Genomic DNA, 139703 nt, shown 5'->3' on the forward strand with positions numbered 1-139703 from the left:
GGTCTGTGTGTGGGGCAGGATGATGTCAGTCCCTCACAGCCTCATAAATGTTTATGGGCAAGAGGGTCTGGGTTTGGGGGTCCCTGGAGCCCAGGAGGCAGCCACTCCTTCCTGCCCCATTCTGGGGGGCCTAGCAGGCCTGCTCCAACACTGGCGGCCAGCCCAGAGAGGGTTGAGTATGTGCTGAGTACAGCCCTGGCCTGAGCCAGCTAAAGGGGAAACCAAGGCTAGGAGGTAGGAAGGGACTGGCTAGCTGCGAATTTTCACTTTTCCTCTGGAGCCAGGGGTGGGGGGTGGCGGTGGTGGTCAGTTAAGTGCCTGACTCTTCGTTTCGACTCGTGATCTCAGGGTCATGAGATCAAACTCCGTGTTGGGCTCCGCGGTCAGTGTGGAGTCTGCTTGAGATTCTCCCTCTCTGCCTCTCCCACTTGGCTCATTCTTTCTAAAATAAAATTAACCTTAAAAAAAAAAAAAAAAAAGAGCCAGGGAGCTGAGGAAGGGTGTACTGGGGGGCCTGGGTGGATCGGGCTGAGAAGTGACCGAGTGCTGGGCCTTGACCAGGTCCCCCTCTTTCAGCCCTCAGTGACCACAGGTCCTACCTGCAGCACCTGGTCCGTGGAAACGACTCTTACTGTTGCCCCCGTTCTGCTGGCTGTGGCGGGCAGGGCGAATGAGGAGTGGGAGAGGACAGCGGCAGGGATACAGCCCGACTCCTCCATCTCACAGGGCTGGGAGTCTGAGGGCCTGGGCGCCAAGCATCGGAGGGCTCTGCTCCCTGCCAGCAGCAGCAGGGATACGCCAGCCTGGTGCAGGAGCTTGAGGACCTGTTTCCCCTCAGAAAGCATGGAAGAGGTGCTTCCCTCTTCCAGGAACACTGCTGAGGGAGGGACCCTGCTGTCCCCACTTGCCACCGAGAATAACGCCATTAAAGAACCAAGAGCTGGGACTCTGGTGCAAACCTGGGACCCCAGATTGCTCTCAGGGCTCGGCAGGCCCACCTCTCCTCCCAGCCTTTCTCAGGCCTGGGCGCGACCTGAGCTGGAGCCGGTGCCAATTCTGGCGGGAGACCCGGAGTGACTATGGCGTAGTGAGATGGAGAGGCCAGCCCGGCCGCAGCCAGCAGGGCCCAGGCCCGGCACATGCTGGGTCTGAGCTGCCCGACACCTGGTCAAGTGACGACCCAGGGGGGACAGAGGAAAGCAAGGCTCCAAGCCAGGCTTCCAACCATGTCGGCACCAGGGGGTGCTGCAGAGGAGAAAGCGGGAGGGATGAGGCGAGAAGGGGGCATCAGGGCCCGGCTCCTGCTGCCTCCAGGCCAACTCCAGTGCCCAGACCCCGCCAGGACCCCATCCCTGGCCACACACGACCCCGCTCCCCAGGGTAAAGCCCTGAGAGCCCTAATTTATGGCCTGCCTCGACACGCTGGAGCAAGCCTTCCTTTCCGGCTGCCAGAGCTGAGCCAGAGGCCGCGCTGCAGAAAGCTGGGGGCCAGGGCTGCGCCAGCATTCCGAGGCTGCCTAAATCACTGGGCCTGACAGGCGGCAGCCGGCAAGGATCGGGATTCTTCTCTGGTCCCCCCCACGGGCCCCTGCTTTGCAGGCTCCTGGTGGCCTGTCAGCCACCTGTCTGTCGCACAGGGAGAAGGCTCCTGGGCCAGCCTGTCAGGGGTGCTCTGCTCCAGTGCCCAAGAATTTGGAGTCAGGCTGTGCGTGGGCCCTGGGTGTGTTTTCCACACGCTGTTGGCTTTGGGGGAGTGCCCAGAGAGGGGATGGCCTGTGACCTGCAGGGGGGCTGCAGGAAGGGCTGTGGGGGGCGGTGCCCAGCTCCTGTCTTCAGGGCCCAGCTGGTGCCACTGGCCCTGCCAGAATAAACCCGGAGGCCTTCTGTCCCGCTCCCCTGCTGGGCTGCTGCTGGGGTGTCACTGTCACCCAGCCTGGCAGGGACAGGGCTCCATCCCAGAGGAGAGAGGAGGGGTGGGAGACGCACACAAAGAAGTATACACAGAATTTATTTTTAGTCGTATCTGAACCTGCCCGAGGATCCGGGAGGCGGTGGGACTACACCTTGGGCGCTGCAAACACCTTCCAGCCCTCCAGCTGGCCCATCTTGACCAGCGCGGCCATCGTGCCCATGTACGCGCAGGCGGCGGCTCCGATCCCGTAGTTGTGAGCTGCCAGAGTTGGGAGGGTGGTGTCAGGCGTGCGGGGGGCTCCCCCACGGCCACCCGGGAGCCCGCGAGCATGCCCTTCCCTTGAGGCTTAGGGGGTCGGGGCTGCGGGCTCCTGGAGGATTAAGTCAGGTGACCGTCTGGCTGAAGATGTGTGCGGGAACCGAGGCAAGAGGTCCTGTAGCTGCTCTGTGGACTGTGAGCATGAGAGCACAGAGTGCCCCTGCTTGCCCGAGGGCTGTCGCTGGGCAGGGAGGCCGGCCTGCTGTGTGCAGGGCTCACCCCCTTGGCGGGCTGGGGGTGTGTGTCAAACCCTAGGATGCACGGGCCTCCCTCCACCGTGCCCTCCCTCTGCCTGACTGGAACCTTCCACCGAGCACTGGCAGGCTGGTAGGCCTGGGCAGTTGTCAGCCCCGAGGCTGTGGGACATGGAAAGAGCAGTGTCTGTCCCGGTTCCAGGTGGCTCCACTGTGCCAGGCTGGTGTGGGGCCCCGCCCTGCCTCCTACTAGGGAGGCTTGCTCTGCTGGTTCCCAGGTGACCTTGAACCACCCAAGCCCCCTCTCTGAGCTAGTCCGTGCAGCTCTAGGTGCGGATGGTTGAGTGTAGCTCCCCTGCAGGGCTGTGCGTTTGGTCAGTCAGGGCTCTGGATGCTGGGAGAGGGACGGCAATGCAAGGACCACGCACCTTGTCCATGCTCACGGGGCAGGGGCAGGGGCAGAGACAGACAGTGGCCTTGTGTTCTCTGACAAGGTGTAGAAGAGGGCCATATGGAATGAGGGCAGTAGGGGTCCCAGATCATACATAGGGGGTTTGGACAGTGAAAGAGGGAGCTGTGCTGATGCCTGGGTGAACAGCACTCCAGGAAGAGGGCACAGCACATGCAAAGGCCCTGGGGTAGGACGGTGCCTGGCTTGGAGGAACAGCAAGGTGGCTTGTGTGGCTTGTACAGAGTGAGCAAAGGGGAGAGAGGGAGGAGGGGAGGGCAGGGAGGGAATGGGGAAGGTTGTGCAGGGCCTTGAAAGCCATGCTGAATGCCACAGGGAGCTACAGGAGGGTACACGGGCTTGGTGAGGTAGACATGCAGTAGGTGTTTACGCAGAGCAGCTCTTACTATTACTGAACTGGCCGGTGGCAGAGGTTCAAAAGTACTGGAAGGTTTCACAGGGACTGCCCCCTCCTCTGCTGGGGCGAGCATCCCACACACCTGGCCCCTGCCTGGTCCCTGGTCTGGGATAGAAAGAGGGGTTGTGGTCAGCGGGGGTCACGGGTGGGGGGCTCACTCACTGCGTGCTCCCAGGGTCAGGCCTCCGGCGCAGCCTCCGATGAAGTAGTTCAGGGGGTCGTCGGGCTTTTCTCGGACCTGGGCGCTGAGGCAGGAGGTGAGGCCAAATATGGCGCCAATGGCGGCTGTTGGGGTGTGGGTGACGGGGTGAGTGCTAAGTCAGGGCCCAGGGGCCAGTGCCAGGAGGGCCCCTAAGGAGAAGCCATGGCTCGCTCACCTGCAGTAAATGTATATCGCCCTGTCCTCGCCACTCCCTCCAGGAAGGAGCCTGGGGGCTGGAGCGTGACACTGTAGGCAGAGAAGATCAGGCCTGCAGGACCAGAGAGGGGGAGGTGTTTTGGAGCAGGGCCTGGACTCTGAGGCCAGGAGTGGCCCTGGCTGGGGGCAGGCCCCTCCACTATCAGAGAAACTCCCTCCCTCTCTGTCCCCATGGTACCTACAAGGAAGCTCCTAGCACCACCCCTTCACCCAAGAAGGGGCTGTTCTGAAGTTTACCCAGAGCCCACAGCTGCTGAGCAGCCGTGGTGGGATTCCAACCCTGTCTACTGCTCCAAACCCTGGGCTCTCACCCCCATCTCTGGGCCCCAGGCCTCCCTATGCAAGGCCTGACCAAGGCCGGCCTGGGGCCCCTTCGCCCTCCACAGTGTGCTGGTTCAGCCTGCAGTGGACAGGAGAATGGGCCCGGGGCCCAAGTGGCTGGGCTGCTCTCTGGCCTCAAGTGCCAGCACAGACACCACAGCTGCGCCCCACAGGGCTTGGCACCCAGGCCCTGCTCCCCACTCTCATCCAAGGCTGCATTCCCCCATGGGGCCCAAGTCTCCCTGGCCTAATCCTCCTTGGCGGAGACTTGGCTCCCGGGACTGCCAAGGCCTGCTGCTCGTCACCCTTGGGCCCGCTCCCCGCTGGCAGCTTGGGCCTGGGCCTATCCCTCACACCTGGCTGGCTCGGCAGCCGCTCCCGCCTACCCGGCCTCGCCACTCCGGTCAGCTTTTCCATCTCTGCTCGCCCTGGCCTCCCTGCCCGACACGGCTCTTACGCATGAGGGGCCCGGCAGGGGCCGGGCCTGGAGCAGAGCACCAGGTGGGTGGTGAGGCCCAGGCAAGGCCTTGGACAGCTGCCCCCACCAGACCCTCCTCACTGGGGGGCAGACCAGGGCCCACCTGGCTGGCTCCAAGTCACCAGAAAGAGCCCACCATGGAGCTTCCCATCCTCCAGCTGACCCTGCTCAGGGCAGACAACACACCCCTCCTCTCCCTGCAGACCCCCAGCATGGCCCAGTTACCACAGGGATCGCCCAGGGCCAGCCCGTCCCAACCCGTGCGCCGGCTCACATTCCACGCTGCACACAGACCGTGCCCCCGCCGTCATAATCCCCTCAGAAGTCCGAGAACTGGGAATGGATAACCCGGGAGCCCCCGAATATCTCAGGGTCAAAGACTGCCCCACCCCAACTCTCTCCTAGCAATCATCCAATCTGGTACCTGCCACAGCTCACCCTCCCCATATCCTGTGACCCCCAGCACATGAGGATCTCTACTGACTTAGACCTTTCCATGGCCCCCCATCACCCCGCAAAAGGCCCCCTTCCCAACCCCCACCTGCTCCTGGCTCTCTCGTAGCCTCCAGCAGTGACCTCCAGACACAGTGCACACTCCATCCTTCATTCATTCATCCCTTCCCTCATAGTGACTGCATGCTATCATTCATTCTCAGTCACTGTGTGCCTACGTTCATTCATTCATCCATTCACTCACACATTCATTCAGTTACTGTATGGCCTAATCCATCCATCCATCCGCAAGAGTTGCTGGGCGCCTTCATTCACTCAGTCACTCGATTCATTCAGGGTTACTGTGTGCCCACAGGGTGCTGAGCTCTGCTAGGGGGTACAGGCTCCCTGCCCTCCAGGGGCTAACCATCTCAGGAAAGCCAGACAGGAAACAAGAGTGTTCTCTCAGTGAGGCCTGAAGGGAGGCAGGGAAGCTAAGGGAGGATCCAGGAGCCAAGTCCTGTATGTTGAGTGGAGCTGGCCAGCGAGAGAGAATGCAGGCAGGCGAAGTGAGCAACACACACACACACACACACACACACACACACACAGCGACACCCTCAAAGGCTCAAGGGAGCCGGTGACCACCACAAACCCGAGTCTCTCAGTGACTGCCTGACATGGCACTTCTGTCAAATGTTCCCACCCACAAGCCCTCAAAGACCTTCCAGCAAGCCCCCCCAGAGGTCCCTCACTCAGCAGCACCCCACTCCTGGAATGTAGTCAGTCTCCCCCAACAGCCTCCTGAGACTTCAGTCCACCCCCGTGGCCTTTGCACTTGTGATCACACATGTGCACTCCCACTCACAGACACCAAAATGAATGTCTTTCTGAGATTCAAAATCTCTTAAACCATCCGCCTCCCCAAATCTCCCTGAAGGCCCCACAGTCCCTCAGGTGACCCCCTCCTACTTTATTCCCCTTTAGACACAACCACGCGCCTCCACAAAGTCCTGCCAGGCATTCCCCAATGCCAGCATCTCCCTATAATAATGTGCCCGAGTACTCCCCGCTACAGCGATCCAATCCCACACTGCACATCTCTCTCCAAAGGCCTCCAGAGACCCTGCCATGCACCTCTACCATCCCAACAAGTCGTCACTCAAGCAGACTCCACATCACTCATGCGAAGGGACACCCCGTTCACCCTCTCTCCTGAGGTCCCTCCACAAGGACCCTGCACGCACAGTGCTTGCCGCAGCCACCCTCAGGAGATCAGCAGACCTGGACTTGGACACCGGCTCGAAAAGATCCTGGGACAGTTAACACACCTCTCTGACCTTCAGTTTCCACCTCTGAGAAATGGGCATGATAGTCGTTGATCTCACTAAACATGCAGAAAATAGGAGCGATGATTAGGTCTACCTTAATTCAAATGCCTCCCAGTGGAGACTCAGCTTCTACCAGACTTTGTTTCAAGAGCTGAAGATCTATGGAGGTGACCAAAACCGTCTTCCTACTTCTCAGAGAGACTGGAAGGGGCGAGACACTGAGATGTCCCCTGCAGGAGAGGGCTAGGGCCGTGAGTCCCCTTATGCCCTCCCAAGGCTACCCTTACAGTAGCTCCTGACCCACCTCACCTGTGACCTCCTCAGCATCCCTACGACCCCTCTGGTGGTCCCAATAAAAGCTCCAGATATCCCCAACCATCCCGCTTTCCTGAACCCCAAAAAGACTATTTCACACTAGAACGTTCTCCAACTTCTGTCCCCGCCCCGACACACCAATAATTAATTACCTATGATCCCCCCAAATAACCTCAACCTACCCTGTTAAGTCTCATGAATCCCCAGCTCCTCTGACCCCAATAATGGCCCCCTGCCACTCAACGACTTCCCCAGAGCCTGGTGATAGCTTCAACAATAACCCCCAAATCCCAGCCCCGCCCCCCCCCGCCCGCAACCGCTTCTGATGACCCCAGTGGCCAGCCTGTCACGTGTATCACTTCCCGGTGCCCTCCAACCCTGCCGGATCCCCTTCACACAAGGGTTTCTCAGGACCACCTCAGACACCCCCCCACGACGACCACGTGTCATCCCGTGAGATACAGAGCGCTCCTGCGACCCCCTCGGACAGCTCCCAGTGACCCTGTCGCCTTCCTGCGCCCTCTGAATTAGTCCAACACCCTCACAAAGTCTTATCTCGTACAAGAGCTCCCCTACGACCCAGCGCCGCCCCAGTCACCCCGGCGACAGCCATACGCCACCTGCGTGATCCCCAGCGACCCGGACGCCCTGAGACAGCCCCCAGCGACTCTATGACCTCCCCGCACCCTTTCCCCTCGGGGCCGGGCCGGCGCTCACCAGCGGCACCACTGACTGTGGTGCTGGCGTAGGTCTTGCGGTGGCACTCGGTGCCATCGGGGATGTCCAGGTATTGCTGAAGAAGCGTCCGCGCCATGATTGCGCACCCTTAGCCCCGCACCGCACAGCCCGCCGGCTCCCCGCACCCAAGGGCAGGCGCCGCTAGTTCTCGCGAGACTTCCTGGGCGGCGCGCGCAACCCCTAGTGCGGAGGGGGCGACAACAAGCGTGCAACTTTATTAAATGTCGCGGACACAGACACAGTCGCGCGCAGGCGCTGAGTCCGGACTGGCGTAAGCGCGCGTGCACCCCATCCGACTTCAGGAGGGAGAGGGGGTCAGCCAGAATCAGTGAAGGCAGATCTCACTAGTTCCAACTCAGAAGGTCCTAGGTTAGGAAAGGTTTGACTCACGGAGGTGGGGTCTAACCCAGGGGCGGGCCTATCTCCAAGCACAGATTCGGGCGCGGGGCGGGGCTCCACTTGATAGGAGCAAGATGTAACTCTGGGGCGGCACACAGCGCAAATGTCACTCCCAACGCCAGAATCTGCGTGGGGGCGTGGTCACGCCCTGCCAGTCCCCCAAGCCGAGGTCTGAACCGCGTGCGACTATTTTGGGGCGTGGCCAGGTTCGGGGGCGGGCAAAGGTACCGATCCCGGGGCTAGGATTTTAGCGGGATACCACCTGTGCCCACCTTGCGGCTGGCTTGTCCAAGCCCTGGGCCGGATGAGGTCCGCTGTAGACTTGGGGGTGTAGCCAGAACCGGAGACACGCCCCAAAGAGGACTTGGCCAATCCGGAGCTGTACGTTTGCTTAAGGGGCGTGGCCGCGGCCTTTGGGGTGGATCTGAGCGAGGCGAAGCCTGGGGCGTGGTCAGGCTTCCTGGACCTCAGGACCCGGACCAATGCTGGTGTTGGCTTCTCAGTGGGGCGGGGCCTGTCTTGAAGGAGTGACAGTCCCATTGCGGGAGCCTGAACTGGGTGCGCCACCGAGGGCTCAGGCCCACCTGGGGGCGTGGTTTGTCAGGACCTTGGCCAGTCTTAGAGTTAGGCCGGGCTCAGGGGCGGAGTCTCGAAGTTCTGGGACCAGTGAGGGTGTTTGGGTTTGAAGAGGGCGCGACCCGTCGTGCCGCGGCCAATCGCGCCGAGGTCCTGAGCCGGCCTCTGGGGGCGTGGCCCACCCGGAGGTGGGGCCCAGGGGCGGGGCCGGGGCGGGTTCCGGGCCTCCTGGGACCGCGCCGGGGCCATGTCGGCGCCGCAGCCGCTGCAGATCCGCGAGGCGAACGCACACCTGGCGGCTGTGCACCGGCGCGCCGCGGAGTTGGAGGCGCGGCTGGACGCGGCGGAGCGCACAGTGCGCTCCCAGGCCGAGCGCCTGGCCCGCCACGACCAGCAGCTGCGCGCTGCCCTGGACGAGCTGGGCCGCGCCAAGGACTGGTGAGGCCCGGGGCCGGCCAGGTGGACTTCTCGGAGGTGGGCGGAAGCGGAGCCGATTGGAAGGGGAGGAGAGGCGCGGGAACCGCGAGCATTCACGTGTAGGCTGGACTATTGGTGGGACTGAAAAAACAAACACCAAAAACCTCGAATTAGTCACCAGCGTGCAAAGTTAAGAGGTGTCACACAAGTGCGGATTTCTAAATTAAAACGGAGCCCATTTTTTCCACAATGCAAAATCGACTCTTTCCGAGTGGTGCAGGGATCACCGACCTCCTAGGCATTGGGTTCCATGGCAGGTTCTGGATCAGGGGAGGATGGAATCATATCAGCCGTTCTGAAGAAGCCCTCTAGTTTTGAAGAGGCGCTGAGGATTGGAAGGGATGGGACTAGCGCGCCCAGGGAGGAGAGAGGTCAGGGGCCCAGGTGGGAAAAGGAGCTGGTTGGATTCATTCATCTTTACTGAGTACCTACAATGTGTCAGGCACTGTGCTGGGCTTTAGAGCATATAAGTGAGACCTACGTAGCACAGCCCTTAGGCAGACACATCACTAGGCAGCTACACCATCGGGTGTTTGGGGTCGTGATGGAAGGGCACATAGGGTTCTGAGTGGGCTTAGATGAAAGGCTACCTGGAAGAAGAGCCCTCTAAGCTGAACAACAAATAAGAAAAGATGCAAGGAAAAGGGAATTGCCAGGGAGCGATTAGGGAGTTTTAGTCTGCTTTGGCTGCCATTACAGAATACGGCAGTCGGGGGGTGGGGGCGCTTAAACAACTGAAATTTTCTCCTCACAGTTTTGGAGGCTGGAAGGTCCAACCGATAGATTCAGTTCCTGGTGACAGATTCTCTTCCTGGCTTGCAGATTGTCATCTTCTTGCTGTGTGCTCACATGGCCAGAGAGCAAATTCTCTGTGTCTCTTCTTACAAGGGCACTAATTCTATGAGGGCCCCACCCTCATGGGCTCATCCCAAAGGCTCCATCTCCAAATACATCACACGGGGGGTGGGGAGGGATTCAACATAAGAGTTTTGAGGGGACACATTCAGTCCATAACAAGGGGGTCTTGAAACAGGGAGTCTTGGTGAGGAGCATGGCCTTTATCCTGATGGTGATGGGGAGCCCCGGGAAGTCAGGGGCAGGGAGGAGGAGAATCTCTGGTCCTCTCAGTACCGTAACTGCCCTGTCTTGCCTCCTGCCAGTGAGATTGCCGCTCTCCAGGAGCAGCTGCTGACCTCCGAGGCCACTGTCCACAGCCTGGAGGCTGCTGTGCGCCGGAAGGATGAGCTCATTGGGCAGCTGCAGCCCCGGGCGGAGCTGCTGCAGGACATCTGCCGTCGCCGGTCACCCCTGGCTGGGCTGCTGGCCACCCTGGCGGAGGCTGAACGCCTGGGGCCCCTGCCAACCAGAGACCCCAGCCACCCACTCCCTGGTGGGCCCAGTCCACACCTTGACAACAGCACTGGGGAAGAGGAGGAGAGGGACCACCTCCAGCCTGCAGTGTTTGGGACCACTGTGTGAGCCCTGGAGCACAGATTACACAATGGAGACAGAGTTCCACTGCTGTGGATGTCCTCGGGGGTCACCAGTGTCCCAGAGGGGACCCCATGGCAGAGCCATAATCCTTTCCAAGCATCAAAACCTGCTAAAAAGTCGTAGGTTTCAAACAGGCAGCCCAAGGGCCAAAGACAGATCTTTAGCCCATTTTTTTTTTTTTTTTAAGATTTTATTTTAAAGTAATCTCTACACTCAATGTAGGGCTTGAACTTACAACCCTGAGATCAAGAGTCGCATGTCCTACCAACTGAGCCAGCCAGGCACCCTTTGTTTTTTTTTTTAAACAAAACTTTAAATCAGTCAACTTGTTGAAAAATTGGCAACGTTTCACAAAAATCTGGATTTCTGGCTCCAGTCTTGGCCATGCCTGCTTGGATCTGAGCTCAGGATACTCTCTTTAGCCAAAGCATGAGGGCCAGCTGGCTCCCTCCTCTCTCTTAGGGCTGGATATCTGGCCTCTGAAGCATCTGAGTTTGAGCTTTCTCTCACTTGCGGAGGCAGATGGCATCAAGTTTTTCTCCCCCTTTTCCTCCTGCCCTGATTTTCATTCCTTCTGAAGCACCCCTCATCCCAGGCTAAAGCTTTTTCTGTCTTCACCCCAGACCAGAATTGGGAACCTCAAGCCTTATGCCGTTTTGCATTGGTTGTATGAAGATGAATTTTTAATCCTAGATTCTTTCCCCTCTGTTCTTCCCTCAACCTTTAACCCAGAAGGAAGAGTGTGCGTGTGAGACATGCTGGCAGTAGGGCTGTGCAGCACCAGGGAAAACTCAGGCATCCCTCAGCCTTTCCACTGGCTGTTCCCTCTGCCTGGATTGCTCTTCCCCCAGATGGCACATGACCTGTTCCTTGTCACCCAGATCTTTGCTCAGATGTTACCTCCTTAGAGGGGCCTTCCCTGCCTACCTTATCTGAAGTAATCTCATCCCCTGCTGTTACCCATTCTGTCATAATGCTTTCTTGCTGGGATGGGAAGTCCTGTCACCAGAGTGTAAGCTACCTGAGGGCAGGCCTTTTGTTCTTTATCACCAGCGCCAGGTGCACCCTGGGACCTTGGTAGGAACAGGATGGGTTAGGGGCCCCTGAAGGGAGCCAGGGGCCCACAGCACATCTGATGAGGCCCCAGCCAGTTCAGCTTTTGTAGCAAGCAGCTTGCTCCTTTTTATATTCCCTAGAGAATCTTATTTTTAAACTCCTTATTTCTATGCTGCCCTTCTTGGGCAGAGACATTCAGGGTGCTTTTTTTTTTTTTTTTTTTTTAAATCAAACCAGGGAACCCTGTGCCTTTCTCTGCCCAGATGAAGTGTCCAGCCTGGTCCCACGACAACCGTTTCCCCGCCTCCTTACTCAGGGAACTGTCACACCAGGAACCACTGAGGGGCAGGGCCCATTTTGGCCTGGAAAGGTCGGTGTCCGTCCCCAGCCCTCAGGATGGTGCCTCCTGCCTGCCCGTCTGGCGTCTAACAATGCCCCCATTTTCTCTGGATGAATAAGGGGGTCTGCTTGTGTGAGGGAAGGCAGGCTGAGAGGCCTGAGCTTAAGAATAAATCGGATGATTTCCTGGCCTTGGTCCTTCCTCCTTTCTTCCTGTGTGGGGGCTGAAGAGGTGGCCTGGGTGGGGTCCTGCTGGGCGGGGAGACACAAGTTAACAGTCACGGGAGCTTGTGTCTAATCTTTGCAGCCCATGCGTGCCCCATTTTACAGCTATGGAAAGTGAGGCTCAGCATGGTGAAGTCAACTGGCCTCGGGGTCGGGAGAGCCTGGACCACTTCCAATTTCTGGAGGGGTTATTGTTGACATTCTGATTCTCTTCAAGATGAGGAGATGCCAAAACAGAGTTATAATAACTGTAGTTATATTTTACATTTTTCTATGGGAAAAAAAGTGTGATTTTTATAGCCCTCATGAAAAACACAATGGAGTATTTCTCTGCCTACTCGAAGAGTTATGGACTGCAGCGAGCCACCAAAATGTCACTGCAGTTTCTCATACCGCCGACAGTTACATCAGCCGTGGCCTGACCCACAGGGCCAGGCTGTGTGCGATCCCTGCATCGGTTTCTGACAGCAACAGCAACTTCTGACACCCCCATTGTGCCGTGTCTAAGTCCCGGCTTTGAAAAGCCTCTGATGACCTCTGGGTCTCTGCAGTGGATGGGTCCTCAAATGGGGCCCACGTTTTAGGTCCTGGGAAATCCAGCATCATTTTCAATCCTGTTGGTGTAATGCTCTTAGTCGACAAAGGTGTCCGAAGTCTCGATCGGAAGCCTTCTGTGATGGTGGCCTCAGTGTTTCTTGGATGACATCGGGGGTCAGGGCCACTTCTTTGCTTGGTACTGCAGTCCCCTGGTTCCCCCAGCTTGTTTTGAGCAAGACCACCAAGTGATGTTTGAGAACAGAAAAAACCACCCACCGAAAGATCCACATTGACAGAAATACCACACTGGCCACTGAATACCAGGAACGGCTTTGTCCGACTTAACGTCGGAACAATCTGTAATGCTATGTCCTGGCTCAGCCACTGGTCTGAAAAGCAGGACAGGGGCCTGGGCCGCCTCAAGTCCTTTTGAACTTGGATCCCTCAGCAGCTTTGGCTGCTGCCCTGTGGAAAGGGGCAGGGGACCAGTGAAGCCCAGAGAGGGGAGGGGAGCTGCTCCAGGTGAATTGGGTCTTGAGCCGCCCAGCATGGCCTTGCCTTTCTCCATCCGGGACACTGTGGTCACTGTAGGGCTGTGGTCCCCCTCGCCTTCTTGTGGCCGATGGGGGACCACCCCCACTCCCCATCTGGGTCTGGCTCTATCCCAGACCCAGGCACTGCAAGGCTGGGAGTGAAGACAGCGGGTGGGCAGTGGTGCCAGCAAGAGCACTGCCCTATCCCTCTGGGCCCTGCCACTCGGCCCCCAGGGCTGTGCCTAGAGCGAGGTGGCACTGGCACAGTGAGGGTTACGGCTGGGGCCCCTCCCAGTCTCCTGAGCCGCCATCCCTTAGCAACAGTCCTGCTAGGCAGGACACACTGCCAACGCTGGGCAAAGCGGGCAGGAGCCAGAGGAGTGGCTGTCTGGACTCCAGGATAGTTAGGCCAGGTGAGCAGGTAGCTGGGCAGGGTAGGCTTTTGGCACCAGACCGTAGCCTGGTCGGCCGAGTGGGAGTCCTTCCTGGAACTCTCCCCCAGCCAGTTGCCCAGACAGCCTGACCCAGCATGGATGCTGTGGACGCCACCGTGGAGAAGCTCCGGGCACAGTGCCTGTCCCGAAGGGCCTTGGGCATCCAGGGCCTGGCCAGGTGAGCTGTCCCCTTGAACCTTCTTGACCCCCAGCCCCAGGGACCACTTTTTAACTGCACCCCATGGCCCCTCAGGTTTTTCCGCCGCCTGGACCGGGACAGGAGCCGATCCCTGGACTCGGGGGAACTCCAGCGGGGCCTGGCTGAGCTGGGGCTGGTGCTGGACGCGGCTGAAGCGGAGGGTGTGTGCAGGCGCTGGGACCGTGATGGCAGTGGGACACTGGACCTGGACGAGTTCCTGAGGGCACTGCGGGTGAGGCCCTTCTGCCCTGCTGTCTGGGGCGGGGGCGGGGAGTGCTGAGCTCTTGGTGGGCTTGTCTAGGTCAGTGCTGACCCTGGATGCCCGGGAGTCCTGCTGCTCTGCACCAGGCCCCCAGTCACGACCTGCTCCTTTCTAGCCCCCCATGTCCCAGGCCCGGGAGGCAGTCATTGCAGCTGCATTTGCCAAGTTGGACCGCAGCGGGGATGGTGTGGTGACTGTGGATGACCTCCGCGGGGTGTACAGGGGCTGCGCCCACCCCAAGGTGCGAAGTGGGGAGTGGACCGAGGAGGAGGTGCTCCGCCGCTTCCTGGACAACTTCGATTCCTCTGAGAAGGACGGGCAGGTGGGTGCCCACAGACACCTCTACCCCCTCCACCTGAGTCTTTGGTCCTTACTTAGAGCCTGTCTGCCCCCAGGTCACGCTGGCTGAGTTCCAGGACTACTACAGCGGTGTGAGCGCCTCCATGGACACAGATGAGGAGTTTGTGGCCATGATGACCAGTGCCTGGCAGCTGTGAGCCATGCACACTTGCTCCGCCAGCCCCACCGTAGCATAGGACCCCCACCCTGGCCCCCTGAGCCAGGGCCTCTCTCACCTGGACTGGCTGGATCAGGTCTCAGAAGACCTGGCTTGGCCGCCAGGTGCAAGTGGGACAAAGATTCCAAGGATGGGTCACTAGCTCAGGACCCCAGGGAGCAAGGCCCTCCCTGTCCATGCCGTGCAGACCTCGGGCCTCACAAAGCCGCTGCAGTTGCCCCCTGCCCCCCAGGCTTCCTCTTGGTTCTGCTCAGTGAATCCATGGCCCTGCCAGCACCCCCACCTACCCCTTCCGCCTCTCGTGTGCTCCCACCCACCCCAGGAGCCAGCTGGCCCCTGGGCAGGGAAGCAAACTGCTCTTCTGTGAAGCAAAACTAAGCATAGAAGCGGCCAGTCTTGGAAGGCAGCCAAGTTTGGTCACCTGCCTGGATGTGGAGTGTGGGGCCGGGGCCCGCAGACAGGCCAGGCTGCTCTGCGAGGTGGAGGCTGTTCCTGGCCAGGCTGTCCGGCTTCCTGAGGCCCCTGGGGCATGCGGGAGGCCAGGGTTTTAGTTAAAAGTTTTAATGTAGTTCCCAAATACATTTCATATGACAATCTTACATAAATGTTCCAAAACACATGGGCATTATCTGGTTTTACTTGTCACTAGTTGGCTAAGGCTTAAAGCAGAGAAGTGTGACTGGATCTGTTGGGAGGGCCTTTGGTGTCTTCCCATGGCTCCAGCTGCACACAGCCGACCCGAGGTGTGGGTGGCACAGCTGCTGGAGCGGAGGCCTTCCGCTCACCCCCTGAAGGCGAGGTTGGGCACTTTCCTCAGAACCCCCTCAGAGCCCTGTGCACAGGGCCCTTTTCACAGGCCGCCCCAGGTGGGTGAAGGCATGGCACCTGTTCCTGTGCGTGCTGCGAGTGTGGGAGACAGCCGGTTGCCTGGAACCAGCCCCCGACCCCCTCCTCGAAGGCCTCGCTAAGGTCCCCCTCTGCCTCTCACAGAGGCTCCTGGTCCTGGATGGTCTCGGGGGCAGTGACATCGTTCAGGGCTGGGCAAGGAATGGCCGGCAGCAGGAAGGTGTGCGCCCGGGTGCCAGATGACGGGTGACCGACATGATGGGGAGAGGCAGGAGGGTGAGTGGGGACCCTACCAGGTCCACTGACTCTTTTTAGATAAGCTCTCTACAGGTCTGGGGCCCAAACCCTCAATACCCCATGACTGGGCCTGGAGCAACCCTGGGTGGGGAACAAGTGGGGCCCTGACCCTCCCACCCGAGCACAGAGGCCAGGAGCCCAGAGAGGAGGAGGATGTGGCCCAGGATGGAGCTGGGCCCGCTCAACACACAGGACAGTCTTAACCTAAGAAACCAAACACAAAGCCTTGGGGGAAAAAGATCTAAAAATATAAGCCCCAAATCAGACTGTGGGAAACTGGAGATACGGTAGTTAACAGAGCGTCCAGCAGGCCCAGTGTTTATACTCGTGTGGACAGACCCAGTGGCCTGGGCGGCGGCGGCGGCGGCGGCAGAGAGGCCAGGCACACGAGGAGGGAGGGGTGAAGAAACAAGGTGTCCCAGTCCCAGTGAGAAGCCGTGACAAGTCTTAATGTGCCATTTCAATTCAAAGGAGGGGAGGAAAGAAATGTTCTTTTTCGTTTTGCTCATCAATATGATGAGGTCTCGTGTCTCAAACCACATTCAGGCAGTTCCCGAGTCTGCTTCTGAACGGGACATGCGGATCCGAACTGTGGCCGACCCAGCGGGGAGTGTGGTTCCCGAGCCCTGCGCCTCCACACTGCCGGTGGGGCGGGGCAGGCGGGTGGGCAGACAGACGGACAAAGCAGCAGGCTCGCGGGCAGCCGGCTCCCGGCGCTATGTGCTTCCGGCCGTCTGCCCCTCCCCTTCCTCGCCGGCACCTGTTGGGAAGCAGCGGCCTCACTGTCAGGTCCCCACCCTGGCTGAAGCCCCATCCCCCCGGGTCAGGCTTCCCATCCCCTCCAGGGCCAGGACCACTGGCTCACCGCCTCCGGTGGCCCCCGATGGAGCCAGGACGTCCTCGTCACTGTCGTCCTCATTGGACGGGGCTGCCCCGGGTTCGGGGGCAGGCATCTTGGCCTCCTGCTCCTGCTCCACGCGGCTGCGCAGGGCTAGGATGCGGTGGTGCAGGGCTGCGTACAGCTGGCCCGTGTCCTTGGAACTGGCCTGGGATAGGCAGAGGGAAATGCTCTTGGTCAGGGCGGCTGCTGCCCTCCTGTGATGGGATGCCGTAGTCCCTGGGCTGTGCCTGGGGAGGAGCCTAACCCTCTCTCCTCAGCAAGCTCAGGGACAGCAGACCGAAGCTCCTGGTGCCCCAGGGCCCGTCCTTCCCAGGGGCTCACAGAGCTTGCCGCTGGGATGGCACTCGGTGATGCAGGCCCACTCCTGTCTCTCTTCCACCGATCCGTTTGGAAACTGGCTGGCTCTCTGCTCCCTAGCCCACACCCTCAGTGCTGAGTGCCGACCGCTGCACCACAGAGCATCCCCCCAGAGGGGCAGTCCTTAATGCAGCCCTACAGTGGCCCAACTGGGTGTGCCTGGGAACCTCCCTTCTGTGGGAGCTTAGGAGGGCACGGCCCTTGTCCAGGGGTCTGTTCACACACTTCTTTTCCCCAAGAGGTTGGTAGTAGCCTGTCCCAGGGCTACTCACCGAGATCAGGAAAACCTTCACGCCCTGGTCCTCAGTGTCCATGGCTGTGATGCGTATGCTCTTTTCACTGGCCTTGTCGATCTGCATCTGGGCCCAGAGCTTGGTGTTGAGGATCAGCCGTAAGCTGCCCTGGGTCCGCATCACTGCAACCGATAAGGCCACTCAGCCCTGGCCCGACCCCCACCCCACAGCCACATTCCGGAATGAAAACACAACAGGGGTGAAATCTCACAATTCTCTCAAGGTCTGCATAAGCTGCCACCAGTCTGCTAAGCCACAGCGCCCCCCACACCGGGCCAGCCCTGTACCACCCAGCTCCCCCGTGGCCATGTGCACGGGGTCCTGCTGGTCCACCTAGCAGTTACCAGGATGGAGGTTTCCTTGGGGGGGGGGTGGGATGATTAGGTGGGAGGCAAGGCCAGAGAGGGACATTTGGGGACTGTGTGCATTTTCTTTATGTGACACACTGCCTACAAGTTGATGCCCCCTGACTGGCCCCGCTCACAGGCCGAGCCTGAGCCCCTACTCTGCACTTTTCTTAGAAAAAAGGTTGAGGCCAATAGCTGCTTAGACCTTCCACCAAGAGGGAGACAAAGACAGACCAGGAGCAACATACGGTAGAGAAAAAGAGGGTACAGACTTCTTCCTTCTCTGGAAGTACACATTATATCTACCCAAGGCAGCCGTCAGCCTGCCTGGTTTATCAGAACCCATCCTCCCTGCAAGTGCCCTGACCCTGTGCACACGGCGACACCTTGTCTTCCCACCAGCCCACTTCTTCCCACCGCAACCTGGGGGCCCAGACGTTCCCAAACGGAGCAGCGTGGACCAGCTCAGCGAGGCTGTGGGGTGGGGTCCTGGGCTCTAACTGACCAGATCTCCCTGTGTCCACTCCCCGAGCCCTCTGTGCCCAATGGGCCCACCTCCGAGGCACGCGGAGCAGCTGGGACGGGCTGGGGGAAGGTCTGTGACCAGGACCATAGGCTATATGGGACTGTGTGACTTCTTACTTTCCCTTTCCACCATAAAGCCACCAGCACTTTGATTATTGGAAAACAAGTTCGAGAGCTGCTAAGTAGTTTCAGCTACTGTCACACTCACAAAGAGGAGAGTCACCAAAGAGCTGGCAGCGAGAGTTTTGGGATGGGGCCTGGGCCTGCAGGCCACAGGTGCCGGGGCTCTCCAGTGGGGACCCGCGTGGGGACACTGCCCTCCCAGGCCCTCTCCACAGACACCGCTCTGCAGCTCACCTAGTCGGGACTGGAGTGTCCCGTCGTCGGTCGATGCCATGTCGTTGAGCCTGAGCAGGCCCCGGCCTCTCTCCACCCACGACTGCGAGGCCTTGTCGAAGACAAACAGCTTACACTGGATCTGGAACACAAGGCAGCCCCCTGGGTGAGCGGGGCCCTGGCTGAGTGGGCGCTGGTGTGGACAAACTCCGGGGTGCCTCCAATCTACCCTAAGTGACTACTAGGGAGGGGTCAGCCAGCTACGGCCCAGGGGGGACATCTGACCCTTGGCCAGTTTTGTGTCCTGTCCTCCAGCTAAAATGAATTTTACATTGTCAGAAAGCACGAAAGAATCACTAAGGAAACGGAGATAAAAACCAGATACCAATGAGATACCACTTCGCACTCGCTAGGGTGGCATCAGAAGCCCGGTGATAGCAGGCGCCGGGGAGGCGGCGCGGCACTCAGCAGCTCGCGCACGGCGGGCGGGAGGACACGGGGTGCGGCTGCTGCGGACACGTGTCCCTCACAATGTTACACGTGGAGTCACTGTGCGGCCCAGACACCCCACTCCTAGAGATCTCCCCAAGAGAAACGACACGCACCCGCACATGCGAGCCTGTACACAAGTTCTACGGCAGCAGGACTCATAGCAGCTAAAAGCTGGAACCCTCCACGTCCCGCCACGCACGTCACTTGGCGCCACCCTGGGGATGGACCCCGAGCCCAGGACGCTCAGGGAGGGAACCAGACACAGAAGGCCACACGGCATGTGAGTCCACGTGTGTGACATGCCCAGAACAGGCTCATGCACGGACGGGAAGGCGGCTCGTGGGGGCCGGGGAGGGCACGAGAGGTGACTGCTGATGGGCACAGTTTTTGGGGACTAACATGTTCTATTCTGGTGGTGGCGGCTGCGTAACTATGTGCGTACACAAAAAACCACTGAACGGTACACTCTAAACAATGAATTCTGTATATGTGTTCTATTTCAATAAAGCTGTTCTATAGATAAAAAAAGAATATGCAAGAGACCACGCCTGGCCCCTCACAGAAAGCGTGCGGATTTTTACCAAGTCACTCTCTTCGCTTGTATAGATTTCACAACAGTGCTCGGTGGGCATAAGCAGTAATACTTCTAAAAATGCCACATCAGAAACTCTCCAATGCTCGACACACGCAGGTTACAGACACACACGCACAACAGCGCAAAGCAGAGGAATGAGGCACACTGAAGGGGACATGCTGCCCCGGGACGCAGCGGAAAGGCGGGACAAGTTTGGGGTGCATCTGTGATCCTGGTTCCTAAATAAAACAACACAGGGTGCCAGTGTGACCAAATAATCATAGTCATTCATTCTGGGTGCTTGTTACAATAGTTTCTCCCTGAACTATCGCGAATGCCTCAAAACTGATCCTTCTGCTCAAAAACAAAGTGAGACTAGAAGTCCCTTAGTGCTCACTCAGCTCTCAGAAGCCCCGCCACAAGGTCCCAGAGGGTGGGGCATTGGCTCCTCCATCACTGCCCAGGGAGGCCCGCATGCCTGGAGGACGGGGGTCCAGCCCCTCAGACGCACAGAGAGGCTAGGAGCTACGGCCGGCCTCTCACACCACCACCTACGGGCCAGGAGGCCCACCGGAGCCAGACGCCCCTGGCCAGGCCCGCCTCACCTGTAACACGTTGCTCTCCGCCTCCTCCCCGGTGATGACTTCCACTTTTTCCAACAAACACTTCCGGGCCGTTGCCTTGGTGTAGGCGGCTGCCGACTCGGCCAGCGACTCTGAAATGTTATCAGCTGAGCAACATTGACTATTTGCTGGTGTGTGTGTGTGTGTGTGTGTATGTGCGTGCGTGCGCGGGCGACCCCCACAAGAGACAGAACACAGGGTTGGCTCTGCCTCAAGGGTGCCGACTCTCCTGGGACCTGGAACGGACCCCAAACATACAGCTGGCCCTGGATGCTGCAGGGAGACCATCTGCGAGCTAGGTGCCAGGGTGGCTCCAGATCTCCCACGCCATTCATTCGGTAGAGGACGGGAGGGCAGTGAGATTCTTCCCACAGAGCGCTGAAGAAAAACTCCCCTCCCCCACCTCAGGGCAAGAAGGAAGAGGGGGGACAGTCACCTCAACACTATCCCCAGAGTCGTCCCGAAGCACCACAGCCTCTCTGTTTTAGGATGAACGCGTCCCCCCCAGCACCCATGGCTTTTCAACTCTGCCCCGGTGGCGGTTCATGTGTGGCTACTAGTGCTGCAGCGGGCTGGGGCCCATGTCCCTCCTGGGCCGGGGTGTGGACAGTGCCCCTGTCACTTGGTACCCTTCCCACAAGGTGGTGGGACCGCAGCATACCTTTCTCGGGAGTGGCCTCCTGGGATGAGGACTCGGACCCGGACTCAGCAGCTGCATTTTCCCTGGTGGCATCTGAACTGACTTCATTTAATTTGGGTGGGCTCTGCAGGGAGATGGAAGCACATGGGGAGGACAGCATGTCTGGGTGGCCCTGGTGGGCCGGCCGCAGCGGAACAGGACACCCCTCTGCTGGGACGGCGGCTCTCGGCACTGCCTCGCAGGCAGACGGCTTTTTTTCTGCAGATGGCCTTTCCTTCACGGCTCTGGAGACCCACCCAGGCCCAGCAGACGAGACCAGACAACTCCTCCCCAGGGGCTGGGTTTCAGCCTGGGGCACTGTCTCCACACAACGATCCTCGAGCATCATTTGGTGGTAAAACGCAGCAAAAAAGTGCCCTCACGATACAGATAGCTCGGCCCTCCCAAACCCAGCCTTCTATGCTCTAGGCCAACTGCCCCCGAGTCCCCAAGTGGGGCCTCCCCTGACATCTCACGGAGGTGTGTGTCACCAGCTGCTTATCTCTGTGTGAGGCAGCTCTTGGACTGTTTCGTTTTAACAAGAAAAGGACAGTATTAATACTCGAAGAAAGTAGCAGGAGGCTCCTTAATGTAACGCAGACTGAGACAAAGATGGAAATAATGAAGTGAGACGAAACAGCTCCTTAACCACACTCAAAACAGACACAGTGGGTCCTATGCATTCGACAAGAAAAGAAAATGAACAGAAATAAGGAAGAAGGTGAACAATTCTAGAACCCCATCCCAAGCTGGCCAGGCTTTCTGGGAGGGGAGACAGCCTGGCCATGGTGCGTGCAGGAGACACCTGGGACACTGCAGGGGCCCCTCCAAGGCCCCCCGCCCCAGAGCCCCTTCCATGCTGCCCCCTCATGGTCAGGGATGGGGGTGCTGAACTCCCTTGGCTCCAGAGGTCTCAGAGTGGTCTCAGAAGCATGTGGCTAAGGACTCCGGTCTGAGGATTTATCACTGCAGCTGGCCTCAGCCAGGACGAAGCGTGGCCCCTGACTGAAGGGAAAGCCTGTCCTAGGATGAGGCCAAGCTAGCTGGCAGAGAAGAAAGGCAGGAAGCTCCGACACCAGCTCCTAGACAGCCTCCTGGTGCAACCACCCTGCCCCCAAGTCGGAACTGGGTCCTCTTTCTCTTGCAACTGGAAGCATCCCCACTTTATAGGAGACAAGGTGGCAGCCATATTCACGTGTCCCTTGCCCTGGGGCCCCAGGAAAAACAGTACCCACAGGGGCCACTCACCAGCACGCGCTCGCTCATGTTCTGGCCAAACACGAATTTGTTGCTGGCGGTGTCGGTACTATTGGTCGAGTTGTCTAAACTGAAGAGAAGGCATGCTGTGGGTGTGGGGCCCCCACAGGAGCGGCACAGGCAGGTGGCACACTCACACGTGCTGCACACCATGTGCACGGTCAGAGTGGGTAAGGGGCACACCCCTGATGCAGAAAAGCATGGCTGTAGGCACTGCTCAACCTCCCCTGTGGGGGATGGGCCCGGCACACCGAGGACAGGTGCTCACAAGCCTCCAAACCAGGCTGTGCTGACTGGTAAGGAGACATTCGGCTCCCACCTCCAACGGTCCACTGCATGTGGGCACACGTCTGACAGCCACCTTATCACCCCTGACCTCCTCGAGGCAGGTGTCACCATTGGGGTGCATGAGGACAGCGCCACAGAGAGGCTGATCACAGAGGTCATATGAGGCGCTGTCTACTTCCCGGAAAGAACCCACCAGTCCCCTAGCCTGCACAAAGGAGGGACACCTCCCACCCCTGGGCTGCTGGCAGGTGATACTGGATGACCTCGGAGCTGCTGTCATCATCACATTTCGTCCAGTTTAAGATGTCACAGATGTGAGTGCATCCCAATTTGGGAAATGCTGCAGTGCAAAAAACGTATCTTTAAAACAATATCCAATGCACTTTGCTAATCAGGGTCCAGGCAGCCAAGCATGAGGTCACCACCATTCATGCCAGGCCTCTCTGATGTCCATGCCCACGTTCTAGCCACTGTGCTGGGCTGTCTCTTAGGCAGGGACACGCTTTCTCTCTGAAATACCCATGGGGCACCCAGGCCGTTAGTGAGCACCACCACCAGCACTGTTAACCACCGGCGAGCCCAAATCCAGGGTAAGGGGGTCCCCACAGGCTGGAACCTGGCAGGTAACAGGAGGCAGCCAAGCAGCCACTGGCCCAATGGGTTCTGTTCTGGGCATGAGATCCAGGTGACAGAGGTCACTCCAACGGCCAACCAGAACTTGGGTCCTGCCTGGTCTGTCAAAGCACACCATCCTGGCCCCTCCACAGCTGTGCCCAGAGTGGGAATAAAGGGAGGAGCCAGGGGGACAGCCAGGATTCTGGTGAAATCTGCTTCCTCCCACCCCCACCTCCATCCTGCCCCCAGAAGGACCAGGCTGGCTCCTGGTCCAGCTGCTGCCTCCTCCCTGGGCCCCAAGCTCAGGGTGATGGAAGACCCTGGGCCATCTGAGGCTGGGCACCAAGCCCAAGACACACACCTGGAGCTGATATACTGAAGGAAATAGTTGGTCGCAGCTGGCGTTTCTGAACTGGGGTGTCCGGCATTCTCCATGTCAGCTACTTCAGTGTTCTCGTTTGTTAACTGGGAAACAGAGAGGCAACACTTACCCCGCCTGTCTGGGACCTCCAGCTCAGCCTGTCTGCACACCCTTAGGCCATATGGCACAATTCGTGTGTGTGTGTGTGTGTGTGTGTGTACAAACGCAGGAGGTGGAGGGGTCTGTAATCAACTTCACTATTTCTGCTTTTAACAGTTAAGACAGAAAAACAGTTTATAAGGCATCAGGAAACTTCTTCTACCTTGCTAAAAAAAAAAAAAACACAAAAACAAAACCCTCAGATTGGCATCTTACTTCCCTTTTCACCAATGATCTGTAATGCGAAGCCAAAGAATGCTTCCAAATGCGATATTTTAGGGGGGTTTGTTATAAATATAATGAAAGCATCGTTTCTCGAGGACTTCTTTATGCTCGCTAACTGCCATGCCAGCTCTGCTAAATGTATCATTGAATGTGATTCTCCCGGGAGCCCTGAGAGGTGGGTACCATCAACCCCGTCCTGGGGTGCCAAGAAGTCGCCCCCACTGAGAGGGTGGCATGTAACTGTGAGACCACAGATCACGTGAGCCCTGGGCCTCCATAAGATGTGCACAGGTGGATCTCAAGGCCCTTTCTTCTCCTGTTTCCTCCTCCCTGGAGCGAGCAGCCCCCAAGGGACTCATTACTTTGGCTAAAGCCATGCAACAGCAACGCCTGTTCTTCACCCCTGGGGATCTGTGTTTCTGTTGGACAGGGAGCTCCAAAGGAGAAAGCAGATGGCACAACCTGATGTTTCCTACGTGCCGGAGAGACTTTCGTTCCCTTATTTCAGGGTTTCTCCCCCTCAGCATCACTGACATCGGGGCTGGACTGCTCTCTGTGGGGAAGCCGCCCTGATCCATGAGGTGCTGGGTAGCATCCCCAGCTTCCACCTGCTGGATGGTAGTAGTACCTACACCCTAGTTGTGACAACCACAGACGTCCCCAGACACAGCCACTGATGCGGTCTCTCAGGCTTTTAAAGGAGCTCCTGCCAGACGAGGTGCTGGAAACGGCACAGAAGGACACTCCACTCTGTTGGCTGGAAAGTTATGGCTGCCCCATTCTCCCAGAGGAGAGGTCTGCCAGAGCGCCAGCACACAGGGTCCAAAACCCGGATCCCCCGCTACTGCCAGATACTCTCCCCCAACTCAAAGTTCCCAGACTAGACCAATAGGCCTTGGGGGCAGCCAGGAGGGGACAGTGCTATTGCCTCCGATGGGAGAAAAAAGTTCTTTTCCACCTGCCCTACTTAAAAAAAATAAGGCAGTAATTCTCAGTTAAGGGTGACTTGGTCCCAAAGGGAACACTCAGCACTATTAAGGGACACTTTCGGTTGCCACAACGGGGCAGGGCAGGGGGGCATGGGATACTTGTGGCACCCAGAGGGTGGGGGCCAGGGATACTGCCCAGTATCCTAGAACACCCAGGACAGGCCTCCAACAACTAAGAATGAACCAGTCTAAATGTTGCCTAGTGCCAAGGCAGAGAAGCCCACGAGTCAGGCAACAAGGATCTCTCCAGCGACGTTGAAAGCATCGGATCGTGCTGTCTCCTCTGCTATGAAAACATCCGTTCTCAGGGATAGGCATGCACGGTTGCCTCCCGGTCCCCTGCTCCCGGGAGAACGAGGGAGCCTGCTGGGGAGTGTGCCGGGAGTGGAGCCGTGCAGAAAGGAAGGCATGCAAAACAAGAAGCTGCTGGAAGCACGGAGAATCACAGGACCAGCCCACAGGCACATTCATTGTCTCCACCTCCCCGCCCTTTGTGAGGAAAAGCGGAGTTCCTGTTGTTTAACCTGGAGGAGGCAGAGCAGACCGACTCATGAGTGCAAGCGCTCACCAGGCCTCTGATCACACACCTTGACTCTGTCCCTCAGGTTCTGCCCGAACACAAACGCCTGCTGTGCAACTTGCTCTTTTCTCTCACAGTTTTCCTCCTCACAAGTATCGCTAGACTCATTTTTCTGGGGCTCTTTCTCCTAGTTAGAAACACAAACAAGACAACAACTGAAAAGAAGTGACAGGTTAGCCCCGAGAAGCAAGACGGGCCATTTCTCGCCGCTTCATCTGCTTGCTGGGTCTCCTCTGGCACGGGTCCCTGGGCGGCTGGTGCTGCCCAGGGGTGGCCTGTTCTCGCATCACCAGGGACACCGGAGGCGGTGGGGCCGGGCTGCTTCTCGGTCACCCTCCAGCTCACAGCCGTGCAGCAGACCCGCTGCGCCGGCCGCCCTAGCTAGCCAAGTTTCCAAGCAGCAGCAGGCTGCAGAGATGGTTCCTAATTTTAATTCTGCTAACTGGTTTGAAGGGGGGACGGGGGCTCAGGGATATTCTAAAAATGAATTATAGCCGATCATTTTCACCATGTGCGCTCCCGCATCTCCGGGGGGTGTGGGGGAGGTGGAGGGTACAGAATCTCAGGCAGCAGCTCAGCTGCCAAAACGGCCGAGTAGAAATAAACACACACATGCAACCCGGCTTTGTGTACGGAAGCCTTGGTGCAGTGCTGCAACTTGCACATCAAATCTGCCTCTGCCACCTGCAAACCGGGCTCGGAAGAACACGCCCCTCATTTTTCAGCTGGGCAATACTACTAGAAAACACATGCTTTTGGCCTAGACAATCCCAGAACCCTAGACATTGCTCAAAAACTTCTGAACTGACTCCCCAGGCAGATTTCTTCAGTTAGAACGGCCCACATATACGAGTCCCGGAGTTGTTCAGGTGTGGAAACAGGGAGGGGAGACATCTCTCCATATCAAATGGCACAAGACCTCATCAATGAAAGCCATTCCTCCAGCCCCATGGACTCCCCAGAGGCAGTGGGCAGAGTGCCCGCCGGCAAGCCAGCCCACCCCGGCCGCGGGGAGGTGCTGGGCCCAGGCAGTGCAGCACTCTGGAACCACGGACAGACCATTCTCGGCGTTCTAGCAACTACGGACATCAGCTGCAGTTGCGCACGCACGCCGCTGAGCAAATCCAGAAAGCCCTAACACGGGCCCACCCTGGCGCCCCTCAGAGCAGTTAACTGTCTACACACTCAGCGAAGCCCCGAGGAGGTTCACGTGCTCCCTGCCCAGCACAGACACACCTCAAGTGCTCGTGCCTCGTCGGAGGGACTTCTCCGTGCGGGGTTGTCGGGCGATGTTGCTGTCACGGCCCCCGTGCAGTCTGTTGGGATACTGACCCCGTTGGTGCCGCTGCTCGGGACTGCAGGGACAAGAGGACAGTGGCGGGGTCACGGGGGTTTAGTGTGGGACCTCGAGCGCTCCCTTCTACCATTTAGACCAATCGCGTAATTTCTCCTTTTTAAAGAAAAGGATTTGGTATCATTACTGAAAATCACAAATTCTTAAATTAAAAAAACCCAAACGAACCCAGAACTACAACCTCACAGAAGTGAGAATATCTTATTGCTTATTCCACAAAGAACTGCATGAATTTTCAGTGTACATAGAAGTGATACTGCTAACTAAAGTAAAAGAGAAAAAAAGAATATATACTGAATAAGGCACAATTATGAGTTTTATAAAACACAGTTTTACTCATAACATCTTGATTCTATGCACTTCTCCCTATAAATAGCTGAGATCACGTGATGTGCACAGCTTTTAAATCTGGCTGATTGGTCTGCATAACTTAAAAAAAAAGCCTTCCCGTTGAAACTCTTTAGAAATACTATTTCCTTCATGTAGGATGTTGGATTGCTTCTGATGAAGAATTTTTGAATTACAGGGAGAGACCAAGAGGAAGACAAGAAAAGCTCATTAATATTAAGAAATTACGGGCCAACTGAACACCATGACCTATGCGGAGATCATGGAAATATGGTTTAAGAGTTAGGTCTTACGGGTGGCAAAGCAGATAAAATTATGCACATAACCAAAATGACCCTTCAAGTCTCTCAGACACACAGGCGGAGTTTTGCCTGCAAACATGCTTGGATGAACTGGAGACACTTGGGAGGGAGCCAGCTTTTATGAAGCCAGCGTATACAGAAAGCATGTCTTACCTAGTGGTCACCTTGGCCTCGTGCCGCAGGGAGAAGGTGGGACCACGCTCTGTCTTCCCTGGGCTCACCATGGACTTAAAGGATTGTTTCCCCAGCTCTCTATTTCTGTGTGCATTCAGCAGATATGGCCAGAGTCACCTGTGTCTTTGTCAAAGTCACCAGACACAGCTGTTCCAGGCCAACTTCGGGAATGTTCTATACCCTGCCGTGCGAGCCTGGGCACCAGGGCCATTTCTTACCGGTCTGTGAGAGTGCCTTTGGCTGTGGGGCTTGTAACACTGCCGGGCGAAGCACACTCCGCTGTTGCTCCTTGGGCTTCTGGCTCGGCAGACCTGAGAACAGAGGTCAGCTTGCCTGGGGCCCTCGGACATCACAGGCAGAAACACGCAGCCCCATACTGGCTCTCAGGGGCTTTCTGGAAATTAATTCAGTAAGTGCAGTAATGCTCTATGGGGAACCAAGGGGCAGCTGTCCTCAAGTGCTGGGCTCAAGGATCAAGCACAGATGGTGCAGGGAGAGCAGAGAGCCACAGGCAGCCCCCCAGTGTTTAGGACTCTGCTCGGGCTCACATAAAAACACCCTTTGCACCTGCTTTTCAAAGTGCAACGCTGAGAAAATCTGTCTGCCAAACACAAATTGGGCAGGAAGCACAAGAGAATGCTTCCAACTCTGCACCACTGCCAGGCCCTGCTCCCCAGCAGCAGCCCACTGGATCGTGGCCACACGCTGCTAATCAGGCTTCCCCTGCGGCACGCTGGGGCTGGGATGCTCTGGAGACACAGCCTGAACCAACTGAGCTATCGCTGGGCACAGAGCCCCACACCAAGCCAAGTCTGCTTCCTTGCCACCCACCCCCCTCCTCAGGGTGGCAAAGCGCTCACAGTGGGGAGAATCTCCTTGGTCTGATGGGCTCCTTAAGAGTGGCTTTTCAGTGCTCATGTGCCAGGTAACTGAGATGACCCAGAGAGCAGGCTGAACCCGGAGCATGCCGGCTGGCTGCCTAAGGCAGCAGTGCAAATAGATGCTGCAGAGGCAGGAGGGGGAGAAAGTCCTTCCACTTTCCTCCTTAAAGGCGGGCACCTACCTGCGCTGGGTGCCTGGCCGTGGATCAATGTTGGTGGCTTCAACCGGAATCCACTGCTCTTTTCCTCTACAAGCATAAGACAAAAGATAAAAAGCAGGCCTGCCTAGGAGGTAGAAGTGGGGGCAGCAGGAAAGCTGAGACAGTCAAGGGCAGGGGAAGACTGTGGTCCGGACCTCAGTAGCCATGAGCCTAGAGAACCAGGGAAATGTTTCCAGTTAAAACAGAAACACAGAAGCCCGGTTCAACCACCAAAGTTATAAGGCAGCTTGGATGAGGAGGTGCCAGGGGGTTGCAGGAAGTGCTGGCTCCAGGCCAGGTGCTGACAATGAAAGACCACGGGGGTGTTGAAGATTCGAGACAAAAGTGACAGTGAGTGCAAGGCTGGTCCACCCCTGGGCCACCTCACCCAGCGGCCTACCAAGAGCTTTGTCGGGCTCACAAGCCCTGGAGAATGTCAGGGAGTCAACCAATAAAGGTCCCTGGGATCAGTCTCCCTTTCTCAGAGGACCTGTCTTGTCGGAGGACGCATCTGTAATCTGCGGAAACCTCTGTACTACCAGCAGATGTCTGGGAAATGAGACTCGTTTTCTGTGGTGAAAGATCAAAGGTGACAAACAGCAGGCTTGCTCTCTCTTTCCAGATGTGCCTGGAGAGCTTCACCTTGTTGCTTCCTGAGAACGCTGGAAGGCCCAGGACAAGGAAAGGGAAGGAAGCAGGGCGATGGCTCAAAACCTGGATTCAGCTGGGCCACTGGGCCACAGTGGTCATCTGTGTGTGCTGGTGAGTTGGCCTATCTTCTAAGGGGTGGGGAGGTGGGGACAGTCTAATCTGCCTTGACGGGAAAGATCAGCATAAAAAGCCTTGACTCCAACAGGTCAGGTCTGTTCCTGAGGCAGCACAGGGATGGCAGCATTCTAGGCCACCAGAGGCAACGTCACTCTTGGGCTAAGGTCCAACTCATCTGAAAAAACCCTTGTCAGGGTGCAGGGAACAAGATTAATACACAAAAATCAACTGCGTTTATCTATACGCTAGCAATGAACAATCCAAAAATGAAGTTTACAAAAACATGTTATTCCATTTACAATAGCACCAAAGAGAATAGTACTTGGGAATAAATTTAACAAACAAAAACTAAAAAACATCGTTGGAAGAAAGACAAACAAATAGGAAGATGTCTTAGAAGGTCACACAGTATGTGATTCTATTTATACGAAACATCCAGAACAGGCAGATCCCCGCAGACAGAAAGTGGATTCTTGGTTGCCAGGGGCTGGGGAAGAGGGTGGTGAGTGACTGGTCATGGGGACGGGGTTTCTCTTTGGGGTGACGGAATGGTCTTAAATTAATTATGGTGACGGCTGCACAAGTCTGTGGAAACACTAAACACCAACCGACTGCACACGGAAGCAACACAAATGCGTTATCAGACCAAACTCTGAGGCATAAAACAAAGTCAAATCAGAATTCTCAAGGAAGCTGAAAGGCTTCTTCCTGCTGCCTGCATGTTGGTCAGCCAAACCGCTCTCCTTGGGCAAAAACAGGGTTACAAAAACTCTCACTGCCAGTTAGGATGAAGGAGTCGAATCCACCAGGCTTCCACGAGCCTGCGTTAGCGGAGCTGGGGTCTCTCTCATAAGAGGGGTCATAGAAACGACACACAGGAGAATCAGACACCACAGATGCAGGCGAAGACGTGCTGCCGGATGCGCCTCTTTAGGAGACAAATATTGAATCACATTTCCAAAGCTCAGGACTATTCAGAAGATGACTGGCAGTTTAAAAGCATCAAAAAATATTGAGATGAAGTTCACAATTGAGATAATCTGAAAAAGACTTTACAGCTGGGTTTGCAATGCTTACGTTGATCAATCTCCACCTCTCTGTTCTGTGTGCAGCAATGCTAGCTGCATTTGACCCTCGCAGCCAGCTTAGGCTGACCAGTGGGTGGGGGCTCGGGCCTGGGTGAGCACGGCCACGGAGCACCCACTAGCACCGGGCCTGGCACCTGGCCCACCCCGCAGACGCACAAGAAATCACAGGGTGCTGCAGGGAACAGACCACAGACAAGACAGATAAGGCATGCCACACCTGTCATGGCAACTGAGGACCGCGGACAGGAGGAGCCCAAGGCAGCAAGGAGGTGTGCTCACAGGGCAGTAAGCCGAGGCCCACTGCAGGCGCCATCTTCACCAAAATAGACATGCTCTCTTTTCATGGCCTCAAAAAACTCACTTTGCCTACAACATGGCCAGGGTACAATGAAAAGCCGTTGCTGATGGTGAGAGCCCTAGCACACATGACAGGGTCACTGGGATGCATGAGTGACTGCACCGGTGTCCTCTTGAGGGCACCCACGTGCCCCACCGTGAGCTCACTGGGATAAGAGGTGGTTCCCTGTAAAGCAGCCTCCACCCTCCTCCTAATCACATCTAAAGCCAGTGGGTTCCTTTGAGGGTGCTTTCTGCCCTGCCTCAGGAAGACCCCAAGTGATGTCTGCGGGAAGCAATGCTTACCCCCAGGGGAACTTCAACTTGGTGTATGCCAGAACTGAAAAGACTCTAAGAGGAGAGAGCCTGGTGGGGTCTGGGCAGGTGGGAGGGTGCTTGGCATGTACGGAATTGGCGAGGAGGGTAGAGCAATGGGACACGCACTGTGGACAAAGGGAGCCAGATTTCTGTCAGAAAGACAGGTAGAATTATGAAGCAGGGAGACTCAAGTGAACCCTGTTGGTGCTGGATTGGAAGTGTACATGTGAACCCAGGCTTACCGCACATGCAGACAGATATGGACTAAGAAATGTGTGTATGTGTACAGAGAGGGATGTGCATAGGTACGGGCGGGGGGTGTCCCCATCTCTGGGACCGAGAGGCCCAGCACAGTGAGAGTCCGATGGCGGTGAGCTTGCTGAGCATGCAGACCTTGGTTTCTGGAGACCACGCTCCACTAAGAAGGACACCTTTGAGAAGGACCGTTGTGAGAGACGATGATGAGCCTGGAGCCTCTTGTTAGGACAGAAAAAAGTGCTTAAAAGAATAACGAGCTGTGGCAAAAGGAAATAGGTACCTGTTTGGTGGGACTCCCGCTAGCCGAATCTGGGACAATTAAAAGAAATTCTGTACTAATAACGACAGAATGTAAGCTGCTGACTGAAGCAGGAATCCACGCATCCGTCTTGCTGTACAATATAACAAGGGACTAAGTGGGGAGAAAGGACAGCTCTCTTACAGAGCACCAATTAAGCGTACTAATAACAGTGAAGGCAGGCCCCCCCCTCCTCTGGCGATCGATCATCACAGTAATGACTAATCCAGCAAGAGAACATTGGTGGAGGTGGACACTGGAGGGCAACAGTGAGAGGAATGGGCTTTCGTAGAGTCTCAGAGTATCTCTCCAGAAGAAAAGGGGATGATCTCACAGCAGAGGAACCGACAGAGCCCACTCTAACCAAGTGAGCAAAATCAGCCCCACAGGCACCAGGCCAGGTAAGCACCGTGTGCCACCTGGGACGGTGCAGCTTCGCTTCTATGGTACTCCAGCCCCACAGGCACTAATCGGGCAAAACCACCAGAAATCAGTGGACAAACCCGGACAGAAAAACTTCTCCAAAATCACTGGCCTGTAATCTTCAAAGCCATAAACATCAAGCAAAGAATGAGGAAGTATTCCAGATGGAAAGAGAGATATGGGGTATATGATCCGGGATCTGACCCCTCTGCTCTGAAGGACATCACTGGGACGACTAGGGAAAATCGAATGGGCAAAGGGATATGGAAGTGCTTTATAAAATTCTTCCATCAGTTAAAAATCCACCCTCCCCCAAATTAAAGCTAAAAAACAAAAGAAAGGCAGGCAGGGAAGGACGGAAAAAGGCTGATATGACTCCACCCTGCCTCAGGGACCAGGAAGCAAGGCTGTGTCAGCACCCCTCAGCAGGCCTGGCAACCCCCTTTTCTCAGGGTGGCCTTGCTCTCAGTGCTGCACGATAAAGGTTTCGTGGAACAAGAGAGCGGAGTGAGACCATTGCTCACAGATCTTAGAGGTGATGATGGAGAGATCTGTAATGGAAATTGACAGCACAAGGCCATCTAGATGCGTGCTTCAGCAACTGGTCCCCTAGACCAGAACAGGATCACCTGGGCTAACACTGCCCCTACAGTTCACAGGGCTACATGCTAAGCCAGCACTCCAGGGGTTCCCAAGGACCCCGACAAACCAAACTCCTCAGGACCTGGTGAGAGAGGGTCAGCTCAAAAAAGTCTGCTTTCAGAGTCAAAATGAATTCTATTGTTTGAAATGGTGCTATTGAATCAACCCCCTAAGTTATAAAAACATTGCCCTCATGCCAGAGTAAGACTTATCTTGCAATGCTTTTGAAGTCGGCAATGAATTTATATAAGGCAGGTTGGGTTACAGAATTCGGGTAGTTGAACTTGCTCATTAAATCTTTTATGAGGAATTTCAGCCACGTGGGAGAAACTTTCAGGAAATCTTGGAGCTGGATCTCTAGCGAAAGACCAAAAAAGGAAGGCTCCATAGTCTTCAGAGGGGAGCAAGCTACTTTCCTTCAAGGTTTAAAGCTGTGATTAAATATGCTTACATATTTATATGAACAGGTCTAAGTAATATTGATTAATGTGAGACTCTAATGCACAGAAAAGGGGTCTGGAAAATTCCATCGACCTCACAGCAGTTACCTTAGGGGTGGGAGAGGGAGAGGGGCAGACAGATTCTTTTACTCTATGTATTTTCCATTTGCCTTTCTAAAAAAGTGGTATGAATGTATTACTTGTGTACAATTTTGAAAAAAGAGTAACACACCTCTTTATAGTTGCTTTTTGTTTTAAAAAACAAAACCAAACAAAACCAAAGAACAGAAAAACCAACCAACACCTTAAAGGCTCCTTGTGACCAGGCCCTCCTGCAGAAACAAAAAATTAAGGGCTTATGAAGCCTGCCTCACACTGGATTCCAAAACTATGAGCTGAAGATTTGGGAAAACATTTAGGAACTGAAAAAGAATCCGGCTTTCAAATTGCCCGTTCCTGTTTAAGATCTTATTTTATAATATCAACTGCTTTTCATCCCAGGAAAACCCCCAGTGACTGGTAGTAAAGCAAAGGGACAGGAGGGCTCACCTGGTTCTGAGTCAGAATTGCCTGCAGATGGCTCGCAGAAGGTTGATGGCATAAAAACATTGTTTTTTGATACTGTCGACAAGGAGGTGCAGGCAGGGAAGGGAACAAGAGGAAAAACAGTGTGAGTAGGCAGGGCACACACGCACCCGATCACCTACCCCACCTGAAGTCTCGATCTCTAAGCCCCACTGTAGGGGCTCAGCATTATGAACCAAGCCTTTAGATGCTGTGGTCTACTGTGGCCGCCTATCTTGTCCTCATGCCCTTGGCTTTTCCTTGGCACTGTAGGTCCCAATGGGAGCAACCAGGAGGGAAGCAAAACGAACTGGATGTTCCAAGCCTCAGACCCTACTCCTTGTCACCGGCCAGAGGCTTGCTGGTTGGCTGAACCTGTCCCCTCACCCGTTTAGGACCTTACTTTACACTTATCAAACGCTTTCCTGGGTGTGGGCCAGGCAATAAGGCAATGGGCCTCAGAGCTGAAGAACCAGCTGGGTAGACAGAACACAGCTAAGCAGAATCAGAACGCAGGGCACAGACCATGCCTTCCAAGATACTGGCTCCACTCCTGTCTCCAACCCCGGTGACTGAGAGCAGACTATTTCCTATGCCAGTGCGCTAGAGCGGAAGGGAAATGCTTGGTTGGTTGGCTGTCCTTCCCTGCAGCCTATGGCCATAGCACGAATCACCTCTCCTCTTCTCTGCTGTACCTTCCACCACAAGGCGTGGTGCAGCAGGGCGAGGTGAATAGGAAGGAATACAATGGATCATGAGGGAGCAGAAGCTCCCTTGTTTCACAGGAACGCCCATGCAACAAGGGAGAAAAGAAAGTCTCCTGAAGCCCGACTGCTAACTGTCCCGACGGTTCCTTAAGGTCTGCTTAGCCATTCAGGAGGGTCTCAGCAGTCGTGAGAAAGGGTGTGGCAATGTCCACAGTGAGTGTTAAGGGAAACAGGAGTGAAATCCAGTGTGTTGCAGGGAGGATCTTGAAAGGATTGCTACATGGGGCCTTCCGGTCACATCTGCATCACTTTTGAAAGCAGAAACAACCTTCCAGGGTATCTTTTCCCCTTAAAGTGTTATCCTTTAGGTTCGCAGGTATAAAATGCTTTACGTGAACTTCCCAAGAAGGAATGCCAAGTCGGGTAATCAGAGATCCTCTCTGAACATATGTGCGTCTCTAAGTCTGCACTAGAGAGCCAAGACTGAGAAGATGGACGATGCCAGGGGGGAGTCAAGATGGGGAGGACAGGGGGCAAGCCCTGAGGCAGTGTTTACTGTTGAATCTGCAAGGCTGTCCCCAGGCTCACAGAACTCTCACCAAATAGCCACAGCATCTCTCTCGACCCTGGGAAACTGCCTCTTTGCTGCACTGGTCTTTGTAACAAGCCCCGGGCTGGTCTGCTGGCCCCCATCCAGAGCCTCCACACTCTCGGGCCCAGCCACCTCCACAGGGTCCTAGCCTGGCCCACCCTTCAAGGTTCCACCAAGCCCTCCTCCTCTGGGAGCTCACGGCATTCCATCACCAAAGTGTGTTCTGGGGCCACTTGGTTCCATATGTACTGCATGTGTGTCTGCGCTCTCAACCAGACTGCCAAGCTCTAGGCACATGGCTGAAGGGTCAGGAGGACACTCTACTTCCCACTTCCTACACCTTCAGTCTAGAGACACAGGCACAAACCTGGGAAGGAGAACATGTAATTAACACTTCCTACACCTTCAGTCTAGAGACACAGGCACAAACCTGGGAAGGAGAACATGTAATTAATGGCCAGAGCCCCTAACAGGCCTGACTGTCCTTTTCCTCTATTTCAGAGCGACCATTTCTTGGCGCATCTTCTTTTAGTTCACTAGGCCACGACCCTCTATTAAGTGTCACTGATTCCGGGGGGGGGGGGGCACTTCCAGCTTCATTCCTGACAGAGACTGAGTCTCAGATTGATTCTAACTGGATGTGGGCAGGAGACAGACACCAAGTCTGAGGCGTCACAGGGGGACGGCGGGCTCATCAGCACAGATGCTCTCACTGATCGGCAGTGGTCTGCAAAGGTTACCTGACTGTGAAGGTGGGAACTGGGTTAAAGAGGACGTTCTTTCTCGCTTGACGGGAGGGCAGTAATTTCCATCTTCTCGGTCGGAATCTACAGAAAATGAGGAGGAGGAAGAGGAGAAAATCAGGCTGCTTCCACTTTTACAACCAAAGAGAACGAGAAGTTTTAGAGATTTCCTCACCTTCTCCACCTTCGGGGCTGGAGCCTCCAGCTGGCCTCTGAAACGACAGCACACGGCAGGGGGGTAAGCGAGGGCCGGGCTGCCCAGCACCCAGCAGCCTGAGTTCCGTCATGAACGGATCGTGAAACGCAGCGCTGAGAGCCAACTCCCTGAGCTCATGCACCCAAGTCGCGGACGCACTTTCAACCTAACGCTCAAAAACTCCCCCAGGAACCCTCTGTGCCTGCCTTACCAGGCCATGGGCTGAGGAGTCCTCCTAAAGGCTGAGAACGCATTTACCACACAAAGAGCGGTTTCTCTGTCTCTCCACAGGTCACAGCTAACTGTGTGCCACCCCCCAACTCAAGCACAGTGAAATGGTATCTGGCTGAAATTCATTCTGCCAAGAGCTGGCAAGCGACCCACTCCACTCTGGAGAGCAGCAGGCCTGTTAAAATGGTGGCCGAACACCGGATCGCAGCAGTTTCTGTTTCTTGCCCTGGCACATTCCACAGCGAGGAACCGCTTCAAGGTGGACCATTACTTCCAGAGCAACAGAGAACTTTGATGCCTTGGACCTAAGTCTGCTGCACAGTGTTCAGAACACAAGCGTCAAACGTAACAACTCAGCAGACCACATAACCTACGGAGAAATCACAAGCTAAGACAGAAGGTGGCTGAGGAATTTCCTCCTTAACAACCTTTAGTTTTAGAATGTGAACAACTAGCCATCAAGAGGCCTTAAGATGAGCCCCGCTCCCACCCCCAGATAATATCCAATCCCTCACAGACTTGCAACTCTTCAGCACCAAGCAGCCAGAAGCAAACGTCGAGGGGTGAACACCACTCCTCCTGGGGCGCTTGCACGAGAGCAAGCAGAGGAGCCAATTTTCTTATTTTCAGAAAAGTCCCCAGGGGTCAAGTTTAGCCAAACGAGGACCACCTGCCTCGAGGAGCTGCTCCGGATTAGAGGAGGCATGCCTGGGAAAGTGCTCTGCAAGCTGCAGGGCGGGGTGGAAAGGCAGCAACTGCCCTCAGTAACACCAATAATGGGCTGTGAGCACAGTGAGCCCCGGGCGGCACTTTCTCCAGAAGGGGCCACAGAGGACTTTCGGCTTCTTGGGCCACACACATATTCCACCATCTTAGCTTGCAGACAGAGGCCCGGAGTTTGTGGACCCCGTCCTAAGAGACAAGGGAGAAAAAGGGAACCCAACCTGAACTCACTCCTCCCGAGTGGGCCGACAACTTGGGTTTGAGTCAGAAACGCAAGCCTTTCCTGCTCAAGTGCGTTCGAAGTGCTCCCTGCAAGCCTCGGCAAAAGCACGAGGAGGACTGCTGTCCCCACGCTGCATCGGGTGCTCAGGAGGCCCCGAGGAGGCCATTCATCAAAGTGCTTGGAAACAAACCCCTCCTAACACAACAGGGGTTCAACAGTCTTTGGGGTAACTGTGAACATACCACAGGGCCCCAGATGAAATGGAACACCGGAGGAGTCAAGCAGCGGGCTCCTGACGGGCACACACCGGCGCCGGGACCGCGAGAGCAGAGTGTGGCGGTGCTCGAGCCCTTGGAGGCCCGCAGAGCTTACTCTCCCCACTCCCACACCTCCTAAATGCATACCTCGGGCAAATCATTTCACTCACCCAGGCTTCTGTTTCCTTCCTTGGGAAATGGGGGTGCCAGCACCTCCCCCACAGGGAGATGGAAGGGGTCAGTGAGATAAGCAGGTGAGGTAGCCCTCCCTCTGACCTGACACCTGGCCAAGGCTGACACCTGGACTTGGGGGGGGGGGGCTCTCCCAGCAAGCTCGCTTCCGACGGATGGTATGCCCTTGGGAAGGGTGTGACAAGAGTCAGGATGTGGTCAAGTCCCTGGGCAGCCAGATGAGGGGGTCAGGGTGGGGGATCTGGGTGGGGGTGTTGCTCAGACACATACTCTGGCAGCGCCTTCCTTTCACTGGGTCCACGGCCACAGCAGGCCTTTTCTCTTGGGACCATCCCCTTCCCTAGGTGGCACCACTGAGGCACAGACTTCAGGTACCTCCTTCCTATTCCTTCACAGTGGCTGGGCCCACCCCGGCTCTGGTCCTGTGGCTTCTGGCCTCTCTCTCGTCATTCAAGAAGCATCCTGGCTGTACTAACCCTATACACGGCAGCCTCTCGGATCCCGTGGGATCTGCTACTTTGAGAGCGACTCCTGGTATCTGGAAATGACCTTGCAGACACCGCTCCCTCATCAGCTGACTTCTTTTCACTCTGCTAGCTCTTCCCCGGCTTCTCACAAGAGAAACCCCTCACCCCTGCCCCCTGCACTCCTCTGCAACCCTCACTCTGATTGTGTCATTGTGTCAGGGTCCCCACTAGCTCAAGTCCCAGGAAGGCACTGGTCCTCGGCCCACAGCAGGAGCTCACCTGGCCATTTGTTCAGCGAAGGGACAGAAATCACAGGCGCTCTGCGGGCCTCAGAGAAGCTACTAAGGCATGTGTCTCTGTGTTACACACAGAACAGTGGCCCCTGGTCCTGTCAGGGGCCCTGAAAGCTTGTCAGACCCCGGCTTCCTGTTTCCTCAGCTGCCAAAAAGGGCATTCCTCCACCACCTCAATCCCGAGAGGCCTCCACATCCACCTTCCCTCTGCCCTGCTGGCTAGCTGGGCTCATTTCCATGTGTGTGGATTTCCAGAAATCTACAGATTTCTCATATCATTCCATGGTGGCTGGAAAAGACCTGGCATGATTTCAGTCATTTTAAGTTTATCAAAACTTGTTTTGTGGTCTAGCAAATGGTCTGTTTGACCTGGAGGACGTCCCGGGCACTCTGCAGCACAGGGCCCTCGACGTTCTTTCTCCAGGGCAGACTGCTTGCTAGGCAGCTGGGTTTAGAGTGCTGTCCAGGCCCTCTCTGTTCTCCAACTTCCGTCCCAATGCTCAGCTGACTACTGAAGTGGGGGTGCTGAGCTCTCCAAGACTGTGACTGAATTGTCTCTTCTCCCTTCGGTTCTGTTTTTGCTTGGTGTATTGTGGGGCTCTTAATGACACATAATTTTCTTATATATGCCAACAACACCCCAAACCTCTCAAGAATCTGAGTTTCCTTTAGAATTTGATGAGTGCTAGGAAACCCTCCCCAGAAGTGGGCCCAGACCGGGAGCTGAGGCCTCTGGGTCCCCTGCTGTCTTTCCTGAACCACCCCTCCTTGCTGTCACGCTGCAGCCTGTCTCCTCCTGTTTTCCGAACATGCCAACATTGTTCCTGCCTCAACATTCCTTCTGCGTGTGCCACCCCCAAGGCCTGGGACGTGCTTCCTGCAGGTCCGCTCAGTGTGGCCTCGCCAAGGCCTTTCCCAGCCTCCTCCAGGGTGAACCCATGCTCACTCACTGCCCCACCACCCGGCGAGTGGAGCTGCTCCTCTCCACCTCATTGCCCAGCCTCCCCTGGGCCTCTGCCCTGTTTTGTGTACCAGCTGAAAATGATCTAATGCGTCCGTCTGGCTGTTCTGCTCACAGTTCAGACACACACCCCTCAGGATGCTGTGCACAAAAGACGATCAGCATGTATTCACTGCACAAATGGATCCCGAGTTGGTCACAGCCCCTTCAGTGACCTGGAGAAGAAAAGTGCCTGGCCAGACAACATTCAAATGCAGGAGACCCTCAAACCCACACCCCAATCTCTTCTAAGAGACAACGTGACTGGCCTCTTGGTTCTGGAAAGCTGGGAGGCCAAGGACAGAGGAGGACAACACAGGACATTACACCACCAGGGAGAACCTTTCAGAAGCTGCTGGAATCTCCTGTGGGGTCTGACTAGCCAACTCAGAAGCAGTGAGGAAACCGATGCCAGCAACTCTCCTCAGTAGGAGCTAGCACAAGGAAGCAAGGAGACAGAAGGCACGAGTAAGTCATTTCTGCTTGCCTTTGGATATGCCAACTCTTCCAGAAATCCTCAACGGTGGCCGGCGTGAGGAGAAGCCTGATGTCTGTACCCCCCAGCCCTCCAGCTGCACTGAAGGTCTGAGCCTGCTGTCTGGCTGTCTCGTGCTGTCTTCTCTCCAAATAGGGAAAGGTCTGGGGTGAAGCAACTCCTCTTTAAGCCACCCTGGCCCAAAACGAGGCCAACGCCGGCTCCACACACACTTTGTGCAAACACAGCAGCCTGGTAGTCAGGGGCCAGCCCTCACCAGACTGACAGAGAGGCCACTCAGGGGTCAGCTGAGAACAATGCCTGGGACACACACAGGGGTGCGCCCTGCAGCTGCAGCTCCTTGGACCCTGGAAGTCTGCATCCAAAGCCACTAACATGGGACTCATGGGAGGAAGACTCTAAGAGCAGGCTTCCAGGATTCCTCTCTGGTGAGGAGGCAGGGCAGAAGCAGGTGTGAAAGTCCCATTTCCTCCTCTGCCTCTTCCCACAGTAGAATCCACCTCTGTGAGTGTCAGGGCTTCGGGATGATACCTAGGTGACACTGGGGTCAGTGCCCATCTGGGACACCATGACGAACATACCCCAAATCAACACTTACACAAGGAGGCAGAAAAGAAAGAAGTCCAAGGAGAACCCTTCAGTTCACAGCCCTGGTGTCAGGAGGCGTGAACGAGTGAACTGTGCCTACAGAAGCTGCAAAGGCCCCACGATGGCGGACGCAGGGGACGCATGGGGAAAATGGCAGGAGCAGTGGCTCGCTCTGCTCAGAGCCACAGGAACCTCGGGGGGAGCTGCTCATTCTGTGAGGTGTGCACATCCTTGCCAAATACAAAATAGGTGGTAACGTCTAACCCAGAATGGGACCCTGGAACTGTAGATGTGGGAAGCTTCAGTTCTTTGTAAAGGATGAAGCAGTGAAAATTTACAATCATTTATCAAGGATTCTGCGCCCCGCGCCCCCAAGCCCTGAAAGAACATGGCTTTCATGAGGCTGCCCGGTGCGGCCTCCAGGAGAACAAAGGTGCTCGGCCAGTCCAGGGGAAGGAATGGGGCTGGACACTGTGTCTCAGACACACAGACACAGGGAGAGTAAACAGGAATGAAAAGCACTCGTGGCCTTCCTGACTTCCCAGAGAAGACCAGAAAATGAGACCACGCCAGACACCCATTTGGTCTGCCTGGGCCTCAGTGATTTCGATATGGGCTGGCTGGTTTTAAAGCCCGCTGTCTGTGGCTGCAGGAAAATGGATGCCCAGGATGAAAAATCAATCAAGGGAGGGGCCTGCTGATTCATCCTGGTCTTTAAATGGACTACTGGCCAATTCCATGCTGTTTATTCTGCTACTGAGGTGACCAGCTCAGAAGTTCTTACCAAAAAGGCAGACACTGAAGAAAGAAAAAGAGCTGTGGCCTCCAAAGGTCTGAATGTTGGGCGGGAGCAGAATGAGGGTCAAATCCCGTGCAGAAGCTGGAAGATGAGGGAAGCTGTCCAGCCAGGGTTCTGGTTCCAGAACCTGTCTAAACTTCCTGGTGGGTCTAATAAACACATTTCAGGCTCCACAGGGCTTTGGCTCTGAGCTTCAGGCCAGGGGACTTAAGCCAGACTCGGAGGAAGCACTAAGAGCTGCCTTTCTCCGGATCAGAGAACTTAATCTGGATATGGTCTGGTCTTCTCCAAGCTGTCTTCTGAGAGCCAGTAAGTCTGATATATAGAGGCTTGTTCCCGGTACTGAGTCTTCGATGGCCAGAGTCTGGGGAGACTGAAAGACGAGCAGGCCCTTTGTAAGCAACAATTCAGTGAGCCACTATTTATTACAAAGAGCTCGAAGCTTTACATTCCCTCGAGGGATCATGCAATAAAGAACAGATTAAACATGATGGGCGAGACTGGCTGGGTAAGGGTGGGTGGTTTCCTGAATTCCAGTGTGGTACGGGACAAGATGGAAATCTGTTTCGATGCAAAAGCAACTAGTCCTAGCTAACCAAAGAAACACCTCAGCCCAAGAGGAAGCTGGGGTCGGGTTCCATCTGCCTTGATTTATGCCCTAATCGACCTAAAAAACGTTTACTTTGCCTTGAACACACCCAGTCACTGAAGAAAGCCAGTTAATGGGAGCCAGTGGCAACAAGCTAGAGTCTTCCATGCTGAGAGCCCAACGGAGAGAGCCCTGGTTGGCTCAGAGCTGTCACCAAATGATGCGACAGTGGCACTGTAAGGGCTTCTGATAGAACTGGGGGTTCCTATAGTTACAAGCACTAAAACCAAATAGCACATGTGTGTGTCATGTGCGCGGCCTTTGCCGCTATGCTGGTACATTCATCAACTGCTCCCCCCAGCCCTGACTTCCTCCCACAGTGACCCACAACCCATCCTGAGGTTCCCTACTATTAACACTTGACCTTGCAGGGCCGGGCTGGGGATGGTTTGAATTTCTTGGGATTAGAGCCTCCGACCCAAAGTCCACAAGAACTGAGAAGTCAAGTCCCACTGGCCAGGCCTCAGAAATCCACATCTGGCCTGGCCACAAGCAGAAGGTAAGACCCCCTACATGCCCCTGGAGGAGCAGCTGCTGTGCCTCAACCTCTGTGACCTACCCGTTTCCTGCTCTCAACTGAAAACCCTCAGCCCCTGGAGTCAGAGGCTGCTCTATAAGCTTGCTGTTCAAACCAGGCAGCCGCAAAAGGCCCTGGAGCCTCTTAGGCAGATCCACATGAAGGTCATCTGTTCTCAGGGAACTGAGAACATGATTTCCTGTGCTTGCAAAGGCCGAAGGCACAATAACTCACAATACCTGACTCACGAGAAGGCTCAGGAGCTGCTTGGCCCCCAACCGAAAAAGGGATCACCTCCTCATTCTTGCTCTGTCAGCTCTAGTACTCTCATGAGGGCTGTGCCCCTAGAACACTTTGGTGTGACTGCCTCCCGGCTGGAATCTTTACTGGGCCCAAACCCACTTGTATGCCATGAGGGACTGACCCTGTCACTCCTACCTGGCAAGTGGTAAAGACTGTTCCTTCTTTTCCCACCACACACGGACTCCTCTCCAACATGTTAAAACTGGCCTCCAACCTCACCTTTGCTCAACATCACTTCTTCCTGTGTGTCCCAGGTTTGGTGGCTGTAACTGAATTTTAATGATTTCCTTGAGAACACAGGGGACTGGTGATGTGACACAAGGGATCACTGAAGTTTGGGACTGTGACGCCCTGGATGGCTGCCCAGTGCCTGGTGTGCACAGCAGGGTCCCTTGTTTCCTTGCCTGAGAGCCATTTTTCCCTGCCATGAGAATGGGGGGGAATAGGTACCCACATGGAGTTTTCAATCCTGAATGTAGGATGATGTTTACCTTTCCCATTTTATCAACCTCCAAACACTCAAGACATTTCTTGTTCTCGAGAGTTCACAATCTTCTCCACCTATAGTCTTCAAAAGCCTTCTCAATACAAAGATAAAGGGCTCAAGGGGTTCCCTCTGGATTCAAAGGAAGAGTCTTTTCTTCTTCCTGCTTTGATTGAAGACAAGCAGTTCACAGCCTAACCACAGTCCAAACACAACTGGTCTTGCAAAGCAGTCTGCCTTAGACACCTCCTCTTCCTCTAGATCAAGGAAGTCGGGGCTTCTGGTGTTTCTAAGACCCTGAACCTGAATGCCCAAATTCAGGGAGAGGAGAAAGAAAAATGGAAGGACGGAGAGGGGGGGGTCGAATTTGATTTGGAAGTTCTACCCCATTATCCAATCCCTCTTTTGACCCCTCATGTTGAGGAAACAGGACTAGCTTCTCGCTATGGGTGTATACATATTCCCCCGTTCAGAAAGTCTCAATGTAAAAGAGGACTCAATCTTTCCTGACTTTTTGGCAGCAAGAATTAAAGGGAGCTACAGAGATCATGACCACCTTTTCAGTTATCATCAGCTGCTTGTGGTTTAGGATCTGGATCTGAGGAACCCGAAGGGAAAGGGGCCGATCTGGGCTGGGACCCCCAGGCTGTGGAGTGCTGGGTGGAGGTGGACTTACCCCTGCCAGTTCTCGCGGGAAAGGAAGAAGCTGGGCTTCAGGAGTGCTGGCTGAAGCGCTAGCGGGGGCAGGAGGCTCTAGGGCATGCTCACCAGCTGACTCGGGGTGACCCGTGCCATGGTGGGGGGCCTCAGCCTCCCCCCGAGGCTCCTCTCCCGAATCCGACAAGTCTTTTTGCTCTGCAGAGGACTGGGAGCAAAAAAGACAATTTTCCTTCAATGTAAATAAAGGCTGCAACATGGGATGGGGGTGGGCAGGGATCAAAGGGCTGGAGACATTCAGACTTGAGCAGCTCCTGCCTGGGAGGATGAGCCAAGAAAGCTGGCACATGCTGTTGTTTTGCTCAACAAAACTGGCCCTCCGGAATGAAAGAACGGAAAATGAACGTGGACTTGGCTGCAGTTTAACTTTGCAGGAGGCCTGGGCCCCCATTTTCAACACAGGCAGCATGGAGCTACCATGTTTATGGGCTGGGAGTGAGGAACAACACTCTTGGTGACCAAAATGGGGGCAGAGCCTCTATCAGAGGGGAACAGGGGTGATTATGTCTCACCGTCCCTAGGGGTTAATGACCCATCTCTGCAAGAATACTGATGAGGGTGGTTGGCCCTCAGCACCATTTCTGTCCACTGAGGTGAGGAAGGCAGGCCTGGAATAGCACACAGCTACAAAACAGGGCATAGAGGGTTCACAGGCTTCTGCATTCTGCTAGAGTGCTTCCAGCCCCTTTCAACTCGTTCTGCTTAAACCTGAGATCAAGGCAACACTTTCTCGCCTCAGTGAGTGCAGATGTGTGGTGACCAAACCAGCTGACAGAGACAGGGAGAGCTGGTTTTGTACCACAGGGGTAGGAGTTCGGCTGGAGAAGGGAGCCCCTTGGTCTAGGATTCTCCCATGTTTACCCCAAACACCTGGGCAACGGTGTATTTAGAAAATAGCCAGGGCAAGAGAAAGCTGGTTCTGGAAGTCTTTGTCCTCAAAAGCACAACATCCCTGGCATCCTTCGAGGTGGTTCCTGGGACTCTGGAGGGCTTCTGTGGACCCAGAGCTCTGTGGCCAAGACTCTTTTCTTGAGAAATGGGTCACAAAGCCGGTGTCCTGGAACAGATGGGCTCTCGTCCCCAAATCTCCTCCTTGGCATCGTCCACAACACAGAGCCATTTCTTTCGCTTTATGAACTAAGTGGCTGCCCTGTCTTTCCACAGACCTGGCCATGTTTCTTCTGAGTGTGAAGTGACTAAAACCTCTTTAGATAGGGCTTGGGGGCTAGTTCTTAAAGGTGATGGATGAAAGGAACTCTGTAAAGAGGATTTAAGAGAACTTCCAAACATTCTGAGGAAGGCAAAAGAAACAAAATGTTAACTCATCGTATATCTAAAAAACCACCAAAATCGATTCTTCCCATCCAGGGGAGATCCACACACACCAAGGCCTTCCTTCTCAAGCTGTTCCTCAAACCTGCTCAGGACATGAAGGTTGGTCCCTGCGCCAACACCCGGTAAGAGAAAATTAAACCCAGAGCTCGGTGGAAAATGGCCTATCTCTAAGTGGAACCACATGGGATTTTCTTTTTTTAACCCTGGTTTTACAGCGTAAATGTTCAAATGCCCTGGTGGCACTGAACTGAAGCCTAAACCAGAGGACTGGAAAGAAACACATGTGCCACTGCAGCATTTTCTACTTGGGTCTGAGTGTTTTGGCTGGACAGGAAAAGCGAGCGCTAGAGAACCAAGACAGGACCTGTAGTTCTTCAACATGTTTGCTAACATCAGACATCAAGATTTTGGTAGCCTTTGACATCATCCTAAAACACATGTGGCTGACAAACCCCAAACAAACACGTGCACACAGGACAGGCTTGTTACATTAACAGTAAGCTTCAAAAGCAGGTCTGAATACACTGTGACAGCGCTTTCAGGGACGCCTTACTTCCTGCTCAACAGCATTTCTGCAACGGCTTTCTGTCCTTCTCCCAAACAGACATCCCCCTGCAAGTGAGACCTCAAAGCCTCACCTGTTCAGATGAATAAACTTTTGGAAGATAAAGTATCTGAAAAAAACAGTCGTCACAGTCCATGAAACCACCACCTTCCAAGAAGATTCAAAATCTCTTCACATCAAAAAGAAAAAAACTGTCTCCATGCAAGGCAGTTACGAAAAAAAGTTTCATTTTTGCTACTAAAACCAGAAATGCGGAAATGCAAGCAGTTCATGAAGAGCGCCCTCTTGAGGAAGCGTGAGAACATGGAAGGAAGGATGGACAAGCGTGCACTGTCAGCCAAGCTCGGGGCCTGGATTTTAGGAGTTAGGACTGGAGTTCAAATCGTCAACCACTCTCTCTAATCGGGAACAACAGGGGGATTTGACAACCTGCCCTGAGACCAATTGATGCCACTGGTGGGCTACTGCCACCAATCTGCAGCCTGCTGTAAATGCAACTTGGGCCTTGGTTGGGAAGGACAGAAAAGGCCACGTATGTGGCTTTGCTAGTGAACAAAAAGGAAAACAAAATGCCTGGGCTGACAGCTTCATTTCTTTCTTGTCGATTTCAAATCTTTTACCTCAATCATGATTCAGTAATAACAGCGGGGCCTGTGGGTGCTCTCCTTGGCAGGGGGGACACAAGCTCTGAAGCATAGCCCACGGGGTGGTTTAGAGATTGTTCACTGAAAAGGGAAGTCAGTGGTCCCACAGCTGATGATGGGACTTCTTGATCTTTGTGGATCAAGAAATGGCTCAAAAAACAGCTATAAGGGACATTTTGGTGAAAACTGGGACGCCATAATTACAGACTATATGTATTGAAGGACATTTCTGACTTCATGATCACTTTCTTAGGAGTGACAGTAGCAGCAGGGCCACAGAGAGGAACGGCCCTAGTCCCAGAAGCCTCCTGCAGAAGGATTTAGGGGAGAAACATCAGATGGGCACCACTCAGAGTCAGGCGCTTCCAGCATTTACGACAAAGATGTCGCTGGTGAAGCCACGTGAGGGACACCCCAAGTGTCCACAGTACCATTCTTTCAGATTCTCTGAGGACCTGAATATTTTCGAAATACGAAGTTGAAGAGAAAAGGAGAAACAAGCCACAGAAGCCTGTATGTCCTGTTTCCCGCTCTGCCTCTGCCACGTGAGGGGCAGACGGGCTGGAAGTGGGCGAGAGACAGGACCGGAAAGAGGCTCAAACTTCCTTTTCTGTCCGAAGCGCCACGGCTGCTCCCTGCAGCTCTGCCTGCCCATCTCCCTTGAAATGGGAAATGGGAAGCCGAGGAGCAACAAAGTTGGCTGTCTCAGCTATGCGGCTTGCTCTCTGCCTCACTTCTGAGCTGTCCTAAGCAGCAGAGGAAGAAAGGAGGATTCCGTCTCCACCTGGCCACTCTCCACCCGACAGCTCAGACAGCAGCCCTCCCGGACAGTTACAGAGGCTCCTCCTCTGTAAACAAGCAGAGCTTCCCTGCGTCCTGCCGGGTGACGTTGTCCCAGAGGCATGACAGGAGCAGAGAGCTGAACTCTGAAGAGCTAGAGATCAGTTATTTTTAGAAGCCCATTTAGAGTTGGCTCAGAGTCAATATTTTGATAAGGACTACATTTGCACATTTTAAGATGATGATGAGCAGTTTCCTAGCTACTCTTCCGATTCAACTTCACCCCAACCTTCTGGAGGTAATACAAGCAAGTTAGCCTTTGAATTACAAGGCAACAGAGAAGAACCACCTCAACTGTGAAAACAGTACTGAAATGGAAATTAGTAATTTAAAAAATACTTTAAATTCGGCCAAAAAATTTTACATTTTAGTGTTTCATCCTGCTGGTTGTCTAAAAGTCTTAGGTTTAAAGAATTATCAATTTTTATCACTTGTTTTAATTCTGGGGTTGGCAAACTTTTTCTGTAAAGGGTCAGCTACTGAATATATTTGACTTTGCGGCCATATGTCTCCATTCAAACTACTTCACTCTGCTGTCACAGTGGGAAAGCAGCCTCGACTGCTGGGCACAGGGCGGGCATGGCTGTGTGCCAACAAAACTTTATTTACAAAAACGGGCGGTGGTGGCAGGCCTTAGTTTGCGGACCCGTTTAAAAGTGGTTCAAAAGATCATAATAAAATTCAAAATTCTAGAAAATCCTGAGAGAACCAACTATGATGTCTAAATCAGAAATTGAACACAGGCATTTCTAAAAGCTAGCAGAAATGCATCAGCCCCTTCACAGTGACTGAAGCTCCAAAGAAAAATGATAAAAATACATGTAATTAAGTTATATGTATTGGTCAGGGCCCATGGGAGAGGAGACCGCAGAGGCTGATGTGTCTTGAAAGTACCACCTGGAAAACCAAAACAAAACAGGAAGAATGTCTCCTCGGGTGTTGATTCTTTCTTTAGCAAAAGAAAAAAAAATTTTTTTTAAAGATTTTATTTATTTATTTGACAGAGAGAAAGACAGCCAGCAAGAGAGGGAACACAAGCAAGGGGAGTGGGAGAAGAAGAGGCAGGCTCCCAGCGGAGGAGCCCAAGGCGGGGCTCAATCCCAGGACTCTGGGATCACACCCTGAGCCAAAGGCAGACCCTTAAGGACTGAACCACCCAGGCGCCCCGTAGCAGAATTAACAATGGGAAAGTTTAATGTGACAGGAAGCCTAGCACATCAGCCCCGGCTAACACAGAAGGTACCCTGCAAGGGGGTACATGTGTGTGTGTGGGGGGGGGCTGGTCAGCCACTTTTCCCTCCTGCCCCCCTGCACATACACACATGCTCTCTTCCTGGCACAGTACCTGAACGCAGTTCAGAACAATGTGGGCCACACAGAAGTCTGGCCTCTCTTCTCAGCCCGAGGGATGGGGTCTAGGAGCAGCAGCTGGGCTGCCAGGAGTCCCAAATCTCCGGACCAGAAGGCCCCAACCTCAGAGTTGGCTACCCTACCGGCAGGCGGGGGGGGGGGGGGGGGGGGGGCGGCGCGGAAATCCACCAGAGCACCTCGACTGTGGATTACATGTCTCCAGAGGGAGATTCTCTCAAATGCTGTTCTTATCAACAAGATACAAACAGATTTCAAAACACACTGAATCCAGCGCGGCACTTTGGTCCCTCACTTTGAAATCTTGCAACGGGTATTACATTGTATCTGCTGTCCTGAGGCAGCTGTGGAAGGGACCATCCGTTTGTTGGACACACACAGTCCTCATAAAAGCTTCAGAAACATCAACCACAGAACATCAACTAACTTTGCACACAACCTCGACCTTCCACACTGTTTGTCAGGGTGGACACAAAATCAAGAACTTCTAGGTAAACAGCAGCACGTGACGTCGGAACGCTACTGCCACGGGGATCAGGACTGTAACAAAGGGCTAGCTCACTGCTACAAGTTAGGCAAGTTATTTCCAACATCAGGGCAACCAAGACATTTAAAATCCAAGAGGGGGAAGCAACGAATAACAAAGAATGGATGGTAAATACATAATGCAAGTCAACTAATAATTACCATAAATGCATTTAGGCCAAGCTGGTTGGGAGTCAGAATCTCCCCCTAAAACCTGTAAAGGTCCTGTCTTCCCCCTTAACAACCATTATTCTCCCCCCTTCCCTCCCCCCTTCCTTCTACCTTTTCTCTCCTATTCTTCCTAATGTACAGTAGTATTTCTAAAATGAAGCATCAGGAATTAGAAAGTAGCTTTCTGCCACTGTGAAAAGCAAGGTTTCTGAGCCCTTTCCACACATGCCTGTCTTAACTTCTCACCACGGTAACTTAAAGCCACAGGACCTTTTCCCTTCAAGCTCCGCGTGGAGGCTTAAAAGATAGAAGCACCTTTGGCCATGTGACCTGGGAGAGCCCTCTGGGAGAAAACAAATCAGAGTAATCATGTGAAGAGAGAACATACCAGCCCCTTACCTTTTGTCCTTTATCCTTCTGAAACACAAAGACGGGCGGAGCAATGGCAGGTTTTTCTGCAAAAAGAAAAATTGGTTTTTTTCCCCCCAACACTATAGTCACACAGTAAACAAAGCTACATTTGTTTGTAATAAGTTAAAAACAAAAAAGCAAATCCAACAGAAAACTAGTAACTCCAAAGAACATCAAATCACTTAGAAAACGGTTTCTTGAAGTGGCTGCGTGGGCGTGTTGTTTGTGAAAATCCGACATCTAATGTTAGGGTATGTGCACTTTTCTGTGTGCATATTATACACCAAGAAAAAGGTTTCAAGACTCACTCAGAACAGCCATGTCCGTGACTGAGCGAGAGCGGTGGGCAGTGCAGCAGGCTGCAGGGCAGCAAAGGTGCTGCCACCATTCAGCGCCACCAACTGTGGCCTTGCGGGAACGAGGCACAGGGATGTCAGATCTCTATGTGGCACCTCCCCAATTCCAAATGCTGGAGACTAGTTTAGGTTTTTAGTCCTTTTTTTTTGAATTTCTAGGCCAGCGGGTCTTGGGGATAACCAGACTGCAGCCTCTGCCCACACAGCTCCTGCTCCTTGGAAAGCTTGCCCTGGCGGAGTCACCTGACGTTCCGCCTGGATCTCTCAGCGACCACCCATTTAAAAAAAGAATGTAAGGAGTTGAGAAAAATCTGAGTCCATCCTGCACAGTTGTTGCTGAGGGAAGAAACCCTCTGAAATGTTCTGTCACATGACGAGCCCAGGGTGGTGCCACCTGTTATTCTCAGACAACCCCATTTGTCTCCTATCCAGGGACAGCCCCATCTACAGCCCTCTGCCACCTGCCCCTGCGTGGATGGCAGCTCAGTGAGCCCCTGCTGCCAGCTGGAGGATTCTGGATGAGAACTACCTTCACCCGTGGGGAAGACCCAGATGCTGCCTGCCTCAATGCCTTGAGGTTGGGTGTGGTGGTTCTGGGTCCACGCATAAATCCTATGCGGTGCACCTGGGGCCCCCTTCAGCATGCAAAGTCCTGAAGCAGACAGTGGATGGGAAGCAAGGGGGATCATGAATTTGGGGAGCACTCAGTCTCGGGAAGCCAAGATTACCAGGAACCTGCACTTATATACAGCTTTACCCAGCAGGCCTGCTCCATGGGAGGGGAGAGGATCTTTGGTTCGTGAGTGCGCTTGTGTGGGGAGCTTGTCAGAGCGGCTAGAGTCAGGGAAATGTCCCTGAGAAGAGGTGGCTGCTGAAGTCCAAAGACAAGAGCCGGGAAGGGAGTGGCAGGTGTGAAAATACAGTAAAAGTGACAGGGAGCCTGGGGGCAGATGACCGCCACGCTAAGGATTCGGGGAAGTACTGTAAAAAGAGTTGGGTTCAGGTTCAAAGAGGGAACAGTCTGGGGAAGGGCGCGACACGGGCAGACCAGTTAGGAGGGAATGGTGAGCACCCACAATAAAGTCAGGGAGGGGAGGAGGTCTGAGGAGAAAGAGGGACAAGACTGAAACAATCAAAAGGACATGGTGCCGCTCCCATCCCATCAGATTCCCACTCCTTGGAGAAGCAGAACACATGCTGGTCTTGACTGCGGGGGAGCAGCCCACTGACGGCGGCCATTCCCTCCGCCGTGCACACGGAAGCCAAGCAGCACCCGAGTCCCTGAGTCTGATTCACTGCGACAGGCCTCGCCACGCACAACCCACAGCGAACACTGGGGTGAACGACCCGTAGGAGACCAAAGTATTACAAGGGAGGACGGTGGGGGACGGAAGGGTCGCCGATGAGGCCTCCGTGATTCCCTAAGCAGCCCTCTCCCCGTACAGGGGCTGGTGCTGCTTGACAAACCCAGATGGAAGAGGGAACGAAAGTGCCTGTGCCAGACAAGAAGTGACAGCAAAGGAATGCAGGAGGCACTCTGGGCAGCAGCGGCTGATCCACCATTCCTACCGCAGGGAATCCCAGAGAGCTTCCGGCCCTGCCCTTCACCCCACAAGCCCAGTAGCCAGGGCTGCAGATCCAGGCCTGAGTCTCACTTCTGCGTTCGACTTCCAGCCAGCTGTGAAGAGTGAAGGCACACGGGAAGGAGCTGGGAGTCTGGGCCAGCCCCCCATTTCTTTAGGGAACCACCCCTCCTTCGCCCCTGGCTCTAGGTCCGAGGAGGAGAGTACTTCATACTCCTGCCCCAGAGGACACCATGGCATGTGACTAAGGCCAAGCCACTGACAGTGAATGAGACTTGGGTCTAGGAATTTTGTTGGAGCTACTGGGAAGGGGGTGCTCTGTTTCTGCTGGGGCTGCAGGGCTGGTAGGAGGTAACTCTGGGGTTGAGAGCAGTCTCACGTCACCAAAAGGGACCTTGGACCAGAGCGGGAAGCAGAGCTGCAGATGAGGGAGGCAACTGAATCCTGGAGACACTGCTAGAAGCCTGGGTCCAGCCAAGCTCAAAGCTAACCCCACCCCCACTGACTGTTCAGTTAAGCCAACGAATGCTGATTTTTGCTTAAGCCTGTCTTAAGTGTTTCTGTCCTTTCTCCAACAACCTCCAGCCTGAGAGGTGAGGCCTAGCCACTGCAGACTTAATTAAACACACACTATACTCTATAGAAGAGAACTTGCCTGGCCTCACAGTGAAGCAGAGACACTTTCTCTCACAGGAGGTACCACCACCAGATATACTCAGTATTTACAGGTTTATCTCTGTCTCCCCTGCTAGGACATCAACTCCATGAGATCGGAGAGCGCCTCGTTCCCCTGGCTGCCCTGTGGTCTAAGAACAGTACTTGGCATTGATAAATACTGGACGGAAGGAGGAGTAAGGGCAAGGGGGTACTGGAGAAATGGATGGAAGGCCACTGAGGAAGGGCGAGAACAGAGGGAGAACCGTTTGGATGGTAGAGGAAGAGCTCTCTTGTGTCGGCTGATCTGCAGGCACCCAGAAGGGGCTGCAGCGATTTGCACAAACGTGAGAGGCCCGGGCTGCCTCTGGGTCCCTGGGGCAGGACAAAGCCACAGGGCAGGGTCCAAGCAGGAGCTGGGAGAGTCCTGTCTGCTGGAGGAACAACGGCACTGCGAGTGGGCTCGGTGCTCAGCTATGGGCAGAGCGAGGCCACAGCAGAGACATGGGGTCTGAGCTCTGAAAGCAGCTTCCTGAAGAACTGGAAACCTGGGTGAGACCCATGCAGTGACTCCCTCACTAACTCCTGGCTGTAGGCCACCACTGCTGTAGTTAAGACCTTCCTTTCTCCACCTCTGCTCTCGTTCCCTTCAGTCCAGCCTCCGCAGAGCAGCCAGAACCACTGGTGTGAGGCGCACATTTTAAACTCAGCACCGCCCTCCCCGACTGGGGTTGGAGCTCCCTCCAACAGGCCACCCCGGCCTGACCCCTGTGGTGCCACTGAAGGGCCCGCGGCCCCCTGCATGCCCTGTGCTTCTGTCCTACTTCTGGCCTTCTGCCCGGAACACGTTCTCACCTTCTCTTCCGGGGCCAACACTCATTCAGGTACGGGCGCGCCGTATCCTTCAGGAAGCTCCCAGTTTGAGCTACACACCTGCCCCCCGTGCCCCCAGGGCTGCTCTTGGCTTCTACTGCGCCCCGGGTCACACCGAAGCTACCTGTCAGCGAGGCTAACAGACCGTGGTTCCGGCATCCCAAACAGCTCCGCGCCCCAGCCCAGCAGCCAGTGCGCACCATGAAGAGCCATCCAATAACCGTTCGGACTAAACCCGCTCTGCAGTCTTCCCACACGTCACATAGCTGCTGTGTGCTCACACACATATTTACTAAGCCCTCATTCTGTGCAAGGCTCTACAGGAAAAATGGGGAACAGGAAGCCGGGGGGAGAAAACCTAAGGGTCAAACACCTGATAAAAAGCAATGGGTGTGTCTGTGCACTTGGCCTGGAGCTTGTGGGGGGTTATGTGTTCACCTCCTCGCTGGCAGCATCTACCCTGGATCGTGAGCCCCAGAAGAACAGGGGTCCTGTTACGTTGACTGCGGTACCTTCAAAGTCGCACACGTAACAGATGCTTCACAGGGAGTCAGAGCTGATGAAATGTCACTGGGACTGGTGAGCTCAGGACCCACCAGGACCCTCAAGATGGATGGTTTGGCGGTCACGACAAACCCAACCACCACACTAACAAAAACGTAGCAGTGAGCTTCCGTCGCTCTCCACCAAAGACACAAAGCATCAGGGTCACAGAGATTTAATTTCCGCTGGGCTCCAGGAGGGCCGAAGTCCGTAAGTTGCAAATTAGCATGGGCGTTACAAAAGGACGAGTGGAGCGCAACCCGTTCTGAGGAGGACTGCCCCACATTCGCCACAGCAGCCTCGCCTGTCTTCTCACCTGGCTCCCACCAAACTGCTTCTGGTTAGGTCACTGGACAAGCAGCCTTCGCTCAGCCAGCCGAAACCCAAGTTTGGGGAATGAATAGGGGACAGAGCAATGAGGCTTCTGTGGCCTGTGTGAACTCCCAGCCCAGCCTGTCTGTCACAAATGAAGGGAAAATTACCACCAGAGATTTCTAGGGAGACCCAGGCCACCGTGAAGACCTAAAACATTAGAATGTTAATTGAATGCCAACTATTTGATCCAGATTCTGTAAATCGGGTGCTTTGTCTTGTCCCTGTGAAATGCTCTTCGATTGAATGAGTTTGTGAAAAAGCAGCCCTCCTGGGGCACTGGCTCAAGACATCTGCATAGTAAGGGTTAAGAAAATCAACAATAAAGAAACAGGTTTAACCAAATGTTCTCTGAAGTTATTTGGCTAGGGAACCCCTCTTTCCTCATCCCTTCCCTAACATGAGGCCTGAGAACTGTATTCTGTGGATGACCGTGGCCAACACTGAAGTGTGAAGTGGGGTGGGATTCAGAGCCAAGGGGCCTCAAACTACAACTCTGCCCCTGGGTGGCATGTGGGAGGTGCTTCGCCCCCATCCCTGCTCCATGGCGCTGCATGCCAAGTCCAAGGTGCCTGTTGCTATATTTAAATCCTCCCTCACCCTCCTCCACGTGCCCCTGCTCAGCTCACACGCTCCAGACGACACCTAGCCCGAGCCCCGTGTGATCCCAGATGCTGATCAGGCCCCAGGTGGGAAAAGTCCCCCAACCCCCAGGCAAATTGCACGGGTGGGGACACTGGCCAGAAGACGAATGGAGTGAGCCCCCATGACATCTGACCCACAGGTTCTGCTCTCCCTCCTGTCTCCTGCCATCCTCCGCCCCACTGTGAGGTACAGGTGCAAAATGGGACAGTCCAGCTGTAATCCCTAAGGACAGGGACTGTCCAGGATCTGGTCTTTTCGGTCCTGGTGATAACATGATAGGACGCCCAGTCGCAAAAAGGCTGCAGGCTTCGGCTCTTGTTTCAAACCTCTGCGAGATGTCTGGAATTTCTCCACACACACACTCGCTAACCCATCTTCACGCAGGCTCTGCTTTTGGAGGCACTGCTGACACAGCCCTGACTGTAGGCACTCTACTCCACCCAGCCGAGCCTGGGAACCACTCCCCCAGCTGCGCATCTTGCCAAGTTCATAGATTCAATCATAATAATCATTCGGCAACTGTAACTTTCTGCAATTCCACACACCCCAGCACCCGCTGCGTGCCAGGCCTCATGCTGGCCTCTCGGGTGTGGTGGTGACATGGAGAGACATGTCCCCTGCCTGCCAAGAGCGGACATTAGTCTTTAGTTGAATGTCGCAATTAGGAGAAGCACAAAAGGGACTCAGAGAGCAGAGCAGGGGCATCCAACATGGTGAGGCTGTGGAAAAGGAGTGGATCCAGGAAGGCTTCTCAAGGGAAGTGCCATCGAAGCAGAAGGACAGCAACATTTAGCCAGGTGACCAGGAATGGGGAATAATAAGGCAGCAGAAAGCAAGGTGCACGGAAGAACTCAAAGAAGGTCAAGGTGACACCTGCTGTGTGCCTGCTACTTTACTAATGCTTGAACATACCAGCTGACTCCAGACCCTCGAGGACAGACAGAAAACAGACCACTGGAGCCCAAGGCCACAAGAGCAGAGGGCACCCGCTCCCTTCGCCGGATCTGAGGTCCTCACAATTACACCTGCAAGGTCTAGTGTAGAAGCTCCTGGAAGATAAGCACCAATCACTCAGGCAGTTCCTTTCTTGATGAAATGAATTAAAGATGGCTCTGAAGAAGGCAGGGGTCCCCGATATGCAGGCTCCCTCCCTACCCCAGGGACCACAGACCATTCTCCCTACCGGGCATGTAAGTCTCTAGGTAGAACCAGGGGACTCCAAGGAGGTAGGCCCTTCTTCTAAAGCAGAACTGAGCTGGAGCCCTGGGACACAGAGCAAGCCCTCAGATGCCTTGGGTTCAGGTGTGGGAAATCCTAGAGACCTCACCCAAAGTAACGTCCATAATTTGGTGTATGACGTCTGTGTTAGGGGGAGGGCCCACAAAATGCCTCCTCAAATAGTGGTAAAGAGGCCCAAAAGGAGGAGGACTTTTAAACAGTCCCACACTTGAGAGAATTAGAACACTAGGCTTCCCGGACCACCCCTATAAGTAGACCAGGGATCAGGACTCAGGGTTTTGTGTCTTTTCTGCCCAGAGACTGACTGGTGGCAAAACCTTAAAAAGAAAAGGACATATGTGTCTACGTCTGAGGCAGCAAGAATGGAAGAAGGAAAGGGGCACTGCAAGAAATGTTTTACATGGAAGCCAGCGTAAGAAGAAGAACCCCTTGGGAGTCGGGTGGTGATGGCCGCTGCCCAGATGTGAGGACAGGAGGTGGAGTCCCTGCTGCCTGCTGCAAGGAAGGGAAGGAGAGCACAGAGCTGGCCTGGACCCCAGAGGGGGCCCCGGGATAGAATAGAATGCTTCTCAACCTCCAGGATAACAGAGGTCTCGGGATCCCGGCTTCAGACCCCTCCCCCAGCCTGTGTCGTGTGACTGACAGCAAGGACATTCCCAAATGGGGTTTCCCCAAGCCGCTGGATGGTTTCTTACACGGGCCAGCAGTCAGCGAGTGTGTATTTATGGGCCGGGCAGGCACTCCATGCTTTATAGGCCTCGTCTCCCTGACTCTTCACAATCACTTTTGTAAAGAGGTCATAACCAATGTCCTGATTTTACAGAAAAGGAAATGGGAGACTCAGAGGGGGCCAGGTCTCCGACTACATCTGAGCTACACTGCCATCCAGGTACAAGTGCCAGAGGGAGAACTTACGACTCCGGTTTGCTTCCCTCCCTATTTCCTGCCCAGCTGGGCCTTGGAGCTGAGATACAGACACTCTTTTCTTCTGAGAAGTAACATCAGGAAGAAAGCAGCTGTCAGTTATCATTCCAGAAAAGCACAAAGGAAACCAGAGGGTGAACAATGAGTTTTGGGGTGGGCTTGAGGCTTTCAAGTCATGTGACTCTGCCTCAGAGAAGGGTGCAATTAGGCCAAGAGCGCATCCTTAAGACTGTCAAGAATGAAGACACATCCCAAGACGTGGACGCTCTACGGTGAAACAAGATGTGCTGTCTCCATCGTTCAAAGGTTTAACCACACAATGCCCTGCAGAACTTATTCAGAATCCAGGCTGAACACACACACACTCTCTCCATGCCGTGGAAGGAGTAAAGTACACTACGGGCAGGCCTGCCCTGCCACAAGTGCGAACACCCCCAGTGGCCGCCTCCAACCTTTGTCTCCGAGGACTGTCCGTTAAACTAAACAGAAGAAACTATGTAGGCCCAGGAAAACACACAGAGAAGCGAATCTGGAATATCTTGGCCTGTTCTGTTTATTCCCCTCCTAAATGATGACTCAAACACCTGCCAGGAAATGGCCCCCATCTGGAAAGCCACTTGGAATTCTTGACCAAAATGTCAGCAAGGTACTTGTGTAAAATGAGCTTTAATCCTGGGCTGATGTGTCTTAATCTTCTTATCTGTGCAAAAAATATGGAAAGCATCTTGGCAACACAAACAACAGTCTGTTAAGACCTGACAACTGCTTTAATCCTACAACACTTACTATCTCAACCCTTCAAGTCATTTCTTTTCTCAGGAATTATTATAAACAGTTCTGTGCAGCAACATAAAGGTGAATTTGTCATTGATGTGTCAACTGTATTCACAAACTAATTCTCTGGTAAAGAATGGAAGTGATCTCAAACATGCTGTTGCTAGGTGATGCCTCTCTTGATCTCAGTGTCCTGAATGCTCAGTGGCCACCCAGCCCAGCTAGTAGAGGGTGGTGGGCCCCTTAATTCCTTTTTCGGTACTCGAGTGTGTTTTTCCCTAGGCAACCCTCAACTGGTCTCAGGGAGATTATAGGGGGCATGGTTTTGGAGATGATAGTATCTTTTATTTTATGCACTTCTTTCTGGAATGCTCTTCATCCTGTCATTACCTTCACCTACTGAAATCAAAGCCACTTTTCAATGCTCTACCTGCTGTGTAGAGCTTCAAACAACAACGGGAGCAACAAGCAACTCACATTTGCTGAACGGTCTTTACTAGACCCAGCGGTAGGTGCTTTAGACACCCAGTCTCATTTAATGTCATCACATCCCTGTGACATACATATTATTTATCAACTCTGATCTGTGAATCATGAAACGAGACGGAGAGGCCTCAGACAGAAGTGCTTTGGTTGAAGTCACAAAGCTGGTAAGTGGCACAGCTGGGACCAGGACCCTAAGTCTGACTTCCGAGCTGGGTGCCTCAGGTCCCCTGAGGTCCCACTAAAGGCCAAGTTCCATTCTGCCTTCTTTACTTCTACACAAATCGGCCCTGCAGTAGAAGCCTCCTATCCTGGCCACACCCCCCCCCCCCCCCCCACTCACCCAGACTATAAGCGGCTGTGACAGAACCTGTGCTTTGGGCACCTCTGTGTCTTGAATCCAAGAGAAACCCCACAAACTTGTTAAATAAATCCTACAAAGTCAGCAATTACACATGAAACTAAGAAAATTCAGGGAGCCAGCTTTGCAGCACTTTTCTGTTCTGCCACTAGGTGGCGCGACATGGACAGAGCTGAGAGGTAAAATCAAAGAAGCTGAAGACTGGGGGAAAGTTCCAGGAAAAACAACGGAAATCCCCCCACAGGAAGGAAATCTAAGGACCACAGAACTTCTGCTGAGGCAGCAGACCAAGACTGATGAAACGCAGGCTCTAGTTTTTGTGGGCATTCAAACTGGTCTCAAACACTTATGGCTGGAATCCCGGGCGACTCAATGGACCTTCCCTGTTCCCTGACAGTCCAACAGGGATGGTGCTACACCCCAGGCAGTTGTAGGGAGGATTAAATGAAATGGTGCATACACAGTGCTTGGGCAGTGGCTAGCATGCAGCAGGAATTCCACCCGGGCATTATTATCATTATTGTAATTCTACCCGAAAGACTGCAAGAACACTGATGGCACCTTAAAGCATCAGTCTTGGACTCAAAGACTATGATAGATCCCTCAGAATCTGGCCCCACCTAAAGCCGCCCAGGCGCCGGGACAACTCACATGCTCAGCTGCTCAGAGTCCCTCACGCCCCGAGCTGGTGGGAGGCCAAAAGCGAAGCCCTGCTTGCAGCCGCACGACTTACTGAGCACCTACCACGTGCCAGGCATGGTGTCTGGCACCGGAGACAGGATGAAAGACAGACAGGGAGAGGTGCTAGAAGGAAGATAAAGCAGGGTGGTGGGAAAGCGTGCAGGGAGAAGGGCGCTATAGGGTGAGTGGCTGGGTATGGCCGCCCTAAGGTGTCATCTGAACCTCAGACATAAAGGAGTAAGGGAGGTGAAGGCAGAGTATACCGTGCGACAGGAATCCCAAGTACAAAAGTCCTATGGACAGCAAGAACTAGAGGCTTATGTGGGGGAAAGCAGGAGGTGAAGCTGGGGAGGGGGCCATGGTGAGAAGTCTGGATTTATCCAGTTTCAAGGGAGGCCAGAGGAGGAGTCCAAGCAGGGGAGTGATATGACCTGGTTTATATTTTTAAAGGGTCACACCGGCAGTGGTCCTCACATAGTTCTTCCCATTTTTGCGTGTGAGGAAAGTCTGGTAATAAGATAAGTGCTGGGGTGGTGGGGAGGACGGGTCTCACAGAGGCAGCACATGTGAGGGGACCAGGGAACAGCCTTCAGGAGTCATCCAGGTGACAAGGGGCAGTGACAATGGCAACGTGGGCTAGTCCCAGGCCTTGGAGTCAGGGTAAAGTGGGTATTTTGGCAGATTTTGGAGACCGAGCCTGCAGGAGCCTCAGCAGTGGGAAGACTGAGGGGATCTTAACGGGGCCGTGAAAGTCTGTCTTGCTCTCTCAGGGGCAGATGGGGTCAGCGAAAACAAGTCCCACTCGTCTGGCAATAAAAGCACAAAACAGAGCGGCTTCCAATGGTGCTGATAATGACTGATGCAAGCCCTGGACTCTCAGACCCCCAGCGGCCACCACCATCAATGCTACAAGACATCCTTTCCCTTCTGAGTAAAGGGTAGCCTGTTTCCTCACACTCCAGACCCGAGAAGGCCAAACTCTCAAGAACCATGTGCCCCCCTCCCGCTCTGCTATTACGAATGTGACACAGACATTCATTCTGGGTCAGCAAATTCCCAGGATTCTGTGGGGCAAACCTGGGGGAGAGTAACTAAAGTACTTTAAACTTACTGAAGAAAGCAAGGCCTGCCTTCTAAACACGTGCACGGAGGAAAGACTACTGTCTCTGCAAACACCTATTTCTCTTTGACAGTGACAGCCAGGTATAGGGCCCCACACGGGTCACTTTACCAGAGAAGAACAAGTGCCTATGCAGTCAATGCTACTGTGCCACTAGAAAGAATGAGCATGGGCTCCCAGACTCTATGGCTGGAAGCAGGTGCACGGTACCAGGTGACTTTCCCTGGTTATGTGGCCTTTGGCTTCAGCCCCTGTAACATGGAATGGCCGGACCCAGAGGTTCTCTGAAGGTCCTTACACTGAACCTGAGACAGTGCTGAAGGTCATGGAAAACACTGTTCCTCCATCACAGGGATAGGAAGTCCACGATGCCTCCTTATCTGCCAAGCAGCCACCATGGAAATGGGAGGCTAGGAGGGCGAGCCCTAAATTCCAGCTGGCAAAGAACCTATTCCTGGATGATTTTACTTAATCTCATAACCCAGTGCTTCTCCCCCAGGGGTGATTTTGCCTCTTGGGGACACTAGGCAATGTCTGGAGATATTTTTGGTTATCATGATGTGGGGGAACTGCTAATGGCACGTAGTGGATGGAGACGAGAGATGCTGATCAACATCCTACAGTGCACAGGAGGGTCCCCAAACCAACCCCAAATGTTAATGATGCTGCATGTGAGAAACTTTGCATTAATTACTTGGAAAACGACTGAGTTAGATCCCTAACGCACATTATACACCAAAATAAGTTCCCAGTGGGTCAAACTGGGGTGACCCCCTAGCTTCTATGTCACCTCTTCTCCCCCTCCCCACGCTTTGTGTATTTAAATGAGTGCAGCATCCTAGGACCATAGCAGGTCAGATGATTAGGGAATATAGTCTCTTGGGGGTCCATGGACTCCCCTAACCCCGGGGTTCTTAAATTCAGGCAATTCTGCCCCTGAGGAGACATCTGGCAATGTCTGGAGACATTTTCCTTGTCATGACTGGGGAAGGAGGGTGCCACCAGTATCCTGTGGGTGGAGGCCAGGGATGCCGCTAAACACCCTACCATGCACAGGACAGCCCCCAGCAGCCCCAACGTCAATAATGCTGAGGTGGAGAAACACAGCTACAATCCAAAAGGAGCTTTTTCTCCACCCAGACATCCAATCAGAAGAGTAACATCCACTAGTAACTGACAGTATATCCGCACATGCCAGTGCGTCAATTACCTGACAAACGTTCTCTCGGAACGATGACCCTCGGACGTGATTAGCGTCATCCCCATTCTACAGATGGAGGAACAGAGGACAAACATCCTGCCCAGGATCCGGGGCGAGTAAGTGGCAGAGGTAAACCACAAACCAAGGACAGTCATTCCAGGCATTTCCAACTGTGCCATGAGTAGAACCAGAGCCTGCCAGTCAGTTCCAGGTTAAAATTCCCCCAGGCTGGAGAGATGGGGGAGAAACCCGTGCCGATCTCACGACAGGATCCACTCGGGCTCTCTACAATGGGACTCCACTATCACGTGCCAGCAGCTCTCAAACTGCTTGGTCTCGAGACCGCTTTCCACACTTCGGAATTATTGAGGCTCTCCAAGAGCTTTTGTAACTATTGGCTATAGCTGTTGATATTTACCAAGTTAGAAAATACCAAAATGTTAACTTACTTAGGATAATAATGGTTAAAGCTTAGCGAAACAATAAATTTTATGAAAAATAACTTTCTAAAAAAATTAGTGAGAAAAGCGGCATTATTTTGCACTTTGACAAATCTCTTTAATATCTGGCTTAAGAGAAGACAGCCAGAGTTGCTTATCTGCTTCTGCAGTCCATCTGCTGCTACATCACACTACTATAACCTTTGGCTAAACTCCGTCCATTCACAAGAGAATGGGAGTGAAAAGGGCAAACAATGTCTTTGTATTGTTATGAAAACAGTTTTAAACTTGCAGTCCCCTTGAAAAGGTCTTGGGGACTCCCAGGGCCCCTGGACCATCTTGGAGAACTGCTGCCACACGCGGCTCTCTGAGTACCAGCATTCGGAGGAGAGGAATCCTGAATTCATTACAGACCGTCAAAAGCTTTACGCTGAGGTTCTCTGCTAATGTGCAGAGACAGCTGCGTCTAAGAGGGGGTACAATAGGGCTGAAACCCAAATGCCAACCAAGGTCAGGCAGGCACCGGAAAAGAAGGAAGTGGGCCAGGTCCCAAACTACTCAGTGGGGACTGTGGTGTCCTGGAGGGCACACAATCTATCTTTTTATTTTATTTTGCGCATTTCAAGTCTTTTTATTTACTTGCTGACGTATCTTACATATTTGTGATCAGTGTGTCTATGATTTTCATCTAATATTCTCTCCTATGCATTTCATGTGTTTGCTGTATCTTCAACATTATAATTTTGGGCACAGAGTCTATCCTAAGGGCAGCAGCTGCCCCTCAGTCTTGCTGACTCGTTACTGCACAAGACCACTGGAAGAGGCTGGTTCCTGCTTTTCAAGAGAAATCAGAAACCTAAATTATTTTTCTCCCTGAAATCTCAGAATTCTTAAGTGTTGGTTCTTAATTAAAAACAAGCAAAAATCCCTAAATGGGCCAAATTAAACACGTCTGTTTGCCCCTGAAGCAAGTTTTCAACTTCTGCCTGTGGTTTTTGACTCTGGCTTCGTGTCGTAAAACATCTGTGGAACTTTTTAAAACTATAGACACTCGGCACCTCCTGCCACCATCGCTGATGGGATGGCCCAGGCGTCACTTTTTATTTTCCTCAAGGCTCCTTAAACAAGTATGGAATGCACTCAGGGCTAAGACTCCCGGCAAGTACTAGGTAATAGCACCGAGTGTCAAGATTGCCAAGGATGAAGCAAACTGTGGACAGGCAGGGGTGCTTTTCACTGAGGCCCTATGCTATACGGTTTTCTACCAAGTAGTACAAGGTCACACGGACCACAGACAAGACTCCATGGGACCCAGGAAGGATAATGTGCATAGGTGGCAAAAACAAATCCCCTTCGAACAGAACAAAGAACTCCTGCTGTTTGCTGCCACCTCCATCAGCGCCACTAGATCCTGAATAGATAATGCCGCAAACCACCTGCCTCCAGATTGCTTCACAGTACCATGGAGAGCTACCAAGGCTGGGCCAAGTTCACACCAGCCACCTCTGCTGCCTGCCTTTCTCAGGGTTTTCGTAATAGAAGGCCTTTCTCAGATCCCCCAAATGGTCCTCATCTCCCACTCTACCCTGGCCTATTCTCTGTGCCCGAACTCACTAACTAAGCAGGAATTGAACTGGTACCTAAAATGCCCCCTTTGCCACTCCCACACACTGGCACTCTTCCAAATGCCATCTGAGCTCCCCTGTTCTAACCTCAGTTCGTTTCTATTGCTTCCACTCACTCAAACTTCTCCACAGTATAAACACACCAGATCCCGACTAGCCCTGACACCCAATGAATGTATGATGGTAACAGGACTGCTGGGGTAATCCCATTTTCCAGTTAACTGAGAGGCAGGCTGAAGACATGGGATAAAAGTTTTGCAGAACTATGATCTTCTTTTTTTTTTTTTTTTTTAAAGATTTTATTTATTTATTTGACAGAGACAGAGACAGCCAGCGAGAGAGGGAACACAAGCAGGGGGAGTGGGAGAGGAAGAAGCAGGCCCATAGCGAAGGAGCCTGATGTGGGGCTCGATCCCATAACGCCGGGATCACGCCCTGAGCCGAAGGCAGACGCTCAACCGCTGTGCCACCCAGGCGCCCCAGAACTATGATCTTCTTGGTCTATACAATGGAACCAAAACTTAAGTTTTCTTCAAAATGTATAAAGATTCTGCAGCCTTGGAGGTAGCATGACACCACTCAGCTACCAGCAGGCCCATCTGCTACAGATGTAAGAGGTGCCACAGAGTCACACGTGCACATGCTGACCTCAGAACAAATCCCAGAGTTAATGTTTATCATAACTTCATGACAAATTTTAAAACAGTTGTCTCTCACTCATCCTAAAAATTAAGTTTATGACAGGGGATGGGGAGAATTTATGGATCTGAGGATTCCAACCAATTCACTTGTATCTCATTCTCTCAGGAGTTAAGTTTTAAGTCAACAAGTAAGGTGAAAACTAAGAAAAGCCAAACCACCCGTGAAAATCTCTAGAGTGACACTTGGTCAGGCCAGAGCAACTCTGTGCTCCCCCCTACCCCCAGACACTGGGCAATGTCTGCAGACATTCTTGGTTGCCATGACTGGGGGAGGGAGGAGGGTGCTGTCGGCACAGTGGGGAGATCAGAGAAGCTGATCAGCATCCTACAAGGCACAGGGCAGTACACATGCTGAAGAATTACCTGGCCACAAACGTTTACAGTGTCGAGGCTGAGAACGCCGGGCTAAGTGATCACGTGGAAGGCAAGACAGAACCCAGGAGGGCTGACAGCTCAGCTCCAGCTGGCCTCCCATCACGGCTCACCCCAGGGCCATCTCATCACTGGGCTGGATTCACTCGCACTATGCACACTCATTTCTTGCTCTCTCTCTCTGCTGAACACTTAATGCCAAACCAGTCCACAATGAGTCCACTGTAGTCAAAAATAGCTACCATTTACTGACTGTTTATTACTGTGTGTGTGCAGATAGGTATTAAATAATTCGTATGCATTAATTCATCCAGTGCTCACAGCAGCCATGAAATACCCATGATTATCATGATTCTCATTTTACTGGTGAGGAAAGTGAAGCTCAAAGGGGTTAAGAAATTTGCTCAAAGTCACTCACAGAGTACACAGCAGAGTCAAAACACAAACCCAGTTCTCTGCATGGCAAAGCCTGTGCCCTGCCATTACTTTATACCAGTGGGTCTTACCCCGGGCGGTGGTTCTCCTCACCCCTTGCCCCAGGACATTCTGCAATGTCTGAGGACATTTTTTGTTGTCACGACCCCTGGGGTAGAGGTGCAGGGGAGGGTGTGTGCTACTGGCATATGCTGGGTAGAGTCAGGGACAGTGCTATGCTGCTAACATTGTACAATGCATAGGACAGCCCTTCCAACAGAATTATCTGGCTCAAAATGTCAGTAGGGCCAAAGTTGAGAACGCTGCTTTATACCATGTCCACAGACCAGCAAGGATTCATATGTATGTGGTATCTTTAAACACTGGGATCTGGAATCCAAGATACCCTATAGCTCAAATACACTTTACTCACCCCCTGCCCATTCTTTACCTCTTCCAGACACAAAACTCTGCATTCAAATCCTGACATCCATTTATGATGCAGAGTAACTTCAGGGATAGGATGATTAATGAGTTTGGGATATATCAATAGCAAAATGCCAAGCAGAAGAGAATATCCCTGGACACAAGTGTAAAACACACACACACACACACACACACACACGCGCGCGCGCACGCGCACGCATATGCCCTCCCTCTCCCTCCTAGGAGAGCAGCATTCCAACTGGACTTTAAAAGTCACAGACTATAGGAGTACCAAGAAAGGGCTGTGGGAGTTGCTGTCACCATCCCCGAAGAGATCACCATGGCAACGAAGGCCAACAAGATGCTGTATTAGATACACAATTGGAAACGTTTCTTTGTGAACAAGCACAGCACACCTAACCTGCACTACTCAAGCCAATGGTTCTCAACCCTGGCTGCACATCTGAATCACCCATGCTGCTTTCTCACTATAGATGCCCAGGGCCCACTCGACATCTCACAGAATTGGAATGGGTGGGGTGTGGGGATTGAGCCTTTGTGGTTTTAAGAAAGCTCCCCCAGTGATTCTGATGCCCAGCCCAGGTGCATAGTCATTGCCTCAGGCTCAGAGAGAGGTGGCAATGGCCCAGGGAAAAGACACAGAAGGGTTGGGTGTGAAGATGGACCAGCTTGGAATACCACTCTGGAAAAACAGAAGCTAAGAGGGCATTTGACTACAGCTTAAACAGCAGGAGGAAAAGCACACATATGAGGCAGTCCCTAAAGCTTCAAAATGCATAGGCAAGAAAGTCCTAGTTTACATAGCAGATAATAAATTAAACATCTCAGCAGGCTGTACAAGCCAAAAAGCCACTTAAGATTTATGTCCTGAGGACAACTATGCCAGAACTAGTGTCAGAGGCAAAGTACTGAGTGCGTGTGGTGTTTATTAAGTAAAAACTTTAAGTATAAAGCATTCCATTTCTCTATTTTATACTTACCATTCAGTTAAGCAATCAAAGGCTCATGTGTCAGCCCACATGCTAGAAATGGTATCCCTGGAAAACAGGAACCCTAATTTCCCCTTTGTGCTCAAAAGTATACCTCACAATAAGGGTCCTCAGTGATGAATTCATTCATTCATTCAACAAACATTTCTTGGATACCTACTCTGTGCCAGGCACTGTTCTAGATGTAGGAAATCCATCAGTGATCATGACAGAAGGAAATCCATGCCCTCCTGGAGCTTATATTCTAGAGGGGTAGTCAAACAAGTAAACTTTGCATGTCAGATGATGATATGTGCAGGGGAGTAAAATAAAGCAGGATAAAGAGGACAGGGAACGTGGATCCAATTTAAAATTGGTGGCCAGAGAAGTTCCCATAATAATGTTTGAATAAAAAGCTGAAGGAGGTGAAGGAGTGAGCCATAGGGACATCTGCGGGAAGACTGTTTCAGGCAGGGGACCTAGAAGGTCCAAAGGCATAAAGGAGGGAGTGTAGAGTTCATTCAAGGGACACTGAGGAAACCAGAGTGGTTCAAGCAGAGCAATTCAGGGAGAGAGTGATGCAACGGGAGGAAAGGGAGGTATAAGGGGGCCACTCTAGCTTCTGGGCTGAGTTGTTAGATGGGTAAAGATGGAAGGGAGGCCCAAGTGGTGGAAACCAGTATTAGTGATGAGAAGGGGTCACCTTCTGGAAATATTTTAAGGTAGAACTGACAGTACTTGCCATGCATATGAGAGAGAGAGGAGTTAAGGGTGACTTCAAGGTGTTCGGCCTAGGCAATTCAAAGAATGAACGTGCCATTTACTACAAATGGGAGGAAGACTGTGGAGTGGGCAGGTGTTGGAGGCAAAGATGGGGATTTTGTTTGATGTGCCCATGAGACATTTAAATGCAGACGTGAACTATGATGTTAGATATGTTGAGTCTTGAGTTTGTGAAAATTAATAATGGGAAAAACCTCACTAAAACAGACTTGAGGGGCTAGAAAGGGAGGTCAAAAGGGGTTGACTTACCATGGAATAGAAATTAGGGGCAGAACTGTCAGTTACAGTCCCCAACAGAAGAAACATCAACAGGAAAGAAAGATCAATTACAGGCCCTAACAGAAATAGTACATTGAATCTTCTGTAAGAAATCAACTACCCCTGTAACTTAGCCAATGAGAAACTGTCATCACCCTGAACTGTTGCTTTTCTCTAACAGACTTCCGATTCAAAACAAGTTCTTGAAACTTTCCCCTTCTCCCTAAAATAATGCTCCTGTCCTTCCTTGTGAGAATTGCCTATGGTTTTGTCAGTGCTTGCCTGTCTTAAACTGCGACTCTCTGTTGCTCCTGAATAAGCCCATCTTGCTAGTAAAATAGCTGACAGTATTATTTTTAAGATCAACAAGTTCAAGAAACTGAATGGGCCAAATCTGTGAATACATACAGTATGTCATATTGATTTTCACTTATCCACTCCCTCTGCTGCCTTTAACTGGATCTTATAAACTGGAATGCCTCAATCCTCGTGGGCTCCTCTGTCTTGTAAAAGAGGTACAGCACAAAATGGCAGGGGGTGTGGGTGTGTGTATTGGGGGACTGGGCTCTGAAGCCAGACTACCTCATTCACACATCTCTGCTGCTCATGAGCTGTATGACCTGCCTTGGCCAAGTAACTTAACTGCTCTAACTCGGTTTCCTCACCAAGAGAACAGGCTAACAGTACCTACTTCACCGAGCTTTTGTAAGGAGTATTACAAGGCAACAGGATTCAAGACCGAACGATACACCGTACTACCCCCAAACGCTCGGCCAGGGTGGCCAGTTATTATTTCATTTACGCATTCTTAGAGTTCAGTATGGAAACCTCAGGACGCCTCCCGGGAGCAAGGAGCATGGTATGGGGGAAGAGGGCCGGGCAGGTAGACAGCTTGCCAGAACTACAGTTGTGCACCTAGAAACGGAGGGAGCTAAAAATAGGCCTCGGAAGTCCTGAGGCTACCGAGATATCAACACCACTATTGATTTAAGCAGACATCAGCTTATGGAGTGCTTTCTCAAGAGGATTTGGAACGGTAACCTTGTCAAAAACGCTCGGGTGGGATGTCAGCGCTCCAGAGAGGAGGGAATTCGCACAGTCTCTGTCTCTCCCTCTCTGGAAGTGCAACGGAAAAGGGGCAAAAAGCAGCCCGGGGCTTTCAGCGGCCAGACCTGAATGCAGGGAGACCAGGCGCGGCTCTCAGGTCGCCACTAAGGATCTGGGGGAACTGGCGGGAACTGGGGGCCGAGTCCGGGGGGGTGGGGAACAGACCAGGTCCTCCATCCTCGGCACCGAGCGGGCCCGCGTAGGATGAGAACCCCACAGGATTCGGGAGTGGGCTTGCTCGGCGCCAGGCGGGGGAAAGGGGCAAGCCCGGTCCCCAGGAACGAGGGGGCGCGGGAGGGAGCGTGGCGCGCTGGGCGACGACCAGGCCCGGAGGTCTATTTACATCTGAGGCCAAGGCGCTGAGGCCGCACCTCCCGCCCCCTTCAGGCCCCGACCTGGCCCGGGGAGCAGAAGGGCCTCAGAGCCATGGTTCCATTGGCCTCCCAGGCCCTCTGGACGGACGGTGGCAGGGCCGAGACTGCCGGGAGTGATGGGCCGGGCCGGCGAGCCCGGCCTGAGGGGACGCAATGGGGAGCGGCTGTGGGGCCCGATGGGCCACTATTCCGGAGCACACGGTCCCCCGCCCTCCAGGGTGTTCACCCCTCGGGCTTGTGGCCCCTCGGCCTCCCGCCGCCCGTTCCCGGGCCGCCAGCTGGCCCCCGACGGCGCCTCCCCTACCTTCGTTCGCCAGGTCCGCCATTTTACTTCCTTAAGCCCTCCCACAAGGCCCCGCGCCGGCCCGGGCTCGCCTGCTTTCTGCCAGAAACTCCCGCGCGTGCGCACTTCGTGAGCTGACGCCGAGCGAGGCCAGCAGCTCGCGCCTGCGCACTGAGACGGGCGCGGAGTCGCGCTCCGGGTGGCTGTCCCGACCCGGCCACGCTCCGAGCATGCGCCTGCGCACTAACTGCCCCCTCCCCCTCCTCCTTTTCCCGCCGACCAAGGGGGCGTGGGCAGGGCAGGGCGCATGCGTAGTGAGCCTCGCGCGCGTCGGCCGCGGCGCGGGAACGAACGTTCTGTGGGGCGGCGCGGAGGGGCTGGGTTTCGACGCCCCGGCTTTCTACTCGTTTTCCAGGAGTTCCTTGCGGTGGGATCGTGAGCCGCCGAGGGAGCCGCGACTGAGGCCTTCCCCGAGGTGAATCTCTGGATTTGAGGGGGGCGGGGGACTGTCCACGTGCGCAGGCCTGACAGGAGACCTTCGGGGCGCCCTGTCACGTGCGGCCTCAGTTTCCCCTTCTGAAGGCCCAGTTATTCAGGCCCGTGTTTTCCTCAGGCCACGTGGGACGGTGGGGGAAATTGGGGAGGGTCAGAGGTCGGAGAGAGCGGTCAGGAGGAGGGATCAGTATTGGGGGGGGCCCGCTGTGGGCTGGGGGACCGCCGGGATGGGAGCCCTGGAACGGCGCCCGGCGCGGGGCGGGGCTTCGAGCGTCTCGGTCGAGAGTCGGGCAGGGGCGGCCCGCGGGCCGATTGAAGGTGTCCCGCCCGCCCGCGCCTCCTCGCCTCCTCGCTCACCTGCGGGGAGTCTGTGGGAACGCATTCCTGGCTCTGCTTTGTCGCCAGGACGCAGGCCAGCCTCGCCGCTCTCCAGGGGAGACCGCGCCGCCTCCTGGGGGGCTCCGCGCTCGGGTCGCGCACAGCGCCAGGCAGAGGGGTCTTTAAACAATATAAACTGGATCAAGGGCCCATCTTTCCTCGGCGCGTCCAGAGAGCTTTCTCCTGGATCTGGAGTAAATTCTAAACCTCTCGTTAAGTCTCACGAAGCTCCCTATGCTTTGCTCTCATGCTCCCCTCTTGCTCAGTGCAGTGTAGCCACATGGGTCTTTCAGGCCTCGAAGCATGCCGAACGCCTTCCAGCCGTCGGGTCTCTGCACCTGCTGAGCCCTCTGCCGGGCCTTTGTGTCCTGAGTCTAATCCGGTGTGAGTCCCAGCTCCACTCCTCTTCCATTGTGATCTAGACAAGGAGGTCCTACGGCCTGTTGGCCACATCTGGCCTGTGAGCTAAGAAAGGTTTTACACTTTCAATTGTTGGAAAAAGAAGAAGAATTATCTCACAACGTGAAAATCGGATGAAATTTAAATTTCAGTGTTCATAAATAAAATTTTATTTGAAAATAGTTACACTACATATTGTTTGTGGCTGCTTTTCAAGCTGGAGCAGCAGTGCTGACTCCTTTTTAATGGAGACTGGCCAAGAAAACTTAAAATATTTGCCATTTGGAGGCGCCTGGGTGGCTCAGTGGGTTAAGCTCTGCCTTCGGCTCAGGTCATGATCCCAGGGATCTGGGGTGGAGGGCCCCTCCGGCTACCTGCTCTGCAGGGAGTCTGCTTCTCCCTCTGCCTTTCCCCTCACTCGTGTTTTCTCTCTCTCTCTTCCCCCCAAGTAAATAAATAAAAATCTTAAAAAAAATATTTGCCATTTGGGTCTTTACAGAAAAAGTTTGCCAATCCCTAATCTACATGGTTGCCCTGTATGCATCTCTACGACCTATGGGGGCATGACAAATGTTTAACAACTGCTTCTCTGGGGGAGAATGTGTGTGTCAGTATGTGTGTACGTATGTGTATTTATATGTGTGCTTGTTTGGTATAGTTTATTATAAATTTTATTTATATTTTCCTATCACTTTCTTAAGGCTAGAACATAATTAATAAAACAATGAAATGAACCCTGGTTTGTAGTGCTGATTTTCTTGGTGTAAATTCTTCAACCATGGCTGATTTCAGTCTACTAATGTGAACATCAGTAACTGCAGAGCTAGGAAGGGATGCTCAGAACACACTATATTTGTTCCTAGAACTTGCTATTTTTTCATTGTGGTCCCCAAAGCAGCAACATCAGCATCACCTGGAAGCTTCTTAGAAATATTGGGATGCCTGGGTGGCTCAGTTCTTTGGATGTCTGCCTTCAGCTCGGGTCATGATCCCATGGTCCTGGGATGGAGTCCCACATCAGACTCCTTGCTCAGCGGGAGTCTGCTTCTCCCCCTGCTGGTGCGCTCTCTCTCTCTCTCTCTCTCTCTCTCTCTGACAAATGAATAAATAAAATCTTAAAAAAGAAAAAAAAGAAATACAGAATCCCAGGTCCTAAACCAGACCTTAATCAGAATCCACATTTTAACAGGATTCCCAGGGGCTTCGTAAACATGTCAGACCTTGAGCAGCACTGTTCAGAAACTTTCATTTATTTTGGGGGTTGAGAAATGGTTAATACTATTAAGAGTTACACTAACTTTATTTAATAGATGCCTTGATTCTCCTACCCTAGATTTTGCCACCAAAATGTAAGCAGAGGCCAGAGACCTTGAATTAGAAATTCTCTAGGAATAGCTGGAATGTCAAGGCTCAAAAGGACCCTGGTGGTCACTGAGTCCATCTGGTCTCCAACAGTGTGCAGGCTTAGGTTTTCTCATTTCTAGTTTGTTGGTTTCATTATATTCATTATATTTCATTTTATATATATTTTCCCTTGGGTAGGTCTTCTTGGCTTTTGCCGTGTGTCTAAACCCAAGCCTGCTTTTTCTTTGATGTAAAGAGAGATTAGCACAGTATTAGAGGGTTATTAAAGGCATATTATCACTCAGCGGAAACTCTCCTTGACATGATGAGAAGTACTGCAAGAGAACTGAAAACGAGAGAACTGTAAATCATGCGATTCGGTGTCATCTAATGCTATGTCTGCATGTCTCCTAAAGTCATTCCATATACCGCATCCATCCCACACTTTGGGCAACTCCTAGCAACATGTCATCACTTGCTAAATATAATCCAATTGTGGTTTTTCAAGGGACAGAGAGAGATGCTAAACCTACAAGCCTGACGAGTCAACTAAATTTCCTCTGGTTTCACAGTTGTCTCCAAAGTGCCAATGGCAGCCAACATTTGCCCCTTAGGCCCCTTTTTGCTTTATCTGGTCTCCTCTAACAAATTAACTTAGGCAATATTTATTTGTTAAATAAATATTTGTTTATCACTTATTGGTGGTAGTTGGAAAATAAGGTCCCAAATTCTTGGACCCTCTTTCCATCAAAAAAGGTAAGGTCCCTGTTTTTTCCCTTGAGTCGAGGTGGACTCGTTAGTGGTGGATGAATAGAGTACAGTGCAAATGACACTGTAACCTGTGAGGCTAGGTCATAACAGGGACAGAGGGTGCAACTTCCATCTGCTTTGCTGGAAAAGCAAACCTGAAAACCTTCAGTCTTCATGTAAACAGTGATATCTGTCCTGAGGCCACCATGCTGTGAGGAAGCCAAGACACAGAAACCACATGGCAAAACCCGGAGAGAACTGCCCAGCTAGCCCTTCCTGTTCCTCATACACAGAAACCATGAGAGAGAAATTAAAGGATGGTTGCTCTTACAAGCCCTTAAGTGTTACACAGCAATATATATCCATGGCACTACTGTGCATCAGGCACTGTTCTGCATGTTGGGGCCCAGGATGAACAAGACAGACCCTGTCTTCATGGAGTTTTGCATTCTTTTGTAAGGAGATTTACAGTAGACAGGCAAAGTAACGTAAGAGTGACTCGTGCTACAAAGAAAATAAAACAGCATATTGTGACGGTGATAGAAAAAGGGGATATTGGGGCGCCTGAGTGGCTCAGTCGGTTAAGCATCTGACCCTTGATCTCAGCTCAGGTCTTGATCTCAGGGTCATGAGTTCAAACCCCGAGTTGGGCTCCACGCTGGGCAAGGAGCCTACTCAGAACAAAAGAAAGGGAGGAAGGAAAAAGGGGATACTTTAGATTGGCTGGTCAGGGAAGTCCCGTCTGAGGAGGTGATACTTAGTAGGAGATCTGTGAGTGCAAAGTCCTGAGGCAGGAACCAGCTTGGTGAGCTGGAGGAGTGGTGCGGAGTTCAGTGTGGCCAGGGCAGAGTGAGGAAATGAGGCCAGGGAGGGGGCATGCGGGACCTCGTAAGCCACAGTAATGAGTTTGGAGTTTTTCCTAATACAAAGGTTGGGAGTGGGAAATGGAAGGATCCAAATGATTTACCCTAAACTGCAGATCGGCTGGCTTCTCAGCCGCCTGCTTCCTCCTTGGATCACCAGGAGACAAGTCCGAGGACCCCCTGAGCCCTGGCTGTGCTCTGAGAACTGTGAACTTCCCTTCACAGCCATGTACGAAATGGCTTCTGTAGTTGGGCTCAGTAAAAAGGGCCTTCACAGCTGCAGTTAGGTTCTCGTCTTCCCATCACGGGCAGGTATTTGCTCCGTGCCCAGCCCCATGCTGAGATTGAGGCCGCAGAGGTTAATCAGCTACACAGTTCCCCACCCTCAAGGAGCTCAGTCAGGTGAAGGCAAGGGGAGTCATCCTGGGTTGCCTCCTCCACTCAGCACCCTTCCTTGTCCTCCCTCAGTCCACACAGGTGGAGTTCCTGACAGCAGAATGTCCGATGTGGCTGGTGCTAATGCTAATGGGGGGGGGCCCCCTGACCCAAGCTGGGTGCATCAGCTTCCCTCACTCCCATTCTGCAGCGGCTAAATATAGTATGGAATTGGGAGGAAATACTTACTCTATTTTACTTGTAATTTTTAAAAATTAGCTTTTCAAATTAAAATACAGACTTAAAAAGCTGCAAAAATAGCACAAAGAATTCCATATAGTCTTCGATGTGGGAAACAAAGGCAAAAGAAAATTATTAAATTTCCTTACTACTTACAGCCTATCAACAAGTCCTTGAAACAGGCAGGGTGACATTCTTCTAGGGACTCAACTGCCTCCATGTTAATACTTTGCTAAGGGCAAAAGGCAATCTTAGCTCGACCCCCAGGATCCTGTAAGTCTACTTTAACATATTAAAAATTCCTTTCAAAACTTCCTTTATCTCTACCCTACCCCAAGATACATGTTGGCAATTATCACCCAAGCATATGACCCACTGATAACCATCTGGAGGGTCTCATGACTAAGGTTTTATTAGTAATAAACAACATTTTCCTAACAATAGATACCCCCTCAAGGTCCTGAAAACCTTGCTTCCAGAATGCGTTAGAGACTTATACTATCCCTAACTCCCTCTCGACTTGGAAGTATATAATGGGCCAGTCCTCATGATCCCATGCAGCTCTTTCTGCCCATGGGTCCTGTTCCTGTGCTTCAATAAAACCACCTTTTTGCACCAAAGACATCTCAGGAATCCTTTCTTGGCTTCGAACCCTAATGTCTTTGCTACTTTAGTCTTCATCAAGCTTCTCCAAATATTAACACCTTATGTAACCACAGTGCAATGATCAGAACTAAGAAATTCACACTGATGCAATATTATTCGTTAATATACAAATCTTACCTCAATTTCAACCATTCATCACTAGTGATTTCTTTCCCTGTCCCAGGATCCAGTCCAGGATCCCATGTTGCACTTGGATATCATTTCTCCTTAGTCTTCTACAGTCTGGATCAGTTCCTGAGTCTTACTTTGTCTTGACCATGACACTGGTAATGAGTACTCCCAGTTATTTGGAAGAAGGCCCCTAAATTTTGGGTTTGATTCATGTTTCCTCATGATTAAACTCAGGTTATCAGCTTTGGGCAGGAATAATGCAGCAGTGGTGTGTCCATCTCAGTGCGTCCCATCAGGAGGCACACGATGTAGATTTGTACAATTTGTGATAATTTAGATCACTTGGTTTAGATAGCCTCTACCAGGTTACTACTTTTCCCGTTGTCATTACCAAGTATCTCATGGGGAGATACTCTGAATCTATGTAAATAAATAGGGAATATTTGAGGAAGAGAAGGGGAGGCAGAGGAGGGAAAGAAGGAAGCTAGCTCATTCAATCTGTTGCTTGTGGTCTTTCCTATCTTGCATTGTTGCAGTTTAGTAAACAAAACTGCCTCCAGTCTAGGCAAAAATCCCAGCTCTGTGTGTCCCCAGGGGAAAAGGACGAGGCCGTGTCACACAGTGACCACTGGGGGGCGGCAGAGGATTGGGAAGCCGTTCAGGTCCTTCTAAATTACTGAACTTGTTGGGGACTCAAAGGCTCTTGTGTCAGTTGGGGGGGGGGGTCTCAGCTGGGGGTCTGGCATCTTCCATGAACCAGGTCAGGTAGGCGCTGGCTGGACCAGCAGAGACGGAGCCTGTCTTGGTTGCACCGCGCTTGCTGCTCTATGGATTACTCTCCCAGGCCGCCTCTGAAACAGTGCCTCTCCATCCTGGGAGGACTTCGGGGAGGTCGGAGAATCCCTTCTGAATCTGACTGCAAAATTCACGGGGACTGAGGGTGTGTTGATTTGGACACTGGTTGCAACCCCAAAAAACACTTCTGGCAAATGTAAGCAAAGGGAGAATTTTCTGGAAAGTTATGAAGATGCTCCTAAGATCAAGGGGGAAAAGAAGAAGCTGGGTAGGCTCCAGTGGGTCTTGGCAGACTGTTTAGCAGAATGGGGGGGGGGCGCCTCTTGGAGAACCCCCACACTTCTGTTGCTTTCAGTCTTACATTCAGCTCGCAATTCAGACTTCTAGGAGAGAGTGTTGGATGGGTCCAGCATGGTGGGGCACTTACTACCTTGTGCCCCCCACCCTGCTTTCCCCATCTATTCAGTTTATGACTCTATCCAGTTCATGCCTCCAACTATTTATTATCAACTCTTGAGCGAATGCCTCCAGGTGCCCAGCTGCTGGTCTGAGATGCCATTTGCCATTCGAGATATCCAAGTGAAGGTGTCGGGTGGGCAGTCGCACAGCTGAGAGCTGATGGAGGGGAGTGCTCAATCTATTTTGAGGTCATGGGCCGCTCACTCCTGGAATGAAACCCTAAGTCCTGGCTAGGATCTAGGAAGCCCTGCATGTCTCCCTCCTGCCCACCTCACTCACCTTGTAGCCAGCCATACTAGCCTCCTCACTGCTCCCCGCATATGCCAAGCCCATTCCCTCCAGTGCCCACATAGAGGTGGTATTTAAATCCATGGGAGAAAGGTTGTTCCTCAAAAGGTAATCCGGGTGTTATTCCAAAAGAAGGTGGATTGGATGCTGGAGGGCAAAACCCCACAAACATCTATCACAGAGGATTCTAGAAGAGACCTATGACCTCAAAACAGGTTGAGAATGACTGGTTAGTACTTGTGGCTTTTGATAGATATGTATATTCAATACATGTCATATATCCAGTACATTGTACATTAGGCTTATATGGCAGCCTAATACCTAATCTGTGTATGTATACACACATATTACACTGAAACAAAAACTTTACAAAGTTAGGTTTATCTTTATCCCATCAGTACTTCTCATTTTTTCTACCTCTGTCCTGATCCATTAAAAAAAAAAAAAAAAAACCAACCAAAAAAACAAACAGCTAAACTGGTCATAACCCACCAACTTGATTTCATAACCCACTCGATCTGCTGTTAGGCACCGGGCTCTAGTGGACCTCTGGCTTCTGCCTGCTCCCCTCCCCCTCTGTGTCTCCACTACCCCATCTCCACCACCCCTACTCCCCACCCCTCACTTGTACCATCTTACCTAACTGGCCTCCTTGCTTCCGGTTTATGTATAACCCACTGTACCAGAATAAATTTTCCTAAAGCCCAGCTGCAATTAGAAAAAAAAAGTGCTGGTGGTGGCCTCCTGAATGGATTTCTTTTCTTTCCTTTGGCCATTCCTTAGTGTTCCTCCATGTGCTTTCTTTCCTCCTTTCCCCTACCTTCCCATGATTACCACGAATAGCACCTTCTCCCAGAAACCTTCTCAGTCACTCAGCCACTAAATGTTTGCTGAGCCTACGTATACACAGTGTTATATCTGGGAAATAGGCTATTGAACAAGGCAGACAAGAGCTACTCACCCACGGTGCTTATGGGAAAGGTGGGATATAAAGGATCCTAATCTAGTGGGAGAGCATCCAGGAAGGCTTCGTGGAGGAGGTGTCAAGAGAAGAACTAACAAGGCAGGTGTGTCTGCGTGAAGGCATGGAGTTTAGGTGGGAAGTCCAGTGAAGGTGAAAGAGCCCCAGATGAGACCGTGGGCTGAGTTCCAGGAGCAAGAACTGGAGCCTTGAGTGGATGAGGGTTTGTGTGAGGTGTGGGGAGAGAAAGACAAGTGATAACTGATGTGGTTACCAAGGTTCAAAAAGATGCAGGGAACTGGTCATCATGATAGTGCTCTCGCCCAGTGGTTCTCACCTGGAGTCCATTATGCTCCCCCCCCCGGGGGGGGTACTGGGCGATGCCTGGAGACATCTGTGGTTGTCATGACTGGGGGAGGGAAGGTGCGCTTGGCAGGGGATGGGTAAGGCCAGGGTTGCTGTTCCGCATCCCACAGTGCCCAGGACGCCCCACCAGTGAGATTGGTCTGGCCCCAAGTGTCCACGGTGCCGAGGCTGAGACACCATTGTTGAATGCTTACTCCAGTACTAAGTATTAACGTATTTAAAGCTCACAATGCAGTGAGGTAGGTATTTTTATTACCTTTTTTTTGCAGATGGAGAAACTGATCTAAGTACAGCTGACCCTTGAACACCATGGGTTTGAGCTGCATGGGCCCACTTATATGCAGACTTATATCAATAAGTACAGTGCAGTGCTGTAAATGTCATCTCTTCCTTATGATTTCCTTAATAACCTTTTCTCTGGATTGCTTTGAGAATACAGTAATAATACACATAACGTACAACACATGTGTTCATTGACTGTTTATTGGTAAGGCTTCCAGTCAACAGTAGGCTATTAGTTAAGTCTTTTGGGAGGTCAAATTTATGCGTGCATTTTTGGCTGTAAGGAGGGTTGGCGCCTTTAACCCCCATGTTGTTCAGGGGTCAGTTGTAATTTACCTGAGGGCACAGCTCGTGACCGTGGAGTTGGCACTCAAACTTGCATAGCCTAGCCCTATTTCCTCCACCATGCTGCCTTTCCTGGCCAGGAGGAGTTGGGGAGTGGCAAGGAGGAAGGAGAGCGTGACTGTGTTATGGGCATTCTGGGGAGGTAGGAGGGGTGGGGGCAAGGCAGATGGCCCTGGGTTTCTGGTCTGGATGGTTGGATGGATGGTGGGCAGCGCCGTGGTGGAGACACAAGCAGGAGGCCCGAAAGGTCAGATGCAGAGCTCCTGTGGGTGGGTCACTGTGGGGTGGGTCAGCAGCATGTGGAGGGGCATTCCCATTTGGGTTTGGAGGAGGTCACAGAAGGTGTGAAAGGATGAAGTTCTGGAGCGGGAGCCGGGAGCAGACGGGCAGCAGCCACAGCTGCAGAGGAAAAGTGGTGGAGCAGGTGACACCCTCAGCTGGAGAGAGTCTCTCCATTCTTAGCACACTGGTGTGTGTGTGTGGGGGGGGGGGTGTACCTCACAGCTTGCTTCCGAGTTCTCGCTACCAGAGAGTTCCCAGAGGCAGGAACCCCCTGCCCCCCTCCCCCCACTGCAGCTTACTGAACTCTGACTGTGGGTCATCAGGATTGTAATGCAGCTCCATGATCACCAGGGATCCAGGTTCCTTCTGTCTCATTGCTTTGCCATCCTTATTATATGATATCCATCTCGAGGTCTAAAATGGCTGTTGATGCTCCAGCCATCATATCTGCATTCCAGCCAGCAGCTTTAATTTTCCCGTGTGTACAATGTGGGTAACACCTACTGTCAGGAAGAGGAGACTGGACAGAAGCATTTAGTATGGAGCCGTTGTGATTAGTTAGAACCTCCCAGAGGCTCTTGGTAGGACTAGATTCCCCTTGTTGTTCGGCCCCTGTGCGCTGGGTCCCTACCCAGTGGGTGTTCTGAGGGACTTGATAGCCTGTGGGCCTTCAGCAGTTTCCCTTGGTCATCTCCTCTCTGGCTTCTGGGGCAGTGGTCATGGAGGCATCACCTGTGCTCACTCCATCACCAGCCACTCAGGCCCAGGAGCAGAGTCTGGCTCTCCTCCTCCAGGGACCCTGCCACCCCTGCACTGGGTCTGGCTCTCAGACAGGGAGGGCTGGTGGTGGCTAGTGCTTGGTGCAAGGGCTGGCACTGCTCGGGGTCTCAGGCTGGAGAGGGCCTGCCATCACGAACCATAAAAGGATGGGGCGAGTTGAGGTTCCATTGGGCTCTCAGAGCCTGGCAGGGACTTGCCACAGACACAGGGCCCGGCCGCCCAGCTGAAGGGAAGTCTGCATGGTTGTGTCCTGGGAGTTTCCCAAGTAGACGATTTTAGTGTCCCCTGGGGGCCTCAGGGCCTCTACCAGGAACAGATGGGCCTGGGCTGGGGCCAAGGCTGAGCATCTCTGGGGCATATGGGGCACTGCCTTGGCATGGGGGAGCAACTTTTAGGGGCGGCTGACCAGGAATTGTGTCCCACGTTTCTGGAACATCTTCCCATCCGTGGGCCCTTCCTATTCCGGAGCCTGTTGGTCTCCTCTGCAGGGTTTCTTCGAAGTCCTATAATCCCCTGTGTCAGAGCCCATCCCCCACCAAGAGGGGTGGTCCAAACAAGGCGGATTCCCAGCCTCCATGGTAATCCCACCAGATAGCCGCTCTGTGAACGGGGCCCAGGAACTGGCCGTTTTAGAACAAGCTCACGCAGTGATTTGTAGGGGATCCCCAAGTTTGGCCCCCGCCCCTCTCCTGAAGAAGCCCTGGGGACAACCGGCAGGTTTCGTCAGTGGCTGGAGCCGGGGTTTATTCTGCCATATCTGAATAAGTCTAGTCTGCTTACAAACAGTCTTGATCATCCTGGGCTGAGAACTGTTTTCTTGCCATCTCTGGCCCAGAGCTGGCCTTGCTAAATGAGACTCAGGGAATCCGCTCCTTCTGGAACACTCCCCAGAGAGCCAAGAATAAAGTGCTGGAGGCCACTGCTTCTCCTCGGAGCCTCGCATGGCAGGAGCCTGGCCAGGCTGGCAGTCCAGGGCACGGGCTTGGACTGCTGGGAGGCCCGCTCCCTCCCAGGCCACCGTGTGTGTGTGGCAGTGAGGAGCTGGAGTGTGGCTCGCGAGTGTTCACTGCCATGAAAAATGAGAACGGGCTTGGAAGGTGCGTGTCTCTACCATCATTTGTGCTGTTCCTTGCGGAATCCTGCAAAGGCAGGAGCGTAAGGCGGAAACCCAGTTTGTACAGTTTAACCCACGTGGAAGAAAAGGCAGGCCGTGACAATCCGCGAACCGTGAGCTTAAATGTCTCCCAGGAGAGGAGATATATATTTTTAAAGACATTCTTTCTGTCTGATTTCATCTAAGTCTTGAACTGTAAAAACCAGACAAACATTGTAATTATGATAGACTTTTGGTTTCTAAAACAAGCGCCTAGCTTTCCTGTCTTTCCCCTCCACACTGCCCCGCACACCTGGTGTGGGTGGGCTCCTGCTTGTTGAGAAGTCAGGTTTTTAAAGGCCACGTGAGTTTACATTAGTACCTTCTGCGTGAATGAGAAAAAAAATATTAGGGACCGAATACACTGCAATATACATGTTCATAAGAAACATTCTAATAACAATTAGAGCACAAAACTATTGGTATAAACTTATTTCCAAAAGGAGAAACTATTGCATTTCATAAGATGGTGCTTCCCGGACCAGAGGTTTGTCTTTCTTCTTTGCAGTTGGTTTGGGGGCAGAACTCTTGCACGGAGCTAACCAAGTGCAATGTGTTATGGCGGATACGGATCCGGAGTGTTCAAAGTTCAAGGGCTATGCAAGTCCTCGGGATTCATTTACCCAGAGAAGAGTTTCCACTTTGAGCAGTTCAAGATGGGACTTGCCCGGGGTCAGAGTGCTCCAGGATTGCTAATTCAAAGGCAGGCATTTCAGAAGATTCTACGGAGTGGGAGCCAGGCAGACTTGGCCCAATGGCTGCCCTCTGAAGGCGCCACTGAAATACCGACCACCCAGCCCCCTCGGAACAAACTCATTCCAGACCCAGCAGTTTGGCTTGATGTTGGCTGTGAACTTGGAGAGAACCCACATCCTTCCAGTTGCTGATAAAACTTCTGGTTTTGATCCTTAAAGACTCCACTATGTCTTGGCCTGGGCGGGCCGTTTCTGTGACTTGTTCTTTGGGCCACATGGGACCATGGTGATGGACAGCTGCTTCTGGGGACCTCTGGTGCCTGCAGATGGGGCTCCTGTGGGCCGGTGTCCACGCCTCAGCACAGCCGGCAGGGCAGGAGGCCCCGGGCACAGTGTGGAGATGGTCCCTTCCCACCACAGGGCACCGGGGCAGAGGGCTCCGTGGACATCCGCCGGCTCAGTACTGTCCAACAGTTGCAGGACACCCCTTCCCTCCTGGGGTCTGCGTTTTAAAAGATACTGGTGGAAGCCGGAAGCAGCTGTGCCAAGGAGAAGCCCAACGTGGAGGCGCCAGCTCGCCCAGCACCGCCCCTTTCAGCTCTCAGGCGGGGTGCGCAGACTTGGACCAAAGTTCTTGGTCCGGCCCAGGAGAGGATAAGAACACTCGGAAGGAAAAGATGACCCAGAAGGCACCAGGTGAGCAGCTCAGGCACCGGGAGCCCGATGTGACCTTCTGCCGTGGCGAAGGACGGTCTTCTTCTGGAGGAAGAGCGTGTCCTTTGAGGGTGCACTGGTGCCCCGTGAGTCAGAGCAAAGGTCCCGTCATCTGAGAGGCACTATTCCGCAGAGCTCGCGGGGCCGGTCTGGAGCCCGGGAGGCGCCGCAGCGCTAGATGCCCTGCAGGGACTGGTTGGGGTCACTGCGCTCCCGCTTCACCAGGGGCTCGCCCAGGCTGCGGGCGTCGGAGTCGGCCTCGCTGCCTCGAGCCTCGCCGAGGTCATCTGCAGGGTTAGTGTTGGGGATGAGGGGCGTGGGCGCGGGCCGCAGGAGGGAGGGAGAGAGAAGCACATTCTCAGAGAGGTGCACAGGCGTGGACACTGCCTTGCAGCGCCCAGGGAGGCCTCCTTTCTGGAGCCCTCCCCTGGCCAGTGTCCATTTGCTGGGGCACACTCCCGGCAGGGTCCCCCTCAGCAGTCGGTGCCCCCTACTGCATGGGGCAGGGAATGGGGTGGGGTAGGGGCAGCTGGAGGCAGGCAGCCCAGGGCTGTGGCCCTGCTCCTGGGCCTGATGTGGAGGCGGCTGGGGAGCAGGATTAGATGGGATCCTGAGCCCTGCTCCTCTGAGCCCCAGCAGGGGCCAGGCCTGCATAAGCATCACCGGGACACCTGCCGCTGCCCGGGCCACATCAGCCTGTCTGGATGCCAGCTCCTAAAGGCCCTCAACCCAGCCCGGGAGCTGCCTCGATTTCCACTAGGCCCAGGGTGGGAGGAATACCCCTGGGAGAGCCTCATGGAAAAGCCACAGCCACACCCACCTTTATCGAGCAGCGTCAGTGATAGTGAGGCGAGATCGTTGAACTGGAAGAGAGAAGCCCAGAGTCAGAGGCCTCCGCAGAGGTGCCTGGTCCTGGTGAATGTTAGCACTGTCCTCTATCTACAGTTAACACAGGCGAGAGCGGTTCCCCCATGTGAAGTGGCGCTGATGCTGGTGTGTCCTCTCTGGCACCTTCTGGGTCCTGCCTGGGAGCTGCTGGAGGGCTGAGTGGGTGCTGACTGCTCAGGCCACCAAGAGGAAAGGGACTGTGGCCTCTGAATGGTGACAGGCTTATTAGGTACTAAAAGCTCTCTAAGCATCACCTCATTTCCTCCTCAAAACAACCCCACACAACCCAGCAATTCCGCTCCTAGGAATGTACCCAAACGAAATGAAAACAGGTATTCAAACAAGAACGTGTGCCCAAACGTTCACAGCAGCATTGTTCACGGCAGCCGAAAGGGGTGAACAACCCACGTGTTCATCACAGTGCTGACTGCCCGCACAAGGAAATATTATCTGGCCATAGAAGGAGTGAGGCAAGGATCCGCGCTACAGCGTGGCTGCACCTTCAAAAGATTATGTCCAGTGAAAGATCCCAGACACGAAAGGCCACGCCATGTGAGATTCCACCCGTGTGAGACGCCCACGACAGACCAACCGACCCTGGCAGAAGGGAGGGTAGCAGGTGCCAGCGTCTGGGGATAGGGATGGTGGTGCCTGCTGACACAGATGGACTTTGCCTTTGGGGCAATGGAATGTTCTGGAATTAGAAGTGGTGGTCACACAACTCTTAATGTACTAAATGCCACTGAGCTGTTCACTTTAAAATGGCCAGAATGGTGCCTTTTATATGTACTTTACACCAGCAGACCCCGTGGGCCGGGTGTTCCAGGTCTGCCTCAGGGGCAGGAACGCTCTAGGTGGCAGAGGAGCCAGGTCTGAACCCAGGTCGCTTGGCTCCAGCGTGCGAGCTCTCTCCCAGCCACGGGCCTCCCTGGGCCGTCCGCTGCGTCACACACACCGCCATGCTGTCTTGGGGTCCCCGGGGCGGGCGGGCCCTCACCTCTCCCATCACAGCAATCGGCGTCTCTCCCGTGGCCTCTGCGACGCGGTGCTCCACCAGGTAGAACATGTACTCGTCGTAGAGCAGGCGGATCAGGTGGAAGGAGCCGAAGCTGGCGGCGCTGCGCAGCGTGAGGTCGCGGATGACCATGGAGCTGGGGGTGGGCAGACAGAGGCTGGGGACCTTCCGGGGAGCGGGGAGTCGCGGGCAGGCGGTCGAGCCAGGCTTTTGGGGGGGCCCCACAGACCCACGAGGGGACCGCCAGCTGCCCAGACCACCCCTGTGTCCGCTGTGACTGAGGGGAGGACAGGGGGACAGGAGGCGGGTGGGGCAGTCAGCTCCAAGCAAGAGGCCGTGGAAACGTCACATCGTGTCTCTGTCTGACACAAGCCTTACTTGGCCAGTGGCCTGTGGTCAGTTGTGGTGCCCTTATGACTCGCCCACAGTGGACAGCCTTTCCTGGCCTTCCCTCCTCCTGGGATTCCCTCCCACCCAGACTTCGCTCCTCAGTCAGCGGTTTAGGCGCCTAAAACGAGACAGAACTTCAGGGAGCTGTTGCCTCTTTCATCTGCAGCAGGGGCTGGCAAGCTGTGGCCCCAAATCCAGACCAGATTCAGCCCACGGCCTACGCCTGTACAGCCTGCGAACTAAAAATGGTCTTTACCATTTTAAATGGTTGGAAGCAAAGTCAAAAGAAGTATTATGTTTCACGACCCAAGAAAAGTACCTGAAATTCACAGCTTAGTGTCCATAAATACAGTTTTATTGGCACACTGGCCATGCCTGTTCATTTACATATCGTGTGCCGATAAGAGTTTATTTCTTGGAAATACGTACCATCTGCTTCTTCACAGAAAAAGCGACCCCTGATCTAAAGGAATGAGATCACTTGGCCCCCAACCCCAAACTCTGGTCCCAAACACCCGACTGCCCCACCTCAGAGCTTCCCCACTTGTCGCTGTGGTAGCAAAGTACCAGGAGGAGACAAGGCAGGGAGGAGATGTGTGTGAGCCCCTGACAGAGTCACCAAGCAGGGGGCCTGCCCAGCAGTGGCTCTGACACCCTGTGGCCCGAGAAAACCGGAACCACGCTGGAGGCGACGCACAGGATTCTGAGAGTGAACCCTCGAACCACAGGCCACAAAGGGCCAGGCTCCCCCCGAAGTGGCGGCAGCCGCGGCGCTCCAGCTAAAGCCAATCACATCACTTCCCTGCTTTGCTCCTGCAAGTTCTCCGTCAACACCTCTGTCCTCGCTCACTGACCACCTGCGGGTTGGGGCTGCCCGATGTGAGGCGGTGTTTGCTCCAATCAACTTTTGAAAATGTTAGCGGGCCCTTGTTACTTTTTTAACGGGCTGAAACTCTGCCCGTGTGTGAACGACGGGGTGTGGGAGGGAGTAAGAGCAGTTGATGACGTTATACTTAATGCTTTGCACGTCTTCCTGGGCCAGGGTGTTGATGCACTCTTAAGGCACTTAGTCTGGCAGTGGGAAAACAGAGGTGGCTTCGACGGGCTGTGGATTTGAGACGGCTTAGCAAAGGCAGCCAAGGAGGGAACCCAGGTGCTGACCGCCGTGTCCAAACCGGCACGTGGAAAGCCGTGTGCGGACCCCAAGGCCAAGTCAGTGGACAGAGTGGAACGGCTTGGGATTTGGGATGTTTTCTCCTCAGAAGCTTCTTGGCTCTGTATGGCCAAGCCCCCTAAAGGTAAACAAGCGAACTCGCATTCTGGGTCCCTGGGGTCTCTCCTCGTGCTCCCTTCCCCACCCCCGGGAGCTGTGGCTTGGCGGTTACGCTGCGCCAGCCCCCTTCTCCTGAAGGCCTCACGTCAGCCGGAGGAGAGTGCAGGTCTGGAAAGAAAAGCCACAGGCCGAATGCCGCACACGCCAGCACACTGTGCCTGCCCCGGAAGCCTGCTGAGGATGCAGCTGGGCCTCTGGGGCCCCCCGTCCCCACCTTCCCCGAGTTCCCTTGGAAATGAAGCCGGCCTTACCTGTAAAAGGACCATTTCAGAAGGAACTGGCGGGCAGCCTTGGGGAAGCTGGGGCTGCCAGCATGCTGCTTCAAGACCTGGGTGACCACGCTGTCAAGCCAGCTGGCCCACTGGTCCAGGGAGCTCTGCCGCTGCAAGGTCAGCTTGAAGTCCTGCTCCAGCCGCTGCACCACGCTCTCCTCGCACTGGCACACCCACGAGGCCTGCTCCTGTGGGGCGTGGGTGGCAGGTCAGTGTGGCCCCCGGTACCAGCGCCGTCGGGGAGGGGGGAGCGCGGGGACCAGCACCCGATCTGGGCCTTGGCTGCCTGTCGTGGAGCGCAGGGGTGGAGCCGGACGGACCAACAGCCAGAGAGGGAGCCTGCCCGGTTCTAAGCGCGTAAACCCATGCTTCCGGCATCCGGAGCTCAGACTACACACCGCGTGTTTGTGGTGTTTTACTTTCAAGCGCTCATTTCTCTAAAAGTGTGTGTTTTGTTTAGTGGATGAACTCACAGCCTGGACTCGGCGTGAGCAGCACTGTGGCACGACGCACGCGAGCACAGCCTGCGCTTTTCCGAGCCCAGAGAAGAGCGCTGTGAAACCGGCAGCGGGAAGGTAGATTCTTAAAGAGGGCGAACCAAGGTGTGGGTCCCAGCACCTGGGCAAGGGAGGGGGGGGAGCTCCGTGGGGTCGTGGAGTGGAGGCCTGGGGCCCCTGGGTGGGCCGCAGGGGGCTTCCGCCCTGACCTTGTTTTCACGCATGCTGGGTTTTACTGCCGGTGGCATTTTGTGGTTTTGAGCATTTTTCTGGAGGCTGGAAGGCGAGGCCAGTGGGGTGGGGGTCACACCTACGTCGTTGCTGATCTGCAGCCTGTCCCCAGGCCCCATCCCAGGCCGAGGGCCATCGTGGGGGAGCAAGTCACCTGCACGTTGGCGAAGTCCACGCGGTTGAGGTCACTGAGCATCTGGTTGATTTGGGAAGTGTTCTGCAGCACGGCCCGGGCTGCCTGGGCGAGGTGGTTGAGGGACGTGTATCTGCGCAGGGTCTGGGCAAAGGCGCTGACCACGCCCACCTGTGGCCGGGGGAGGCGCAGACGGTGAGGGCGAGGGTGCGTGGGCTCCGCAACAGCACAGAGGGGAGGGGGCAGAGGGCCCCACCCTTCCGACAGTCTCAAGGACCCGAGGAGTGAGAATAAATGAAGGATATGAACCTCACGAGGCGTCTTGGCATCTAGAGCAGATGCCGCAGCCTCGGTGAGGTAGCACTCAGGACAGGGTGCTTACGATGCTGTTTCGAGAATTCCTTTGCTCTCTGGGGTGGCTGGGGCAGGGGAACACAGACTGCTGAGGGCCACCGGATCAGGCTTTGTGGGGGTGGGGCCTGGGAATCTGCGATTTTAACCACTACCCTGGTGACTGCTGTGCACCCTGAGGACTGAGAGTCTCTGGTCTAACAGGTAATTCCAGACCGTGGTCAGGGAGGCCCGATGCTCGGACCGCGGCCTCACCTGTATGCAGGTCTCTAAGAGACGCTTGCGAGAGCAGCAATCACTCTCTTTTGCACTCGGAGGCCCACTCTCCACATTTTAAATTCTGATTTGTGGCCAAGACTATTGCAGTAAGGGTGACAGCAAGGAGATCAAACCCTCCCCCTATGAAGCGCATAGAAACATTCTATCTATTCTGAATTGATCCAAATACATCACAGCAAACGACAGCTTCTGTCATGCCCCTCCCTGCTCGTGCCCGTCGCACATCGCCAGCATCCCCGAGGCTTCCTGGGGCGGACTCACTGTCCTCAGGACCCACGGGAGCGGCCTGCTTTGCCTGCAGAGGGCAAAGAGCCCTGGGCCCTTTGCCAGCTGCCCCCCAGAGCAGAGCGGTTACCTTGGTCTGGATGACCCGCTGTGGGAAGTCTCTCATGGCGTTCGTCAACCAGCCTTCCAAGCTCTTGGCAAAATTACGGATGGCCTGCGTCAAGGTACCTGGGAGACACAAGCCGTGATACTTAGAGTGAGAAAGGCGGTCTTGCGCATCGGAATCAGCAGGAAGGTAAGAGGCGCACACGCAGTGAAGCCGCTAGAGCAAGAGAAAGAGGTGGCTGAGCACACGCGGCAAGGCGCCCGGGAGAACTCGGGGCGTTCCGTGAGGGAGGCACCGGGTAAGAAATGGGGCACCATCTCTGCTCCTCTATCTCCTCCCCCAGCGCGACTCTGCCCCCAGGGGACACTGGGGGATGTGTGCAGACATCTGTGGTCGTCACAATGGGGGGAGCGCCCGGCATTGAGTGGGGGGGCCACGCTCAACCCCCATAGTGCCCAGGACAGCCCCGCATTAGAGAGGACAGTCCACGGTGCTGAGGAGAAGTCCTGTGCGTACACATCTTCCACCAATTTCCAAATTTATTGTGAGGTGGCTTGCAAATAACAAATTGGACTGTTTAAAAAAAGAAAAAACTTCAAAAATGTAAAAGGAAACATACCCCGACTCAGACCTTAACATAGAGACCATAATCGCGCACTGCAATGAACGGTTTTCGGTCCGCAAGCCCAACGGAGAAACGCAAGAGTTTGGCTGTTTCTCATTTTCTGGCACAAAAGCAGCAGACCAGTTCATTAAGAAAGACCGAAGTTTTTGTCGTGACAACGGGCACAAATATTGACAGGTCGTGCACGGCCAGGTGTACCCATGCCCGCCGCACTGCATTCACTCATTAAGAGCGAGGCCTCAGGGCCCAGCTTCCTCACTCCAGGGCTTCTACCCTCAGGATGCTGGGGGCCCCAAGTGAGGGCCTGTAAGGGGCTGGCAGGTGTACCCCCTGCGGGAGAGTGGGGCGCGTGTTATCACCCCGGGGAAGTGGGGGGCCCTGCAGGTGGTCCCAGGGGTGGAGGGGCACAGTGGGTCGAGACCCTCTCCAGGGCTTTCAGCAAACCTGCCGACAGGGGTAGGGCTGTCCTGTGACCTCGGCCCCACCCTCTGGGGATCTTCTGGGGGGCATCTCGGGCCCCAGAGGAACTCTGAGGCTGGAGCGGCACTGGGAGCCCCGCAGCACAGAGAGCACCGAAGCCCGAGCCAGCGCTGGTGGGCAGCACCTCAAGAGTGACGGGCCTCCCCAGAGCGTGAGCTGGCGCTCCCCTGGGCCTCATTCCGGGGGGGCAGGGCAAGCACACGGGCGAAGGGGGAGCGCAGCAGCCAGCGGAGCCGCTTACTGGGCACCGGACGCAGCACGTCAGGGATGAGGATCTCCACCAGGGCCTGGTACAGGATGTGGTCGCAGTTCCTCATCCACTTGAGAACGGGCTCGCATTTACACAGAGACACCAGCTTGTCCTTCGGGAGGACGGCGCCTTCCGGATCCCCGTCGCTGTGGGGAACGGGAGAACCGGGGTGAGCTGTGGCCCGCAGGGTGGCAGGGGGCCCCCAGGATGGAACCCACCCTGCCTCCAATTCCCCAGTGGGCCCCGCGCCGTCCCCTTCCCTGCCTGTGGCCGGGGGATGACATGTCCTCTATCTGGGACGCGCGGGGTTCCCCCTGCAGTCCCTGTGCTGAAGCGAGGGAATGGGCAACACACTAGAGTGTGGAAACCACACACACACACAGAGGGGCTCAGAGAGCCGATTCCTGGAAAGGGGACCCATTGTCTGTGGGTCACAGTGTGGGGGGCCGCAGCCTGCAGGGTAGCCCTGGGGTCCTGGGAAATGAGCCAGTGCGGCTCTGTGGCCCCTGGGCGCAGGGGCGGGGCGAGGGCAGTGACCTGGCAGGTAGAGAAGCAGGGCCGTCACCCGAGGAGGCTTTCGAGTTCCAGAAGGAAAGCCACAACTTCTCAATGTAGTGAAACTGGAGGTTCACCACGACGTCTAAAGTTGCCTGCGAATAAACACAGCCCGTCGACCTCAACGGATGTGCGTGTTAAGAACTGTGCCTATCACGTGTTGTCGGGACATGCCAAGTGGGCAGCTGTGAGAGCTACTGCAGTGGGGTCCCTTGAAATCCAGACAGAGACCCCAAGGGGGGACGGATGTGCCACGGTTTAGTGAGTGGAGATTCCATCTACTTGGCTAGAGGAAGCAGGGGGCTGCTCCCGCCTCCTCCGCGTCACCCAGGGACACCTGCTGACGTCTGAGAGTTTGGCGGTTCTGGTGACGTGTAAGGCCGACCGCCTCACCGGGGGGAGGATCGCGCTGCTCTCCACCCCGGCTCTGGGGCGGGGGGGGGGCCCGGCCCAGGCTCAGGGTCTCCCTGGGCGGGGCGGGGGAGGGTGGTCACCTCGCAGTGCCGCCGGTAGACCAGCTGCAGGGCCTTGACGTCGTGTAGTGTGATGCTCTCCTGCAGCAGGACGCTGCCCAGGTCGGGCGCTGGGAACTCCGGGAAGACATGTGAGACATCTGGGAGGAAAACGGGGTCACCAGAGCTGCAGAAGGGCTCCATGCAGGAGGCCCATGTGCTGGGGGATTAGGGTAAGGGTTAGGGTTGCCAGTGACTGCTCCACAGCCCCGGGTCTCACAACTTTTAAGCTTTGGTTTTCTCAGGGACAACACTGTCTCTCCCAGCGACAGTAAATACGCTGACACAGATGAGCACTGAGCCCAGGGCCTGGCACACAGCAGACGCTCCCATCACCCTGGCGTGGGGGCTTCCCAGGGCAGTGAATCTGGGGAGGGGGCTGGCCGTGGCTGCCCCTAGCTACTTCCCTGAAGGGTTCTGTCTGGGCTCCCAAAACACACTAAAAATAGACAAAGGTCACTGATGTCTTCGGTGTGTGTGTATGGACGCTGACCACAGCAAGCCTCCCTGGGCACGGCCCATGACGCTCTCCCGGGCGGCCGTGGTGCCAGCAGGGGAGGGGCTCTCCCAGGGAAGGGCCAGGCAGCCGTGTGTCGGGCCACCAGGAGGGGAGAGCCAGCATCCTAAACGCTCCAGGGAAGCAAGGAAGAAAACCGAGGAGGGCAGCCAAGTCCTGAGGCAACAGCTTTTAAAATACATCTAGACTTCTTTCCAACGGGCATTTCACTTTCTTTACTTTTTTTCCTGATGGTCACTTTATATATTCATTTGGGGGCATCTGCTGACTATTCTAAAATCTTGGGGATGCCATAAGGGTTGATCTAGAACATTCCTACGTAGTTAAAGAGGTATCATACGAGCCAACTGTTTAAAGCACCCCCGTAGATGCCGCTGGTGCTGAGACCCGCGAGCACCGAAGAGCCGAGTGGACACCGGAGCTTTCCCGGGAGCCCTGCGCACAGGCCGGGGGGCACTCACCTATGTACTGCTGGTGGTGCTGGCTCTGTGCGGCCATGGCCTGCTCTGGGGTGCTGTGCAGGCTGCCGTGCGAGCCACTGTCCCCAAGGCTGTCTGTCTTCTGGGCTGGCCGGTACCTGGGCAGGGGACATGGTGCCACCATGAGGCCCCAGCTGTACCCCCTGAAGGGGCTCACGGAGCAGAGAGCTGAGGAGGATTCAGTTTGGGGTGCGTGCGTGTGTGTGTGTGTGTGTGTGTGTATGGGTGTGTGTAATGTTTAAAAACTTGTGGTAAAATACACACAACATGAAATTCACTACCGTAACCGTCTCTAAGCGCATAGCCCTGCGGCACAAAGCACACACACTGTCATGCAGCCACCCCCACCCTCCGTCTCCAGAACGTTCCGTCTCCCCACACGGAGACTCTGTCCAGGAAGCACGGACTCCCCACCCCCTGCCCCAGCCCTGGCTCCCACCATCTCCTCTCTGTCTGTGTGGACAGGACTCCTCTGGGGACCTCCTGGGAGTGGGGTCCTGTGGGATGTGTCCTTCTGGGTCTGGCTGCTCTCACTGAGCACAGTGTCCTCAGGGTCCCTCCATGTCGTGGCAGGTGTCAGGGTCACTTCTGTTCTAAGGCTGAATAACATTCCCTTGTCTGGACGGACGCACACACTTGCTTACCCATTCACCCGCTGATGGGTATTCGTGGTTGCTTGTGGGGCCGTGTGTATCTTCCCCCCCTCAATACTTCTCCCTTAGAAGATAAGTGAACTTCTTTATATAGAATCACAAATATCTTACTATTATGTGGTCTCAAAGGAAATTCTGGGACGTTCATTTTGCCTTGAGCCAGAAAGCAGTGGCCAGCCTGTGCTGGCAGCAGACGGGAAACGTTCACGGAGCGGGGCTCCCCAGCGCGGTGTCCTGAGCCCAGCGGACGGCTGTGATGTGGTGCTGGCATGTGCGGGGAAGAGCAGGGGGACCCAACTCCAGCGGGGAGCGCCTTTCCTGGTGGAAAGTGGGGCCCGGCTTCCCGTGAGGATGGAGAAAAGCCTCTCAGACGCGTGTGGACTGCCTGACTCGAGGGGGTGGTGGTTCCCAGTGTAAATGGCACGAGCCTGTCTCCATGAGGACAGCTGCTCCTGAGGTAATACTCTGCCTGGTGTCGTGATTCACGGGTGTTTGCAGGAGCCCCAACCAAACAGCAACAAGATGCTACAGAGTCCATGTCTGTGGACAAGCAGCTGCAGGATGGACTGCTGGTTCCACTCGTATCTGTTGGCTGCTGGAGAATGTTCTGGAGACTCTCTTCCGTGACCTCCAACTCCCACGATTGGACATGTGGTTTGGAGACACTGGGCTGGCCTTAGGGCCCGATAAAGTGGGTTTTTAGCCACACACGGATGGGCCAAGTTATGAAGGCGCCACGTGGAACTGTCTGGACTCTGGAGAGGAGCCAGGGACAGAGGGAAGCAGGGAAGGAGCGGAGACTGCAGGACTGCCAGGAAGGTGACGTTGGAGTGGGGCCCTGCAAATCCCAGGGTCCTGCAAATCCCAGCTGCGGAGGGCCAGTGCTGTTCCTTGTTTTGTGAATAAAGTTTTATTGGCACACAGCCATGCCCATTGGTCTCTGTATCACCCGTGCTGGCTTTCATGCTGCAATGGCAGGGCTCGACAGTCTTGACAGAGTGTCTGGCCTGCAGAGCCTAAGATATTTGCTCTCTGGCCCTTTACAGAAAGGTTTGCTGACCCCTGCCTTAAAAGATGAGTCGGTGTGGGATGGATAGAGAAGAGAACATTCCAGCAAACAACAATGGCCTTGCCAGCCATTGGATCAAAATGTCAGGAAGAAGCAGCCACTTAAGTATATAAGCTAGCTTTCTCCAGGCTTCTTGGGTTATTTTCAGTGTTCTCTCTTTTTGTCCCCCTATAGTTGAAAATTAAAGAGCTAGGATTCCAGCTCTATGATATTCTGGAAAAGGCAAAACTACGGAGACCGTGGAAGGGTCGGTGGCTGCCAGAGGTCGAGGGGAGGGAAAGATGAACAGGCGGGGCACAGAGCCTTTTCAGGGTGGTCCGTAACGCTGGACACGTGTCGTGCTACATCCGTACAAACCCGTTTGCATGGAGCGCCAAGAGTGACCCCCGGTGTCAAGTATGGACTTGAGGTGATAATGATGTGTCGATGTAGGTAAACACACAGCCCTGGTGCCACGCTGATGGCGGGGAGGCTGTGCCTGTGAGCACACCAGGCATATGGAAACTGCACTTTGTGCCCAATTTTGCTGGGAACCTAAAACTGTTCTAAAAATAATGTCTATTTTTTTTTTTTTTTAAAAAAGAGAAAGATCTGAAGGCTCTGCTAGCTGGATGAGGCTGCCTCCCCAGCCTCCTGTGCCTTGGCTCTCCCAGGACGTTGGAGACAGAGGTTAAAATGAATCTATTTTTTCCACCACAGTCTGGGTAGTCCCCTCCTCCCCATGTATTTAACGTTTGAGAAACACTTTTCTGTATGTTCTCCCAAGCGACACTCAGACCCAACCCTTGCCTTGGGCAGGAAAGTCGGTCCTCAGACTGGCTTTGGGCCAGGTCACCCACCTTGGCTTCTGATGCATGGGCTGTTGTCGCATGGCCATATACTGGGTGTCCTCCTGCAGCCGGTTCAAGGGCGAGTCTGGTTTCAGACGGATCCCATAGTAATGATACTTGGAGTTGCCCCTAGAAACCAAGCATCTCAGGGTCAGCTCTCTTTGCAGACGTTCTTGAATGACAGACAAGTGCTCTGTCTTAGCCCTTCATTCTGGGTGCTCAGGGTCAGTGTTCCCTGGGCCGTGGTGGGGAACGTTCATGGGCTATTTCATGATCACAGTGGTTCAGGAAATTCTATACTTGGCATCCCTCTCAGAGACTTCCCCGCTTTCGTTTTAGTATTATAAAGGGTCTGAGAAGTCCTGCAGTGGGAAAAGTGATCCAGCTTTGTTTGAGCTGACATGGCCTCACCATCATCATCATCACCATCACCACCATCACCACTATCACCATCACCAGCATAACCGTCATCACTATCCCACCATCACCATCACTGTCATTATCACCATCTTCACCATCAGCACCACCACCATCTTCCCACTACCATCATCACCATCTTCACTATCACCATCACCAGCATCACTGTCATCACTATCCCACCATCACCATCACCACCATCAGCATTATTATCATCACCGCCCGCCCCCGATCATCTAACAACATGATCTGGAAAATGGCACCATTTGGGAAACACTACCGTAGCTTACTATGGGAGAAATGAATGATCAAAGGGCTTTAGACAATTTGGTTAAGAACACAGGTCGGAAGGGCTCCTCAGGAGAGAGGCATGGAAGGACAGACATGTATCTGGCAATACGGACAAGTGGGTGGAGCATGGGTACCTTCTAGATGAGGTAGGAGCTTGGCTGGTGCCAGGAGGAGGGAAAGCGTGGGGGAGAAAAGCCCCAATCCTGAGGCCAGCATCTGGGACACTCTGACGGTGGAGGCCATGCATGAGCCTTCTGGAGAGGCCCCCCAAAGGCACTGGTGGCTGTGTCCCCAGAGACCAGAGGCTCCCTCTCCTTCTCCCCTGTCCTTCCCGCCTCTATCCATTGATGCTCTGTAAGAATGTTCTCTGTAAAGGATCAGAAGGTGGTAGAGAACATTCTCTTGGCCCAACACCAGCTTCGGAGGGTATGTGAGTGACCCCACCCCCATGTGTGACTTCACAGACAGCAGCCATGCAAGAAATGGCCTTCTGTGTGCTCTAGGCCGCCCACTTTGAATACAGTATGGCTGCTGTTTTCTGGTGGGAGGAGTGTTCACTTCCTGCCTGGGATAAGTCTGTGGCAAGTGACAGTCCCTGGTTCCGCAGGGCCAAGGGCTGGCGGTGGTGGATTGGTCCAGGCAGAGCAGAAAGCACCAAGAAATCATAAATCCAACTCTACTTGATAATCCAGAGGCTGCTTTTTAAGAAAATCTGTTATTATGGAAAATTTTAAACAAAGAGAGACTGATGAAGCAAAGCCCATGCTCCTTGTCACCAGGAGAGAGATGGCCTACGGCCAACACCTTGGGCCGGTCAGGCCCGTGCTGCCGCCAGTTCAGAACAACTCCAAGTTCACCCAGAGGCGTGTGGGCGGAAAGAGAAAGACCACGTTCTCCAAAAGCTCAATATCTGTATAGAGGACGCAGGAGGACAGGTGGGTGTGGGGCTACCGGGCACCCCCGTGTACCCACCTGGTGCCCAGCCGTCGTGTCCGCAAGCCCATGAACACGGAGCGGATCAGCTTCCCGAAGGAGGCGGCATTCACAGGGTCCAGCTTGTGCTCCTGGCAGTGCCGAAGGTAATGGTTGTAGAGAGAGCTTCTGGGGAGACTCACGCCTTCTGCGGTTTCGTAGTTATCCAACAGCCACTGGAGCTGGATGAAGAAAGATAGGCTCGCGTTCATCAGGATCCCCCAAAATGCTGAAACGCTAACGTGGGCTCATTAGGAGAAGCACATGCTTTCTCTCCATTGACATGATGAGGAAATTCATTGCCACTGTCACTGATTTGGATTTGAGGGATTCTGGGCACATGAATTAACAGCTTCTCTCCACTCCTGTATTTATTCCTTCAATGTTCAGCCTGGTTTTCAGATTCCTTGACTTAATTTACAAAAACCCGCAAGTGATTGAGACCTCTTGGGTGTGTCTTCCTAATCATTTTGGCACCATGTCTCCTCAACTTACAGGAATGTCAAGACGAGGAGGACTGAAGAAAGCTCCGCAGACCCATCCGCATGGCCCCTGGCATTAAACAGGGTGACGTGGGCCTTTAGAGCTTGTCCACCTCCTGATGCCTTGTGATTGACGGACAAATCGTTCATCTAAGGATTAAGATGGCCGGGGCTTGGCCACCTGTCTCATCGCTGGTCACTGAATATGAAAGTCCTGGTTGAATTCTTGCCCTATTGCTTGTGCTACCATCTTTGGCCCCAACCAGGAATTCTGCACCCTGGGGCAGTCAGATTCTCCTAGAACAGGCGGGGAAGGAAGGGAGGAGTGGAAGGTGGAATTCCCAGACACTCCTTCCTCCTGCCCGTCCTCTTAGCAGCTCTCAGACCCGACGAAGTGCTGCTTCCCTGAGGTAGGGTACGTGCGCTGCCTGAGAGGTCTGTGTCCCCACGGCTGGTGGGGTGACCGAGTGGCCCGAAAACCATACACTCTAGAATTTGTGGGGTATTTTCTCTCAGGAACAATTTCTTTTTCTTTCTGAAACAACAACAACAACAACACAAAACGAAAAACAGGACGACGGACAGAGGCAGACTGACCTAGCCTCAGGTCCTGGACCGAGAGAGAGGCTGTAAGCGGAAACGGGACACAGTACCGAAGAGCTTCCAAGCCAGGTTCTGTGCCCAGGCCGCTGCCCCCAGAGCTCAGCATCGGGTCAGAAGGGCAGGAGCCATCCCCACAGACAGTGAAGCCCCCACACCAGGCAGCGACGCAGAGGAGGCCCCCCCCCGCCCCAGCACAGTGTGTCTGTTCCCTGATCAAGGGAGGTCAGATGGGTGAGTGCGAAAGCCCTGGACCGTGCTGGGGATTTGGAGATAGGCGGGGGCTGTGTGCACGGGCCCCAGGCCTGAGGCAGGATCCTGTGTGGGAAGGTTTAGGGGGGCAGGCGGTCTAAGGCATGGCCCCTGCCTGGAGCTGTGAGGGGCTCCCAGCCCTCTGCGCCCCAGGTGTGGGGGACCCAGCACGTCGCACACCCGTCTGCACGCTTCTAGACCCGAAGTGAGCGTCTGCCCAGGGAGAGCTCAGCCCCAGCTGGCCCCAGGCCATAGTGGCCCTGCCTAGACCCAGCACGCTGGCTGGGGGGTCTGCTGGAGTCTCCCCTTCAAAAGACAGTTTTACTGTGGAAAGGTTCTAACAGGCACAGTGGTAGAGAGAGCAATGGGACCGACTCCTGCTTCTAGCCGTCAGCTCGGGGCCGAGTTTATTTCATCCCTAAGCCCCACCCGCCGCCTCCTGCCTGTCTCAGGCTATTTTCAAACGAACGCCTGACGTCCCTTCATCACACCCCTGGGCCTCCCGGCTCCAGTGCGGCCGAGTGAGAGGTGGGCGGTGGGGCCCGGCGGGGGCAAGGAAAGGTTCAGAGGCGGAGGTGGGCACGGCTGGATGTGCGGGGGATGGAGGGGCACAGGTCAAAGGTCCAGGCGAAGGGACACGTGGGGGACCGACAGAGGAGAGGGTCCTGTAATAGAAGGACACACTTTGGGCAGCAGGAAGGGCTGGGGCCGTGGGCTCTGCTGTGGAATGGAGGTCGGCTGACTGCTGGGCCGGGGCTCAGGGCAGAGGTTGGGAGCAGGTCTGTTAACGTGGCCCCACGGCTGAGGACGGGGTCGGGGGGATGCACAGAGAGGGCGTTCACACACGCAGGCCGAGGAGGAAGAGTGGCCTGAGGCCTCGCATTAAGGCCCAATAGATTTTGCTGCCCTGCCGCCCAGGGAAAGCCAGGAGAGGCTCCCTCCTCATGCGGCTTCTGCAGAGAAGTCTCTGCAGGGAGGGACCGGTGCGGCTCCTGCTTCTCCCTGAGTCGCAGGGGTGAACCAGGGCCGCCCCACCATCGTCACTAGGAGGCCAGCCTCCCGCAGCGCCTGCTCGCTGTGCACCCCGTGTGGTGGCCCTGTGCCCTCCTGCCCCGGGCTGTGGGGCTGCGGGGCTGCCAGAGGGTTGGCCCGTCACCCGCCCAGGGTCCCAGTGTAGGGTAACCCCAGGTGGTCTCCTCCCGGCCTCACCAACTGAGGGGCAGTCAGGACAGGGAAGGCGAGATGGCACAGAGCAACAGGGCAGAGGGCGGCTGCAGGCCCCGGCAGAGGCCCAGGGAACAGGACGGCGCCCAGGAAAGACACCTCACCCCCTTCACTCGACCATTTGGGAAGAGAACCTCCTGTCGCCTCACTCGATATTTAGTTTTCCAACCCTCCCTCAGTGTGCTTTTCTGCCACCCTTTACTCTCCAAAGTTTCGCTCGGGCCCAGGGCTCGGGCCCTCGAGAGCCACGTCCTTGGTCCTCCCTGATCCCTGACCTCTCTCCCCTTGCTGCCGTAAGCTGAATCTTAGCTGTGACGTCAGCATGGCACTGCCCCCTGACCCTCGGGGCACACCTTCCTCCCCTCCCTGAGCGCCGCTGCCCGCCTGGGCTCTGGGAGGCTGCGGGATGGTAGGACTGGGGCATCTGGAAGGGGCAGGGGTGAGCATAGCCCCATTGGCGCCAGGAAGCTGCCCCCCAGCCACAAGGCATGGGGGTGACTAGGTTCCCCGGCTGCCGTCCTCTCTTATTTTCAGTTTGAGATCCAGGTGAGGAAGGGCTGGTATTTGAGGAGGTTTTGTGAGCCCCGAGGTTTTCTTCCGAGAACTTTCCCCCTCCAGAGCTGGCAGGTGCATTTTATCTATTTATTGTTCATCTCCCCCACTGGTATGAGAACCTCAGGCAGGTAGAGATGTAACAGGGTTGCCCACGTTTGCCCCCCCAGGAGGTGCAACAGACCAAGAGAAGGGGTCCTGAAGCACTAAGGGGCCCCCCGCATGCGGGATGCCAACAGTCAGGGTGCAGAAGCTGCAGCCTTTGTCCCTCTGCCCCCTGGGGAGCACAGAGCGCCGAGTCTTAGGGAATTCTCCGGGAGTGGGAGAGGAACATGGACTTTTGGGCGAGAAGGGTGAGGTCAGATTCTGCAGGTGGTGGGCTGGAGGAGGCCCTCGACAGGACCAGCTCACATGTATGAGGAAGTGTTTGGGAAGAATGATCGCTTTGGCTTATCACCATCCCCCAGCCCCATGTTGTTGGAACGAAAAATGGACCTCTTTACTTGGGTAGTTGTCAATGTTGGCATTGACATCAATGACGCATGGTTATCTTGACAACAAGTTCTTCCCAAGCAGAAGTAACTCCAGAGAGAGCTGACCCCTCTAGCAGCCCCCAGAACAATCAGTTACACCTTTTCTCCCTTTTGCACAGAGGGAAAGCTGATTCAAGTGACCAATGGGTTAAGTCATGATGGAGCTGAGGGAGGGAGCCATGGAGAAGCATTCTAGGCAGAGCGAACAGCCTGTGCAAAGGCCCTGGGGCAGCAACGGGCCTGGCGTGTTGGAGGAATGTGAGGGGGCCTGTGTGTCGGGAGCAGAGAGAAGGGGGAGGGGAGAAGGGGACGGGGCAGGTCAGGCAGGGCCCCGGAGGATGTTTTGATGATGCTGGCTTCTAGTAGGAGTGATGGGTGACCTGGAGGCTTCTGAACAGAGCAGTGACCCATTGACTACGTGGTGGCTGCGACACTCCATGGGAGAGATGGTGGGGGTGGTGGTGGTGCCCCCTGGGAAACGGCCTTTCCTGCTGGGAGCCAGGGTGGGGTCAGCAAGGCGGTGAGGGGGCTTCGGGAAAGAAACCAGCCGTCTGACCAAGACAAGTGCTAGAAGCATTTGCCACGATAATTTGGAGCCATTTCTGGACAAGGCACCCATCCCATGAGGCTGCCGATCGATGCTAGCCGAGCCCCAGCCCCATGGCATGCTCTGTCATCACACGGGCCTGCAATCCTATGCCAACTGAAGACCAAGCGATCTTTGGCAATTTGTGGTCCTCAATGAAAAAAAAAGTCATAGACTCTAAATACAACTAATCCATAAGAGGTCCTCCTCCCAGGGTTGGTAACTAATAGGAGTTTATTATACAGACCACGCTGCCCCCATGTGACAATGACTGTGAACGAGTGGGGGGTGTTGTTCTGTGCAGGGATCTGGGGGACGGCTGAGGAGCAGCCCGGGGAGGAGCCCAGGCCCCTCCCCTGCTCAAGATGGGGGACCTCGACTGAAGTCCCCCAGGCCAGGCACCAAGGTGGCTGCATCCCAATGTGGGCTGCGGTGGGGGAAGGCACGTTTTTATTCTCAGGACAAGCGCTTCGCCGCCTTCCCCACAAACAGCTGTCCCTGGTTTTCATGCCACCAAATCTGCCACTCCCCGTCTTCGAGACCGCTCGAGGCCCATTTCCTCCTGTGGGGGTTTCCTCCTGTGGAAAGTTCCTTCCACCCGCAGACCCCCTGGGTCTCACTCAGCCCCTTGAGGGCAGCTTGGGAGGTTTCCGGCGACCCCGACACTGGCCGGGTCTGGAAGGCACTGTGTCGCCTCCCGGGCTCGGGGCATCTGGCTAGCCGGCCCACCCCGTGCTGGCGTGTCGTCGGGAAGCAAACACACTCCGCAGAGCACGGGTACCGGCCCCAGGGGAAAACCTCCACGGCTCACTTCTGCGCACACTTAGCTGTGACCTGGGCGCGCTTTCTCACGCCTGCTTGGCTACTGCCGCGCGTGCCCAGCTCCCTGGTGTGAGTTCTCCTCGTTCCTTCTGCTCCCTGTGTTCAGCACAGCTCCGGTGGGTGGGGAGGCTGCCACCTGGGCTCTCAGAAGCGTCGCTGGGAGGCCACTAGGAAAACGGGTCCGTGGGGCACAGCCCCCAGCCCGGCTCGTCTGCGCCAGGGCTGGGCTGGCAACGGAGCCGGGACTCGGCAGCGTCGTCTGGCCCTAGAGCTCACTCAGCGGCGGGCGGCCAGGGTGACAAGCATCGTGAGCGAGCGTGGCTGGCCGCCACAGGGACACGGGGCCCCACCTCGGGGCCGGGACCCATTCTCTCCCTCTCCCTCCTGGCTCTCACATTGGCTGGACAAGCTCCAGGTGGCTTTCACCCCGGTGTGTGGGGTCGACTCTTCGGAAAGATCTTATTTCTCTTCTCTGATGCTAAGCCACCAAGCCCAGACCCTGCTGCTCACAGCTCCACGACACACGACACACGGCCAGGGAGAAACGGACGCCGGGAGCCTTTGCAGCTCGGAAACCGAATCAGCAGGGAAGCAGTCAAAGGAGTCTCCTTCCAAAGGAAACGTGTTAGAAGCCAGAAGCACTCCTACAGCCAAAGACAAGCGGCTCATGCGTTTCCACAAAGACATTTTAAATTTCCTGCGGAGCCCTGCCTGCCTGGGGTTTGCACCCCACATTCTGCCTTCCTCAGGGCTGACCCGGCACCAGAGCCCTCGGGCTGTATCGAGGCCACGCATGTCTGCTTCAGGGCCCTGCTGAACAGAGCAGGCCACTGTGCAGACTTGCCTGCACGGTGGCCTGAGTTTCAGACTGAGCAAGCACACACTGCAGATTGCTCCCTCCCCAGATCTGGCCACGGGGCTGACACTGTCCAGCAGTAACTGGCAACAGGGAGACCATGAGCCACCTAGTCCGGCGGGGTGGGGGAGGGGAGGACACTCAGCAGGGGCCTGACGCTCTTTTAACTATTTATGCATTTATTGCTTCAAGACGATAGGTGTGGGACTGCTCTCCCTTCCAGTGACCGGGCCTCTGAGGCCCAGGAGCGCAGGGCCCTCATCACGTGTACCTGGAGCAGCCCAGCACACGTCTGCCAATCCAGAACCTAGAAGTTTCTGGGCCTTCCCTAGCTGGGTTTCTGCCCCAACATCACTGCCCTTTGAGCCAATGCCTCACCTGGCACGTTGGCCAGTACCAAAGTCTTGACGGGGTCCTGGTTAGGAAATAAAGACTCTTAGCTGGTCACCTTCTTCAGCCCCGTCCTACCACACGAAGCTGCCCAGAGACAGGGACGATTGCTGCCTCCTGGCACGGAAGCTACCATCACTGTCTCCCCAGGAGGAGAGCGAAGGAGAAAGATCTTATACAGTTCAATAGAAATATGTTGCTTTGCACTTTTCTATTATTATAATTATTTTTTCCCCCAAAGAGCTGATCACAGACAGGAAACGCAGCTAAGAGTCATGAAGGCGCCCCCAGTCCTGCCTTTTCTGTTGTGGTTGTTGCCTATCTTAGTATCACTTTTTTATGATGCCTGTTGCCGCCCAGGCCCCTCCGGGAGCGTGTGACACGCATCTCGCACCTCCCTCCACGAGCACCCGGAGCGTACGTGCTGTTACCAGCCACCTGCATGGACGCAGGACCCTTTCCCTCACGCTGTGGAAAGGTTTTTTTTTGCTGGATGTAGCATCCTAGGTTGGCTTCCCCCCTACCTTTCAGCACCTGACAGCGGTCATTTCATGGTCTTCGCTTGTTTTTAAAATGCCTACGAGGGTTACGAGCGCGGCAGGGCAGGCCGCCAGGTCGACACACACTTACATGGCTGTTGAGTAAACCGCTTTTGTGTGAAGTGATCCCTTCGCTTTTTTGGAGGTTTTCAATCGCCATTTCAAGCTAAAGAAAATGTGTGCAGAAACAAAACAAAACGGAAAAAAACAAAAAAAAGGAAATCAGATGGTTAGCATCAGCCAAGGTTTGTTTTTATTAATATCCAAATAACGATACAAGCGCCTACAAAATAAAAACAAGGCTTGACGCGGGTGGGGGCGCGTGGTTAGGTGGCGAGTGAAAGCTGCCGGGAGGGGGAGCGTGACTCCGGACATGCGGGGGAGCGCAGGAGCCCGGGAGCGCCAGCAGCACAGCGAAGCATTCCGCGCACACCGGCCGCGGCACTGCAGCCCGTCTGCACAGCCCGAACACTGAGCCGAGGCGTGAGCTCAGGTGGAAGCAAAGGCGGCAGAATGATGGACCCGTCATCGGCTGCTAGGGAGAATCAGCTGTCCACCCAAGGACAGCGGTGGCCCTACTGACTTCCCGGCCGGCCTGTCCGGTCACGAAGCCCGGGGTCTCCCTCCTGGGTGCTCCAGGAAGATACCAACAAGGCCAAAGACCCTGGCCCTGCCATTGGGAGGCGTCGAACCCTGGGGCCACTGGACGCGTCACAGAAATAAGCTCCTGAATGTTTATGAAGTGTGAACTGGGCAAAGAGGGTTGCACAGGAATGAGAACGAATCACGGGGACAGTCACCGGAAGCTAACAGGGAGGCCTTCCTGGGGGAAGGGGCTCCTATAGCTGGGTTCTGAGGACCTCATGGAGGCTGGGACTGAGGTGGTCCAGCAGGGCGATGCACAGAAGGAAACACCCGGCTGTGTGCGGCTCCCACCACATTCGTACGTGCCAAATTTGATGCCCACTTGTGCGTGTTAAATGGAAATGGGAAATCTGCTGGAGTCTACCACGGCAGGCAGAGAACCACAATGGAAGGAAATAAACCCAATGCACACCTTCCTCAAACACACGCAGGGAAGGCAGACTTCTGCGATGCGTGCGCAAAAAGCAGGTGGAACACATATTTTGGAAAGAGCAGCTGGACGGGGCTCCTGGGGCTGAGTGCAGGAATGAGACGGTTCCTGCTTTGCCCATCACCTCTTCTGACCGCTGTGTGTGTGTCCACTGTCGCCACTTTTACTCAACACTGTACTGGAAGTTCTAGCCAGGGCAATCAGGCAACAGTGAGAAATAAAAGACATCCATATTGGAAAAGAAGTGAAACTATCTCTATATGCAGATAACATGATCTTAGACATAGAAAATCCTGAAGGAGCCACAAAAAACCTATGAATGCTCGTAAACAAACCTGGCAGAGTTGCAGGATACAAGATCAACATACAAAAATCGGTTATATTTTTTAACAATGAACAATAGGAAAATGCAATAAAGAAAACAATCCCATTTACAAAAGCATCACAGAAAATAAAATACCTAGGAATAAATTTAGCCAACGAGGTAAAATACTTGTACACTGAAAACTATAACATTGCCGACTGAAATTAAAGAAGACCTACATGAACAGAAGACATCCTATGTTCACGGATCAGAAGACTTCATATTAGGACGGCAATACTCTCCAAATTGATCAATGCAGTCCTTACCCAAATTCTCTATTAAACTTCCAACTGTTTTTTCAGAAATGGACAAGTTGATCCTAAAATTCGTATGGCATTGAAGGGAGCCTGAATAGCTAAAATGACCTTGAAAAAGAAGAACACATTTGAAAGGCTCATATTTCCTGATTTCAAAACTTACTACAAAGTTACAGTAACCAAAACGGGTAGTACCGGGATGAGGATAGACGTATAGATGTACATAGGTCAATGGAATGGAATTAAACATCCGGGAATAATCCTGTATGTCTATGGTCAACTGATTTTTGACAAGGGTGTCAAGACCACTGAATGGAGAAAGAGTAAACTTTCTAACAAATGGGGCTGGGATAAATGGGTTTCCACATGCCAACGAATGGAGTTGGACCCTTACCTCACAATATATACAAAAATCAACTGAAAATGAATCAAAGAACTAAATGTAAGAGCTGCAACTATAAAACTCTTAGAAGAAAACATTAGACAGTCATGTGCAATAAGTTTATCTTCATGACCTTGGATTTGGCAATGGATTTTTAGATATGACACCAGAAGCACAAACAACAGAAGACAAATAAATCTTTACAAAGATAAATGGGACTTCACCAGAGCTAAAAACTTTTGTACAGCAAAGGACACTATCAAGAGAGTGAAAAGACAAGCCACAGAATGGGAGAACATATTTGCAAACTGCATATTGGATAAGGGTCTTGCATCCAGAATAAAGACCTCTCACAACTCAACAACAAAATGATCAGTGACCAAATTAAAAAATGGGCAAAGGACTTGAACAGCCGGGTGTGTAAGAAGCACGTGAAAAGATGCTCGACATGTTAAGTCATCAGGGAAACACATGAAAAGCACAGGGAGACAACACTTCACACGCACTAGTATGGCTATTAAAAAAGAAAGAAAGGAAAGAAAAAAAAAAACCAGTGTCGGTGAGGATGTGGAGACACTGGAACCCTCACACGCGGCTGGCGGAACGGAAAATGGTGCAGCTGCTGTGGAAAACAGTCCGGGAGTTCCTCCAAAGGTTACACATTGTCTCAGTTAAGCTATTAGGTCCGAGCAATTCCACTCCTGGGTGTATTCAGAAAAACGTGTACACAAATGTTCACAGCAGCATGATTCCCCATGGCAAAAACCCAGAAAAATCCAAGCTTCGATCACAGATGACTGGATAAGCACAACGCACATACGCATACAATGGAATATTACTCATCCATGAAAAGGACGGAGGCAGTGATACCAGCTACGGTGCGGATGAGCCTCAGGAGCGTGATACTCAGTGAAAGCGGCCAGGCACAAAAGACCACATAGCACACGAGGCCGCGTATATGAAATGTCCAGAACAGGAGAACCCACGGAGACGGGAAGCAGAGCAGTTGCCAGAGGCTGGGGTGGGGTGGGGGGGAAAGGGGAAGGGCGACTGCTAACTGGTCAGGCTTACCAGTTTACGGGGTGATGAGAATGTTCTGGAACTAGATAAGGTAATGGTTGTACCACATTGAGAATGTACTAAATGCCGCTGAAGCCTATACTTTTAAGTGGTTAAAATGATGAATTTTATGTTAGGTGAATTTGACCTTGATAAAAAATATACAACTAATTTAAAAAACCCATTATTCTCCCTTGCAATTTGAATGGATCTTCTCACATGCGTGGTTTTGTCACATCACGTGCCAGTCACTTGGAAAATATTGGTTCACTGACTTGGCAGATATTCCAAATGTTGACACGCTTCATTATATAGTACCGAAAAATCACATTTGTTCATATCACCACCAAGCCCAAAATTCTAATTTTTCTTTTTTTGGTTGAAAATGTATTGGCAACCCAATTAGTCGGCTGTTTTCCTGGATACATCCACCTCACACCATTCATCTTTGAGAAAATGTCTGCCAGTTCCCCAAGTCTGAATAATCATCATTTGTCTGTTATTCCTTCAAACACACACAGTGTTTCATGACAAAAGTGGCTGGTTTGGCTCCCAATCATTTGCCTGGCTGCTCTTCCTTAGGACAGTCATCGTACTTGGCAGCAGAAGTACTTTTGTCACACAGAAAGAATATTGGAAAGATGTGAATTCCAGGACTGAGATTTTAATACAATTAATAGCAATTAATAGTTCCACCAAGGACCACAGGTTGACCTTAACCGGAAATTGCAGTACCCCATCCACTGCTTCTCTTTTCTTTTTCACTGTGAGTGCAGGGTGGTGAAGACCACGGTGACTTCTGGGAGAACTTCACGCCTCTGCCTTGCTCTGCACCTGCATTTGTGCCCCGGGGGCTCATCGATGTTGATTTTGCACAATCAGTGCACATGTCAGCACAGGGAAAATGGCAACTGATGGCTTAGTATTATTATGAAAACAGTTTTGACCCCGTGGGGCCCCTGGGAGGGCCTTGGGAATACCCAGAGGAGTGCCGGACATATTTAGGACTGCCTGCCAAAAACTGTAGAGTATTATGGAAAAGAAGACAAATTAAGGCTTGCTAGGTAAGATCATCCTGAAGAACCCATAGCTATTAAATAGGGTCTGATCAAGCCCATGGATGCAGGAAATTAATGCACAGTGGAATCTCCCAAGGTGTTCACTGTGCTTTAAAATGAAATCTTCGTGTAAACATCAGTAGGCGGTGAAGGCCAGGAAAACACTCCACCACCGCACCCAAGGCCAGATGTGGAGGTTAACGCCCCAGAGGCAGCACTGAAGGCGCAGCGCGTCCGTCTGTCCTGCAGAGGGCGCTGCGGCGCCACCTCCCGGCCCGCGCGGGAGGCGCGTCCTGCATCGGTGGACAAGGAGCATCTTGCACTTGACTTGAAGTCCGAGTCTTCCTTACACAGCTGCAGGAGCGACTCTCACTGCACAAGTATAAACGCCTCGTTCAATTCTCTCAGTGGCTGGAGAAGTTAGTGTTTAAATATGCTTAAAATAAAAGCTAGTTTTTATATTTGACTGGAGTTTAACTTTTTTGCTATTTAAAAATACTTATCAAGGTGCTGTCTGCACAGCCCAGCAAATCAAACAGTCAGGAGGAGCCAAGGATGGATGCAGTGGTGCCCAGACCCAGGTGGGTTTCCCTAAAATCATTCCTGGTTTCTGAGCTTCCGGTTTCCTTCCGTCTTGGTATTGCACATATGCTTATGCGTCCGTTTCTTGACTTATCAGGAGCTTAATTTTTATTTTTGATTCGATGCAATGCAGCAATATTCCTTTTTATTGGCCACTTAATATCATCTGTTTCTGCTGCATGAATTACTAACAGAATACGGGGGGGTAAGGACATATATCGTGCTTTAAGGGCTTGTTGGCAGGGAGGGCAGAAAATAGGTAAGGACTCGTGATCAAAGATACAGTGTCTCAAGAACCTAACGTAATAGCAGATAGCAGACAAGTTTTAATAGCTCCCAAGTATATTAAAATAAGCCAACTATTTAGAAAATTCCTCTCCTTTCATGTATAATCCTAGCATGATTCCACCTGATGTAAGGACTGTGTTGGGGCCTCCTAGGGGAGGGTGGAGATTACGTCCCTGAGTTCATGAGCGTATGCCCAAGGGGCCATTCCATTTATAATATAATAATGTCATTAAAAGGGCCCACCATGGATAGGGGTCGCCCCTGCCAAGAGCCAGCAATGACCACTGCTGAAGCAACAGCGGCATCTCCAGACTGGGTCTGCCACGATCTGACACGCCTCCGGCAGCTAGCGGTGGGGAGGGGAGGGGATGTTCCCCGGAAAGGCCAGGGAGGAGTGGGGACAAGGACAGAAACGTGCTAGGGTTAATCCTGCATCCTCAGATCTAGCTTAGTTATTTGACCAGAGAGGAAATATAAGTATAAATGCTTTATGAGCAACGCTTTTGGATCTTTAAAGAACATGGAGAGTAGTTTAAAAGAAAGAAAGAGACACTGCTGGAACGCTGAGGACAGGGATATAAATCACAGAATTCTGTCTGCAGAAAGGAAACGGCCCGCAGTGAAGGGCCAGGGGGGAGATGGAAAGAATCTGGGGGCTCGCCACTGGGGATAGGGGGAGGCTGGCTTGGGAAAATAGGGCATTGTAAATCTGTTTGCCCATTTTTCTTTTGCTAATTTAAGAATACATGTTAAGAATACGTAAGTAATATTCTACATGCTTGCTGTGCGAGAATCTGACCACGGCAGAGAAGAGTTTCCACTCAGGGCCAGGACTGCGGTGGGGCCAACGAGGCACCCCCAGCTCCGGACTTGAGGTGCTCGTCCTCAAGATCGTGGCAGGGCAAAGTTGGCACGTGGAGGTGAACACCTCCTTAAATTTGGTGCCCTGGGCACCTGGCCTGGCACACCCCATCCAAGCCCTGCCTCAACTTCTCCCCGGCCCCACCCAACTCCCACACAGGAGGAGAAGCTTTTACTAACAGCCTAGTGTGGGTCCTTTCAGGTGCATTTTAACAGATTCACATTGGCTTTCATGCTTCTCTCCTCAGCCGGGGTTGTGCTATGTACTCAGTTCCGCTCCTTGCATTTATCACTTAATCTTCTGTGATTATCTTTCTGAGTCAGATCTTATGGATTGAGGGTTGGCAAACTTTTTCGGTAAAGGGCTAGATAGTAAATATTTTGGGTTCTGTGGGCCAGAGAATCTCTGTCCACAACTACTCAACTCTGTCCTTGCAGTTGGAAAGCAGCTGCAGACAAGTGAAGGAATGGGCGTGGCTGTGTGCCAATAAAACTTTATTTACAAAGTCAGGCAGCTGGCTGGATTTGGCTGCGTGGCTGTGGTTTGCTGCTCCCTGCTGCCCCAGAATTTGACCAAGAATTACACATTACAGATGTATTAGACCTCACTGTTAAGCCGATTTTTAAAAATGATACGGGTATAGAGGGAATGGCTGCCCGAGATCGTGAGTGTACTAAGTGCTCTTGGTAATCGTTTTTAGCAGCTGATGTGTTTAGTTCTCATAATTCCTAGAACTTTAAACAATAGAGGTCTACTTAATTAAAGAATTTTTAAACTTTTCATTTGGAAATAATTCCAGACTTACAAAAACGTTGCAAAAATAGCACCAAGAATCGTATACCCTTCGGCCAGCCCTCCCAAATGTTAGCATCTCGCATGATCTCAGCACAAGGATCAAGACCCAGAAATCAATCCCCATTCACCGCGACGAGTCCATGAAAGACCTCATTAGAGTGTGATGACCACTGCGCTGGTGTCCTTTTTCGGCAGTGGGATCCGGTGTGGAGGCACAGACTGTGGTCACTTTGCATACACAGCCATGAGAGAAAATTCCAGAGAATGAGAAATGGGCAAAGAGCGGAAACGGATTTTATCAGACCAACGAACGGCCCATTTGTCCACAGTCGCCCTTGACATTCTAAGCAGGTTTGTATCACCCTGAACAGGAACAATGACTTCTCTGGCAAATTAATTGTGACTTTTCCGAATAAGCACCAAAGACTTCTTTCTTTCCAGGATGACATTCTCCTTCTTTCACTTTGTCACTGGAGGCAGACGAGAGATGGAGACCTCAGATCTCTCTTTCAAAGCCGTGCTCCTGAGTAAACCTGGGCCCTGCTCCCACCTTCACAGAGAAACGTGCAAAACCAGCTTCAGAGACAATATCGTTGACTGTTTCTCGAAACCCGCAGAACGCACAGCACCAAGCGCGAACCCTAATGTCGACCAGGAGCTTTAGTTCATAGTAACCGTGGGTCAGGATTGGCTCATCGACAGTGACAAATGTACCAAGCTTCCATGAGAGGCTAATGAGGGAAACCGTGTGAGTGTGGGGGCGGTGGGGGGCTATGGGGATTCTCTGATTCCCGTTCGATTCTTCTGTGAACCTAAAGTGGCGCTTAAAAAAAAAAGGAGGCTATTCAATTAAAGAAAAAGGTGATGATAAATACTTGAGTCAGAGGAAAAAGCAGATGCACTATTGGCAAAATTCCTTTCTCAAACAACGTGCATTTGCTTGCAAAGTGTTTGCTCTGACAGTTGGACGAAAGCCCTGATGGGCAGACAATGAGGAAGCTTCTAGCAAATGCTTGCTACACGTGTGAGGTCATCGAACAGTCGAGTTCGTCTGCATCTTCACTGGGAACGCAGGCCACAGAGAAGACATGTTTTGCGGTTGATTATCCACCGTGAACTCTGACCTGTGTGGGTGGCAGGCCAGCCCTGTGGGCCATCTGGAAGGGTGGCCGTGAGATTAGAGGGGCACGTGTGGGAAGCCAGGCCACACACGGGGAGCCACAGACGGTCCACGCACAGTCTCCCCGGCCTTGACTCAGTGCTGATGAGCCGGATGGAGAATACGAGATCTGGCTTCTCTGAACCCCTGTGTGTTGGTGGTCCGGGGCAAGATGCTCGCTGGCGTGTTGAAAGCAGGAGCTGAGTTTCTGATAACACCAGTAAAGAAATTCCTGTGATTTCAAGTGGCCTATCTCTGGGATGTATGTTGTAGAACTTGAATCCATCAGTGCAGGGCCCTAAATAGCGTGACTTTTAACATCGGGAACCAGATCTCAGGATTTTTGAAGAAGACTCAAAGTGTCCCAAGGGGCTGGGCTGACACTCTGGCTTCTCACACGCAACACATGAGGGTTTTTATTCATCTGGGGGAGGAAGAAACCGATGGCGCCGTCCTAGGCATCTCTGAAAGTCACATCAGGTGCCACGAAGCTGACGCAAGCTCTTTAGGCGTGGAATGCGGCCCGAGAAGGCTCAGAGCCCACTTGCCACTGTTCTCCAAGGTGACTTCACTTCTCACCCTTCTGGCTTCAGTGCAGCATGTGCTGATGGACCCGGTGAGTGGCAATCCTGAGCGGAGTCGCCAGGGCACACACCGTCTCGATCTCTGCGTGATCTGAATACCCAGAGCCGCCACTACGGGTGAGCTAGGATTCCGATTTCCTGGAAGTGAAGAGTTCACAAAGACGCCACTCAGATGGGGAACTTGACCCCTGGGCCAGCTTATCCTTCATTAGGGCCAGACCTAGAGGCCCTAATGAGCCACTGCAGTGGCCTGTCCCCCCATGGGCAGGAATGCTGTATTTCTGTTATTGTAAGAATTGGTTAGAACATTTGTCTTCATGAGTCCCCACCTGTTTGCACAGCATGGCCTCCTGCAGCCCGAGGGTCTCCAAGGGCCGCTGTTGGGGTGGCAGGGTCTCTACCTCGTGCAGCCCGAGAGCCCCCAGCCTCCCCTCGACATGACCCAAAGGGCAAATCCTGGGTGGAAACAGCAAGAGCAAACCTCTGGGTTTAGAAGCTGTGCTCTGTGTGGTTAATAAAAGTGCCAGCAAACACTTTTATCCCAAACTCCTCATGTGGGCCATTCAGTTTGAAGATTTATGTAATACTGATGAAATGAAGACTCAAGAAAATCTGCCCCCAAAAGTCTGAACTCTCTCGTTGAGGCTGTACGGGTGATTCCCTCTGGTCTTCATGCTCTGTTTTCAGAACTGACTTAAAGTCCCAAAACTCTTGACAGAAAAAGCTGGCAGGCCGCAAGTGTCAGATGCCGGAGCCATATTTTAATTCTGTTGCAATCTCGAGGCTGTTCTTGTTCTCAGCTCCTGGAAACTCCCTCAGATCTCTGCTGCATGTGTGTGAGATGTTTCCATGCCATAACAAGTCGAGAGACTAGAGCGCAGGCCGGGTCAGGAATCAGACTGCCTTCTGAGATGACCACTCCCGGGCTGCATGGAGAGGCGTGGCAAACACAGCCCATTCACGGATTCCCAATGGATGATTCTCTGGAAGCAACTCAGATGACAGACCACAGGAGCTGGGCTGCCCAGGCTCTGGGCTGCACATCTGCTTGCAATAGGGTAGTATGGACCACAGAGAACACTGTGGTTTCGCAGGAACTCTGTGACCTGCGATCCTAGTATATATTCTGCTATTATGCACTGATGCAATTTGCTAACATTGAACCTGTCGTGTTCGTGACAGTTAATGTGGTCTGTGAGGGATGCTTTCTCATCGATATCAGCTCGAAACTCATGTCCGTTCAGCCAGTCCTCCAAGAGAGGACATTTGTGGTTGCCTGTGGCTGCTCAGGCCCTGGTGGGCCGCAGGGGCTGAGTGAGGCAAAGTGCAAACTGGTGCATCAGGCCCCACCCCACACGTCACGGCCCCTGGAGAGCCAGTGATTTCTCTCCACCCTGCCCACAGAACCAGGTCCTGGGGAGCACTCTGGACACACAGGATGGCGAGACCTGGGGGGTGGGGTGCTCTGATGTCAGGTGACCCCAAAGCACAGCAGGACCAAAAGGACAGGGATGAGGCAAGATCATCTATTTCAGGAGGTTATTAGCCCCACAGCAAATGATGAAGTTATTTTCTAATTGACAATCAACCAGTGTAATCCATCACACATTAGCAGTCTACAGAAGAAAAAACTCATGATCATATAATTGAAGAAAAAGCATTTGACAAAAATTAATGTTCATTTATGATAAAGACTTGCAGAAAACGAGGGACAGAGGGGAATTTCCTCAACCTGAAAAATGGCATCTATGGAAACCTATAGCCAATATCACACTTAGCAGTGAAAGACTGAAGATTTTCCCCTAAGACTGGGAACAAAGCACAGATGTTCACTCTTGCCACTCCTGTTCAACACCATACTGGAAGTCCTAGCTAGTGCGAAAAGATAAGAAAAAGGAATAAACGTCATCCAGATTAGAAAGGGAGAAATAAAATTGTTCCTATTTGCAGAGAACAAAAAGCTCTTGCAGCTCTTACAAGTGAGTTCAGCAAGGCTGCAGGACACAAGGCCAACAGCCAGAAATTAATAGTGGAAACAGAAGTTAAAAATCAATAACACTTATAATAGCTCCAGAAACATAAAATACTAAGGCATAAATCTAACAAAATATGTACAGAATTTGCATGCTAAAAATTACAAAATTCTGATGACAGAAACAAAGAGGATCTAAATAAATGGAAAAAAACATACTATGTTCATGGATGGGCAGACCCAACATAGGAAAGACGTCAGTTCTCCGCAAATTGATCTGTAGGTCTAAAGCTGCTTAATCAAAATCTCACTATGAATTTTTTGTAGATAGAGACAAAATAACCTGAAATTTATATACAAAATTCTAAAATTATGTGAATAGCCAACACAACAGTGAAGTGAGAGGAAACACTTTACACAATTTCGGATGAAAAGACACTCTACAGACTGGGAGAACATATTTGCAAGTCACATATCTGACAGGGGACTTGTATCTAGGATATATAAAGAACTCTCAAAACTCAACAGTAAACAAACAATCCAGTTAAAAAATAGGCAAATGACTTGAACCAAGAGGTCACCAAAGAGCATATAATGAAAGGCAAACAAGCACATGAAAAGCTGCTTATCATCATTAGCAATCAAGAAAATGGAAATCACAACCACAGTGAGATACCACTACACACCTATCAGAACGTCAAAAATGAAGAATGGTTGAAAACACCAAGTGCTGGTGATGAGGTGGGGCACAGGGACTCATACATCACTGGGGGAGGGGGAGAGACGCAAAACGGTACCACCACTTGCAAAAACTGTTGGTGATTTCTGATAATGTTAAACATAAACTTACCGTGTGAACCAGCAATCCCGCTTGTAGGTATTTATCCAAAAGAAAGGAAAACATGTCCATACAAAAACCTGCACGTGAGTACTTAGACAGGCTTTATTCATAATCACCAAAAACTGGAAACTGCCCAAATGGCCCTCAAATGGTGACTGGATGGACGAGCTGTGGTATAACGGAATCCTACCCAGGAGCAAAGAAGCAAGCACTGATTCACGTGACAACGTGCATGGGTCTCAAAAGCACCACAGTGAGTGAAAGAAGTGGCCTCAGAAGGTTACCTTCTGTATGTTCTGTGTATACAACACTCCCGAAAAAACAAAACTAGAGTGACAGACAACCGATCAGTGTTGCCAGGGGCTGTGGGTCACAGGAGGAGGGAGATTTTAGGGTGAGGAGCTGCTCTGTACCCTGACTGTGGCCACAGTGACACAAGGTCGTTGCGTCAAACCTCAGGGCTGCACACCAAAATGGGCCAATTTTACTCTGTGTTAATTTTCCAAATGAAATCAAACTAAGCACGGAAAATAGACTTTAAGAGCAGACACACTTTTAAAGCAGGTTGGGAACTGTCTGGGGCAGGAGTGTGGTGGCAATGAGTGGGTGCAATTCCCAAGGGGGACTTGCCCTGTGCCTGGTTTGCTCCAGTGGTCACCCGGATGGATGGGCCCGGACCTCTGGGAGAGTGACGCCAATGGTGGTGGTCCCCCCAGCATGGTGATGCTGAACTCAGATGCCAGTTCCACAGCAGCCTGGGAGGGGCCTGTGCCCTGTTCGCCACAGAGTACCTGGATCCCAGGGGTGGAGACTTGCCTCGGATCACACGCCCTTCCAGGTTGGCAGGGCTCCGGCTCCAGCCACCCCAGGCTGCCTTCCACTCACCGTCCCTGCCGCTGAGGAGGGTCTATTCAGGGTCTACCCTGCTGCCCCCGAGAGCCTCGTACATACCGTAGCTGGCGATGACCGCGAGGTGTGGGCCAGGGAGTGTCTGGTGTTGTCCATCCCCCCGTGGATGAGATAGGCTCCCGCGCTGGAGACAATAGGGCTCCCCCCGACATCCATGGTGATGCCCACCATGCTGTGGGAGGGGACCGCTGGCGGGGAGGAGCCTGCCACGGTCACCTGGGCGCCGCCCGGGGCCTCGAAGTAAGAAGCCGCACTGCTGGGGGCATACATCTGAGGCTCGGGGTTGTAGGCATAGGCTGTCCGTCTGTCAGGAAGAGAGAAGGGCCTTCTCTGAGTCTCCATGGCAATCCGGCAAGACTGTATGTTAGAGCTGGAGCCCCTCGACACTGAGCACATGGGGTCACTCAGACATGAAATGTCAGGGCAGTGCAAAGTTCAAAGTGATCATTTCTGGAAATATTAAGGATCCCGGGATGACTCATCGAAACCATCGCTGAAAAGTTCTAAGTGTGTAAAGGCGTTGCACGAGGGAGCTCCTTTGTGGAGATGGAACGATTCTGTATCTTATTGCAGTTACGTGCCATCTGCACGCGGGGTAAAGTGGCCTAGACCACACGCGTGTGCACGCACGCATGCACGCGATGGTGTGTAGGCCGCTATGTGTGACTAGGCCCATGGGCTAGCTGACAGTCCATCCCGAGGCTAATCTCTGGGTATTGTGCTACAGTCACAGAGGATGTCACCGCTCGGGGAGCCGGGGCAAAGGGCACAGAGGACTTGGTCCTAAGTCTGCCACTGCCCCGAGAGTCCGTGATTCTTTCCAAACAGAAAGTGTTTGCAAAATGACATTGCATAATAAAAAGAATTTCCAAGCAATACCAAGAATTCATCTGATATTCCTTCACCATTTGGATTAAATGATTCACCCTGTGGTTTGAGCCTTAAATTTTTAGGTTTGGCTTGCTCGTACAGAGCTGGCCCCATAAAAGGCAGTGCCCGAGGCTTAGTGGTGAGTCTGGAGAGCTGGTCCCTCTGGGTGGCGGCGAGGCCCCTCCGACCGGCCTCCGGGAGGCCTGCACCCCTGTCCCGTCTCCCCAGGGTGACTGCCGATCTAACAGTAGCACAAGGTCAAGTTCAGGAAGTTGACGCTGGGGCGACCTACAGACCTCGCTCAGATTTCCCAGGCTGTCCAGGCACTGACGTGTGTCTGTGTGTGTCTGACACCCCTCGGGGCTGTGCTGCAGAGCCTCGCACAGCTCCGGCCATCACCGCGCCCAACTCTCACGCCCGATCCCTGAACTTCTGGAAGGAGGTTGTGGAAATCAAACGAACCAAAGGGCTTGCATCTTGGGTGCAATGAGCTTCACGGGAAATGTATCATTGTCTGCCCCAAGCACCACGTAGTTCGAAGGCAGACACTCTAGAAGCCCTTGACAAACGGAAAGTCAAGTTTTATCAACATCATAAAGAGCCAGAGGTGAACACAGGCAAGGATGAGAGGGTAGAGAGAGCAATGGTGTCTGGATTGTGAAGACTGAATCTTCAGACTTAAAAGCTGGACTGGGGTTTTGTTTCGTTTTGTTTTGTGGAAGGGGCGCCTTTTCTGGAAGTGAGAACCATAAACGCCTGTGATTTCTGAAATCACCACAGGGCTCTGATGTCCTAGGACTGTTGTAAGGGTTCCAACATCTCCCAAAGGAGGAGGAGGAGGAGAAGTTTCCGCACACACTGCCCCAAGTGGGAAGAGGTGGGAGGAGTCGTGAGAGGTGTTCCCAACGCGGCCCATGCTTGTCTGCGAGGAGGGCCCTCCCCAGGGGAGAGGAAACCCACGTACAAGGCTCCATTGGTGTAGACGGCGTCTCCGCCTTCCACGTACTGCACCTGCGGGGGGTACACGTGCTGCACGGGCTGCACCTGGAACGACATCAGGGACGGACCTGGCGTTACGCACGGCGCGCTCCCGGTGGGGCCGGCCGGCCGCGACTTCTCTTGCCTCTTGTGAACATCAACTCCTACATTTTAGATTTCCTGCCCCAGCCGTCACTTCTACCAAGAAACTAGGAGAACTGGTAACCAAAAGGCACCACGGGAATGGAACTTCTCCCAGTCCACAGCTCTGCTGCACTTTCTGTGCGTGTTGTTTCTGCTGCGGAGCCGGAGGGGAGGTGGGCGTCCCCCATTCTGTGGTGGGGGGTGGGGTGGGGGTGGGGGGCAGGGTGAACCCAGCCCACAGCTCGGAGCAAAGCTGCAGAGCAAAGCTGGGACAGTCGGTCCCTGCCACCCACCAGCCACTGGGCAGAGAGGTGGTTCCACTGGACAGGAGAAGCCAGAGCTGTGGACAGAACGTGACCTTGGGGGGGTCAGACACCCCTCATCTCTGCAGGGTGGAGGGCTCGCGCTAGTCATACTCTACATGGCCTCCCTGCAGAGTTGTCCCCTTTGGGTGGCCCTGGCACCCCTCCCCTGAGGGGCGGGGGTTCTGGGAGCCACACCAGGGAGACCTTCAGTCTGAGCAGAATGGAGAGGGAGGTGGAGGGGGGCACTGGGAAGCCCCAGCCCCACCCTGTTGAGCCCCTGCCCTCACCTGTGGCCACGTCAGTTCAGCACCTCAACAGACAGGGGCGCTGGCCCAGGCGGTAGAAGCCCGAGCTCCACGCGCAGAACCTTACACTCTCACCACAGAGGGAACCTTAATGGATGCCTCATCCAACCTCCTTTTGGGGTGAGAGAATTAGGGGCTGGGTTTCATCGTGGCCTCTCTCTAAGCCTTTTTGTGGAGCGGCAGGATGGGGCTGATTCCCACCTCCTAGTACAACCCAACATGGTGCATGACGCACACACAAGGCCCTGGAATAGCGAGCATCCCCGAGAAGGTTCCGGGGACTAATGCTGGGGGCGGGCTGGGCCTTAGGGGACTGAGGGAGGCGCAGAAGTCACTCTGTAAGTCCAAGCTGCCCAGAGAGAAAGGCTGGGGCAGGCCCAGCCCCACCAAGAGGAAGCTTCTGGAATCACGACACTGCTCGCATCTTCCTCAAGGAGCTGAGACAGAGCCGCTGGTTCCCTGCTGGGCCTGCCAGAAGGCTTTGCTTCTGTCCCACAACCCTGAAACCCGCCCCAGTTGCCTCCAGACAAGCGCCTCTAAACACACCAGCAATCTAAGCCGGAGCCCCCTGGGGGAGGGGTGTGCTGTCTGGTCTCAGCAGTGACCCTAGAGCCTGCCCTGATTTGAGTCCAGCGTGTTACAGAGCACAAGTCCGCAAACTCCAGCCCTGCCTCTTTTCGTAATAAAGCTTTCCTGGCGCATAGCCACGCCCCTTCGCTTCCATCCACAGTTGCTTTTGCGAGGCAGAGGCAGGGTTCAGCAGGGGTGTCAGGGTCAGCTAGCCCGCTAAGCCGAAAACTGTGCTATTTGGCCTTTTCTATTTGGCCTTTTCCAGAAAAGGCCTGCCCTCCGTTGCTCTAGATCCCTGGACTTGGTCTGAGCTGCTGATGTGGGCCGCTGTGTGGCTGGGGAGCCCAGGCTCTGAAGCTATCACTGGATTTCACAGGAAGCACTTCCTGGGTCATGGCATTGGTCTGAGGGCACAGCACTTGCTTCCCTGGGAAGTTCCACGTTCCTTCAATCCAGAAACCTGGCTTCTCTGTCTGCGTGTCTACCCCAGTACCCCAGTGCTCTATCGAGGTGCTGGCTTGTACCCCGAATGCTGAATTTCTGCATGAATGAAAGACTATCAGCTTTCTTGGTCTGTTGCTAACCATCTGCAATAGAAAAATTTTTTTTTTTACATCGCTTCCAAAAGAACCTTCTGGTAAAGAACTGAAGATATCAGAGACAAAGCAACAGCATCAATAGGAAAGGATGCCTTGTTCAGAGAGGGCTCTGGATCGCTAAGGGCTAAAGTGTCCCATGTCCCCTGTGCTGTGGTTACCTGTTGTGGCACCTGCTGGACCCTGGGGAGGGAGATTGGCTGCATCTGGGCCCCTTTGGGAGCCGAGCCCGCTGCCTGGACCAACACCCTCTAAAAGGGAAGGAGAGAAGGACATTTAGACTTTAGTCAGAGTTTAGTCCTTAAAACAGATTACAACCAGAGCACCGCCACCTACTCCAGTGTCACCTTACAGAAACACGAGCACGACTGATAGGAGGACAGGACGGTGCACACACACACACACACACAGTTTGCGTGCACAAGCACACGCACTTCCACCTGCCCCCAGCAGCTCTCCCTCCCTGGGGTCTGTTCTGCAAGGTGACATGGGCTGTCCCTGGCTTCAAGCTGAGAGGCAGGGTGATAAGAAGGACCCTCCAGACAGCTGTCCACACCACCTTCCCCCATCCCTGGCACCCAGTTGGGGCTGGTGGCAGAACTCGGCCACCGTGGTGGGAAGCGGGGCTGGACAGTGCAGGGCTGGGCGGTGAAGCGTGAGGAGCACACCCGGGGAAGTGAGGCACCAGGAATTCCTCTCTCTGGCAAGGGGAGAGGCACCCCCTGTTGAGGGAAGGCGGAGCAGCCCGTGAACATGAGCGCTTGGAGCTTGCCAGAAAGGGGGTGCCCCGAATGAGCAGCAGGAAGTCTCTGAATGGGGAACAGAGGGTGCACCTGGGGGGCGGGGCGGGCGTGTGGGCGGCTGGGGGGACTGGATGCATCCCTAGCAGGGACTGGAGGCCTGGAACTGGGGAGGGGGGCGGTGGCCATGGTGGGCCCCTGGCAGGAGTCAGCCAGGTCCTGGGCTGCAGGAGTCTCGGGCCTGCCGAGGCAGCCGGGGTGGAGGGCTCATGGGTCAGGTTCAAGAGGGCAGGGACACAAATCAGTTAGGCTACCACTGACTCGCATCACACGCCCTTGGCATCCCCAGAGGGGCTTGCAAGGCCCCCGTGGGGGCTGCTGTATTTGCAAGAAATAAAAGCTACACAAGTCTACTCTAAAATGAACAAACCACTCTGAGGTCTGCCTTTCTGTTTTGCTGAATGATGGGGCTTTCTCAGCTTCATCAATTCTGTCATGCTTCTAACTTCTGGAATCGTGCTCCTGGGTGGTCACATGGCCACAGTGGGCTGCTGCACACGTCTCCAAGCTTCCAGTCTGTTCCACCGCCCTCGGCTTTGTGTGGTCTTACGTCACTAACTTTACGTTCAGGTCTAGGGTATATTTCCCCCCATGGCAGAACGGAAGTCAGGAGCCTTTGTGTAAAGAGTCTCTCCTTACAAATTTTGAAGAATATTCCTATTCTAATGCTAGAATTCTAACCGATCTTTCGCCTTATCCGTAGTCTTCCTGGGTAAAAGGGATATTTCCCAGGTACGAGAAAACTTTCATTGAACGATAGGAACAGACTTAAGTTGGTTTCTTTTTGTGTTTGCATCCTTGAGTCCTTGGTGGGACCTTTTCGACAAATAGCGAAAAAAGCCAGAGAATGTGCCATGGTGGGGCAGAGGGAACAGAATAAAGCTGTGGCTATTTTAACAGCAGCAGCCTTGGGACCGACACGTTAACTCGGGAAAATATAGATTCCATCTCTGCTGAGTCGGGTGTTTTTCAAAACCTAAGAGGATGCGCCCCCCCGACCCCCGCACCCCCGGCCACACTGGTTTTCCCGGAACAGCCCGAGCCCCAGGCAGCAGGCGGGCTGGTCTGTTACCTGCGGGGATGCTGGCACCGGCTGGGCCACAGGGGCCTGGGCTGCCGCCGACGGACAGAGAGTCACAGAAGCCGGCGAATCGGATCCACCCTCGGAATTCTGCATGCTCAGTTCTAAAGAAAAGGTGGAGAGAGATTGAGTGGAGCAGGGCTGCCATCACGAAGCCCCAAGAGGCAACCTCAGACATGCACAGGATTGGCGAGTGGTTACTACCTACAGTCTTCAAAATTCAAATGCAAGGGCGCTGGACATATTGGGTAAGCAGGAAAGGGAAACGGGGGGCCCAGCTGCTCCTAGTAAGAGAGGGGGTGGGGCAGGAAATGTTTTTCCCAATATAAAACCAAAACTCGGCTCGGCAGGCACTCCTCGATGGCAGGCTGGCACGACTGACTGCTTCTCCTCTTGCCAGGCTGACCCGGCTGAACTGCTTCCCAGCGCTCAATTGTTTACTCATTTATCACAAGCTCTTGATGGATGCTTGCCATCTGGGGAGCTACCATACCCCAGACGACAAGGGCATTCTCCTAGGGCAGGGTTTGTCCCGCTCAGCACTGGGGACACCGGGGCCGGATGGTTCTTCACGCAGACCCCGGCATCCCTGACCTCCGCTCATTAGATGCCCAGAGCGCTGCTTTCCCCGCCCCGCCCTGTCATGACAACCAAAAATATCTCCATACATTGTCCAAGGGAGGAAAGAGGTGATACACAATGAGAGTAAAGAAGCATTTTATCTTGGGCTGGATAAAAGTCCTGCCTTCTGTTCCTAGAGATCCTCGCCCACGAGAAAGCATAAAAGTGTATTTCTTTGCAGCCAGATGCATACATCTTTCAAATAGGTAGTTTAAAAATTCTATACAAAAAGACTCACTTCATTTTTTAAGAAAGATTTTATTTATTTATTTGAGAGAGAGAGTGCGAGAGAGCAAAAGCAGGGGGAGCGGCAGAGGGAGAAGAAGGCTCCTCGCTGAGCAGGGAGCCCCAAGCAGGACTCGATCCCAGGACCCTGGGATCATGACCTGAGCCAAAGGCAGATGCTTGACTGACTGAGCCACTCAGGAGCCCCCAAAAGACTCATTTCATACCAGAACAACATGGCAGATGATACAAAAAAATCATTCCAGGAAAACGCTCAAGGGCAAACGGTCTTCACTTTTTAAGAACCAGCTGCTCTCAGCACTTGAGAAAGCTGTTAAATATGCCAGCTGCAGAGAGGGGGTGGCTTTGTGGGCAGGTAAACCCCCGTTCTACACACGTCCCCCCAACCGTCAAGTGGAGTCTCCCCACTTCTGCCTCACGAGGAGGCCTGAGCACACCGCAGTGCCCAGGACGGACTGCTTCCCCAGCCCCACAAGAACTCCCACCTCTAACAAAGAGAGAGGAAAGCAGAGAGCAGTGTGTGGGGGTTTAAATCTGTGAGTGTTGGTTTATATACGCTTCCCTAGCCCCACAAGAACTCCCACCTCTAACAAAGAGAGAGGAAAGCAGAGAGCAGTGTGTGGGGGTTTAAATCTGTGAGTGTTGGTTTAACCCCATCTTCACTGATGAGGAATATTCTAGGACTCGGCCCATTCCCCTCCCAAAGCCTTTGGTACCACGACAGCCACTAGATGGATCTGTGGATGTGTGGCCTGTGCCTGTGGCAGTTTCCTGGTTCCCTGACTCAGTCCTTACCACTAGATGTCCCCAGAGCCACACGGTGACTGGCACCCCCTACCTTCTTCTCCTCTTTCAGGGAAGGAGGAGATGGAGAATTTCCAGGGTGTATTTCCTGGGTCTCCAACTCCCTGCCTTCCCGACAGAACTGACTTCTGGAATGATTCTATAGGAAGTTGCTTAATCAAGGTCTTATTTACAGTTTCCCCCAACGTTTGAACCAGTCATTTGCACCCCACACACCACTTTGTTCCGATCTGAAGCCAGGAAGTGGGTCGCTTCGGTGGCAGTGGGAGGAAATCACCGGACTAGGGCTCTCTCTGGGGAGAATCCACTGGTGACAGAGTGAGAATGCTGACTCAGAGGCCAGTTCCTTGTTCACAGGCAGAAATCACTGTGCTCCAAAGTCTACGTCTTATTAAAACCAGGGGAGCCCGTGAGAGTGTGAGACTCGACAGTGAGCCTGTGCTTAGCTCACTGCGGCCAGAACGCAACTTCCAGAATGCCAGTTATTCAAGATCATGCCAGGTTTGCACACGGATTTGTTTCCTAGTTTCACACACTGCTTACCCCGTGCTGTTTGTCACACTGTTTAGTGTATGGTGTTTAGGCGAAGTGTGGCCAAAGCTCTCCTGCCAAGGACTAGAGACTTTTGGGCAGATCTGGTCCTGTTACAACTACTAGACTTTGATGTCCTGGCACAAGAGTGGCCATTGCTCGCTCACACACACACACACACACACACACACACACACACACAGAATGATCCTGGCTGTGTTCTAATAAGACTTCCTTGAGGAAAAAGAGGCAACAGGCCAAGTTTGGCCTGTAGACCATCGTTGCTGGTCTCTGGTTTGTATAATCTGGGTTTGCTGAAGTGATGTGGGTTTGGAAGATGGGCAGAAAAACGGCACTGTCTGGATTCAAAACCTTGACACCCACCGGCCCAGCGCAGAGTCCCTGTGGCCACAACTCCCCAAACATGACAGAACTGGAGGGGCCGCTAGGGATGACCCAAGTTGTTAGGAGGATGAGGCTGCCGGCATTTAAAGACAAAGGGAAAGATCATCTGGTCTGAAATGACAGCAGTGCTCCTCAAGTTTATAAAGTCACAAATAAAATCGCCAAATCCTGGAACCAAGAGCCAGGTACAGCCCTTGAAACTTAAGACGGGACTTTGGGCACAAGGGGCAATCACTCTGGGGAGTTGTAGTGGGTTGAACAGTGACCTCCCAATCTGAATGTGACCGTATCTGGAAAGAGTGTCTTTGCAGATATAATCAAGGTAAGGATCAAGAAGAGGTCACAGTGGAGTAGGCTGGGCCCGAAATCCAAGGACGGCGTTCTTGTAACAGACGGAATAGGACACGCAGGGAAGAAGGCCACTTGGCGAAAGAGGCAGAGAGGGAGGGATGTGGCGACACGCCAAGGAGGGCTGGGGCCACCAGAAACCGGAGGAGGCTGGAAGGATCCTTCCCTAGAGGGAGCACAGCCCGCCGACACCTTCTGGTTTCCAGAACCGTGAGAGGACAAGTTTCAGTCGTTGCAAGCCACCCAGCCCGTGGTATTTGAATGGCAGCCCCAGGAAACTCACGATGAGCGGCACAGCTGGGACAAAAGCATCCTGTGCGACGGGTTCTAGGTGGTGCTTCGGTGCCGTGCACGACCCGGGCAGTCGATAAATATTTACCAAATGAATACACACCTCAGTGTCTCCTTAGTATTACAGCCCACACCGCATTATAGCAAATGATACATAATGCTTCCGATGGTGGGAGTCTATGTAAAGTTTCAGGACATTTACAATCTACCTGGTTATTTTAAGGATGTGTAGGACTTTCTGGGAAATGTAATGACCTTTTGAGACTGACTGTTCTACTCCCCCTGAACACATCCCTTAATGTTAGCATCAGACAGACAGACTGACATCATGCAGGCCAGCCTGGCTGCTCCAATATGTTGAGGGCATGAAATCCTTCCCTACCCGCCTAAGATAACCAAGGTCATACACTGCATATACGTTGATCCAGTTTCCTGAATTTTGTTTCTCTGAATTTTTTTTATTTGGGTCTGTTAATCAAGGACTCTTAACACATCAACGTTAAGGTTTAAAAAAAAAATTGTTTATGAAGAAGCGCGTAACAGCCCTGGCTTTCAGTAGCAGCGGAGATTACTGGGACTAACCCTCCTGCCAGTAACAGTTTAAAAACCTGGACAAAATGTTAAAACACACCACACACACACACACACCTATTTAAAGACAATGGGGGGGGGGTGACAAAGCAGGCAGACATTGTCAGGGAGTCCACCCTTGAAAGACCTCTGCCAGAGTCAGACCAGTGATTCTGAACTTTTGCCAGGGCACGCCCCAGTCCACGAATGCTTAGGTGGCAGAAAGCAGTAGTCTGGTTGCCTTGAAATGTGAGAGGAGAGAGTTCAGAATATTAGGGGGAAATCCTGGAAGAGAGAGAGCCACAGAGGGGGCAAGCCCCCAGGTCTGCCTAGAGTCCAGCCAAATCTTTGGCCAACTGACTAAACCACACGTGTGGGGAAGACACCAGGGGTTTGGGAGAAAAACCAGCAGCTCAAAGATGAACAAACTAAGACGATATTTCAGCTGCTGCTGAAAAAGATATATTTGTATGAGGGGCAGGGTCTGAATCTAGCCAAGATACACACTAGCAAGGGGAACAGAGGAGAATCCAGAAATTCTACAACATAGCATTCGTGATATCCAGGACTCAATAAAGACCATGAACTATGAGAAAAAATGGCTGCAACCTATACCCAAGAAAAAGAAGGGAGGAGTCAATTATAACCAAACCAAGATAATCCAGGGGTGCAGATAAAGCAGCTACTAAAAATATGTCCAAGAACTTAAAGGAAGTTATACGCACAATGAATGAATGTATAGGAATCTCAATGGAGGAGGACAAACTATTTTAAAAAATGAGTAGAAATTCTGGAGCTGAAAAGTACAATAATTAAACTGGAAATTTTACCGACTACACTTATAGCTGATTAGAGATGGCAGAAGGAAGAGTTAGTGAACTCGAAGAGAGATCAATGGAACCCAATCTGAAGAACTGAGAGGGGAAAAAACGGGAGAAAAATGAACAGAACATGCAATCTAACACATATGTAACTGAAGTCCCACAAGAAAAGGAGAGAATGGGAGAGGAAAAAAGACATATTTGAAGAATGGCCAAACATCTCCTAAATTTGGTGAAAGACCTCAACTTATAGATCCAAGAATTTCAACAAAGCCCAAGAATGATAAATACAAAGAAAACTAATTTCGATGTGTCATGGTTAAACTGCTAAAATTAAAAAAAAAAGAAAAAGAAAATCTTGAAAGCAGCCAGAGAAAAACTACATATTATATTAAAAGGAACAATAGCATGGATGATAAGCAACATCCTACCAGTGACTACGGTGACCAGAAGACAATGGGATGACATATTTAAAGTGCTGGGGGAAAGCTGTCAACCTAGAATTCTATACCCAGCAAAACTATTCTTAAAAAAAAGGTGGGATAAAGACATTTTATGATACATAAAACCTGAGAAATTTTGTTGCCTACGCTATGAGAAACACAAAAGCAAGTTCTTCAGGGTGAAGGGAAATAACACCAGATGGTAAACTTGGATCCGCGGGAAGGAATAAAGATCACTTGAAATTATAAATATGTGGGTAATTATAAGGACCGTATTTTTTTCTTTTTCTTCTCTTAATTTCGTTAAAATACATCTATTTAACAAAAAATTGTAACACTCTATTGTGTGTTTTTATAACATGTAGCAGTAATCTATACAACAATAATAGCACAAAGGAATGGGGAGGGGTAAATGGAATTAGACGTGCAAGGTTCTTGTATTTTACAACATGTAGTAGTCTTATTTGTGATAAATTAAAGAAACATTATGTAATCCCTATGGTAATCTCTAAAAAAAACCCAAACCCCAAAACATATAGCTTAAAGATTAACAAAGGAGCAAATGAAATGCTAAACATATTTGTCCTCAAAAAAGGCAGCTAATGAAGAACATAGGACCAAAAACTAGATGAAACAAACAGCAAAGTGGCTTTCCTAAATTCAGATACATTAATAATTACATTAAGTATAAATAGATTAGGGGCGCCTGGGTGGCACAGCGGTTAAGCGTCTGCCTTCGGCTCAGGGCGTGATCCCGGCGTTACGGGATCGAGCCCCACATCAGGCTCCTCCGCTATGAGCCTGCTTCTTCCTCTCCCACTTCCCCTACTTGTGTTCCCTCTCTCGCTGGCTGTCTCTGTCTCTGTCGAATAAATAAATAAAATCTTTAAAAAAAAGTATAAATAGATTAAACATTTGAATGAAAAGATAGAACTAGTCAGTCTCAATAAAAAAAAAAAAACTACCAAGATTCTATGATATGCTGCCTTTTTAAAAGAAACCGTCTTTTTATTTTTACTTTTTTGAAAGATTTTATGTATTTATTTATTTGAAAGAGAGAGGGGAGTGCATGTAAGCAGGTGGGGGGAGAGGGCAGAGGGAGAGGGAAAGGGAGAATCCCAAGCAGACTCTGCACTGAGCACAGAGCCCCATGAGGGGCTCAATCCCATGACCCTGAAATCATGACCTGAGCTGAAACCAAGAGTTGGATGCTCATCCGACTGAGCCATCAAGGCACCCTGAAACACTCATTAAATACAGAGGCACACAATGGGTGGAAAGTAATAGAATGGAAAAAGATATACTATGCAAACTCTAATTAAGCTGGAGTGGCTGTAATTATGAGACAAAATTCCTTGAAGACAAGGAATATTACCAGAGATAATAAGGGAGGAACATTTCATCCTGATAAATTGATAATGACATAATCATTACAGAAGTGTATAAACCTAGTAGTATAGCTTCAAAATACACAAAGAAAAAAAATTTTTTTTAAAGATTTTATTTATTTATTTAACAGAGATAGAGACAGCCAGTGCGAGAGGGAACACAAGCAGGGGGAGTGGGAGAGGAAGAAGCAGGCTCATAGTGGAGGAGCCTGATGTGGGGCTCGATCCCGTAACGCCGGAATCACGCCCTGAGCCAAAGGCAGACGCTTAACCGCTGTGCCACCCAGGCGCCCCCACAAAGAAAAAATTAACAGAGCTAAAGGAAAAAACAGATCAAGAGTCACAGTTGGAGATTTCAGACATTCTTCTCTCAGTAATTTTGATAGAAACTAAACAAAAACACCAGTAAGGATTTATCTGGGTGACACTATCAACCACAGTGACCTGACATTTATGGAGCACAACAACCCAAACCTGCACATTCTTTCCAAATGTACAAGGAATATTCATTAAGGTGGGTCATATTCTAGGCCACAAAACAAGTTTCAAAAGATTGAATTATACAGAGCATATATGTATTTTGACAACAAAAGAATAAATTAGAGGTCAGTAAGATGTCTAGAAAAATGCTAAATATTTAGAAATTTTAAAATACACCTTTAAAATAACCAATAGGCAAAGAATAAACCATAAGAGAAATTAGAAAATATTTTGAACTGAACAATAATGAAAACACCACATATAGAAATTTAGGGATATATCTAAAGCACTGCTTAGAGGGAGATGTTAAGCTTTTATTTTATTTTTTTTAAAGATTTTATTTATTTATTTGACAGAGAGACGGCCAGAGAGAGAGGGAACACAAGCAGGGGGAGTGGGAGAGGAAGAAGCAAGCTCCCAGTGGAGGAGCCTGATGCGGGGCTCGATCCCATAACGCCGGGATCACGCCCTGAGCTGAAGGCAGACGCTTAACGACTGAGCCACCCAGGCGCCCCTAAGCTTTTAAACAAATTAGAAAGAATGGCTTAAAAATCAATCATTTAAGTTTTCAGCTTTAGGAAGCTATAAAAAGATAAGCAAACTAAACTTAAGCAGAAAAAGGAAATAAAGAAAAAAAGATGAGAGAAAACTCCATAAGCCATGAAGAAAATGACAGAACCAAAACTTCCCCCAAACTGAAATTTCTTTGAAAAAGAAAGGAGCTATAAAAGCCATGAAAAGACATGGAGGAAACATAAATTCATACTATTAAGTAAAAGTAAATCCACATGTGCTGTATGATTCCAACTATATGACAATTCTGGAAAAGGAAACACTATGGAGAAGGTAAACAGATCGGTGGTTGCCAGAGGCTTAAGGGGAAAGAAGGATGAATCAGTGGAGCACAGAGGATTTTCAGGGCAGAGGAACTACTTGGTGTGATACTGTGATGGTGGATATGTGCATTATACATCTGTCCAAACCCACAGAACGTACAACATCAGGAGTGAACCCTGATAGCGTTATGGACTTTGGTTGATGATGACGTCTCACGTCAGTTCAAGTCTCATATACAAATACACCACTCTGGTGGGGTATGTTGATAAAGGGGGAGGCTAGGCGTGTGTGAGGGCAGAGAGTACATGGAAAATCTCTGTACCTTCCTTTCAATTTTGCTGTGAACCTAAAATTGCTCTAAAAAAGATAAAGTCTTAGAAAAAATATTGACAATTCCCTATAAAAGACTGATAAGAAAAAGAAAAAAACCCCAAATTGCCAATATAAAAAATGAAGTGAGATATACCATTACAAACCTTATAGAAACCAAAATCATAAGGATCTCTTATGAACAGCTTTAGCCAATAAATTCACCAACTTAGATCAAATGAACATTTTTTGGGAAAAATACAACATACCAAACCTGACACAAGATGAAATAGAAAATGTGAATGTCACATCTAACAAAGAAATTGAATATGTTATTAAAAGCCTCCTTACAAAGAAAACTTCAGGCACAGAGCCTTTCACTGTTCAGTGCTATAAAACACTGAAAAAGGAATTAATACACTAATTCCATCAGAAAATTCAGAAAGGAATACTTCACTCATTTTAGGAGGTCATCAAAACCCAGATACCAAAACTTGATGAAGATATTACAAGAGAAGTAATATTTAGGCCAATGTCTCTCATGAACACATATGCAAAAATGATATAAAATATTAATAAATCAAAGTCGGTAATACAAAACTAATAACCCATACTTACATTTTCACCTGCTTTTTTTTTTTTCCTAACGAAGCCCCAGCTCCTTTCCTCCTTAAATGATTTTTGACAAAGGTGTCAAAGCAATTCAACAGAGAAAGGAAAGTTGTTTAAACAAATGATATATCCACATGGGAAGAAGAAAACAAATGAACTTCAATCCCTATCCTATACCACACACAAAAATGATTTTAAATTAGATCATAGAATTATGAATAAAAACTAAAACTAAGAGGCAGCCCACGGAATGGGAGAATATATTTGCAAATGACACTACAGATAAAGGACTGGTATCCAATATCTACAAAGAACTTCTCAAACTCAATACACGAGAAACAAACAAATCAAAAAATGGGCAGAAGATATGAACAGACACTTTTCCAATGAAGACATACAAATGGCTAACAGACACATGAAAAAATGTTCCAAATCATTAGCCATCAGGGAAATTCAAATAAAAACCACACCGAGATACCACCTTATGCCAGTTAGAATGGCAAAAATAGACAAGGCAAGAAACAACAATTGTTGGAGAGGATGTGGAGAAAGGGGATCCCTCCTACATTGTTGGTGGGAATGCAAGTTGGTACAGCCACTCTGGAAAACAGTGTGGAGGTCCCTTAAAAAGTTAAAAATTAAGCTACCCTATGACCCAGCCATTGCACTACTGGGTGTTTACCCCAAAGATACAGACGTAGTGAAGAGAAGGGCCATATGCACCCCAACGTTCATAGCAGCAATGTCCACAATAGCTAAATCGTGGAAGGAACCAAGATGCCTTTCAACAGATGACTGGATTAAGAAGCTGTGGTCCATATATACAATGGAATATTACTCAGCTATCAGAAAGAACGAGTTCTCAACATTTGCTGCAACATGGACGGCACTGGAGGAGATAATGCTAAGTGAAATAAGCCAAGCAGAGAAAGACAACTATCATATGATTTCTCTCATCTATGGAACATAAGAACTAGGAAGATCGGTAGGGGAAGAAAGGGATAAAGAAAGGGGGGGTAATCAGAAGGGGGAATGAAACATGAGAGACTATGGACTCTGAGAAACAAACTGAGGACCTCAGAGGGGCAGGGGGTGGGGGAATGGGATAGACCGGTGATGGGTAGTAAGGAGGGCACGTATTGCATGGTGCACTGGGTGTTATACGCAACTAATGAATCATCATCAAAAACCAGGGATGTACTGTATGGTGACTAACATAATGTAATAAAAAATCATTAAATAAAAAAAAAACAAAAAAACTAAACTATAAAACTTCTAAGAGAAAACATAGGGGCACAGGCAAAAGTTTCTTAGTCAGAATGCAGAAAGTAATAAGTACGACCAAAGAACTCGATAAATTAGATTTGTGAAAACTGAAAACTTCTGTTCATTAAAAGACTTCAAGAGCACAAATCAGGGGCACCTGGAGGCTTAGTTGGAGGAGCATGCGACTCTTGGTCTCAGGGTTGTTAGTTTGAGCCCCATGTCGGGTACAGAGATTACCTAAAAAAATAAATAAACTTAAAAAAAAAAGATTTTATTTATTTATTTGTGAGAGGGAGCAGAGCGAGAGAGAGCACATGAGCAGGGGGAGAAGCAGAGGGAGAGGGAGAAGCAGACTCCCTGACGAGCAGGGAGCCAGACACGGGGCTTGATCCCAGGACTCTGGGGTCATAACCTGAGCCAGAGGGAGATGCTTAACCGACCGAGCCATCCAGGGGCCCCTAAGTAAATAAACTTCTTTTTTTTTTTTTAAGGATTTTATTTATTTATTTGACAGAGATAGAGACAGCCAGCGAGAGAAGGGAACACAAGCAGGGGGAGTGGGAGAGGAAGAAGCAGGCTCATAGCGGAGGAGCCTGATGTGGGGCTCGATCCCACAACGCCGGGATCACGCCCTGAGCTGAAGGCAGACGCTTACCGCTGTGCCACCCAGGCGCCCCAGTAAATAACCTTCTTAAAACACACACACACACAAATCAGTAAGCCACAGTCTGGGCTTTGCAAAAAATATTTGCAAAACATGCATCTGACAAAAGGCTTTTATCCATAATATGTAAAAAGCTCCTACAATTTAATAAGAAGACGACAACCTAATGGACAAAAGACTTAAACAGGCTCTTCACAAAGAGATCCAGATGCCCACAAATATATGAAACAGTGCTCAACAGTGTTAGTCACTAGGGAAATGCAAATTAAAACCACAATGAGATACCAGTAAACCCTTGCTAGAATGGCTAACATTAAGTCTCTCAACAATGTGAGCACAGGCAGAAATCGTATCTCTCACACACTTGTGGGAATGTAAAATCATACAACCATGTCAGAAAAAACGTTTGACAGTTTTCTAGAAAGTTAAGCCCACCCTTTAGCCCAGAATTCCTCTCTGGGGTGTTCATCCAGGAAATATGGAAACACATCTACAAAACAAAAAACAAACAAACAAAAAACCCCTGTACAGAGGTTTATAGCAGTTTTATTCTTAAGGGCCAAAAAGTGCAGTAACCCAAATGCCCATCATCAGGAGGAGATGAGAAACTGTAGATTGTGCTAAGTTAAAGATACAGATTGTAATCCCTAAAGCAACCAATTAAAAAAAAAAAATACAAGAGATGCGGCTAAAAAGCTAATAGAGGAATACTCCCTGGATATCACTGATTAATACAAAAGGATGAACTCCGATATACACAACACCCGGGTCAATCTCAAAGTCGTTACGCTGAGTGAAAGAAACTATCTGAAAGAGGGGCGCCTGGGTGGCACAGCGGTTAAGCGTCTGCCTTCGGCTCAGGGCGTGATCCCGGGGTCCTGGGATCGAGCCCCACATCAGGCTCCTCTACTATGAGCCTGCTTCTTCCTCTCCCACTCCCCCTGCTTGTGTTCCCTCTCTTGCTGGCTGTCTCTATCTCTGTTGAATACATAAATAAAATCTTAAAAAAAAAAAAAAAGAAAAGAAACTATCCGAAAGAGTACAGGACGTAGAACTGACAAAACTAACCTAAGGTTTAAAAGAAAGATCAGATCAGTGTAGAGGAGGCAGGAACCCAGGGGGAAGGGACGGGCAGGAACTTCCCAGGGAGGTGGACGGACATATTCTCCATGAGAATAGGGTATGCATTACACGGAATACCCACTTGTCAATATTACACAGTCGAGATTTGTGCATTAATGGTATGTAAATTTTAACCGGAAAACCGGTGTAAAAATATAATCATGGCATGGAGGGTGTGGGGCGGTGGATGTAAGTGGCAGGAGACGGCACAGTGATGACAAGTGTACAGCCTGGTGATAGCTGCACCCGGTTCATTATACTGGGTGTTGATTTTGTAGATGTTTGAATTTTCCACACTAAAAAAGTTAAATAAAAAACCCACCTGGCAATCAGTTTTCAGCCCCAAAGGGTAAGTGCCAGCATGTTTTATCACTGCCTTTCTCCACAAGCTCTGGTCTGCTGTGCTAGCAGCCCTTGGAGATGAGAGCAGTAGGTCAGGTGGTCCTTCTAGAAGGTGGAGGCCTGGATCTGGGTGACCCCTCCACCTGGCAGAACAGGGGAAGGGAGACGGCTGGCCCCACGGTCAAGGGCACCAACCTGCCACATTGAGCAGGAAGCTCGGGAATCCCTCAATTCTGCTGGTCAGGCTCCTCAGTGACAGCAGTCACCCGAGACCCCTGGACACACTCTGGTAGGTCAATGCGTGGGTCTGCGCTTCTGCCCTGAACTTGAACGTGCCACAGGAACTGGGTGGGAATCACTCAGGGACTGTCTTCCCTGCTTGCTCGATCAGCCTCATTCGTCCTCTCTCCTATTTCTCTGCCCAAAGCCAGGGCCCGAGCATGCTTTCTCTGACCCCCTTCATCTGTGGCCACTCTCGACTGGTCCCAGGGGCCTCAGGATGGCCAATAAAAAGGAGAGGCCTCAGATTCGAGCCATTGCCCAGCTTGGCAAGGTTGGCCCCAAGCTCCCCCTGGCTCAGAAACACACCCAGTGTGTTGTTTGTAAGCCTCGCACGTTTCATTGGCCATCTGGTCCCAGATGAAGACACACTTGAGGAATGAAGGGGGCAAGTGTGGCCTCACTGGGTGGTGGAGAAGGCACATCAGATCGGGGGACGCTGCCAGGGACACTCAGCAGGGGGAGCCTATGCGAGGTCTCCCCTGAGTATCAGTGAGGGGCAAGGGGGACTGGCGGGCAGCAGCCGGGGATCAGGCCTGATGAATGGATCTGCCCCGGGGCACAAAGGGAAGAGGCTTCTGTTTACAGGAAAATACTCCGGTTGCCTAGTAACCAGTAATGACAGGAAAGGAAACGCAGAAAAAGCTGAGGGCAGCTCTGGGCCCTGCTCCTGGCGGGCGCTGACTCACCGCGACCTGAAGCAATCTCATTTCTATTCCTGTTCCTCCATATGCCAAGCGGAGGGGTCACCTGCCTTACATAGGTCTCCTCGTATTTAGAAAACATCTTGTCATCTTCGGGGTGACGGGGTAACGAGCAAGAGCAAGCACAGCAGGTTTTTAGTTACCTTCGCTCTGATTGGCCAGTTAACTTCCACTTTGGGGAGACACATGGCCTTTCCCTTTTCCTTTGGGGAGACACGTGGCCTCCTCAAAGCTATCAGTTCATGCTCTCCTGGCGCGTGGCGGCATCTGGATGGCACCAGGCTCCCCTGGCCCCCGAGAAAGCAATTCCTATTTTCCCCACAAACAAGCAGCGACAAGTCCAGAATGCTCTCAGAGAATACTGGTTGTCTCAAACCCGGCGTCTGCCCCGATGCTTGTGTTGACATTCCAAGTGGCAGTATGCTGACCAGAAAAAGTCATGTCCATTTGCTTCTCTTGGCTCCCCTTCCCTCTGAGTGCAAGGTCTAAGGAGCAGGTGATGCGAGCTGTAGTTTCTGTCCGCACGGTGCCTGCTGGCCTGGGGCTGGGGCTTGGCCCTCAGGACAGCCCTGCTCAGCTCCAGGCACTGAGAGGCGACTCGGATGTTTGGAGAACTTCATGTCCATCTCCTCCTTGCTGAAAAGTGTCTTCATTAACTGCACGATGGTAGAAACCACATCCTTTCCTGCGCTTGGATCACAGCCAAGGCACTCACCAATGGGCACCGAGGCAGGGCTCCCAGTGGGCACTGCTAATGTCGGGCTGGGTTGTTCTCCGTAGGGGAAGGGGCGTCCTGGGCACCGTGGGGTACTGATCGGTGTCCCTGGCCCCCACCCACTGCACGCCAGGCACCTCCCTCTGCCGGGAGTCTCCAGACACTGGCGAATGTGCCCCAGGGGACAGGATTGCCCCGATTGAGAGTCCCCGTTCTAAGAGAGGTGCAATGTCTGAGAAATGAGCTGGACAGACGGGCCTGGAGTGAAAGGGACGTGCAGGCAGGTGAGGAACAGCAAGGATAACAGGGCATTGCAGTCTGCTGGGCAGGAGTGGGAATTAGAGGCTGAAAAGGCCAGGCCCGGGAAAGGCTACCCACTGTTTCTAGAAGCATGGAGTCTCAACTTCCAGCGAGGGTGGCCCATTATTCCCTCTTTGCCTAAGCCGGTCCGGGTGCCCTGTCAGTCCTGAATTTTTCACTTTTTTTTTTTTTCCACAGCAATGGACTTGGAAGGATCAGAGCTGGCCCCGAGCTACTCTGGAATAAAGTATCTACAGAATTCAAATTCCTTTTTCTGTTGGTAAGAACTGGGCTTCTGTTCCTGTTTTCTTCTCCGTGGCCAAACGTTCCCTCGCTCTCCAGCAGAGCAGGCCCGAGCCCTGGAAGTTGGCGTCTGCAGGGCTCCAGGCAGGACTCAGGGGTGGGGCCCCATGAAGCCGCAGGCTCCTGTCCTCCTTCTGTCCTCCTCGGTGGGACAGGCTATTCTGATCTCAAAGGACAGTGGCCTTTCCCCCCCATCGTAATGGGGCAACACCCACTTACTTTCCTCTTAAAGAGATGTGATTTGACTATTAATTTAAAAATTGTCCAAACGAAGGTATGGTTACATCGGCTCACATGCAGTTTGGTTTTAGTTGCCCCTTACAATGTCATGGATTCAGGGGGAAACGTGAATTAAACAACCACCCGGCCTTCGCCGACATTTTCACCCAGCAAATATGCTTTTGGCAGGCAACCCCATTCCACCGCTTCTCTGTAATCACTTAAACGCCACCAGACTTGGTCTCCGACAAACCCAAAAGGCAACTTCTGTCCCTCAAACTTGCTGCTTCTTCCATGTTTCCTAAGCCACTGGACTAGTTCAAGTCACCGGGCATCTCCCTTGGCCGCCGGGCCACGTCTAAGTGGTGACACAGCCCTGATGTCTCCTCCGGGGGAACCACCTCCCAGGGACCTAGGGCAACCCCTGCCTCTTCCTCGCATGTTGGAGGCTCTGGGTCAGCCTCCAGAGCAGCACTGCATGTTCTAAATCGAGGACGAACAGGAGTCTCACTACTGGGGGGGTGGTATCTGGAACATTCTGGCGTCAAGGGTTGAGTATCATGCCCCAGAAGGTTCCAGGCGGGCCCTTCACACTCATGAGGCAGCCCAGCCTGCTCTGGATGATCCAGACCTTCTGACACGAAGACTGTATTCAGAGCTAGCCTCAGAGCCCTGCTCTGTGAGCACGTCCCAGGAACGGACCCCTGGCTCCCTCCTACTTCCCGGCCCGCCGCTGCATCTCAGCTCCATCGCGGAAAAGACCCAGCAGCCTTCGTCACATAAATACGGCAGGTACAAGTTCGGAACACATGCTAAGGTGGCCGGTGCACCGACGGGCACAGGCTGTGGACTCGGACACAACGGAGCTCAGATCTGAGTTCTGTCACAGGCTGTGGCCGTGGCCTCGGTTTCCTTATCTGACAAACGGGTGGGGAGGATGAAGTGCAGTGATGGGTCGGACCCCAGCTGGTGACGGATAAATAAAGTACGACCTCGTGGCAAGGAGTGAGGAGGACCCTGAGGACACCTGCGGCGGCAGAAGCCAGCGATGTTGCTCAGCATTAGTCGTGCCCCAGGCTCTGGGAGAAGCAGGCTGCACGCGGGATCTTGCCTAACTCTTCGGGAAGTGAGTCCTTTATCATCCTCATTTTATTTTTATTTTAAAAATTTTTTTGTTTATTTATTTAAGTCCTCTCTACCCCCAACGTGGGGCTCAAACTCACAACCCCGAGATGAAGAGTCACACGCTCCACCGACTGAGCCTATCATCCTCATTTTGGAAACAACAACAGACCGAGACTCAGAGAGGTCAAAGTTAATGCCACTCAGGAACCGGAAGGGACCCGTTGATAATGGCCCGGACAGCACTCTTCCCCTCATCTTGCCCCACGAGCACCCCGTGGGTGCCCCCCCGCCCAGCTGGGCATACTCCCTGCCCCTGCAGACCGAGGCCATCTGCTGTCCAGCTTGTTGTCTGTGTCTCTCTCAGCCCTCTTCCAACTCACGAGCCCCTCTGCCCATGCGCCCTGCCCCCTTGGGCATATTCAGTCCTCTGAGCCCTCCCCACTCTGCCTCTGCTTTGCACACACTTCCCTGGCATTCCATGGAAAAGCCAGGCTTCCTCTCACTTCGGATGCAGTGTTTGAATAGGATGGTTACCGACCCCTCGGGCACCCTCAGTTCCATCCAAATGGAATTCAACGTGCCCGGCTCCGAGCCCAGGCCTGCACGACCGCGGGCCTGAGTTCAGGCCACGGTGCTGGGCTGCCTCTGCCAATATACGTCTCTGAAGAATCGAGGGTGGCCGGCGTGGCTACAGTGGTCCTGACTGGTAGCGAGGAGGAGGCTGGTGGCCATTCTGGCGTGGAGGGCCCCTGGAGGCTGGGACTGGTGTCTGAGTAATGGTGAGGATGGGTCTGATGGCGCCTGCCAGGATGGCATGGATGTGACCTCACAGAGCAGGGCTGAGGCTCGCCTGGAGAGCGCCGAGGACCTCAAAGTACCTGCCCCCCCACCATGCTAGCTAGAGCAGAAGGATGGCCGGGTTACGGAGCACAGAGCCGCCACCGGCAGCTTCAGGCTGGACCCAAGTAGCACTATGCCCAGCGATTAAAGCCTGCCACCCAGCCCCCCGTCATCTAGTGCAAGTTCCCCGGCCGCAGCCCTGTGGTCGCTGGAGCTGGGTCATTTTTGGCTGTGGGGGGCTGAGCAGCATCCTGGCTTCCACCCACTTGATGCCAGGAGTACCCCCAGTTGTGAAAACCCAATGCCCCTGAGGGGACAAAGTCAGCAGTGGGTGAGAGGCACTGCTTTGCCTTTTCTGGAACAGCTCATAAACTATAACCCGCATTTCAACCCAAGTTCCCAGGACATTATGCACATTAAAGTTTGAGAAGCCCTGCTCTGAGCCACCATTTGTCCCCCTCCCCACTCCAGACATTTGGGGCCAGACTGTTCTCTGTGGGGTGTCCGGAACACGGTGGGGACATGCATGGAGCACCCACTCCTCAGTCACGACAACCAAACACGACACCACCCAGTGTTCCCTGAGGGTCAGAGACATCCCCTTTGAGAACCACTGGTCTAACGCCACAGCCTCGCTAAAGCTGGTATTTCTAGACTTAACCAAGCCATTCTCCACGCTCGCTGCTCTGGGTTCTGCTTCCTATCTCCCAGTTGTGCAGTTAGGCTCCTGGACCAGCCAATCTTCAAGAAAACAAAGCCTTCAGAGTGCCCCCTACAGCCTGAGGGAGAAGGAGCAAGACAGGGACCAGGGGCCAGCCAGGAGCTCCCTCCTGAAGGACATCTGCCAGATTTTGAGCCCGCTGACCCCACCCCGCACTGGATGGTGCTGCCTGGTGACAAGGGCACTTCCTGTTCCCAGGAATGGCCAATAAGTATGAGCAATGGGCAGGACCTCCACAGCTGACTCAGGCAAAGAGGCCAGCTTTTCTCCTGCTGCCAACATCACGCCTGGGACCTTTCCAAGTGACCCCCCCACTCCTCTCTGGTCACCCCTTACTCTGGGGTTTCAAGAGCAGAGGAAGGGCCGAGCTGAAAATCAGGAGCTTCACCTAACATGGGGCCGCACTGGAGGGGCCCTAAGCGACCAGCCGGCCCCACACCTTCCCCAGCGGGATAAAGGCACCCAAAGATGTTAAGCACTTTGCCCAAGCTGCAAGGCCTGATGGGGGGCGAGATCTCCGTGGGGAAAAATTTTAAATGATCCCCTTAGAAGAAAATGTATAAATGAGGCAACAGTTCCTGAAAAATGGCTTGCCCAAACTGGAACTGGGTATAAACTCATTTCCTGGAGCGCGCAAGTAGCATTTCTTTGGAAGGACTCATCTTTCTCAGCACAAAACTGATCTCCAGCTACCCTGCTGCTACAGGTTTCAGGAAGAAGCCTGTCTTCGCATTAATCTTCTGGGGAATCTTTGTGTAAGTCAGAACTTACTCATTTTGATTCCACGAACACCTGACGTAACTGGAGCTGAATTACTGCACCTCACAGGGCTGGTGGCTAACGAGCTTGCCACATATATATGTGCGTGTGTATATACACATATACACACGCACATATATATGACCTGCTTTTGTTTGTTCTAGAACACAAATGACATCCCATTATATGTTTTGGCTGCAAAAGAAAGTTGGGAAGCTTGTTCAGACACATGGTCCCGAGCCATTAGCTGGAATGCTGGCACAAAAGTACCACGGACATTTTCTCGGGGCATTCAGCTACAGAGTGAACTGCCCTGGCAAAACAAAAAAAACAAAAAACAAAAAACAAAAAACCGACCAATCGGTACAACTAAAGCGAATCTCACCCCGGAGCTGTCTGACTGACCGCGGGCGCTGTGTTCTGATACAGGAGGCGCTGCTGCGGTTGCTGCTGCCTTAGACAGACAGATTGCATTCGAGAGAGATGAACACGGCAGGATCAAGTCCCCACCAAAAACCTGCACTGACGAACATTTCCCAATTTATAGCCCTGGCGGGTGGGCGGGGCGCGCAGGGTGGGGCGGGGGGGGGGGGCGGGGAAGAAATGTGTCACCGGCTTTGAATGAAGTTCAGGGGCAGTGTTTACCCAAGCAACGAGAGCCCTGGTAAACACTCGCTATCTCTGCCTTCCCGGAGGAGGAGGTGGGGAGGGACACTGTCTTCATCAGAAGCGTCCCAGTGGCTGCAAAGTGCCCGTGGTCAGGGTGAGGGTGTCCCACTCCTGGTAGTAGGGACACACCTGCTTCCCCAAGAAAGCGTAGTATGCACGTTCCCCTGAGAGTCACCTGAATAGCCAACTTCTTAACGGGAAGAGCAAGGAACATTAAAGAACCAGAAGGCTCTGGGTCCAGTTCCTGTCGCCAGCCAAGCTCATGTGTGGATGCTTGTTTCCCCGTGTGGCCCCCTGGGTTCCAGTCCTGGCTTTTCTGATATTCTCCAGCAGCTGCAAGGAAAACGTCAAGCTAGAAAGCACTCGAGAAGCAGGTTGGCCAGGTAATGATTTTACAAACATGAGGAATTCAATCAGAAAAAAAAAAAAGAAATTCCACTTAAGACTGAAATAAGTCTCCAGTGGAGAGCAGTCTACAACATAGTCAAATGGCTGAAAGTTGTTTTTTCTCCCCCTTCCATCAGCGTCTCTTGCTTTACACAGGATGAGATGTCAAAATGACAGTGTGCTTTCTTCCAAGGAGACCCCAGGTGGACCCGGGTCTACCTGTCGTGGCAAATCAAACTCAAACATAATGTTGTCAGAGAAAAATAGATGCAGATGTTCAATTAAAACCTGGAGTCCGCGGTCCTGGCGCTCTGTGCCGGCCCTCATTGTTTGCCGAGTAACAACGGTTGCCAGGGACAACGCAGTCCACTCCCGTCTCTAAGAGCCTGTTGCCGGGCAACAGCAAGAATACTTCCCAAACCAAACAATGTCATCCCCGGAGCAATCCCCTCTATCTCACATTAACCAGATCTAAAAAAAAACCCTCCCAAATATGTAATCTATTATTTTCAGAAGCCCTAAGAGAAAGGCAAATGATCTCTTCTCTATAGTAACCAAGGGGGAAACAGTTTACCATATTTGTTCTGAAATAACAAAACCCAAGGAGGACCAACTCTCCCCACGGTCAGCATCATAGCAGGGCCTTCTACAGTCCTTCCTGGTGCTGGGAGGA

The 139703-nt window shown here is 52.7% G+C and overlaps 5 protein-coding genes and 1 long non-coding RNA gene across 28 annotated transcripts in view; 3 read left to right on the forward strand and 3 right to left on the reverse strand.

Moving 5' to 3' along the window:
* Positions 1 to 1991: 1991 nt before the first annotated feature.
* Positions 1992 to 7487, reverse strand: NDUFA11 (NADH:ubiquinone oxidoreductase subunit A11). The gene is made up of 4 exons (XM_026481175.4): positions 7303 to 7487; positions 3668 to 3760; positions 3453 to 3575; positions 1992 to 2170 (listed from the first exon to the last, which is right to left on the reverse strand). The coding sequence occupies exons 1-4, from the start codon at positions 7397 to 7399 to the stop codon at positions 2058 to 2060; spliced, it is 426 nt and encodes a 141-aa protein (XP_026336960.1). The 5' UTR covers positions 7400 to 7487; the 3' UTR covers positions 1992 to 2057.
* A 1031-nt stretch (positions 7488 to 8518) lies between these two features.
* VMAC (vimentin type intermediate filament associated coiled-coil protein) lies at positions 8519 to 11855 on the forward strand. The gene is made up of 2 exons (XM_026481186.4): positions 8519 to 8736; positions 9936 to 11855. Exons 1-2 carry the CDS (start codon positions 8546 to 8548, stop codon positions 10252 to 10254), a joined length of 510 nt encoding a protein of 169 aa, XP_026336971.1. The 5' UTR covers positions 8519 to 8545; the 3' UTR covers positions 10255 to 11855.
* Positions 11856 to 13488: 1633 nt separating this feature from the next.
* CAPS (calcyphosine) lies at positions 13489 to 15037 on the forward strand. Its single transcript, XM_026481184.4, has 4 exons — positions 13489 to 13571; positions 13647 to 13824; positions 13970 to 14176; positions 14250 to 15037. The coding sequence occupies exons 1-4, from the start codon at positions 13489 to 13491 to the stop codon at positions 14349 to 14351; spliced, it is 570 nt and encodes a 189-aa protein (XP_026336969.2). The 3' UTR covers positions 14352 to 15037.
* Positions 14917 to 69278, reverse strand: RANBP3 (RAN binding protein 3). Of its 16 annotated transcripts, none has more exons than XM_026481176.4 (18): positions 69148 to 69252; positions 49534 to 49589; positions 43646 to 43834; positions 35727 to 35763; positions 35549 to 35635; positions 33495 to 33566; positions 28357 to 28422; positions 27512 to 27604; positions 26352 to 26470; positions 25123 to 25242; positions 23163 to 23266; positions 21890 to 21968; positions 20624 to 20726; positions 19945 to 20069; positions 18295 to 18415; positions 17045 to 17187; positions 16380 to 16560; positions 14917 to 16274 (listed from the first exon to the last, which is right to left on the reverse strand). In XM_026481176.4, the coding sequence occupies exons 1-18, from the start codon at positions 69167 to 69169 to the stop codon at positions 16231 to 16233; spliced, it is 1761 nt and encodes a 586-aa protein (XP_026336961.2). In that variant the 5' UTR covers positions 69170 to 69252; the 3' UTR covers positions 14917 to 16230. The 16 variants fall into 16 exon arrangements, with proteins under 16 accessions (XP_026336961.2, XP_026336962.2, XP_048082641.1 ...); XM_026481177.4 differs by having other exon boundaries at positions 19945 to 20054; positions 69148 to 69251; XM_048226684.2 differs by lacking the exon at positions 43646 to 43834 and having other exon boundaries at positions 19945 to 20054; positions 69148 to 69278.
* An 11540-nt stretch (positions 69279 to 80818) lies between these two features.
* RFX2 (regulatory factor X2) overlaps positions 80819 to 139703 on the reverse strand; it is a 91235-nt gene continuing 32350 nt past the window's right edge. The window contains exons 1-18 of one of the 8 annotated variants that reach the window (XM_048226429.2): positions 138360 to 138500; positions 119901 to 120013; positions 118190 to 118279; positions 116095 to 116174; positions 114303 to 114564; positions 102165 to 102239; positions 95238 to 95419; positions 93567 to 93686; positions 90988 to 91103; positions 89992 to 90110; positions 89480 to 89592; positions 88934 to 89088; positions 87612 to 87709; positions 86648 to 86797; positions 85745 to 85953; positions 83753 to 83906; positions 82688 to 82730; positions 80819 to 82154 (exon numbers count right to left, since the gene is read on the reverse strand). In XM_048226429.2, coding sequence (XP_048082386.1) covers positions 82042 to 82154; positions 82688 to 82730; positions 83753 to 83906; positions 85745 to 85953; positions 86648 to 86797; positions 87612 to 87709; positions 88934 to 89088; positions 89480 to 89592; positions 89992 to 90110; positions 90988 to 91103; positions 93567 to 93686; positions 95238 to 95419; positions 102165 to 102239; positions 114303 to 114564; positions 116095 to 116174; positions 118190 to 118279; positions 119901 to 120005 — 2184 coding nt within the window. In that variant the 5' untranslated portion in view covers positions 120006 to 120013; positions 138360 to 138500 and the 3' untranslated portion in view covers positions 80819 to 82041. Of the gene's footprint in view, positions 82731 to 83752; positions 83907 to 85744; positions 85954 to 86647; positions 86798 to 87611; positions 87710 to 88933; positions 89089 to 89479; positions 89593 to 89991; positions 90111 to 90987; positions 91104 to 93566; positions 93687 to 95237; positions 95420 to 102164; positions 102240 to 114302; positions 114565 to 116094; positions 116175 to 118189; positions 118280 to 119900; positions 120014 to 138359; positions 138501 to 139703 lie in introns of those variants that run through there. The other 7 variants (XM_026481187.4, XM_048226430.2, XM_044378008.3 and 4 more) reach the window with 7 other exon arrangements.
* LOC130543587 (uncharacterized) lies at positions 108681 to 112699 on the forward strand. The gene is made up of 2 exons (XR_008959049.1): positions 108681 to 109146; positions 109237 to 112699. It is a non-coding gene; the product is annotated as an uncharacterized LOC130543587 (long non-coding RNA).

The sequence above is a fragment of the Ursus arctos genome, unplaced genomic scaffold, assembly GCF_023065955.2.
Source record: "Ursus arctos isolate Adak ecotype North America unplaced genomic scaffold, UrsArc2.0 scaffold_14, whole genome shotgun sequence".
NCBI classification, from domain to species: Eukaryota; Metazoa; Chordata; class Mammalia; order Carnivora; family Ursidae; genus Ursus; species Ursus arctos.

Excerpts from the sequence above, each read along its gene's own strand:
- NDUFA11 (XM_026481175.4), bottom strand. The coding sequence starts at position 7,399 with ATGGCGCGGACGCTTCTTCAGCAATACCTGGACATCCCCGATGGCACC. Across the intron at positions 3,576-3,667 it reads GCGATATACATTTACTGCAG|CCGCCATTGGCGCCATATTT; the intron begins GTGAGCGAGCCA and ends ACACCCCAACAG. Across the intron at positions 2,171-3,452 it reads CCTGACCCTGGGAGCACGCA|CTCACAACTACGGGATCGGA; the intron begins GTGAGTGAGCCC and ends CAACTCTGGCAG.
- VMAC (XM_026481186.4), top strand. The coding sequence starts at position 8,546 with ATGTCGGCGCCGCAGCCGCTGCAGATCCGCGAGGCGAACGCACACCTG. Across the intron at positions 8,737-9,935 it reads CTGGGCCGCGCCAAGGACTG|TGAGATTGCCGCTCTCCAGG; the intron begins GTGAGGCCCGGG and ends GCCTCCTGCCAG.
- CAPS (XM_026481184.4), top strand. The coding sequence starts at position 13,489 with ATGGATGCTGTGGACGCCACCGTGGAGAAGCTCCGGGCACAGTGCCTG. Across the intron at positions 13,825-13,969 it reads AGTTCCTGAGGGCACTGCGG|CCCCCCATGTCCCAGGCCCG; the intron begins GTGAGGCCCTTC and ends GCTCCTTTCTAG. Across the intron at positions 14,177-14,249 it reads CCTCTGAGAAGGACGGGCAG|GTCACGCTGGCTGAGTTCCA; the intron begins GTGGGTGCCCAC and ends GTCTGCCCCCAG.
- RANBP3 (XM_026481176.4), bottom strand. The coding sequence starts at position 69,169 with ATGGCGGACCTGGCGAACGAAG. Across the intron at positions 25,243-26,351 it reads ACGAGGCACGAGCACTTGAG|GAGAAAGAGCCCCAGAAAAA; the intron begins GTGTGTCTGTGC and ends GTTTCTAACTAG. Across the intron at positions 21,969-23,162 it reads CTTCAGTATATCAGCTCCAG|TTTAGACAACTCGACCAATA; the intron begins GTGTGTGTCTTG and ends CCTTCTCTTCAG.